General features: G+C 53.8%; 6 protein-coding genes across 6 annotated transcripts; 2 read left to right on the plus strand and 4 right to left on the minus strand.

The window, feature by feature from the left end:
* Window positions 1-3361: 3361 nt before the first annotated feature.
* Window positions 3362-13521, minus strand: SLC6A7 (solute carrier family 6 member 7; the record flags this gene model as incomplete). The annotated part of the gene is made up of 14 exons (XM_082771849.1): window positions 3362-3580; window positions 4199-4366; window positions 4556-4656; window positions 4761-4860; window positions 5204-5335; window positions 5419-5531; window positions 5890-6014; window positions 6504-6607; window positions 6794-6928; window positions 7217-7355; window positions 7868-8102; window positions 8672-8803; window positions 9629-9809; window positions 13489-13521. The coding sequence occupies 14 exons, from the start codon at window positions 13519-13521 to the stop codon at window positions 3362-3364; spliced, it is 1917 nt and encodes a 638-aa protein (XP_082627975.1).
* Window positions 13522-18962: 5441 nt separating this feature from the next.
* Window positions 18963-27713, minus strand: CDX1 (caudal type homeobox 1; the record flags this gene model as incomplete). Its single annotated transcript, XM_082771854.1, has 3 exons — window positions 18963-19247; window positions 19409-19554; window positions 27287-27713. The coding sequence occupies 3 exons, from the start codon at window positions 27711-27713 to the stop codon at window positions 19041-19043; spliced, it is 780 nt and encodes a 259-aa protein (XP_082627980.1). The 3' UTR covers window positions 18963-19040.
* A 5658-nt stretch (window positions 27714-33371) lies between these two features.
* Window positions 33372-60782, plus strand: PDGFRB (platelet derived growth factor receptor beta). The gene is made up of 23 exons (XM_082771382.1): window positions 33372-33766; window positions 43728-43805; window positions 44670-44966; window positions 45230-45499; window positions 45706-45833; window positions 46134-46308; window positions 46800-46992; window positions 47133-47248; window positions 47783-47909; window positions 48036-48247; window positions 48793-48887; window positions 49171-49303; window positions 49682-49786; window positions 49894-50004; window positions 50302-50455; window positions 51332-51498; window positions 51754-51872; window positions 52734-52856; window positions 54314-54425; window positions 54711-54810; window positions 54925-55030; window positions 55534-55772; window positions 56005-60782. Exons 2-23 carry the CDS (start codon window positions 43757-43759, stop codon window positions 56153-56155), a joined length of 3282 nt encoding a protein of 1093 aa, XP_082627508.1. The 5' UTR covers window positions 33372-33766; window positions 43728-43756; the 3' UTR covers window positions 56156-60782.
* A 3536-nt stretch (window positions 60783-64318) lies between these two features.
* On the plus strand, window positions 64319-84040 carry CSF1R (colony stimulating factor 1 receptor). The gene is made up of 21 exons (XM_082771423.1): window positions 64319-64489; window positions 69274-69519; window positions 70331-70615; window positions 71125-71261; window positions 71903-72062; window positions 72586-72775; window positions 73866-73981; window positions 74225-74345; window positions 74648-74832; window positions 75443-75555; window positions 77594-77720; window positions 78200-78304; window positions 78594-78704; window positions 78972-79134; window positions 79706-79803; window positions 79950-80068; window positions 80799-80921; window positions 81040-81151; window positions 81436-81535; window positions 82172-82277; window positions 82448-84040. The coding sequence occupies exons 1-21, from the start codon at window positions 64426-64428 to the stop codon at window positions 82577-82579; spliced, it is 2913 nt and encodes a 970-aa protein (XP_082627549.1). The 5' UTR covers window positions 64319-64425; the 3' UTR covers window positions 82580-84040.
* A 915-nt stretch (window positions 84041-84955) lies between these two features.
* HMGXB3 (HMG-box containing 3) lies at window positions 84956-104344 on the minus strand. Its single transcript, XM_082771900.1, has 20 exons — window positions 104161-104344; window positions 103625-103772; window positions 103039-103213; window positions 101999-102562; window positions 101291-101389; window positions 99629-99760; window positions 97491-97903; window positions 96971-97146; window positions 96559-96656; window positions 95883-95981; window positions 95237-95386; window positions 93272-93573; window positions 91689-91816; window positions 90933-91064; window positions 90464-90648; window positions 89620-89839; window positions 88482-88615; window positions 87972-88088; window positions 87409-87618; window positions 84956-86955 (listed from the first exon to the last, which is right to left on the minus strand). Exons 2-20 carry the CDS (start codon window positions 103768-103770, stop codon window positions 86479-86481), a joined length of 3957 nt encoding a protein of 1318 aa, XP_082628026.1. The 5' UTR covers window positions 103771-103772; window positions 104161-104344; the 3' UTR covers window positions 84956-86478.
* Window positions 104345-121704: 17360 nt separating this feature from the next.
* Window positions 121705-122868, minus strand: LOC309883614 (neuropeptide Y receptor type 2-like; the record flags this gene model as incomplete). The annotated part of the gene is made up of 1 exon (XM_082771855.1): window positions 121705-122868. One exon carries the CDS (start codon window positions 122866-122868, stop codon window positions 121705-121707), a length of 1164 nt encoding a protein of 387 aa, XP_082627981.1.
* Window positions 122869-138843: the final 15975 nt, after the last annotated feature.

Genomic DNA, 138843 nt, shown 5'->3' on the forward strand with positions numbered 1-138843 from the left:
CCCCATGAATTCCTGACCCCACAGAGACCCACAGGTTGGAGCTGGCTGCGCTCACCTCCCCAGGAGAACCGTCCAACAGCAGGACCATGTCTGAGAGCCCCATGGACCAAGCAGAAAACCCCATGACCATCTCCTCTGATCACCCCAGGAGCCGGGCTAACCCTTTATGGCCACCGTGGGACATCTCATGGCCTGCAGAGCTCTTTTGGAGCAAGCATCATGCTCCCACACCTTGCCACCGTCCGTTCCCAAAGGTGCAGGTCCCAGCCCCTCCACACCACACGGGGAAACCCAGACTTGGGCACATCAGAGGAGGGGACAGTGGCCCCGGTGCCACTTGTCCCCAGAGGCCACCCAGCAGCTCCCAGCCCCTTCCCTCCTGCAGGATGACAGGGAGCTGGAGAGGGGGCGTAGAGGGGGCTCTATGGAGCGGCTCCTTCCTGCTTTGGGTTGTTGTCCCTTTTTTTCTAACCGTTGCACAACTTTAGGGCTTTTGTAACATTTTTTTGGACGAGCAGGGAAAATGTTAACAGTGGTTTAAGAAAAAAAAAAAAAAAAAGAAAAAGGAGATCTGTCTCTCTTATATAATATATATATATAATATAAATATACATACAGGAATTCTCTATGGAAATATTTATTTAAGATGATTGCAAAAAAAAAAAAGTTAATAATAATAATATATGATCATTCAGAGTATACCAGGCTTTGTCAAGTAACCCAACCCAGGCCCTGGGGAGGGACAGCCGCCCGTCCCCTCGTGCCTGGGGGGCCGTGGGGCTGCAGCCGAAGCCGTCGTCTTTTTGCCAGCGCCCTCGATCCGTCGAGCGGCGTGTGTCGGGTTCAGCAGGCCGGTGTCGGGGTGGGAATGGTTTTTTTTTTGGTGTCCTTTTCCTTTCTTTTCGGCACCCGCGGCTGTGAACAGGAGGCTCACTGCTCCGCTCGGATGCTGGAGGCGGGGAGGGCGGCGGGAGGGGAAGGGAAGGGGAGCAGCCGGGTGCGGGAGGGCAGGGCGAGTGTCGGTTTAATTCTTGGTGTTGAAGTGCAATAAATAGCTACCAACTTCTGAGCATGGAAACGGGTGGCTCTCCCTCACTGCGGGGCCCCGCAGCCTCCCCACCACAAAATCTCGAGGCCCGGAGCAAGCCTGGGGTGGAGGCTGGAGGAAGCCGGAGCATCCCTGGTGCCGGGACACAGTTTGGCACAACTTGGCATATCTTGGCACATCTTGGCACAGCTTGGCACGGCTTGGCACAGCTTGGCACAGCTTGGCACGGCTTGGCACAGCTTGGCACAGCTCGGCACGGCTCGGCACGGCTCTGCAGCCTGCAGTGGAGCCGTGGCCCCGCGAGGTGTCAGCACAAGGCCGCTGCGGAGGACGTGGCCTCCGCTGTCTGCATAGGGAGGGCAGGGGGCAAGGGGCAGGGGGCTCCCTGCCACCCCATACCCAGGCACTGGAGGGTCCTGTGTGGGACAAGGGATGTGTCCCTGCCCCAATCCTTCCTGCTGTGCCTCCATCCGGGGGTGGCCACCAAGGGGGAGGCCGGCTGAGGGGCTCGCAGGGGCAATTTGGGGAGTGGGGACACCACAGCGGGAACGAAACCAAACTGGAGCCATGCAGAGGCGAGCAGGGTGCTCAGCTCGAGGAGCCTCCAGATCCATATTATGCCTCTCTCAGCCTCACCTGGTGCCTGCAGCACGCTGTGACCCCACAAAACACCCATCCCCTGCTCCATCACACCCCGCAGACCCCCGCCCGTGCCCCCCAGCCCGGACTCCGCATGCAGCACCCGCGGCGATGGCTGGGCAGCGCCGTGACCTGCCGAGGCCTCCCGCTCTGTAAATAGTGTCAAGGTTAGAGCGAGGGATTCATTGGGGCCATAAATGTTTATGGCAGGCCCTCCCCGCTCCCCAGCCGCCACAGCCTGAACTTTCCTTCAGCGATGCTTTTATGGCCGGCCTCTAATCATTAACCCGGGGACTAGCGGGGGTGCTTTGCGGCACGGTCGCGCTGCTAGAGCTCCCCAGGCCCAGAGAAGGGATCCGAGGGGGAAAAATAGGGCCAAAATCTGTCAGGAGGGGCTCTGGGGTGTGCTCAGCATCCCCAGCATGGGGACGTGGGTAGCTCTGCGTGGGTGCCGTGGTGACACGGCCGTGCTGGAGAAGCCTTGTGCCAGGGTTCGCCCTGGAGTTAGTAACCCAGAGAGAATCAGGGCATAATCCCAGCATAATCCCAAATTTTTTTTTCTGTTTATCCTGGGTTTTGGCACTTACCTGACCAGGATGGCGATGTGCAGGACAAAGCCCTGGGGGTCTGTGCCCCCCATGCCCGGCAGCCCCCCTGGTTGTGCCCTTCCTGCTGCCACATGAGCTTCTCTCCCTGGCAGGAGGCACGCTGGGGGAGGCAGCATCCCACTGCCCCTCTCTTGCCCCCAAAATAACTCACAGGCTGTGTCACACACTGCTTTTTAATGCAGAACTGATGGCACACGGGGAAGGCGCACACAGCAGCAGGGCGATGGGGACTGGCAGCATCAGGGCTGAGCACCCACAAGCTCCCCAACACCCTCCAGACCAGCAGCTACCCCAAAATCCCACCTGGGCATCAAAACCCAGCCCTTCACCTTCCCCCGGGCAGCAGAGGAGCTACAGCAGCTCCCCCCCAGCCCCGAGCAGCACCCAGGGCTGGGGACATCCCTTGGATACCCCCAGGGATGGACATGGGTCCTCCTTTGGCACTGGGGCCAGCTGAGACCTGTCCATGATCTCCTGCGTCTGTGGGGGTCACTCAGCCTCTTCCCACCCTTCAGCTTTTCCAGCCCTACCACCATGGGGACCTACAAGCTCAGAATACTCCCAGCCAGCTTGTTTAGGAAGCATTTTTTCAGTTCCTACTCTTTTTTGACTGCTCATTTATTAGGTCAGGTTTCATCAGCAGGACACCGACGCGCCCCGGTTTTGCTGGAGTACCTCTGAGAGCACTGACACACGCCTTCCTCAGGGCATGGAGGATACTAAAATCCTTCCTTACACCTCTTTGTGGGGTACTGGAGTTAAATACACGTTAGCAGAGAATGGACAAACTCAGCGGGCTGCTGCCCCTGCACCCAGCATCCCTGCACCCAGAAACTGGGCTGGGGCTGGGGGGATCGGGGCAGCCCGGTCACCTACACAGACACCATCACACGAACGCACGGACTCGCGACACTGACACTAACACCTTGGGGGGGCCGGGATGGTGGCAGGGGGGCCAACAGGGGCAGCAGCTCCCCAAAACCCCCCCCGCTGCCCCGAGCCGGCCTGAAGTGCCGAAGTGCAACCAGTGCAAAGCCGGGGGGCAAGCCCCGCATCGGGGGTCCCCTCACATCATGGACTCCTCCTCCTCCTCCTCCTCCTCGATCTCCCGGTCCACCTCGACGGCCGTGTTCTCGTAGCTGGTGATGCCCCCGTATTTGCGCATGTGGACCATCAGCGGCTTGGGGGACTGGCTGCCGGCCAGGCTGGCCACGTAGGCACCCGTGCGGTTCTCCTCCAGCGACGGCCCCCAGTCCATGGTGGGGCGGCTGGCTTGCTGGAAACGCTGCGAGGGGACGGGCAGAGGGAGCAGGGTGCACGGCATCACACCCCCTGCTGTCACCCCCGTGGGACGGGCAGAGTGCCCGGTGTGGGTGGGATGGGGATTTGGGGAAAGGCAGCTCTGTATCGGCGCCCTGCCGTGGTTTGGGGAGGTGTTCTGGTCTGCAGGGGGTGGTGGGGAGGGCTTGTAGGGGCTGGGGGTTGTTGATCCCCCTAGGTGAGGGGACAGCGTGCAGCTAGGTGGCTCCTGGCCGTGTCGCCGTGCCCCGGCTCCTGCCTGCGAGGGCTGCAGCCTGGGGAGGGCAGCAAGCTCTGCGGCACTGCGGGGAGCAGCCCGGGGAGAGCAGCAAAGCCAAGTGAGCTGGGGAGGCTGCAAGCAGCCAGCGCATCCCAGGACCAAGCCTTTCAGCAGAGGAACCCCCCCATGGTGCCTGGGGTGCCCCCATACTGCTGCCTCCTTGCTCTGCCTTTGCTCCTCCAAAACAAAGCCCCTCACACCCGTGCCCACCCCACACGAGGGACCCCATCTTTGCACCCCACAGGCAGCAAGCTGCTGGAGAGCCCCGGCTAGGCTTGGGATGACCCCCCCCCAACATTTCTGGGGTGCTTTGGGGCCTCCTACCTCCCACAGCGTCCCCTCTTCTCGGAGCACGGCCACCAGCATGCCCGCGGGAATCATCAGGCAGGAGAAGAGCCCCATGAGGATGCCCAAGGCCTCGGCCCAGGCGGGGAAGCGGTAGGCGCCGTACTCGGAGGGCTGGTACTTGATGATGTTGTACACCAGCAGCGCCTGCGGGGGGGAGGCAAAGTCAGCACAGAGCCCTCGGGAGGTCTCAAACCCACGGAGACCTCCCAGCAGGAGCAGGATGGTCCCCGGGCCAGGTGGAGGCCAGCAGGAGAGGCCGGCGGAGCGATGTGGCACTAGGGGAGGTCACCCAGGGGTGCTGGCAGCACGCAGCACCGCGAGCCCAGCGGTTACCATCATCGTGGCTGGGGACAGGACCATCCAGCACGCCCTGAAGTAGGGCCCCGGTTTGAAGCCCAGCATCATGTGGATGTCTCGGCAGAACCTCTTTATGCCTGGGGGAAGGAGAGGGACAAGGGCTCGGCTCTGCCCCACAGCCGGGTGCCCGCAGCAGGCTGGCAGACAGCCCGCCGTGCCCTCCTGGGGACAGACCCCGTACCATAGACACGTGTCACCACCAGGCAGGTGGCGATCACCACCACCATGAGCCCAAAGCCGGCGCTGTAGTCATCCAGAAGGACCAGCCAGTACATCCCGCCCTGTGGAACAAGGCACCGGTGGCTGGCATCGCCGGGACCAGCGTCCCCATAAACCCACGTCCTCCTGCCCCACAAGCACGTGGCTGCTCTGCCCCACGTGGGCGGTGGAGAAGACAGCAATCAGGTACCCTCGGGGGACACCGCTCCTCTTCTGGGTTGGTGCAGGGGCAAGAATTGTGCCCTGCTACCCACTGGGGGACCTCACATCCCCAGGGAGCCCAGGCTCACCAGTCATCCCTCTCCCACCTTGTTAGCTGGTGTCTCTGCAAACTTGGCTGCTGCCCTAAGCGTTCCCTAAAACGAGCCCCTCCTTATCCCTGATGTACCCATCCCCACGCCTCACCTCTGTGGTGAGGATCAGCCCCATCAGGAAGAGGGCAATGCAGATGACAGCCGAGAAAGAAGCTTTCTTTGGCCGCAGGTAGTAGGGAAATTCGTCTGTCACTGCCGTCACGATGGTCTCCATGAAGGCAAACTGCACGGAAAGGACAAGAGGGACCCCTGAGCCCCCCCAGGGCTGCCTGGTGCCACCGCTGGCTCGGGGGGCTCTGCTCTCACCTGGCTGTCCAGGCCCAAGGTTAGCAGCATGAAGAAGAAGAGGAAGGACCAGAACGGAGACAGGGGGAGCATCGTCATGGCCTGGGGGTACACCACAAAAGCCAGCCCAGGACCTAGGGGAGGCAAAGGGCAGCGGGGTAAAAAGGGTTTGTCGGGCACCTCCCCAAAATCCAGGTACAGGAGGGCACTGGGAGCCTGAGGCTTCTCCAGGAAGGCAGCCAGGGAGGGAAATGCAGGCAGAGGAGGAATTTCCCATCCCAGGTCCTTGCTCTGGCAGCTGGAGATGCCATGGGAGATGGAGATGGAGATGGAGATGGAGATGGAGATGGAGATGGAGATGGAGATGGAGATGGAGATGGAGATGGAGATGGAGATGGAGATGGAGATGGAGGAGCTGCCCCGCACCTCCCCTTCCCAGCCCCGGCTGCCCCAGGAAGAGGGTGAGGGAGGAAGGCTCCTCTTCAGCCTCACCTGCTTTGGCCACTTGGTTGACAGGGACCCCGAGCTCCTGGGACATGTATCCCAGAACGGAGAAGATGGCAAACCCTGCCAGGATGCTGGTGATGGCGTTGCCCAGGGTGACTATGAAGGTGTCCCTAGGGAGGAGAAAGCAAATGCTCTCAACCTGCCTTTCCCTATCCCGCACCGGGCTGGTACTTCCCAGGGGCAGCAGGACCTGTGTCTAATGACATGGGTCACATCGTGGGGCTCCTGCCAAGCTTGTTTTCCCCAGGAGAAGGGGAAAGATGCCCAGATGTGCAGCACCCAAAGTCCCCTTTTTGCTGGTGGTGCTGGGGGCAGGCCCAGCAGGCCCAGCTGCAGCCTCACACACCCCCAGCCACCAGCACCTGCAGCCCAAAACTCCCGCACCAGCTGCTGTCTCTTGACATTTAGGAGATTTTTCTTCCACCAAACCCTCGAATCCCCCCGCAGCCTGGGTGAGCTGCAAGGTGCTCAGCAAGGAGCGCTGCAGCGTGACCCTGTGCAGCTCCTGCTCCCCTTGAACCCCCCCCTTGATAACCCATCAGCTGAGGCTTTCGAGGCTCCCCACCTACGATTTTTAGCAGAAGGTATCTGGCTCCCACCTGTAGATGTTCTGATGGAAGGTGTTGTACGAGGCAAAGGTGAGCAGGCCCCCAAAGCCTACCCCCAGGGAGTAGAAAATCTGCAGGGCTGCCTCAATCCACACCTGGGGGGGGGAAACGGAGCTGAGCAGAGCAAGGTTTGGGAAGCCCCCTGAGGACTTTGGGTCAGGGGGCAGCCAGAAAAGCCACCCAAGTAAGGTGGAGAGAGAGGGAGCTGTGGGAGCGTGCTGGAGGGGGCAGGAGGAGGTCTGGCTTTGTGTCTTGGGCAGGCTGCAGAAAACCCTGCTCACCTTGGAAGACAGCAAGTGGTCAAACTGGGGCGTGAGGTAAAAGCGGATCCCCTTCCAGGCCCCCTCCAGCGTCACGCCGCGAACGAGCAGCATCACCAGGATGAGGTAGGGGAAGGTGGCGGTGAAGTACACGACCTGCGGGAGCACGGGGGCGGCTGGGGAGCGGGGGGCAGCACCCAGCACCTCATCCCCTGTAACCCCATCCCGGGACGGGACACCCCAGCACCCAGCACCCCTCTGCAGTGCCAGGGTCCTTGGGATGCAGCAGGGACAACAGCACCAGTGTCTGGGTGTGCGAGCCGTGCCCAAATCAGGCTGTGTCCTGCTGCTGTGCGCACGGGTCTCACTTCCCCACGTGCACAGGGAGATGCAGACGCGGGTGGTCATGGCTGTAGGTCCCCAACGGGACCACCCAGCCCTTACCTTGCCGGAGGATTTGACTCCCTTTAAGATGCACAGGTACACGATGGTCCAGGAAAGGAGCAGGCACAGACACAGGTTCCAGCGGATCCTCCCGGGATCCCCGATCCCAGAGCTCCCTTGGATGTGCAGAACATAGCGGCTAGGGCCAAAGGAGAGCCGATGGTGAGCGGCCACGGCTCATCCACCGAGTGCCAGAGACCCTCTCTGATCCCAGGGATGCTTCTGCTACAAATAATGGCCATGCCAGCAACACCAGCAGTGAGAGAGCAACAAGAAGGAGATGCCAGGGAGAAAGGCAGCACTCGGTGGGACTTATCCATGCACTGAAAAGCCCAGAGGGGAAAACTGGTTGAGAGCAACTCCCAGCCGGTCTGCCCATGGGCTGCATTTCATGCCCATGGGTGTGCATTTCTAGCACACCTCCAGGCCAGCAAAGCAGCGCTAAATCACGGACACCCCCCACATGCCAGAGACACGATCCTGATGATCAATCTGGGATATCACCGAACGCAGACAGAGGGGTCCCATCGCTGCGCCCACAAGCGCGGGCGCCCACGAGCTGCTCAGCACAGCCCCTTCGCCCCCAGTTTGTCCCCGTGCCGTCCCCAGAGGGACACCCACCCCGTCCCCACGTGGGGCCAGGCTCGGTACCTCCAGTACTCCTCGCTGGGGCTGACGGTGTTGGAGGTGTTGACGGGGAAGGTGGCGTTCCCCGCCTTGAGGACGTGGTGGTCCAGGCACAGCTCGGTGTTCCACCAGTTGCCGCAGTGCTGCCAGGGCAAGTCGCTTGTGAGGGATGCAAAGAGGTAGAAGAGAACGTAAGCAATGATCATATTGTAGTAAATGGCCACCAGGGAGACGATGAGGATCGTGCCCATGCCAACGCCTGGAGGAAGGAGAGGGTAAAGAAGGAGTGAGCCATCTCTCCGCGTCGGAGCACTTCCACGACCAGGGGCACACTCTGGGTTGCAGCAGCCCGGTGGTTAACCAGCTCCGGGCCAGAGGTTCCCCTCCTGGGGGAACCCCTCCTTGCCCCCAAACACGCCCAAATTGTTGACCTGTTGCATTTTACGCAGGGTTTCACTCCAGCTCCGTGTCAGGAGTAACAGCGTTGGGGCCGACCTTTTCCTGAAGGTCTCTGCCTCTTACCTTTGCCTTCAACAGCCACTGCGCAGCTTCCATGCTGTATTTTGCACACTGGCTGGTTTAATTGCTTTCAGGTAATTTCTAGAGCTGATCATCGCATCCAGAGCCTCTGCAGACTGGAAGATCTTACACACAGCTGGCACCTACTGTAATGACCAACCCAGAAGTCCAGCCTGCTCCACCTTCCCCCAGGGCTTAACCTCTCCTGCTAATGGGAGCTTGGAGGATTTGGGATTTGGGGCCGACACTGCTGGTCCACGTCCTCCTTGGGCAGGAGCCCGGCAGAGGCTGTGGGTTCCACGCACGCACCTTTAAAGAGAGGGCTGATCTTCCAGACAGCCAGCGGCCCCAGGCTGGAGAACTGCCCCAGCGACAGCTCCATGAAGAAGATGGGGATCCCGCAGATGGCCAGCATGATGAAGTAAGGAACCAGGAAAGCTCCTGCGAGAAGTGAAAAGAAAAAAAAAAAAAAAAAAAAAAAACAAAATACAGAAAACAACAAACAAACAACTAAAATTAACACAGAGCCAACACCTAAAGCAAAGATTTGGAAGGAAATCTTTCTCGCCACAACCTCCCACTGCCTTCCTCACGAGGAATATTAACGGGGCAGCAAGGGGCAGCACGCAGCCCCCCGCACCGTCGCCCACCCCAGCCCCACATCCCCAGGGCAACCTGCCCTTAGTGCAGGGGAAGGGGCTGTGATCACGCCTTGCCTCGTTTTTCCCCCCACACACAGACACTTTTTCCTCCTTGGATCTTTCACAGCCGCCACAAAATCCTCCGGTTATTATTGCAAGTGGCAAGCAGCTGCTCTGGGAAGCGTGCACTGAGCACTTTGTGCCGTCGCTGCTGGGTTCTTGCATTGCAAAGGGCTCCTTCCCTTCCTGTGGTGCCTGGAAAGTGTTTGCCGGGCCCTTGGGGTCCTGCAGGACACCGGGGGAAGACACCAGAACCAAAGGGGATGCTCGGCTGGTGGATGCTCACGTGCAGCACGGAGCTCTGGGGACGTCTCCGTGCCACCATGCGGCGACTCGCAGGTGAGCCCCCTCCACACCGGGGTGCAGGCTGACCCTACAGCCCTGCAGCAAGCTCAGGGGCAGGAGGAGGAGGCTGGAAGCAAATCCTGGTGCCTCCATCCTTCAGCACACAGCAGCCAGCACTGCTTCCCAGCCCCAAGGTGGGGAAGGGGGGGGTCCATTTGGGGTCACATCCCACCAGCCCAGCCCAGCGAGGGGGAGATGCGGATGGCAGGATGAGCAGTACCTCCTCCGTTGGTGTAAGCCCTGTAGGGGAACCTCCAGACGTTGCCAAGCCCCACGCAGTACCCGATGCAGGAGAGGAGGAAATCCAGGCGGCCCGTCCAGTTCCCTCTGTCCTCGGGGCACTCGGAGCCCAGGTCCCCGTCCGGGCTGCTGGGGCTCACCAGGAGCTCCGGTGTCACCGGCTGGAAGAGAGAGGGAGCAGGGGATGGGAGAGGGCACCCAGGGGTGGAGGGAAGGGTAACCCCAAATCTCCCTCTGGCTGCCTCAGGTGTGGGTCCTGTGGCACGGGAGATGCACCAGGAGGGCTCCCTGGGGTTTGTGCGTGTGGGAAAAGCAAAGGGGTGGGATGAGGGTCATGTCCCTATGTCCCTGTGTCACTGCACGTGGCTCACCCCTGCCAGGAGGCCCGCTGGGTGCAGTTTCCATGAAGCAAAAGGACAGCAGGGTCCTTGGCAAAAGGACGCCGGGGACAGGGCAGAAGGATGCCTGTCTGGGAGCCTCCCCTTTCTTGTGGCATCCCAGTGGGAAAAAAGCAGCCGTCTCTGTGTCCCTGAGGTCAAAGGATCATAGGGAATGAGCCCATGGGGTGAGGCTGAGGGGCAGGGGTGTGGATTTGGAGAGATCAGCCAGGAGCTGTGCGTCCCCCTGCACGCAGACCTCCATCCCCCGGGGGATGAGTGCTGGCTGGGGAGCAGAGCCCAGCACGCTCCCTGCCACAGGACAAAGTGGCACAGTGCCTTCCTCCTCCTCTTCTTCCTCCTCCTCCTCCTCCTGCTCTCCGGCCAGCCCTGGGGATGCTGCTGCCAGTTCCCATGGAGACAGGAGCCGAGCAGTGATGGTGATGGCTGCGTGCTCCCCCCAGCACCGCTCGCAGACCCCTCGAGGGGCAGGAAACTTCCCCAAACCAGCCTGAAACGCTCAGCCCGAGCAAAGGCCTCGCACCAAAACCCTGCAGAAGCCACCCCTAAATGCCCATCCCTGCTGGATGTCACCATCACAGGGCAAAGGCCCGAGGAAAAGCATCAGAAACACAGGCTGCAAAGTGAAACCGCGACCCAAATATAACACTGGAGCTACAAAACCTCCCTGCCACCTGGCAGCCCTCCTGCAGTGCCTTAACGGGGCTCTCCAACGGAGCTACTCCCCCAAAACGTGGCCGTGCTGCTAATTAGCACAGCACCTGCAGAGACCTGTGCTTGTGATGGACAAACGGCCCTGCAGCATCGCTCCTGGATGTGCCAGCTGCCGAGCCCTGCTTTCACCGAGGGCCCTGCCAGGAGGGCAGAGGGGTGATAGGGGTGGCCGGACCCCCCGTCACTAAAACCTGGTCTATTAGACTTAAAATAAATTACACAATGTGGTATTTAAGGATTCCAGCCTGTCTCTGCCCCAAATAACAGCAAGCCTCACACCGTACTGATTCAGGTGGAAACCTCACGCAGCGTCTCAATTTCAGGCCCTTTTTTTTTTAGGCTCCCTTTCAGCCCGTGTCCTAACGGGGCTTTTCCTTCTGATGCTCTAGCGCTTTCCACGCTGCCATCTTCCAGACCGCGCTCCCGTCTCGCGGCTACCAACAGACGGGGACCAACAGCTCCCTTGGCAACAGCATCCTCCCCCTGCACGGCACCGCCACGAGATGCTCCCAGCCAAGCAAAGGTCACCGAGGAGAAGGAGCTCTCCAGCCCCGAGGAGGACGAGAGCTGGCTTCCCCGAGGAAATTTCCCCGCGCTAATTATTTCCCCGCAAGCCGCTTTGCCGAAGCCGCTACCACACTCGGCTGGCACAGGGCTGGATCTAGAAAGGCAGCCAGATTCGAGCTGGTTTTTTCATCGTGTTTTGCCTAAACTCGTACTTGGCAGCGTGGGGCTGTTTTGTCCGCGAGCGCCGAGCTGGGAGAGATGCCACCCGAAGGCAGATTTCTCCCCTGCGGCTCCGTGCGAGCACAGCGCGTCTGTGAGGCGTGAGTCACTTCGGATTAGTTGGAGGTGCGTGTTCATCTCTTTAAGAACAGAAATAAAAGCCACCAAAAAAAAAATTAATTAGGATGCAGAATCGCTTAGGAAGTGCAATAAATCTGAGTCTGAGCGGTGGGAAGAGCCCTGGGGGCTGTGCTCGCCCTGCGTGCCCCAGCTCTGGGGTCACGGAGCAAGCCAGGAGAGGGAGTGAGCCTTGCTGTCGGTGGCCACAGGTGGCTGAGGCCGAAACAAAATCATTGCAGGGATGCCTGGAGCATGGGGAGCATGCACAGCTCCAGTGACACCCACTGGGTGCCCCCCAGGACCTGGGCAGGGGGCAGAGGCTGGGATGGGGCAGCCCAAAGCCGGGCTCCTGCCCTGTCCCCCACCCTCACCAAATAACCCTCCAAGCAAACAAACACTCACTTCAAACAACAGCCACTGGGCTCTTCTGGAAATGCTCTTATGCAAAAGCAAACGCGGCATCCTTAGGGCCCCAGAAGGATCTCTGCTAAGGAGGAATCTCCGCGTGCCCTAAAGATGTCTGGGGAGGCTTGGACCTCCCGGCTCACAGGTGGGAAGGAGACACTGGGAGAAGGGAGCTGCAGGGGGCCCGGGGATGTGCAAACGGCTCCATCAGCTCAGGGAGCCCCTGCCCAGCTCGGACACGGCGTCCTGCAGTGCCCGGTGGTGGGAGGGGGATGAGAGACCCCCGCCCGCTGTCAGCAAGAGGGGGTTTGGGGAGCGAGGGGCAGCAGGGCCCCGAGCAGCAGCAGCAGCAGTGGGGGAAATGACCCGAGACATCTGCTGCTCATCCCAGCTGATCCCTGTGGGACTAAACGAAATCCTGAAAAAATGTTAAACGGGATCACCAGCGGCAGAGGAATTCTTTCAAGTGTCTCGGAAAACCTTTCAAAGGGGCAAAGGGAACTTTTAATGGACCTTGCAGTCACCAAGTGAGCTGAATAAGCAATTTGTAGGGCAGAGGAGAGGAAAGAGCTGCCTCCAAGCAGCACCAGGGACAGGTAGGCAACCTCAGGCTGCTGGCTTGCACCAGGCCAGGGCTGGTCCTAGGAATTTCCTGGCAGGGACACAGCTCTGCTGGGCTCTCATCCCTGAAGGCTGGGCACAGGTTGGAGCCCTCCTCACTTTGCCTTCAGCAGGCAGGGGCTGGCAGAGCAAAGAGGAGAAAGGCAGAGCCCGAGGGATTCGTGGCACCCAGGGTGTCCGGGATGCTCCAGGGAGCACGGAGCCGCTGGCAGCAGCAGTGTGTCCCCCCACGGGACCTGGGGACGAGGAGGGGCTCAGCCCCTGGTGCAGGGGCAGCTGGGGACCCACCGAGAGGAGCAGGAGTGGAGGCAGAGCCTGGCATGGGGGAAGCCTGAAAGCTGCCTTTAAAAAGGGTTCCCAGCAGGATTTCTAGCTCTGCCAACCCACAGGGGGCATGAGGGGAGTTCAGGGTGCAGCACCACCCCGACCCCTATAAACCCTGCGGAGGAGGGGGATCCCCCTTCCCCAGATGCGGGTGGGAGAGGCACTGCCCAGCCCCGTGTACTCACCCCATGGAGGGGGGACACCCCAAACCCTCCCGAGCACCCCCAACCTCCCCATGCCCGGGTAGCCCCAGGCTGTCGGGAGCAGCATCCCCAGGAGCAGCACCACGGGGAGCTGGTGCTGAGCACCCACCCGCAGCCCCCCGGGGCAGCCTGGCCCTGAATCACCTGCAGGCAGGGCAGGGATGGGAGAAGCATCCCTCCGAGCAGGCAACAGGTCCTGAAAAAACGATCGGGATGCCCCAAATCCTCCCCGTTTGCAATCCGTGCGTGGGGTGCCAGGGCCGAGCCGTGCACCCATGGGTGCCAGCACCCGCTGCCCGCGCTCCCCGAGCTCCGTGAGCGGCTCTCACCTTGCGGAGATGCTGCTGCCGAATCTTCTTCATCCCCCAATCCTGTTGCTATGCGCTCCCCGCTCCGACACTTGTTCTCTCCGGCTCCGCAGACCAGACGGCCTCTCCGGAGGCAGGGAGGGAGAAGAGGGAGAGGGCGAAGCGATGGCGGGCAGGGAGGGGTGCCGAGCTCCTCCCGGCGCCGCCGATGGAGGCGGGGGGCACGGGGGGACACGGCCCCGCGGGAGAGGAGCTGGCGGCAAAGGTTTTGCCTGGAGTTGGGGATGGCTGCGTGCTGAGCAGGCAGGGAGGGAGGGGACGGCTCTTGGCAGGCTGGGGAAGGGCTGTCTGTCAAATGAGCCCCTGATGGGGGGGGTCCAAGCCCTCAGCCCCCGCCAGGGCAGCGAGGAGGAGTGTGTGCTGCTTTACGCACGCCACGGATGTGTCAGGTCCCATGGGTGCCCTGCTGCTGGGTGCCCGGTGCTCCCACATGTCCCAGGGGGTGGTGGCAGCTGAGCAAGTGCCAGAAGCTCCCAGCAGCTTTCTGGCTGGCCCCACGCTGGTTTTCCTTCTGGCAGGGCGCAGCTGGAGCCTGAGCAGCTCCAAAGTGCCTCGTGGCCGTGCTGTCAGTGAGCCCAGAGCACGGGGCAGGGGATGCTCAGCAGCCCTCGGTCCCTTTGGGCAGGACCAGTGCATCCCAGTGCACCTGGGGCAGGTCCCCAGGGCTGTCCCCAGCACCGGAGTACAGCTCCAGTCCCCAGGGTCAGGTGTTGCTGGAGAGCTGTCAGTGGGACCCTACAGCCCCAAAAGCAAAGGAAAAGGGGGCTTTTCCCCCTCGTGCTCAGCCAAATCCCCAGTGAGGGGGCAAGGAGCTGATTTCTGGCTCCTTCACCCACTGCTGCGGTGAGAAATGTCCCCAGCTTTGCTCAGCTGTAAGGCTCAGCAGGTGGCTCTGGGGCTGTGGAGGGGAACAGGGCTGGAACCAAGGCCCCAGATCTCCCCAAAACCTACTGGAGGTCCTGTTTCTACAGTCCTTCAAACACTCCTGAATAATTTCCCCAAAAGGAAAGAGATCGCGGGCATAGAGACATTTCTGCAAAGCCCAGCGCTGGTGAAGCACCTCAGTGTTTGCACAGCGGGTCTTTGAGAGCTAACATTTACCTGGGATTCCCAGGGGGGAAGGAGGAAGGAACAAACTGCACAATCCAACAAACATCTCCTTTATTCACAGACTCGCAGTTTCCTCAAAAAAAAAAAAATAATAAAAAAGGCTTTTGGGAAGTCACCGAGCTGGGTTTTCCTTGTCGTGGTCTTATCCATCCCTTCTCCCTCTCCTGGGATGCGTGGGGAAAGCCGAGCCCAGCTGCCTGGGCTGGTGGCCCGGGGCCATATCTCGCTGTCCCAGCCTCGCCCTTCCTGCTCGGGGCAGCGATGCTTTGTTTGCCTTTCGTGCCCGTGCCATCTGAATCAGCCTTTTCCCTCCGGATCCACCTAGGGAGAAGTGTCCCACGGGGGCAGGCTGGTGGCAGCTTGTTACGGCTGCCCCAGCCCCGTGTCGCCCTGCACAAACAGCCCAGCCCTCCGCGGGCACCCTCCGAGCCTCCTTCTTCCCATCTCTAGGGCAGAGGGGTGGTGTTACCCCAAAATTGCACTGACATGGCTGCCTGTGGGATGCTCTGTGCCTGGAGCTCCATTTTGGGGTTCAGCTGGTGCTGCTGTGCTAGGGCCACCAGCTCTCCATCCCCTGGGCCAGCAGGGTGTAGATACACACTGTGGGCATCCAGAGTGCTCCAGCTTCTCATTTCAGAGCTGGCATCACCCCAGAGCCACCCGGAGACCCACCCCGTGCCACAGCACCTGTGAGAGGCAGCAGGAACCAAGGGGAGCTCCCAGGAGGAGCAGCCTGCCCTGGGGACCCCAGCAACCCCGGGGGAGCTCAGGCAGAGGCAGCACTGCACTGCTGTGCCCAGTACCTAGGACCTGGCACTGGGGAGCGCACGCACCTCTCCAGCCCGATGCTGTGCCTGATGGGCACCAGTGGGAAGGGAAAAAGCAGCCCCCTGGCATGGGGAAGCCCCCTGCCCACCCTGCTCGCAGCCCAGCAGTGCCTGGGGAGGTGCCTGGCAGCAGGACAGGGCCGTGCCCGGATCTGCTCCATGGGGCACGGGGAAGGCAGCAGCCACCGCGGTGCTCCCGTTCGTCAGCACCGGGAAGTGTGCCACGCCGGAGGCTGCTGCGCTGCCAGCCACCTGCTGTGCGTGGCCTTATTTTGAAGATTATTGCAAGATTTCTCCAAGGAGGGGTGCGGCCAGGCAGTGGGAGCCAGCGGGAAGTGCAGAGGAAGGAGTGGGAAGAAACCGCGGGGGCTTGCTGGGGACAGTCCCCGGGGTCCCTCGGCAGTGCCACCCGCTGTCCCCATAAAGCTGCGGTGCTGTGTGGGGCTGTGCAACCCCAAAGGCGGCTGCCGGGGTGCTAAAAATGTGCCTGTCACCTGCCAGGGGGCTGACCATCAGGGTGATGCACGGCCAGGAGCTTTGGGTGCCAAAGCCGGTGGGGACACGGGGACCAGCAGGGACACGGTGACCCCGCAGCCCTGATGAAATGGTGGCTGGAGGGAGGCAGGGGAGGACAGGGGAGCAGGGACGCGGCAGATGCCTTCCGTCAGCAGCCGAGGGGTGTGTGTGTGTGTTGGGGGAAGGGGTGCAGGGCGTGTGGGCGCATTTATGGCCCCTTCCCGCCAGCGCCTGCTCCCTGAGCACACACAGGCAGCAGCAACCCAAGGGCACAGCCCCGCGGCTCGCTGGACTTTTACCCTGCTGTGCAAACAGGCAGGCACCTGATTAGGGTATCGGTTGGAATTTCATCCTGTCAACGGTACCGGGAGCTTCTCCGGGGCGGTGGCAGAGCATCTTCCCTCTGCCCGCACCCTCCCGTGGGCACCCTGGCGCCCAGCAGGGCGCAGCCCTTTGGGCAGGCAGCCCGTCCCCTCCCTTCCACTCCCTTCCCTTCTCCCTTGTGGCACCAGCTCCGTCCCCGTTGCCTCCCCAGCCTTTTAGCTACCAAAACCCCGTGTCCCCTTGTAGCAGGGCACACAGAGGGATGTGCCGGGCACCCCGATGCCGTGCCGGTGAGCCCAGCTCAGCAGGGCGAGCAGTGGGTGCCGCCACTCCTGTAAGGTCAGGAAAAAAACCCTTTGCTCTGTCTTTCTCCCTGCAAATCCACCTCATCCTGCCTCTGCTCCTCCATCTGCTCTGCCCAGGAGGACTTTATCCCGCGCCAGATGTCCCTCCACATCCACCTTCCCTGCCCGGGAACGTCCCTGCCTCCTCCCGGCACGTTTTGGGGCTGGAGGAGCAATTTTGGGCAGGGATTTGAAGACAGCTCCTGTCTCGGTGCCCTGCAGGATGGTTGGGATGTGGCTGGGATGGAGAGGTGATGGCAGCACGAGGAAGGGAGAGGATGGCAAAGCCAGCAGTGCCCGGGCCGGGCCCACCCATGCCCGCTCCATCACGGCCGGGCACCGATGCCAGCTGTCCCAGGCGCTATCTCACATCCTCGTTCTCTGTTTGCTCTTCTCGGACAAGGAGGATATTCAGCCCGTCAACAGCCATAAAACGAGATTAGAGGCCGGGAGGCGCCAATCGGCGGCGGCCACGTCCGTGGGCAGCCGGCCTTGTTCTTTGGCCTCCAGCAGCCAGGCCCGGCCTCACCCTTTCCCCCGGACGCCCCCGGCACGGACACCCCCACTGTGGCCATGGGACGGGACGTGGCCACCCCACGCCACCCGTGCCTCCCTAGTGCCGGGCACATGTCATGGTGCCACCAGCCCATGGGGCCAGGCTACTGCACCCAGGCCTCTGTCCCTGTCCTCCCCACTTTTTTGGCACCATTTGGGGACATCGGTGCGGGTTTGTCCCCGCAGCCACGTCCCTGCCCTGCCGCAGCAGCGCCCGGGGTGCAAGGAAGCAGCAACGCATCTAGAGCACGCAGGATTCCTGCTTGTTTTTATTTTTACCGATGCCTAAAAAATAAAAAGGAAAAGCAGTTCTGCTTTATATACACGAGCCGTGAGCTGAAGTCCCCAGCCAGTGCCGGGGTTCGTCCTCACCGCCGGGCTGGCAGTGGTGGCCCCAGGGAGGTGTCCCCACAGAGGGGAGGTGTAAATCCTACGTGAGCTGGAGAGGGGCTGTGGGCACAGCGGGACTGCAGGGACCCACGGCAAGAGCCACAGCACCCCCGGACACTGATCTCTGGGCCAGAAGGGGCTGGGATGGGCAAGGGGCTTGGTGCACGGACAGTGCTGGGTGCGAGGGCTCTGCAGGCAGTGGGGACGTCTCTCATCCCTGGGGACGTCTCTCATCCCTGCTGGGGTTGGGAGGGACAGCTCATACTGTCCCCAGGAGGCAACGGGATGAAGGGCATTTTAGCTGCAGTTTTCCAGCAGGAAATAAAAGGGCATTGGTTACTGGCCTTGGGCGTACAGGGGGCAAGAGGTGGTGCAGTGCGTGCAGGGCGACAGGGAGAACAAAATCCCAAGTCCTGTGGGTTACAAGAAAACTGCCCCTCTGTCCTGGAAGCTCTCCTTCACCTCGCACCGCCGGCCCTTCCTCTCCCCACGACAGCCCCAGCAGTGGCTCTGGTGGATGTGGCTGATGCCACACCTTGGTGCAGCAGCACGGGGCTGTGCCGGGGTCTGAGGGCTCGGTCCCATCCACGTTTCTCCCCCCAACCCCATCAGATGTCCTGCTGGTGAAGATGCTCTGCTCCCGTGCCATGGGGCTGCAGAGAGCGCAGCTCGGTGCAAGGCTCTGCGATGCTGGGGGTCGGCGTTTGGCCCCTGGGGCTGGCTCCTCTGCCCTGTCCCGGTGGCAAACCTTCTTCTTCTTGTCCTTCCCACTGTGGAGGGTGGTCTCAGACCTCAGCAGGGTGGTTCAGTTACAGGATGGAGGTCCAGCACATCTCCTGGTGGCTCTTTGTGGCCACAGGGATGGAGCTGGGGACGCAGGCGTGGTGGCTGGGGGACACGGGGGGCACTTGCCCAGGTCATGCTGCAGCTTGCTGCCGTCTCCCAGGTTTGGAGGAGCCCCTGTTCCTCCTCAGACCCCACACGAGGGTCCTGCATGGCTCACACCATCCATCTCACTCCGCCGTGGGCAGATCCCGCAGCCCAGCTGAGATTTGTTCTGCCTCGAGTCCAGCCAAACCTTTCCTCTAGTTCAGTCTCGCTCCAACCACCCCCAAAAGCAGCAGGCAGCTGGATCACCCCATAAAGCCATCCTCCACCACCACCTCACGCCCGTCCTGCTGGCTCTGCGATCGTCCTGGGGGCTACAGCAGAGCCCAGAGCAGCGCGTTGCCCCCGGGGAGAGCAGCACGACCTAACCCACGGTTTGTGTGCGGGACCGAGCCCACCAGCCCCTCGGGAAGGCGATGGTGCCACCTGGCCCAGCCTCGCTGGCTGCCCCCGAGCACAGCCGGGGACAGGGGGGGGGTCTTTGGGCAGGGACCGTCCCTCCTCGGAGCACGGCGACCCGTGGTGCTTATCTCTCGGTGTCCGGAGCTGGCGGAGGGGGCTAAGGCATGAATTCCTCCTTGATGGTCAGCGGCGACGAGGAGACGAGGCTTGGGGCGCTGCTGCCGCACAGGGCACCCATGGGCCCCGGCGTGCCCACGGCCGGGGGGGTCGGCGTGGTGGTGCTGGTGGGCTGGCTCTGCTGCTGCATCTTCTTCTTGTTCACCTTCCGCTCCTTCGCCCGCCGGTTCTGGAACCAGATTTTCACCTGCGGAGAGACACCGAGAGCCGTGCAGAGGAGGGGACGCAGCTGAGGACAAGCACCCCGAGGCCAGGGGATGGAAATCCCAGGGGCTGGAAGCTGGATGGGAGCAGCGCTGCCCTCTCCCAGCCCCAATTCCACCATTTTTTCCCCATTTCAGCACTGACCTGCCGCTCGGTGAGCCCCAGGGCAGCGGCCAGCTCGGCCTTGCGGCGGATGGTGATGTAGCGGCTGTAGTGGAACTCCTTCTCCAGCTCCAGGCGCTGGTGGTCCGTGTACACCACGCGGTATTTGTCCTTCGTCCTGGTCTTCCCTGGCAGAGGAAGCAGAGCCGGGGTGAGCCGAGAGGGGCTGGGGGGGCAGGAGCATCCCTGAGAGCATGGGGGAGCTGCGCAACCCCAAGGGTGGCTCTGGAGCAACGTGGTGATGATCTGGGACCATGGGGCAAGAGAGCTGGGGGTTCCTATGGGATCTGACACCCATCCTGGGTAACAGCAGGGTGTTTCTCTGTGTTGGAAAGTGCCTTGGGGCAGGGGAAGTGGCTCGGTGGGAAGGGCAGGAGGGGTTCAGCTGCATCGCAAGAGGATGGGCTGTAAATCCCACATGCCACGATGTGCCATCCCCAAAAGGAGCAGCGCTGCAGCCCCGGGCTGAGCACCCAGAGCACAGGCAGCCTGCACACATCCAGCCTGGGAGGGCTGCGGGGAGCACAGCTCTTTGCCACAGAGCCCAAGCCCACGGTGCCACCGCTTCAAAGCCCACGGATCACGGAAAGGAAAAGAGGAAAAACCCAGAGAGCTCCGTTCTTGGGTTCCCCCAGGTTTGGGCGCAGTGGAGCGAAGCTGCACTCCCACAGAGACTCCAACTCAATGTTATTAGACATCAGAGACTCCACACAGAAACACCTTCCCTCCCAGCCTGGAGATCTGCCCATGAACCAGCTCCGTTTCATTTTTAATCATCCTGGAGGGAATGGGAAACAGGGAACTTGCAGGCAGCCCCTCGCCGCCCCCCAGCATACACACACACGGGGCTCTTGCATCCCAAATTTGCCAGCAGAGCGATTCCCAGGGGGGTTACAACGTAAATTAAATTTACACATAGTGAGCAGCTCCCTGAGAAACCACACACCCCCTCTGGCTGCGCCAGCCTCAGGGAATCCTACGAGATATCTGTTTTCTCATAGAGTTTTTTTTCTTTTTCTTCTGAAAGCAAAACCTTTTCAGGAGAGATAATAACTGAAAAGCGAGCATCTTATTTGCAATATTACTATTTGAATGCCACTGCTTGGTGGAAAAAATAAAATAAAACAGCTGAGAAGCAACGGAATTGACAGCTAAAATAAAGAATACAGAAATAAGGTGGTTTGTGGATACCACATATGCCAGAAATTTTAGCAGGAATTATTATTTCCTGCTGCAGCCACAAATAGATCCGTCACAGACCATTTTTTTTTATTCCCTCTTGGTTGCTCATCCCTGTCAGGTTCCCGGCTCTGCCCGGCTCCTTCCCCCGTGCCAAAAATTGGGGAGCAAACGCAGCCAAGCCAGAGATGGAGTCATTCACCTCGACTAATCGGCGATGTTTGCTGAACTCAGGAATGTATCGTGGGTGATTCACAAGGAAAAGAAAGGGATTTGCAAGGAATACTGTTGACAATGAATAATGCAGCCCCCTTGAATGTCAATGCGGAGTTGCGCTTAGCTCTCCCTCGGCGGCCCTTTTATGGCCCTGTGAAAGGAAAGAGGAAATTTGGGCCGAGCCAGTTCACTCTGAACGGGGTCCCCTCGTGCCCCAGTGCCGCCGTGGGGAGCTCGGGGGCAGAGGGATGGGGCAGCCCCCAGCCTTTATCCAGTGGACCCAGTGGAGGTGGATGGGGTTGTCCCGGGTCTGTGGCACAGCCCCTGGCTGCTGGAGGGAGCACGGATGGGGCAGGGGGTGCAGGGAGCCTGGATTGCTCCTTGAGGTCCCACAAAGCGTCTTCCCATCTCCTGCCACCAGCCTGCCCAGCCCCATCGTGCATTCACCCTTCTCGTCCCCAAAAGACCAGCCCAAAGAGCAGCTGGGGCAGCCAAATCAAGACATCCACGGGGCTAGTGGGAAAGGTTTCAGCACTGGGATCAAGGCAGGGCCCGTGGCTTCAAGGGGAGAGGGCATCGTTACTGCTGTTAATGTGTAACCCTAATAGCGCTCACCTGAGCCACGATTAGATAAGGGAATGGCTTTAACACGCTGCACAGGCCCCGGAGGACACACTCCTGAGCGTGCACGCACATGCACTCGCACACGCGCTGGGGGAGACCCCCAGCCCTCATCCTCTCCCAAGGGCAGCCTTGGGGACGGGGATGGGGACCTGGAGATCCCCGTGCTGCACCACGGCACTGGGGCACCTCTGGGACGCACAGGTCAGGGTCACGTAGCCCTGGTGACACGGGGTTGTTGCTTCCCTGCCTCCAGAGCAGGGCAGAGGAAGGGAAAACCAAGCCCCAGCCCTGCACTGTTCATCCCCAGCTCTGCACCCACCGGGCTATGGAAGGCACTCTCCAGCCCCAGCCTGCCCAAGCGATGGCTTTCGGCAAGAAGCTGCAGCCACACGGATAGGCAGGGGGTGTTTTAAGGCTGGCGTGGAGCAACTCTGAGCTCTGAACAACTGAGCTCAGACCAGGGAGGAGCAGAGCCCTGCACCGTTTCCCAAAGGTCTCCATTTCACAGGTCAAAGCAGCTCCAAATTGCGGCGGCTGCGAGCCCTGAGCAGCGCCGCAGCCATCAGGGCTCCGATCAGGGCAGCACGCAGCAAGCAGGGGTACGGCAGCCCCTTGCTGGAGCTGAGGAGATGAGAGCTCGCCGCCGCATCGGCAGAGGTCCCCGAGGCCTGGGGACACGGGCACGTGCCGGTCTGGGTGCCAGGAGCCTTGCAGGGCTCTTTGCACGGGAGGTGCTGGCGGGGACGGAGCCGGCGCCGCGAGGCTTTGCACGCCCTGCTGCACAGACACTCCTCGCATGACTGGCGTAAAAAAATTGGGCTGCCCTGAGGTGGCTTGGAGAAACACGGGGAAAAAACATCGTGGGCGAGAGTCCCGTCACCAGGGAAGGAGCTTTCACTTGGTGATCCAGCTGCTTTTTTTCTGGAGCAGCATCTGTTTGCAAAGGGGATAAAATCCCCCCCATCCTAGGAGAGCGGGTGCTGCATCTCTCCCCAGTGGAAGCCTTAATGAAAACTTTCCCTCTGCCCTGACGTAGCCAAGGCAGAGCTATGGATGGGGAAACTGAGGCACGGAAGCAATGCCAAACCCAAATGGAGCCCCAGGGTCAGAGCCGTGAGCCCCCTGGGGAGCCTAAACCCTCCCTCCACCCTCCTACAGCTCCAGAAGGGGAAAATGCAGAGAGAGGGCAGCCAGCACAGCATTGCCCCGTGACAGATACCCCGGGACAAGGGCTGGGATCAGCTCCTAACGCTCAGCTCCCTCCCAGCTGGAGCTCACCCGGCAGCCAGCTGTGCCCCAGCTGTGCTGCACGGAGGGGCCGATGCTCCCTCTGCCGAGCAGAGGCGACCACAGCCCTTTGTGCTGATGCTGGGGACAGACCGCCCGGCACATCTCACTGTCCCCAAACCTGCTGGAAATGGCAGCTCCGAAGCCTGCACTGCCTGCAGAAGGGGCTGAGCACCCCCTGCACACACTCAGGAGCCACCCAGAGCCCTGTGCCGGGGGGTTAAATGCCCGCAGGACCCCTGGTGCTGGGACCAGCACGGGGTTCACGAGCCTTACCATTCCCTGCCATATTCCCAGCCCTATCCCACCCGTCCCAGGAAGGACACGGCCACGTGGATCCCGATTTCCGAGCTGCTGGGCTGCAGGCAGGGCTCAGCCATACCCACAGCCCTCCCCGAGCCAACACCGAACCACGCCGGGGAGTTCTTCCTGGTGCCAAACTTCAGAGGAAGCAGCAATGCTGCCACGGCCACCCCTCCCGCAATAAAATCTCATTTGACTCGATAGGTCGAGCACTGGAAGTGTTTCGGTTACAAAACCACGCGCACGCATCCCGATGGTTTTGTAGCCTTTGCGTGCAGGGGATCAAGCTCGGCGCTTCCAAAAAAGCCCTGCGGCTTTGCTATGAATACAACCAGGGGCTGTATACCAGGGTTTGGGGGCTGGCAAAGCCAGGAGCAAGGCCCAGGGCACAGCCAAACAGGGGTGGTGAAGCTGGGAAGGAGCAGAAGCGGCCGGGGCAGAGCTGGGTGTGGGGAGCGCAGAGCAGAGCAGGGGAGCGCAGGCTGGCCCCGGCCGGGCAGGGTGCCGGCGGCAGCCACACGTCCCCATCCCAGCCCTCGGCCACAGAGCAGCAGCCCGAGGCTGGGCGTTGGGGCTGCGGTGATTCAAGCCTTTATTTTGGCAACGGGCACATTCCTGGGGCTGCTCCTCGGTTTTACGAGCGCCGCCGGGCAGGCTCCTGCGCGGGGTCAAAGACCGCGCCGCGAGGGTGCCAGCACGGAGCATCGCCCCCATGGCACGGGTCCGAGCCCTGCTCAGTTCCTCTGGAGCTTCACGGGGCAGGTGACACAGCCTTGGACCCTCTCCCCCTTCACGGCCTCAGCTCCGGGGAAGGATCCGTCCCCCTTATCCGGGCAATCGCAAAGCTAACAGCGCCCAAGCGGCTGTCCTTGAAGGGTCCCCCGCAGGAAATATCTCCATTGGCCGGGGGGTTTAAGTGTCCCTCGGCTAATCCCGGGGTATTAGGCAGCCCGGCCCAGCACGTAGGGACCTCCAGTGCTCCAGGGAAGCCCTTTTTGTTCAAGGAAAGTCGATTCTAGGAAAGTTTGAGCCGCCTGTACCTTGGCCAGCTAAGCATTCAGCAAACCCAGTGGAGGCCAGGAGCAGGTTGTGGGTTAATAATTCAAGGGGAGAAGATCGGTGGGGCCCCCAGTGGCATGCAGGCACTCTGGGTGACACGGGGGAGCAAAGGATTTCGTGGGGAGCAGCCACATCCCAAAATTGGGGGCCTGTAGGAGAACCCATGCAGGGACCTCCCTTGCCCAAGACACCCTGTGCCAACGCGAATCCTGCCTGCACAGGGCTGCTGCATCTCATTCATGGGGGTTTTAGTGTTGCCTTCAGCTTTCAGGGATCTCCCTAGAGCTGAACAAGGAAAAGGGAGCTGGAAACAGAGAATGGAGTTGGAATTGAAGACTGCACGCCCAGCAGGTTGAACCCTGCTCGTGCTCAGAGCATCCTCATCTGCTCTCTGCCTGGGCACCACCGGCACCACACCACGGGCACCCACACCGTGCCGCCTCAAGCACCTCCAGCTCCCTGGGGATGCCCTGGGCGCACTTTCACTTGCAATATTTAGCTGCAACCAGCTCCATTAGTGACCTAAAGGCCGGCCCCGCGGCAGCACCCGGGCATTTACATAACTAACGAGCAGGGGGTGAACTTCAAAGTTCAGCGCGCTGCCACTTCCAGCACCTTCCTGAGCTTTTTATAGAGCAGGGGTGCAATTCACAAGGAAGTTTGCAAATAATTGTGAATAAGGAGGAAGCGCGAGGCTTTGACACTCCGCTCGTGAAGATTTTATGAGCAGAAAAGGAGGTGATGCTCGGGAAAGAAAAGGAGAGCTGGGGAGGCCTTGTTCCCTCTAATTTCTGATTTTGAGAGCCCTGCATCACAGCCCCTGCTGCTGCTGTTCCCCAGGCTGGGTTTTGCCCTCTGCCGTGGCTAGCTCAGGTATTTAGCAAGAGGTATATCGATTCTGCACCCCGTAAGCCTGACGCTGGGAGATTTCTCTCCGATTTTTCTCAGGCTCTGCTCCGTGCGCGCTGGACCCCCGGCACACTCAGGCCGTGTGTGAAGTCGCCTCTCAGCAAGGCACAGCTCCTTCCCCAGAGCTTGCAAACTGCAGCCGATGGCTGTTTATACAAGGGAAGACGGAGAGGGAGCCGCAATTTACAGCCCTCTGAAGTATTATGATTTACGGCGTTCGCACAGAAACTCTTGATATTTATAGCAAGAAGGGACGCGTATTCGTTTCCTATTCCCACAGCGGCGAGAGGGGCAGTTAATCCATCCAGGCTGATTAATGCTCAGTTTATTGATTTCAATAAAACAATTCATTCCCGAGTCTCACCCTTATCTATGTCAAACCCATCTCTGCTCTGCTCATTTTCAAGCTTTATGGAGAAAAGCGTCCGCAGCACTTGCAGCTCGCTGCCTTACTCTAAAGGGAGAGAACCCCCCGGGGAGGGCATTTGCTGAAGGTGCCCGTCCAACCCAGGGGGGTTTTGCTCTGCTGCCCTGCTCGCTGGGACTGATCCTGCTCTACATGATGATGGCTGGTTTATTTGTTCCTTTGTATGTGTTCAATCTCAGAGATACCAACTCAGCAGCGGCTGATTTTTGCAGAATTCAATCACTCACTTGCCACATAACTCAATCAGGGGGCACTTTCAAGCCCCCGGTCTGTCTCAGTCCCTTGATCCAGAGGAGGAGAGTGCTGATCTCTTTTCTCCCCACTTTCATTTTTTCATCTCCCCTCCCACCTCTCTCTAAAAATACACATGAATTCAGACCAACAGAACCTGCAGAAGCTGTGGGGTCCCATTCACTGCCTAGAAGGAGGGGGCCATTTTTCCTAAATAAGTATATTCAGGGCTTAAAACAGGCCAGGAAATACCAGCTTGCCTCTCCCCTCCTGCTTGCAGACCAGTGCTAGCTGTTTGCGCCCCCCGGGATGCTCTGCCTGCCCATCACAGCCCCTGCTCCCTCCGGGACAGCCCCGATCCCAACCCCACCACGCACCAAGTGCAGCCACGGAGCAGTTTTCCACGCAGGGAGACCCCAAACACCTCTGGGCTGAGCCCCTTGGCACCACACAGCCTCTGAATGGATCTTGGCCATCATGGCCCCAGCACCATGCATGGGCCAGCCCCACATGGTGATGGTGGGGAACCAGAAGCAAGCCTAAAACGGGGACATTTTGCACCTCGATGTGCACTTTTAATCTGGGAGCCATGGCGAGGGACAGGGCGGTGGTTTGGCCAGGCTGGGCTGGGAACCCTGGAGGGGAACATGAAAGGGCACGGGCAGGGCAGGACAAAGGGCCCCCCACACCTCACCTCGCTGCCAAAGGAGCCGGCCAGCATCTCCATGACAAAGCGAAGCCTTGTCAATTTGGGCTGGCCCCGAGGGGTGACTGCCCACCGCCTTTGAAGTGGGCAGCGGGGCGGCCTGCGGGCAGGGGGCTGCAGGGGCCCAGACACTTCCCCCCCCTCCTGCCCCGGGTCAGGAGTTCAGTGGGGACAGGACCCCGGGGACAGGACACGGGGACAGCGGGGCCACCCGGTGCCAGGCACAGGAGCGGGGGCACCCGCACCCACGGCACGCAGCACCCTGAGCACCCCCACGCACCCTGCGCATGGCACCCAGCTCACCTTGCACGCGCACGGGGCGTGCGGCATCGCCCGTGCACACTCACTGACCCCGTGCAACAAGTGCTTTGCACGCAGAGCCTCGCACACCCTGCACTGAATGCGCTTTTGCACCTCTTAACCGGGTGCACGGCCATGTTCACTGCTCACACGCACAGCCACAGCCTTGCACACACACCCTGGCATGCACCAACAGCCCGTCCGTCACCAACTGGAGCATGGACGAGTGCCCCAGCAGAGCAGGGTGGGGCAGGGCTCCCTCAAAAAGCCCCTTTGGGCTGCCTGCAGCCAGAGCACCCCACAACCCCACACGTCTCTGGTCCCAGCAGCAGCAGGTGAGGGCAGGGATGGTTCAGAGGCTGGCTGGGACTTTCCAGCCATATGCAAGGCAGAAACCATCCACTAACCCCGGCTGCTGGCGATAAGGAAGGACAGGGCAGCCCACCTGCTGGTACCCTCCATACCCATCCTCACTCCGTGCCACCTCGGTGGCCACACAAGCTCTGTCCCTCCCTTGCAGCCACAGACCCTGCAGCAGGACCCAGCCCTGCAGGACCTCAAGATGAAGGCTCCTCTGAGCAGAGGAAGGCATGGAGTGCAGGGCCAGGGGTTTCCTTACCGCTGTTGCTGGTGCTGGGAATGCTGCGCCTCATCCACTCGTAGGGGGTGCGCCTCTGTGCGTTAGGGGACAGCTGGGGGACCGAGCTGCTGATGGGCGGAGGCAGGAGTCCAGAGCCCGGGGGCTGCATGGGGTTAAAATCCGGGGGGCTGAATCCGAACTGCCCCGGGTTGGCGGTGGACGAGGCGGCGGCGGTGCCGTACGAGTGCCAGTCCTCCTTGGCAGGGGTGTAGGGAGAGCCCCAGGCGGCCGCCGGCTGCCCGTGGTGCGGGTCGCTGTTAATCCCCGGCACATGGTGGTAGCTGGCGAAGTCCGAGTACTGGGGAGGCCCCGGCACGTAGTTCTGGGGGTTGAGGTTGAGGCTGGGGTGCCGGACGGGGCTGGGATACATGTTGGTGTCCTTATCCAGAAGATAACCTACATACATCTTCCCCGGCTGGCTCCGCGCTCATGCTGCGCCGTGCCGTGCCGTGCCGCGCCGTGCCGGGCCGGGTGTCGCGGTGTGGCGGCCGCCCCTCCTTCTCCACGCTCACCTGGGCGCCTTGGGGAGCTGTGTCCCGGGGCCAGGCACCTCCCTGCCCACAGGCTTTTATTGGGCCCAACCTCTCGCAGCATTTGCATTGAAAGGCAGGTTTGCATTTCAAAGTGCAGGAACCCCGGGCGGCGGGGCGATTCAAACCTCCCGCCTGCACCCCGCCGGCCCTCTGTCCCCTCGGCGGTCACCAGCCCGCTGTCCCCACGGTCCCTTTGTAGCAGCCGGGGCTGGGGACGCTCCAACACCTCTGGCACCGCACGGGAGGATGCCCCAAAGGAGCTCGTCCTGTCCCTAACGCCACTCGTAACCCCAGGAGTGGGGTGGCGAGGGCTGAGCCCGCAAATTAAATCCTGGCTGCGGGCAGGGGACAGGTTGGGCTGCACCTGGCGTTGGCCCCATCAACCGTGATGGGGACACCAAACCCTGGCTGTGGGGTGGCGTTTTCCCCCTTTTCCCTCCCCAAACCAGCTTCTGCCTGGCTTGGAAATGGGTCGGAGGGAAGGGGTGGCTCTGGGTCCCCCAGCTCTTACAGCATTTGGGGGCAAGCCCACCCCTCCAACCCCATAGCCCAGCCCCAGAGAGCAAGACAGACAGAGCTGGATGCATGCTGGGGGGCACGGCCACTTCCACACCTCACCCAGAGCAGCCTCCCGGCCTGCCCGCTGCTCTGCATGGGGAAGTAAAAAGGAAACCCATAAAACACAAAAACACAACCCTCCTGGGGCTCCGGCACAGCCCGGGAGGGCTGGCAGCGCTGCAGCGAGAGGAGTTTATTGTCTGTTTTCTGTCTTAAAGGAACAAAAAATCCCCATCCATTTTTTTTTTCTGATAGAGAAACCTCCAGGCACAGCCGTTCGCAGGCTCGGGCTTTCACTTTCAGCCCAAGCCCAGGCCCGCCGGGGCTGCCAGGAGGATGTGTCGGCACCTCCCTGCTCTGCAACAGCCCCATCCCTGCTGGGCAAGGGCTGCTCTGTCCTCATCCTCCCCGACTGAAACAGCCCAGACTTGGGCAATAAGAAACCGAAAGAAAGAAAAATAAAAATTAAAAAAAAAATAATAAAAATAAAAATAAAAAATAAAGGGGAAAGGATTTTGGATGCAATTGAGAGGAGGGGATAACCCAACAGACTCTCTGCGCCTTCCCCAGTTGTGGCTATGAGCCTGAGATGAGGTTTCAGGGTGGGGCTGCCTCCCAGATTTGTGAGGTTAGAAGGAAAATGGTAACAAAAACGACAAAGCCGCTGTGGTTTGAGGAGCTCAGTGCACGCATGCACAGCCACTTCTCACCTGTCCCCCTACAGCTGGCAGGGATGTCCCTCCTGAGCTGGCATCACCCAGGCTCTGCCTCCTGTGACCTTGCCACCCCAGGGTGGAGGTGGCCCCACAGAGCCCCTGTGGCCAGTGTCCTCCCAGCCCCAGCACGGGGGCTCGGTACGGCTCTCTCCATGCCACAGACCAAGGAAGGATGATTTCCCCCAGAGCCAGCCCAACCCTGGCATCTCCACACCACCTGATTTAAAGGTTTTCCCCAGGCAGCCTCCAGGAGCATCCCAGAAGACCACATTTGAAGGGTCCAGAGTCCCTTGGTGCTCAGCCCAGCATGGTTTAGCAGGACATCACTCACACCGGGGTCCCATGGGAGAGCAGTTTGGGGGCTGCCAGAGCCCCTGGGGGTCTCCAGCTGGACAAGGGGAGGTGGCAGTGCCCTCTCCAGCCTCCCCAGAGACCCCCAGCACCAACCCCAGCTCGGGGAGCACCTTCCAACCCTGCTGGAAACCCAGAGGAAGCCGGGCAGAGCGGCCAGGATTTCCCCGGCTCTCCCAGGGACTGGGTGCTGCTATCTGTGATCGAGTGATGCCATCTCCTGGAAGCCACGGGGCTGGGGAGCGGAGGGCCGGGAGGTCCCCAGGGCCAGGCTGCAGCCAGCTAGCACAGACGGAGCAGCTCTGCAGGGGAGGCCACGGCCTCACCGCCTCCTCTGTGCCCATGGGGGAGGCACTCAGGACAGGAACCCAAGCCCTGAATGTCCCCGGCTCGCTCCGAGCCCCTTGGTTCTTTCAGAGGGATGGGGAGATGCCCGCAGAGCTTCCCTTTCCCCCTGGATCCCCAGCACCCCCATGGGCGTCTAACCTCCCCGCTGCCCCCCAAAACAACCCAAGGTGCCCCATCCCAGCATCGCGTGGCCCCCCCTGCACCCCCAGCTCCTCCTGCTGCCCCCCTGCAGGCAGAGGAGAGCAGGGGGCAGAGCGTGGCTGCTGCGCATCGCTCCTGCCACCCAGCTCCAGAGCAGCATCCCGGAGAGCGTGGAGAAAGCACAGCCACCCTCGGCCCCACTGAATGCCCGGGGAGCATCCTCCCACCCCTCTCTGCCCATGTGCAACCCCTGCCCAGCTGCAGGGTCCTGCCTCAGACCCCTGCGTCCCCTCCTGGCCTCGTGCAGACCCGATGGAGGTCCCCCAGGGGCAGGGGAACCTCGCTCCCTCCTCGCCTTGTGCCGGCGTGGCGCGGCGCAGAGGGTTAACGATTCCCACGTTAAGTGGCTGCAGATGTGTGGGAAAGTCTGGGGCGACCGGACGGCACCGTTATTAACATCCACCCCCCCCGAGCCTGCCGCTGCCTCCCGGGGCCCCGTTCAGCACATTTCATACCAGGGCTGGTGGCGGGGGTGAGCAGAGCGCGTGGGATGGGGGCGGAAAGAGGCTGGGGAGGGGGAGGCAGCGGGATTTCATCCTCTGCTGCTGCCTGCTGCCTCCTCCCAGCACCAAACCCTGAGGAGGTGACAGGGCAGCGCCTGGAGGGACACTGCCCTCTCTCGTGGGCTGAGGCTCTGCCACCACATCACAGCGATGCTGAATCTCCCAGGCTGACCTGTGGCTGATACGGGCTCAGAACTGAAGCCACGGGCCCTCGTTGAACCTCCAGAGAAGTGGGAAGGGCTGAGAGCTGCTGCTCCTGCCCTACCTGCCTCCCCCCTGCTGCCACACGGGACCTGTCGCTGACTCCTGCACATCCTTTCCCACCGTCCTGCCAGCTCACCTGGCTCAGGTGGCTTAAAAGAGCTTAAAAAAAGTGGCTTGAAAAAGAAATCTTTTTCCCAGGGTCCCCAGCTCATCCTGGGGTGGGACAGCAGGTCACAGAGCTGCTGTGATGCCAGAGCAGAGCACCCCACAGCATCCCCATCCCAGTGTCTGCTGTGCCCCCCAGAAACTCAACACCATGCTGCTCCAAGCCCATGTAAGCTCTAAGGCCACTTATTTGGCCTTGCTGGAGGCCGGAGACCTCCGCAGAGAGCAGCTCTGGCAGCCTCCCCTGCAGCTGTCCCAGCCCCGGGGGAATCGCTGCGTCCCGCAAGCCTCATGGATGGAAGTGCAGGCGCCTAAAATAGAGGTGAGCAAAGCAGGGGGGAGAGGCAGGGGTCACCGAGCTGCTCCCCCCACTGCCCACGCACCCGCAGGCGCGAGTCCCTCCGGCGCTGGGGCTTCCTCCGTGCTGGCCTTTCCCAGGAGCTGCCGTGACCCCAAACCAGCGCCGGCCCCGGGTGCTGGCTGGGGACGTGCGGCGCCGCGTGCTCGCCGGGTGCCGTGGGCTCTGCAGCCCCCCCCCGGCATCCCAAAGCAGCCGTCATCAACCCCAGCGGGCTCCTCCTGGGAATTTTGGGTGCCTCCATCGCCCTTTCTCCCGGTCTGGGGATGAGCACTGGGGTCACCTCTTTATAGGGAGGAGGGGGAGGCGCCCGCCCTCGGGATCAGGCTGCGTGCCGCACCGTGCCGGGTGCCTGTCCCTGGTGCACGGGGCCCAGCAGGATTGCACCGATGGGTTTTTCCCTCTCCTGTTGTTTTGGGAAGGGGGATGGTGCCGGGAAATGGCTCTGCCTAGCTATTCCCAGCAGGGACCCAGCCGGCACGTCCTTATCCCTTGGGAAAAGCCTGGCAGAGAGCCCTGCGCTCAGCACATCCCCGCCGCCTGCCCCCGGCTCTCGGACACTCATCATTTCAGCTGGGGGGGGGGCATTCTGGCTCCTTGTGCCCTGTGCCACCAGCAGGTGAGCTCTCCAAACACAAGCTCTCCACGTTGGATTTCCATCAGTGGGCAGCACGTGCTGAGATAGCAGGAGATAAGCGGCGATGTCGCGGGCTGGGAGTCACCAGCTGTGCCCTTTGTGCGCGCCTTCGCCCGGCAATGCGGAGGGGATGGCACCGCCTCGCCAACAAGCCGGGCCCAGATCTCAGCTGTGTTGTCTTTGTGGGAAGGGCTTTTTGATCTTGGAAGGAAAAAAAAAAAGAACATCTTTGCAGGGAAACGTTCTCTTTCAGGATGGATGATGCATTTTCTTCATTTTTTTAACTTGGATCAGACTAAAGCACGTCCCCAAGGCAGACACGGGGACAAGAAGTGCTGGTTCAGAGGGCAGTCTCCATCCAACCAGCCTCTGCACCTTGTTATGAAGGTGAAACAAATTGCAAAAAATCCCTGTGCGGACAGGCTGTAACGTTGTGCCTCTCAAGAGCTCCTCAGAGAATTGATTTGCGCTCATCAGGGTGTGGGGGACTTAAAGCGGACCCATTAACCTGCTCCCCGTGGGCACTCAGCCCTAGGGTGCAGCACGTCGGATATAATGGGATGGATGAGGAGGAGATGGGGGCTTTTAGGTGAGCTCCATGCCCTCGGCAGCCAAATGTCCCCATCCAGCCCCCACCATCCCCACGTCCCCTACACCCTGTGCCAGGACAGCCCCATTGTAGGGTATCTTTTAGTCCCTTTTCCCCCCAAAAATCAAAAATCACTATCCTGGGGTGCCTCCACCATAGGATGCTCTGCCCCAGGAGCATCGTGGGGAGGGTAAAAGTGGCCAAGGGCACACGTTGGAGGTCCGAGGGTCCAGATGGGGGCTTTGGGGTTGGGGGGGGGCAATCCCGGCAGAGTTGGGGCAGGAGGTCCGGAGGGAATACGCGGAGTCAGTTCAGCACAGGCCTTCTTTAATAAAAACATGAGTCAGCTGCTGGCGTGGGCAGCGGATTTTCTAAACATCCCCTCATATCCTGAGAAAGGAAAAAAAAAAAAAAAAAAAAAAAAAAGAAAAGAAAACGGGAGGGGGGGGGGGTGGGCTAGAGAAAAATAAATAAATAAATGAAAAGAAGAAGAAGAAGAAAAAGAAAACAAGGAAAAAGGCCAGAATTGAAAGCAGACACGGGGAGAGGGAGAGCAGCTCCCTTCCCTCCGGTTTAAGGAGGCGAGAGCCGGGCTGGTCCCGGCTCCTTTTGTTTCCGCTAGCTGGGCCCTGCTGCTCCCCTGCTCGGCTGCCTGCGGCCAGCCTCCCCTCTCTGCAGCCTCTTGGCCTTCTCCTCCTTTTATTTTATTATTTTTTTTCATTTGTATTTTTATTTTATCCCCCCTCATCGCACCGCTCCGCCGGGCTTTAATCGAAAGTTTGGCTCAGCCAAGGGTCCCGCAGAGGGTGGAGGGAGGAAGTCGCAGGGACTCCGCTGGAGAGGGAGCCTCCCGCTCCTCCTCCTCCTCCTCCTCCTCCTCCTCCTCCTCGCCAGGGCTCGTTTATTTATACACGCACACACACACACGCATGCACACCCCTCTGCCTTTTCTGCACACCGGGGGCCGAAGCGGCCGAGCCCCCTCCCGGGGTGTGCTGGGGGCTGCGATGCGCTAAAGGGAGCAGCCCTGGGGGCTTGGCCGCAGCCCAGCCCTGGCACAGCTTTCCCTTCCCTTTCTATTTTCTTTCCTTTCCCTCCTCCCCCTCCTTCGTCTCTTCCCTTCCCTCTCTTTCTCCTTTAAGTGGAAGAGCCTTGCCAGCTGGGGAAGGCTGGGAGGGCAGCGGGAGCCTCGGCAGGCAGCAGATAAAGGGCGCGGAGGAGGAGGGAGAGGAATTTGGGAACCAGCGCCCGCGGACACGCAGCACCAGAGCTTCCCCGGTGGGACCCCCACGCAAGGTAAGCCCTGGCGCTGGAGGTGGTGAGGGGCTTTGCTGCCCTGCAATAGTTTGGGGGCTGGCAGCCCAAAACGTCCTGCCAGCCCTGGGGAGGTCGGGATTCGGAGAGGGCGGCTGAGCGTGGTGGCATCCCATGGGACAACCTCTCTTGGTGAGCCCCTGGGGACCCTGCAGCTATGACAGGACCCAGGGGACCTCTGCTTCTCCCTGGGGAGCCCCCGGTCCCTCCCTGCACCGTGCTGGGCTGGGGGCTGCCCTTGTGTCTCCTCCCAGCCCGGTGGCTGTCACGGGCTGCTCCCTGTCCCCAGCAAGGAGACCCTCAGGTGGTGCTTGAGGTCCGGGCTTCACCCCAGGGCTTTTGCTGACAGCTTCCAGGCAGAGCAGTGTCAGAGCATCCAAACACAGCCGGGGGCATCACCTCTTCAGTCCCTGCTCCGGGTGGCCCTCCTGTCCCCAGGGGCTTGGCACGGGGAGGGACATCTGCAAGCCCTGCTCAGCGCCCCAGCTGTCAGCTGGGTATGAACCCACGGGGCACGGATGTGGGCAACCACTCTGCTGGCCCACGGGCCCCTGGTGGGCTGGAGCTGGTCTGGAGCAAAGCTGTGCTGGAACTGGAGCTGGGGACGGGGGTGGCAGTGGTGGCTGCAAGGCGGTGACAGTCACAGCGGGACTTTTTGGGGGTGCTGTGGGAAGAGGGCACCCTGCTCCTGCGCTCACCTGCCATGTCGAAATGCTAAGTGGCTCTACACGATTCGGGAACGGATCCGGGGGCTACGCCGGACACAAAGCAGATTTCAGAAGGGGGAAACCCGCAGTGCTTCCCGTGGGACGTGCTGGAAGGAGTGGGGCTGGCTGAGCCAGCACGGAGTGGTGCCCAGGGATGCTCGCGGGGAGGAAGGTTTGGGGAAGCACAGCAGGTGCTCGGGAAACCAGAAAGGTGGTGGAGAACTGAAAGAGGAGGTGGAAGAGGAGGTGATGGGGTTGGCTGGTTGCTGGGTGTTGGGGTGGCAGCATGAGGTCTTCGTGCACGAGGAAAGCTGGTTCTTAGGGGGGTGAGGGCACGCTGCCGGTGAGCTGGGTGCCTTCAGCCCTGCCGGGTTCAGGGTTGGGGTGAGGGGGGCGTGGGCACTGCCACCTGCATGCTCCCCTTCAGAGCTGTGTGGGTCTGTGACGGGGCTCCCACAGTGCTTGGTACAACTCCATCATGAGGAGAACAGCATCACGACGTCCTGCAAGGCTCGGGTGAGAAGAAACTGTCTCAGTGAGCACGGAGCAAGGCTCTCCAGCAGCAGGCACCGTGCCGAAGCGGGGCAGTGTTTGGAGGGTCAGACCCTGGTGCCCAACATCTTCCTGGGATGCAGCAGCAAAGGGCAGGGAGCAGAGGGGCAGCGGTGGCCGAATCCCCTGGGGACCGTGGGCTGGATGCGTCCTGTGGCTGCAAGGGAGGACGGGGCTAGGCACTTCTTGGAGTTTGTTTGTTTGTGCTTTAGCCGGGGAGAAGAAATCCCCTGGAGGGGAGTGTATAGACCGGGTATTGTTCCCTGAGAGGCTGGAACGGCTCCAGGAGGCTCCTTCCGCTCTGCCAGGCAGATTGGACGTAACGAGACTTGTTTTAGGGGTTGCCTAATTAGCCAAGTGCACCTCTGCCCTGCTCTGCCCTCCCCGGGGACGCCTCTTCCTGGAAGCTCTGCCCTTCCCCGGGCCAGACCCAGTGGGACAGGGACAGGGACACATGCCAGGGATGTGCAGAGGGGCACTGGGACAGGACACGTGCGGAGCAAGGGGGTCCCACGGGTCTGTCCCCTTCCCTACCAGGGCACAGGGGATGCTGCCTGTGGTGTCCTGGCCCCCAAACCCTGGTTTCTTGCCGCCCTTGGGACAGAGGCTGTGGCACAACTTGCCCATATTTCACCCTTCCTCCGTGCTATCACCAACCTGCAGGGCCAGAGGAGCATGGTGTGGAGAGCCCACACGGGCAGGAGTTTGGGAAATCTCCCACGGAGAGGCTGCTGCCAGCAAGCAGGAGCCATGGTGCAGGTGGTGCACGTCCTCCTGCATCCTCGGTGGGATTTGCCCTCCCCAGGGCACACCTGCAGGGTGCAGGGGCACGTCCTCATCCCCCCAGGTCTCCTCTGGCACCTCCACGGGGCTTGAAAAGAGTGGGGTCCATGAGAAGAGAAGGTTTGGAGAGGGCTGGGATGTCAGCAGGGCGCTGCACTGGTGTCACCCCCCAGGCTGCTAACTGGAGGGGGCAGGAGGAGCCCTCTCCTGCTAAGGACAGGGACTTCTCAGCTCATCCCCACAGCCCAGGCAGGGGACGAGGCTCTGGATGGAGCCAGGCGATGGGCAAGGCGCAGGGCCCCATCCTGCTCTGCCCTCCGCCTTCCCCCCTCCTGGCCCGGCTGCCATGCAAAAGAGGCTGTGACTGAAATCTTAATGCTACCGAGACGCAGCAATTGGCACCAATTAAATTGCTACATTCATGTTTGAATTGCTTTAACTGGCGAGACACACTGTCTTATTTATACAAAAAAATATGTTTGCTTGTGGGTTTGTCTGAACCGGGGCCAGCAGAAAATAAACCATTTCAAGCTCCGCTCTCTGAAAGCGCATTCTCCGCTCGCACGCTGGAAGTCACCTCGGTTTCGGTGTTTGCCGAGCAAAGGGCTGCAGAACAGAAACCCCGCTCTCCTCGGGGCCGGGCGCTCCTGGCACCTCGAGAGGGTCCCCCCGTGGCTGCCAAGTTTCTTTCTCCAGCCTGGGAGCGGTTTGGGAGAATATGGTCTGATTCGGGAAGGCGAATTTTGGCAGGCGCGGGGCTCGGTGACGATTTCAGAGCCGTGCTCGGGGAGGGCACGGGGTGCTGGCAGCTTGGGGGGGGCTTGTAGAGCATCAGCGCAGAGAGAAGCTGATTTTTTCTCCGTGACGAGGGGAGAGGAACTGTTGGGGGATGTAAAGGAGCCTGCGTGCAGGGCAGGGCGGTGAGGACAGCAAGCAAGGCTCGTGCTGCCTGGCCAGAGCACGTAGGAAGAGATTTTCCAGCAGGGAGGCGTTGCTTTTGTATCCCTCAGGGGACGTGCTTGGCTCTCTGCCCCCATCAGCCACCCCAGAGAGCCCCGTTGCTGCCCCCAGATTGTTATAAGGACTTGGGGGCCTTGGGGTGCAGTTGCCCCCCGGGCTCTGACCCCAGCTTGCAGCATGGCACAGCCACACCGGGGACCTGGTGGCTTCGTCCCCGGTTTGCAGCACGGAGAGGGGACACGCGGAGCTGGGTATGGGGCAGGGGGTGCCACCACCCCGCTCCTCCTGCCCACGGGTGGATTTGGGGAGGAGGGCGCAGGATCAGCCCCCGGCACCTGCAGCAGCAAGTGCTGGTCAGGCTCCATCCCCTCGCCTGCACCGCCGCCGTTTGCTCACCGCGCCCCGCTCCCCGTCCCACTCCTCCCCGACCGCAGAGCTGGCGGGTGGCTAATCCTGGCCACGAGAGCCTAAAGCCCCAGAACCAAGCGATTAAGCGCGGGTCCCTCGCAGGCAGCCGAGAAGAGAAGGGCCGATGCATCCCTGCAGATTGCGTCCTCCTGCTCCGCGTCTCACGGACATTTTCCGGCGAGGATCAGGTTCGCCGGGACGTGGGGCTGGGGATGCAGCCACGCACCGGCTGCTCCTGGAGCTTGGCTGGGGGGCAGAGGAGAGGAAGACAGCTCCGTCTCCATTCTCTCCCCTTGATTAGTGGTTAATTAGAGCCATCCAGGACCTCTGGCCCCAGCTCTGTTCCTGCCACCCTCACGTAGTGGTCGTGAGCAGTGATGGGGACTCTGTAGTGGTGCTGGGGGCTGTTTTCCCTGAGCTAAAGACTTTTCTTTAATTGTTGCTGGAGTGAGCAAAGCCCTGGGGTGTCCTCATCCCTGCATCCCCCCAGCCCCTCTCTGCTCCCCTGCATCTAGGAGAAGCTTTAGCTGAGAGGACGGGGACGCCGAGGTCCCTGAGGGACCCCCAGCCAGGGGACAGAGGGGGCAGATTTCTCTTCGAGCCGCCGCTGCCAGCCAGCCCCAGCTGGAGCTGCCTTTTCCTGGGGTCAGCAGCAAAGCGCTGCCAGGAGCTGTGTGGGTGCTGGCCCGTGGTGTGCGTGCCCTGCACCCACGCTCATTGCTCACATTGCTCACACGCTCGCAGTGTGGCCCCCCGAAGACTCTGCGCTGCCAGGGCTGAGGAGAAGCTGGAGGATGACCACGGGCAGCCCCGCCGGGCTCTGCCGCATCCCTCAGAGCAGCCTGGTGGAAAAGGGTGCCAAGAAAGCGCAAAACGCTCCCGAGGGGCCCAATCACACCCCCAGGGGGGTCATTGTGCTGCAGGGGGTGAGATCCAGGGCTGAGCTGACCCCATAGCCCACGTCCAGCTCGAGCATCCCAAGCTGTGCGATGCCACAGCTCGGTCATGGTGACCAAGGGGCAGGATGCATCCGGGGCAAGGAGCAGGCAGCCAGGCACCTCCATCCAACACCCTGCCCTCCTTCCCAGCCCCAGGTGAGCCCCAGCCCCTTTGTCCCCCCCCTAGGGTTTTCCCACAGCCCAGGCAGAGCTCGCAGGCTCGCGGGAGCAGCCCCGTGCCCGGCCTTCCACAAGTGGAAGCGAGGGAGCATGCGTGGCGAAAGGGCCACGAATACCAACACTCGGGGCTGGGGGATTATTTATAACGCTGGCCCTGCTCCAAACAGATGTTTCGCTTTATTTTGAACTCGCACTAAATAGGTCACTCATTTCCTCTCTCTCCCATGGGCTTAAACCAGAGGGGGAATGCGAGGGGACCGGGGGTGAGAGCGCAGGGCTCGCCGTGCTCCCACGTCTCCCCGTGCCGGTTCCTCGCCGTGCGCACGGAGGGCTCGGGGCACAGTCGTATGGTGATGGAGGTTGGCTGGACCCCCTGGATGGGGAGGGAAGAACCATGACCCCATACAAAAAGGGGCTGTGTGGGGTTGGTGCCCGAGTCCAAGCCCTTTTGGAGGCTCCTGACCCCACTGGAGCTGAGTCACGCCGCCAGGTCACCCCCTGCAGCCCCCACACGGCTTGGCAGCACGGAGCTGGCTTTTGGCTGCCCGACAGCTGCTGTCAGAGCTGCCCAGGGCAGGAGAGGCTGCTGGGCTCACCCCTGCACGGCTCTCATCTGTGGTCTCGCCACCGTGTGTCTCTTCTCCAGGTGCCACCAGAGCTGGTTATCAGTGGCTGTCATTTTAATCCCTAAATTCACAGCCAGCACAGCCAGAAAAACTGCTCGGAGAGCTCAGGTGTTCACAGTGCTGTCTGCTAGTGCAGCTGAGGGACAGGGTTTACAAAATCCTCCTTGTAGATGAATACAAGAAGCCCCCAAGCCCAGGCACGGTGCAACAGGCACCCAGGTTTCTGAGCATCCCTTGGTCTCACCAGCACGTGGGTGAAGTGTCAGGACCCCTTTGGCACTGGCAGGTGGCCGTGCAAGGAGGTTTTGGCCCCAGGGATGGCCTGTGGGACCCCGGGGACTCCCCAGCCCCCCTGGTTTCAGCTTTCCAACCTCTGCGTTTTATCATCAGCTGTTTACGGGGCTGGTCGACAGGCTCCCCATGTGTGCACGCCGCCTAATTCCAGCCATGTGCTGGGAAAAAGAAAAAGGGCTCTGTGATGATAATCTGGCCTGTGAGTAAACGTGGTGTCATGGGAGCCGAGGGACCCCAGAGGAGAGATGTTGCAACTCCGGCCAGTTCCAGCCAAGGAAAAAAAAAAGAAAAAAAGCTTGGTTTTATTTAGATTAAAGGGTGGGAAAGAAGCAGTCGCGGAGGCAGGGGGGAGGGTGGCAGAGAGAAACAGGGCAAGCCGAGGAGTTTCAGTGCTGGACAAGCAAAGCTGGGCTCTCAGGGGCCAGCAGCCTTTGCTTGGGGAGCTCTTTGCCTTCCAAAACGATGACGGGGCCCCCCCAGGCCAGGAGGAGCCCCCAGAACCCAGCTGTGCATGGCATTGATCATGGGATCCACGCGGAGCTTTCCTATTGCGCATGGGCACCCGTGATCTCACTTAATGACTCAGATGCGTTCAGACAAAGAAGAAACGAAGGGTATTTGACTTGCCGCTAATTCACACCAGATGTCCTTCGCCTGCTTGGCAGGACCGTGGGGCCAGCGAGCGTGGTGGGAGCACCGGGAACTGCAGCCCGGCTGGAAATGGAAAGGCAGGGGAAGAGCGAGGGCAGCCCGATTTGCAACCCCAATTTCCAGCAGGCAGCACGTCCCCTTGCTGGTGGAGCTCCATCTGAGGAGCAGGGGGCTGCTCTGCACCTCGCAGGCACCCAGAGCCTTCCCCTTCCCCACACAGAGATTTGCAGGCTGGTTCCCAGCTCCTGCAGCTCTGGGGGTGCTCGCAGGGCCCCCATATGGATTCTTGGCATGGTTGTAGGGGAGAGGGGAGAAACATAGTCGAGGCACACTCAGGCAATGGGCAGAAAATCGTGGTGGTCCCCTTGGCATGGATGCCCACCGGTGTTGATCTCCCATGGTTTAAGGATGTTGTAGGGCTAGAAATGGACACATCCCACATGCTCACACTACTCACAGCTACAACTATGATGCTCACACCAGCAGTGACTGCTTCATGCACTGAGATGCTCTGCTGGGACACCATGCCAAACACATCCTGGGGGCAGAGGGAAGGGGGCTCGGAGGTGTGGCAGGGCATGCCGAGCAAGGTTCCTGCCTTGTTACCCCAGAATGTTCAAGACAGAGCCCACACAGCATATTTTGGGCATTAGCAAAGGCATATTTGCTTAGTAACATCCTTGAGCAAGACATAGGTCTGGGAAAATGGGAATAAATCAGTAGGTTTGGTGAGGCGTGAGGGCCTTAGCAGGGTGCCGTGATGGGGAGGAGCGGCAGAGATGGATGAAGGAATGGTCCTGCCTGGGTTTTTGGGGATCTCCCCCAGCAGAAGCTGGATGCAGCACTTGCACTTCCTCACACCCAGCGCCCCGGGCCTCACCCTGTCCGGCTGCAGAAACTCCAGGCCAAGTCCATCATCCCTTGGCCACGAGCAGGAGGGAAGGCAGAGGAGAAAGCCGAGCTCCCATCCCATTTGGGAGGCAGGGAAACTGGCGCATGCTGCTGCAGAGAAGCCACAAAATCATGAGACCGGGAATCACGAGACCTGAGCTCTGTGGCCATGGCCGTGGTGTTTGACCGCTCCGCTCCCACCCTCCAGCCTGCGTCCTGCTCCGTGGGGGCTCAGCACCATCCGGGGAGCCCCATGCTGTGAAAGTGCAAGGCCAGAGGTGTGCAAATGTGCTTTCAGTGGGCGCCCTGGCAGCCCCCATGGTGCTTGTCCCTGGGACACGTTCCTGTCCCCAGCACTGGGACTCCCAGGGCTGGCTCAGCCCCGGTCTCGCCCACAGCTCTGCCCCTCTCCAAGGGCTCGGTGCGGAGGAGGCGATTCCAGACGAGAGATAAGGGCAGACAGCAGGGCTTTATCTCCTGGCGGGGAAGGTGGCGGTGTCTGCGCCTCGTCTGGAGCCCCTTGGTGCTGGGCGCAGCGCGGGGGCGAGCAGGGCCATGGGGCCACATCTCCTGGGCAGCCTGTCCTGCCTCCAGCCACCCGACCGCCCTCCCCTCTCCAGCCAAATTCCTCTCTTAGAATAACAAACAGGCAGCTCGAGTGAAAACGGACGGCCTGCCCTCGTGTCACAGTGCTGGAGAGGGGCCGAGGGAGGGTCTGTGCCTGCGCTGGGGACCTCTTCAGGGAGGAGAGGATGGCAAGGGGATGGGGACCCCGGTGGCAGGTTGCCAGTGCCACCAGCGCTGTGCCAAGGGCCTGGGAGGTAGCGCTGGAGATGCCAAGCTAGGACCTTGCTCATGGCATGTCTCACGGCTTGAAGATGTGCAGCTGATGGTTCTTGGGAAGGGTGTAGGAATCTGGGGGTCCATGGGGCTGTTCTCACCCATAGGGTTGGAGGAGATGACCTGAGGCAGCTGAGCACCACGTTGGTGTGGGTCCTTAGGTGTGATTACATCTGTGTGCCTGGTTTGGGCACCTCCTCCTTGTCCGGCACGCATAGGGTGCACCTTGTTCCTCTTGCAGAGGACGAAAGCTGAGGCTGAGGAAGGAATCAAGTGCTCTCAAGGCTGGCAGTGATCGGGGTGAGTTTACACCCCTTGTGAAATGCCTGTTTGCACAAAGTGAGCACAGGTCTGTGTGACGAGGAGAGAAAGAAAGGTCCAGCCGGCTGCTAAGCAGGCTCTGCAGCACGGGCTGAGCCTCTCACCCGGCCAGAGCAGACAAACAAGGGAGAGGTCGCTGCTGTTTGCGAGACGTTGCCACCCTCCTGCTCTGCTCGGGAAGGATCTCCAAGAGAAAAGCTTTTCTGCAAAAAACAGCAGTTTCATTAAAACCAGCTCTGAATGCCGGGGAAGCAGCCAGAGGCAGCGGGCGGGGGCTGCGGGGCTCTCGGTGCTCGCTGTGATGCTTCAGAGTGGGGTGAAACCTCTCCACGGGGGCAGAGGGAGCCTTCAGCAGGGCCCGTGGCCACAACCGAGGTGCTGGACAAGAGCTGAGCACGAGCCTGGGGAGATCTCAGCCATGGGCAGGCAGAGATTTGGGGGGTGGACGCAGCCTGGCTCCTGCATGCAGGCAGGGAGGGCTGAAAGGAGACGGTGCCAGTTGTTCTGACAACCTTGACCACTGGATAATGGATGAATGGCATATCTCTGTCAAGGAGAATTGGGAAACAAAGCTGATTGTTCTCGTGGCAGCGCCTTGGGGCACCAGGCAGATTAGGTTGTTCGCCCTCCTGGCCTCTCCTGCATGTCGGTGGGCGCAGAGCTCTGTTCATTTACAGCCTGAATTTCCCCTCCGTCCTTTCATCCCATCCACCCCTAGCTCCTTCCCGTAAGTGCTCTCACTCCCTCCAGCACACACAGAATTCAGGACTCACAGAGGGGTTTTATGGAGAGGGAAGCTGCTGAGTAAGCTGGAGACCTGCGAGGGTTTGCTGGTAGTTCGGGCTTTTTTTTTTCTTTCTTTCTTTTTTGAGCCAAAGCAAGAGAATAATAAAAACATCTGACAAGTGCGCGTCATTTAAGAACCATTTCCTCCCAGCATCGAGCAGACAGAGACACCACTTCAGGGCCAGGAGGCAGCAGAGCCACTCGGTAAGGGACGGTGCCTGGGGCTGGGCCAGCAAGCCCCCGATTGCCACCAGCCCTGGGCAGGCAGCTCCTGGGAGCTTCACCTCGGGGTCTGCCTTGGGAGCAGGTCCAAGATGCCCATTTTGCCAGGTTCAGGAGCTCTGAACCCCAGCTTTGGCTCTGGGGTTCCCATTGCTCGCCCCAAGGGTCAGCTCGCCCACAGCTGGCCCAGTCTCAGGGCGCCCTGAGCCCAGCCCGTCACCCCGTAACATCGGGGACAGACCCCACTGCTCCCAGCATGGGCTGCTGGTTGGCACCAGGGAGGGTTTGACATGCTCTGCAGAAAGGGCTTTGAGAGAAATGTCGATAAAAGGGATGCCTGGATGAAAATATTCCCTTAAAATACATATTTGGAAAAGTGAAATACGAGAGACGTTTTTTATTTTTTATTATTTTTTATTTTTTAGTTTTTCTTTGGTCTTGTTTTGTTTTGTCGAAAGGAGCAGAAAATGTGGGAGGATGGCAGGGGGGATCTGTTTTCTAGCAAGCTTTATCTCCCCGGGACTGAGGGAAGGAAGGCAAGCGGCCGATCAGAGGGAGGCAGAGAGGCAGGGCTGAGCAAGGGCTGACACCACCCCGGCAGCCTCCAGCTCGAGCCCTGTTTGCTGGCAGGGAATGCCTTAAATCTGCTCCCTCAGCAGATCCAGGGCGAGGGGAACCATGTCACCACCAGGAGGGAAAGGCTGAAAATTGAGGAGAGAGACAGGGGGTGGAAAGGGGACCCCGGCCCCGCAGTGCTGCGCTCATCCTGTACTGATCTTGGCAGGATTTGGCCGCCGGGCCGTGGAGCCCACCATGCTGTGCCCCTCTCTGAAGGCTTCGCTGCGGCTCCTCATCCTCACCGGTGAGTGGTGCGGCTGGGGAGGTGTGTGCAGGATTGGGCCCTGCCTGGGGATGCTGCCCAGGGATGCTCACAGTTTTGGGGTGATGGGCAGGAGGTGGTTATGGCACGGGGAGGCACGGGGGTGCTCAGCATGCGCACTCTGAGGACCTGCGGCCACTGAATCCTGCTGAGTCCTACAGAGGGGTGGACACCTAACCCTAACTTGACCCTAACCCTAACCCTGACCCTGACCCTGACCCTAAGCCCACCCCTGGGGAGCACATTCCCTTTCCCAGCCCCACGGGGACATCTGGGCGAAGCGAGGAGGCCAGGAGAGCCCTGGGCAGCCATTCAGGAAGACCTCGGCTGCTCTATTGCTTCCATAGGATTTCCTGTAAGGCTTTGCTTGCAGTCCTTTTTCACTTTCCCTCAGACGGACATTGTTTCAGCCCAGACTGTGTCACCTCTGACACCGTCCCTGTGGAGGGGCAGCCAGCGGAGCAGGGAAGTGCCTCACCTCCCGCCCTCCCCGCTCAATTCACTGTCCGAGCTCCTGGAGGTGCACCTGGGACCTTCCTCTGCCCAAAAGACAGGCTCATTTTGGGGCAGTAGCACTGCTGTCCATATGGCAGCTCCCTAGGCTATCGAGACGAGCTCATAGGATGCATAAAAGCTAAGAATTTGAGCAAACATTTGGGATTTGCCTAGATCACCCCCCACTGTCCTCACCAAGGATGTCCCTTGGGGTGGTCAGCAGCAGGCTGAAGGGTGTCCCACCAAGGTCTGCGTTGGCAGGACTTTCCTGAGGACACACGTTGGGAGCCAGCGTGGCTCTCCTTGGGTTCGAGAGGAGCCCGGTGACGTTTCACCTGGCTTCTCTCCCAGGTCTGCTGGAGGTGACGACGGGTGGCAGCGGGCTGCGCATCGAACCCGAAAAAGCCGAGCACGTCCTTAGCCTCCACAGCACCTTCTCCCTCGTGTGCTACGGGGACGGCGCGCTGGTCTGGGAGTGGGACGGCCAGCCTCTCACCGCCTCGCTGGAGCACAGGGATGGGGTTTTTGTCAGCAACCTCACCCTCAGGAACGTGACGGGCCGTCACACCGGGGAGTACGCCTGCACCTACAGCCCCGACCAGGCTCCAGAGCAAGCGGAGAGGAAAGCTATCTACATCTACGTGCCGGGTAAGGGACAGCGCATCCTTCCCTCTGCATTTCCCTGGGGTTTAGCGACCAGGAGGAAGAGGGGTTTGAATTATGGCTTTGTCTCCAAGCACCTGACCTCCCCAAATCCTTACCCTGTTGCAGGAGAGCCCCTGTGGCAGGCTGTATGGCTTTGGCAGGGCTCTGATGTGCCATGCCATGGGAGAGGTGCATGTGTCCCACGCTGGGGCCAGCAGGGAGGACTCAGGCAGCTTGCTGTAACCGGTGTGCTCTCCCTCCCGCAGATCCCTCCCTAGCCTTCCTCCCCACAACCACCTCTGAAGAGCTCTTCATCTTCATCACGGGCTACAAAGAGGCCGTCATCCCTTGCCGTGTGACCGACCCGCACCTGCAGGTCACCCTCTATGAGAAGAAAGTGGAGAACCCCATTCCAGCTGCTTATGACCCGCAGCAGGGCTTCAAAGGCTTCTTTGAGGACAAGACCTACTACTGCCAGACAATCGTGGATGACCAGGAGGTGGATTCAGACACTTTCTATGTCTACAGGATCCAGGGTGAGCTGCCCTTACCTTGGCATCCCTGCGTACCTACTGTGGCTTTTCCTTCAAACCAACAGGGGTGGGACAGAAAAGCTGCCCCCATCTCTCCTTATTCCTGATCAATTTGGAGGCTGAATTACAGAATGTAGTATCTCCCCTGTCTCCATCACAGAGTGAGTTCCTTTATTAACCTTTATTCCTTTCCTCGGCCCTCCCCACAGTCTCGTCTGTGAACGTCTCCATCAGCGCGGTGCAGACCGTGGTGCGTCAGGGGGAAAACGTCACCCTGATGTGCACCGTGAGCGGCAACGAGCTGGTCAACTTCAACTGGGATTACCCCCGCAAGCAGGTACGTGCGGCGCCCCCGGCCTTTGTCTCACGGCCATCACCCATCAGTACCCCAGAAAAGCTCGGGAAGCTTCACCCCACGGCAGAAGCTGTGCGATGCTGCTGCCCTTCAGGGAGATGGGGAGAGCCTTGGATGAAGGCTGTCTCAGTGGTTTCTGGGGGTGTATGTTCTCTGTCCCCACTGCAGCCAGGCCAGAGTCTTCTCCCCTTTCTCCTGCCTCCTTGTGAGCCCAGCTCTCTAGCTCTGTTGGCACAACACGCTCTTGACTCCCCAGACTGTATCTCCTGTCCCCATTTGCAGGCGGGGAAGGCTGTGGAGCCAGTGACCGACTTCCTGCCAGGGTCCTCCCACGATATCCGCTCCATCCTCATCATCGAGAACGCGGAGCTGGAGGACAGCGGCACCTACGTCTGCAACGTCTCTGAGGGCTACCACGAGAAAACAGATCGGAAAGACATCACGGTCCAAGTGATCGGTGCGTCGCTGCTGTGCGCTCAGAGCCAGGCTGCCCCGGGACAACACCCTCTGCCCTCTGTCCTTACTAACCACGGCAAAAAGCCAGCCCTCACCCCACAGCATCCCACATCTTGGCTTCAAAACATCCCAGCTCCCCCGTCGCACCTTTTGGGATCCTTTAATCCACCTGAGGGTGTGGGTGAGAGCTCTCCTGTGTGCTGTTAGGTGCAGTTGTCACCTCCCATCTGTACCTGTGCTCCTTTCCCGTGGGTTAAGAGAACCTGCTCCATCTTTACAGGGCAACAGCCTTTTCTTTCCATGTTACCTTCCCCTGAGCTCCCACCCACACTCTCCTTCAGCATGGGATTGAGACCTTGAGGGATGGGCCTGGAGCTGCTCCATCACTTCTGGATGCTCGGGGTGTTTTGTCCCTGATCCATGCCTATCCGTAGGGGTGGAGAGGGGCCCGTGTCTCTCCCTGAAGCCTGTATTCTTCCTGCCCCTCCTCAGAGCGTGGCTTTGTGAAGTTCCACACCCAGCTGGCCAGCACAGTGTACGCTGAGGTCCACAAGAGCCACACCATCCAGGTGGACCTGGAGGCCTACCCACAGCCGAGCATCGTGTGGCTGAAGAACAACAAGACGCTGACCATGGAGAGCAGCAGCGAGTTCACCATCACCAACAGGAACCTGTCCGAAACCAGGTGAGCTCCTCACCAGGGGGCAGGGAGGGGATAATTCACGAGGCAAGTTGGGTGGTCATGGGGTGATGGGTGAACACTGGCCTTTCTGTAGGTGGATTTTGTACATTCAGTACAAAATTCTGTACACACTGTGTCTTCAGGTACCAGACGTCCCTGGTCCTGGTGCGGGTGAAGCAGGAAGAAGGAGGATTTTACACCATCCGGGCTGCCAATGAGGACGATGTGCAGGAGCTGTCCTTCCACCTGCAGATAAATGGTGAGGATGTGCGCACAGGCATGGGGCTGAGGAGTGTGGGGGCAGTCCCAGGGGATGGCTCCAACCTTTGCTGCAGGATTTTCAGGCTGAAGCCTTTACACCTGCAACTACAGCTTCAGGGTGGTTTGGGTCAAAAGAGAGCATTAGAGTAAGAAATACGCTTACCTGAAATATCTCTCACTGGGTTTCATATCAAGGGGGACAGGGAGGCAGTGCAGACACCAGCAGTTTGGCCTTCAAGCATTATCCCAAGGCAGTAGATGCAGGTGTGACAGATGCAGGAGTGTCCAGGACTCCCCTCTGTGGACCCCCTGCTCTCCAAGCAAGCTAGATGGGGACGTGTCTCCTTCATGACCACCTCAAACATTTCTCTTATTGCTGTTAGGTTTCAAATGTGAAACATAATCGCTGTGATGAGTCCAACCTCACTTTGTCAGTCCTGGGCCATGCTAGGGATCCAGAGGGAATCAACTTCTATTTCTAATCTGCATTCAGAGTGGAGGATTAATTCCCACCAGTGTCTCTTGGTTCCAGTGCCAGCCAAAGTGGTGGATCTCAAGGAGAACAGCAGTGCCACCAGTGGGGAGCAGACCGTAACGTGCTCTGCTGAAGGGATGCCCCAGCCAGAGATCAGCTGGTCCACCTGCAGTGACATCAAATGGTAAGATGAAGCCTCTGGGAACTTCAATGATCTCGCATTTATTAAAATAATCAATTATTTTGTTGCATCCCATGGTGGTGCATGGGTCCGGCTGCCTCTTAGGTGCTTTTATCCTCCCCTGACCAGGTGCAGCACCAAGGGGCAGCCCACCCGGCTGCTGGGGAACGACTCGGCAGAGATCAGCCTGCAGACCAATGCCACATACCACAGGGAGCTGCAGGTGTACCGCGTGAACAGCACCCTACAGCTGCACCGTGTGGACGAGCCCCTGCTCCTGAGGTGCACCGTGCAAAACTTCCTGGGCACCAACTCCCAGGACATCACCCTGGTCCCGCACGGTGAGCACGGTGGGAGGTGGTCGAGCTGGAGGTGGGGAGAGGGGTTCTTCTCTCCTGGAGGTGCTGGGAGCCAGCACCGTCCTCTGATAGCCCTCAGAGGCAGGAAGCCTGCCCCAAAGCTTGAAGTTTCTGCCCAAAATGAAGCCTCCTTTGAGCTGAGCAGGAAAGGCTGCCCCAGGAGGAGTTTGTAGCCCCCGTGTCCACTGGCCATAGCTATTCTCCTCCCACCACTGAGCAGAGCTATCCCTCCAGGGAGGCAAGAACACCTGAAGAGGTCCCCAGTGTCTTGTTATTAGCCCGAGGGTCACTAGATGGTGCCACGGACCCAAACATCCCCTCACTGTCCCAAATACGAGAGAGGATGGTCTGAGGCCAGGTCTGGAGCTGCCAGCTCTCCCTCGGGGCAAAAAAACAACACCCTAGGCTCCTTACATTCTCCTGTGGTCAAACTTCTCCCAAGGTTTTTGCTGCTCCCTTTCCCCAGCATGCCCAGACCACGCAGGGGTGGAGGAGTCTGACTGTTGTCCCTGTGGTTATCGTTGTAGCCTTGCCGTTCAAAGTGGTCATCATCTCCGTCATCCTGGCCTTGCTGGTCCTCACTGTCATCTCCCTGATCATCCTGATCGTCCTGTGGCAGAAGGTAAAAGAGGGGAGTGTTTGCAGGCTGCTCTGGTGGTACCCCCATGCCAGGGTGGATGGGAAGAGCAAAACCGTGAGCTCCTGCTGGCATGGGCCTGATCATGTCCCACTCATACCAGAGATCATGGTCCTCCACAACCCCCTGCAGTCTGTAGGCTAGACGGGGCAGGCAGCAATTGCTGCAGGGAACGAAATCTCCCTGACAAAGCCCATCCACATCCCCTATTCCCTCCCTGACCCCCCAGCCTCTCAGATCTCTCTTGCCTCTCTGCTCCCCTCTCCAGAAACCTCGTTACGAAATCCGCTGGAAGGTGATCGAGTCGGTCAGCTCCGATGGGCACGAGTACATCTACGTGGATCCCATGCAGCTCCCCTATGACTCCAGCTGGGAGGTGCCCAGGGACAAACTGGTGTTAGGTAAAGGTTCCCCGGGTCCCGCTGGGCTCCCGGCAGTCTGGGGGCAATGGGTGTGGGTTTGGGATCTCCAGAAGAGCAACCCAGGCTGGGTACTGTGATCCTTGGAGTTATGGTGTGGTCCTGGGGCAGAGGGGCCATCTGGGAAGCCAGCTGCTCCCTTTGGCAGGAGGCATCGGGTGATTCCTGGCTGTCCTTCCCTGCGGCTGGCAGCTCCTTCCTTTCCCAGCCTCACCACCAAACACCATCACCCTCCATGCCCACCATGCCCACCATGGCTGGTGCCATTTCAGACCATGGACCTGCCTTTTCCACAGCCCTCTCCTATCCTCAGCTCTCAGCGACCACCACCAACCTTGTCTCCTCGTTGTCCCCCTGCAGGACGCACCCTCGGCTCCGGCGCTTTTGGCCGCGTGGTGGAGGCGACAGCCCATGGCCTGAGCCACTCGCAGTCCACCATGAAGGTGGCGGTGAAAATGCTCAAGTGTGAGTCCCCCCCTGCCACCCTGTCCCCCCGTCCCAATGCTGCGGGGCCGAGCGGTGCCCACCGGCTCCCCCCCAGTCCCATTGCTCACCCCGGCTCTGCCCCACAGCCACGGCTCGCAGCAGTGAGAAGCAGGCCCTCATGTCCGAGCTGAAGATCATGAGCCACCTGGGGCCCCACCTCAACATCGTCAACCTGCTGGGGGCCTGCACCAAAGGGGGTGAGTGAGCATGGGGGGAGAATTGTGCAAAGAGAGAGTGAGTCCTGATTTCTGGTTCAAAACGGCTCGTCCTTCCCCTAGGAAAGCCTTGTGGGGCTCTGAAGCCTCCCTTTCCAATGTGCTTGGGAAAGCAGGCATGTTTTTGTTAATCCCACCTACCTTCCCAGATACTAATTCCACGTCCCAAAAACGCTCAGTATCAGAGAAACAGCTTTTCCCCGTGGCCCTGGCCAGACATCCCGCAACCCCGTAATGTCCCCGAGGGACAAAATTCATCAGGGTGCTGTCTCCCCCCAGGGCCCATCTACATCATCACGGAGTACTGCCGCTACGGGGACCTGGTGGACTACCTGCACCGCAACAAGCACACCTTCCTGCAGGCCTACGGCGACAAGGCGCGCCGGGAGGCCGAGGCGTATGGGAACACGGCCAAGGAGGACCATGTGCACAGGTGCCTGGAGAGCTGTGCTCACCTCCTCCCTGCTGACCACCCCATCATAGCCCCAGGGGACGAGTATCCAAGAAGGATACCTGTGTACTGATCCTACAGATCAGTAAATAAATGCTGGCCCAGAATGGGAGCACAGTTGCCCACCTTGTTACCTTGAGCCCAACCAGCCACCTCCAAACGGCTCCTGGCAGGCAGGGATTTAGCAGAGGCAATCTGTGTGTCCTGGAGGCTGCTTGCTAGCACACATGCCTGCTGCTCCATGCCAGTTGGGAATATTCCCTGGCACCGTTAACTTTACTCGCATAACCGTAGCAGTGAGTACAGAGAAGGCTTTCCCAGCCGTGTCTTAGCCCTTGGAGATCCCAGCTGTGCATTTTCAGGGCAGGTTGTATTGCTACCATGCCCTAAGGGAGAAGTGCTAGAAGGAGTGCAGTTGCACAAGAGGTGCTCAGAGGAAAGGGAAACAGTCCTCTGTCCGGTCACCAGCTGTAAGAGGTGCGGGCACGTCAGTGCAGAGAAATGTTCCCATGGGAAGTTAGAAAGCAGCATTTCCTTCCAGCAGGCCAAAATACTAGCAGAGTAGAATAGTGGTAGGACGCCAGCACAGCTGCCCCCTGCTCTTTCTGCTTGAAGGCAGCTGATATCTCCCTAAGCACACAGTGCTGTGCCCCAAGCCCCAGGGTCTTCCTCCTGGGAGGAGGTCCCCAGTGCCATTTGCACATCTCTGATGCATGACACAGAGCTCCCTTCCCTGCTGCGGGATGTTTCAGAGCTGCAGATGAGGGTTCAGGAATTGCAGTCCTTCAGGTCATTTCCCCCATCCCCTGCGTCTCCTCCTCCCCCTGGGCCTGAACAGCCTCTTTTCTCCCCCTCCAGTCACCTCTCCTTGTCTGTTGAGAGCGATGGGGGCTACATGGACATGAGCAAGGATGACTCCCTGGATTACGTGCCCATGTCCGACATGAAGGGCGAAGTCAAGTATGCTGACATAGAGTCCTCTAACTACGGCACCCCGTACGAGCTGGACAGCTATTCCCCTTCAGGTAACAGCTCAGACAGCGAGAGGGAGAGGAGCGTGGGGCTGCTGGATGCCTGTGCTTGCAGAGCTGGGTGGGCCACATTGCAAAGTCACCTCTGGGACAAGTCCTGCAGTGGTGGCAGATGCCTCATGGTGGGAGCCCCCAGCTCTGTCCCTTTGTCACTGGAGGCAGAACAGCCCCCATAGGGCTGAGCCTTTACTAGTGTCAGTCCGTGAGTGTGCCAATTAACGCTGAAAAACGTCTCTGCTTCTCCTCCAGCCCCTGAAAGAACAGACCGGGTGACACTGATAAACGAGTCTCCGCTCCTCAGCTACATGGACTTGGTGGGCTTCAGCTTCCAGGTGGCCAACGGGATGGAGTTCCTGGCTTCCAAAAATGTACGTATGTGGGCTGGTGCCTTTGGCGGTGGAGGTGAGGAATGCTCTGCTGTGCCTGTGGTCAGCTCCAGCTTACTGTCCCCTGCCCATGCTGACCTCCACAAGGGAGAAGCAGCCATGCAGTTGAAGAGCCTCTGACCACTTCTCTTTGGAAGTACAGCCCTGGGGATCAGTGACAGCTAACCCTGACATAGACTGAGCTCCAGGCCTCCAATTTCCTGCCTCTGATCTCCTCCAAGCCCCATACAGCACAGCAGTGATGTTATATCATCCCCCTCTGCTGGGATGGCCAGCCCCAAACAGCGGTGGCCTCCCCGTCCTAAGGCACAAGCCACTCCAGAACAGAGCTGCAGCTCCCCATGGACACCCCTATTGCACCACATGCTCTAAGCCTTCCCAGGCCCCATCAGAAGTGCTTGTTCAGTGGAAATTAAGCCACCAAAGGCTCTGGGGGCTTCCTAAGATCTGGCTTAGCCCAGGGCAGGCAGTAATACAGGCTCTCCATGTGAAACAGCACAGAGGGTAGGAATAAGAGACAGGGTGGGGATGGCATGAATGACATGCTGAGGGAAATTCTTGGCTCTTTGCCTACAGCCAGATGTTATGATCCCAAAAATTGCTTGGTCAGTGCTCACCCATGGAGTACAGGAGCTCCCAGCTTTCCACATTCACGCTTTGCAGTGGTGTAACATCTAGTGGCCAAAGCTTTGCACCATCGCTGTTCCTAGAGGTGGAAGAGATTCCTCCAGTGATGTGAGGAGACTCCTGTCCCTGCAGCTACAGAAATGGGCTAGTGCTGGAGCTGGGCTCCTCCCCTGGGCTGTCTGGGTGCCCCTCTCAGTGCCCTGCCTCTCCCTGCAGTGTGTGCATCGCGACCTGGCTGCCAGGAATGTCCTCATCTGCGAGGGGAAGCTGGTGAAGATCTGCGACTTTGGCCTGGCAAGGGACATCATGAGGGATTCCAACTACATCTCCAAAGGCAGTGTGAGTACTGAGAGCTGTGCAGCCCAGGGTTTTGGGCCTGGCACCACGTACACCCCCCCTCTGTGAGCCTGTCCAGGAGCTGTGCCAGGGCAGCACTCCCAGCTGATGGTGTTAACCAACAGCCACCCCTCCTGCAGCTGATGTGCTCTGCACGCTGTGGAATAGCAGAACTGCATGCCTTTATCACCAGGCTCTTACAGAAAAACCTGGGCAGCAGCAGCAAAACTAAGGACTGTGTCCTGTAAAGGGTTGAATCCCTTCCCTGTGTGGTGCTGAGCCCAGTCCTGAGCTGCAGGCAGGAGGGGGGCAAGGTTAGGCGGCTCGACAGTGGTGCAGTGAGTCACTGGCCACTCTGGAAGAGGTTCACAGACTTCTGCTTTAACCACTAGACCACAGGGTAAGAGGAAGTGTTTTCCTGTGAGCAGCTACTTTCCAGAAAGACATCTCCAATCTTTCGAGGCAGAAGAGGATGAGGCTGATTTTGAGCTTCCCCAGAATCTTCCCCGTGCTTTTAACAACAGCGTGTCCTCTCCAGAGCTGGGCACCCAGGAGCATGTAACCCTAAGCAAAGTAGGCCGTGTAATTAGCCCTGTTTTAGCAGACAGGGAAACTGAGACTAGGGGAGCTGAGAGTGTTGCCAGGCCCCTCAAACCCCATTCTTTATCTACTCAATGAAGCACTCAGCTTCTCGCCTGCTTTGTCCCATTTGCATGGGACGGCAGCCAAGTGCTGAGCGTTTTGGCCAGGAGGCCTTCCTGAAGAGGGGCTTGGGTTTTGCAGTCCAGCCTTGGCATAGCTGCTTTTCCTTCCAAAATGGGAAATGAAACTGGGCCCCTTTGCAATCCTTCCTGGAGATTATTTTGGTATTCATTGTGCAAGCAAATCCCTGGAACAGCAGAGCCAGTACTGCACACAAGCTGATCATAGAATCATAGAATCATAGAATATCCTGAGTTGGAAGGGACCCTTAAGGATCATCAAGTCCAAGCGAGGCTCCTTCTAGTGCATCACTGAGAGTACGAACAGGAAAAGCTGGAGCTTCATCTCCTTTCTAGTCATCCCACAGCCCTCTCCAGCCTAGTCTCAGGTTTCCAAAGTCTAAATAGTCCTGGACCCCCTCTGGGAGCACTGTGGTCATGTTGTGCAAGTCAGTGAACTTATCCCAAGGACTAGGGAGCAGAGATGCACACCATGACAGCTCATTATGTCAGACAGGCTGTTGGCCGTGGTGGCAATGGATGTAGCACACCTATTTTTCCCTCCTGCCTGCTGGGTTCATCCTGTGCTAAGAAAGAGAGAGCTGGTCCCTCCAAGAAGTGGCTGACAGCAAATGTCTTGGGCTGACAGGCAGCTCCCAGGGGTCTCCTCTGCTTGTAAACTGAGTGTCAGACTCTCCCCTGTTGAAGCAAGTGCTGTAGATGTGGCTGACTCTCTTCTTAATCCATTTTTCCTCTCAGACCTTCTTGCCCCTTAAGTGGATGGCCCCAGAGAGCATCTTCAACAACCTCTACACCACCCTGAGTGATGTGTGGTCCTTTGGGATTCTCCTCTGGGAGATATTCACTCTAGGTAAGTGTCCTGGAGACCTTGGTAGTGTTCATAGGAATGGTAACACGTTAGCAGGATCCCTTCCCAAACCGAGAGGGTAGAAATCCATTCTAATCTTCTAATCCCTACCAGAATCACTTTATTCAGTATCTCCTTTTTTCCCATGCTGACATTGCTGTTTGGAAGTGAAATGAAACAGGAAAGGTAAAGAAAATAAAAAAGGAAACCTTGGTGTGAAACGCATGATGGTAGGGTGGGCGGCAGGCTTTGCACCAGTCTGATTCCCTGCTCTCCCTTTACACCCAGGAGGGACTCCATACCCCGAACTGCCCATGAACGAACAGTTCTACAATGCCATCAAACGTGGCTATCGGATGTCCAAGCCCACCCATGCCTCCGATGAAATGTAAGTGCTGCCTCTATGCCTTTCCCCTGGGCCTGCCCTGCACAAAGGACGGGAGCATCTCTGCCTCTGGTTTCCTGCTAAGCCACCAGCGTGCCTGTTCTTCCCTCCTGTTAGCTACGATATCATGCAGAAGTGCTGGGAGGAGAAGTTTGAGATCAGACCGTCCTTCTCACAGCTGGTGGTGCTCATGGGGAACCTCTTGGTGGATTGCTACAGGAAGGTATGTTTGAGGACCCTGAAATAGGGGGACAGAGCGGGTCAGTCCTCTGGGGAGGGTGCTGCCTTGGTTAGGGCACTCACTTAGGGTTTGGAGACCCTAATTAGTGATTAGTAGCGGCTGTGCCAGAGGATTTTGTTGGGATTTGGGCTGTGTCGGTTTGAGCAGCCAATGGAGGTGCTTTGGGCATCCCGGGGACGTTGCTGAGACAACTGCCATCGCCAGGCCGGCAGCTGGTATCTCAGCAACTGCGGAAATCAGGGCTGGCAGGAGACCAGAAAGCTGCCTCCGACTGATATTTTGGAGCTGCAGAGTTGTGCTACTGATCTCTCGTTTAGGAAACATTCACGAAATGTCTGTGCTGGAGTCAGGGTAGCTAAACCCCGCTAGATGTCAGCCCCTTTAGAAGAAGCCTAGCAGCCAGGGAAGGCAAACACAACGCCGGTGCCCTCTCTCCACTCACAAAAACATTCCCATCTTTTTGTCAACCCGCCCTGCGGGAGCAGAGGTACCAGCAGGTGGATGAAGAGTTCATGAAGAGCGACCACCCCGCTGTTGTCCGCACGAGACCCACGATCCCCGGGCTGAACAACACCAGGCTCACTCCCAGCTCCCCCACCGGCAGCATCCTCTACACGGCCGTGCACCAGAACGGGGGCGAGAACGACTACATCATCCCTCTCCCCGACCCCAAGCCCGAGGCGGTCTGTGACCTCCCTCAGGAGGCCTCCATCAGCCGTGCCAGGTAAAAAAGGTCACTTCTGAATGCTGTCCCTTCCCAGGATTGTCCAAAACTGAGAAAGGTGGGGCTTAAGAGCAAATGGGGATGCCCCACTGAAGGATAGACCCGGGGTGGGTTTACCGGGAGAGAAGGAGGGCTGTGTGACCCCCATCTGAGGTGCTACGACCTTGCATGAGACCCCAGGGATGGAGGTGAACCAGAGGGCCTCATTTCTCTCCTCCTCGTCTCCCTGCAGCTCAATGCTGAACGAAGCCAACACATCGTCTACGATATCCTGTGACAGCCCCCTGGGCACCCAGCAGGACGAGGAGCAGGGATCCGATCCGCAGCTGGGCTGCCAGGAGCCGACCACGGGGCACCACGAGGTGGAGGAGAGCTTCCTCTAGCCAGAGCTGGGCTGGTGGCACCCCCATGGCTGTCCCAGATGTCACAGAGAGACACTGCTTGTCCATCGGGACATCCCCGCCTGTCCCAGCCTTCCTCCTTCCCTCCCATCTCCCGGAGCGGGGCGGGGGATTAGAGACATTTCCCCCATTGCCGTCCCCTTCCCTCCTTACGAAGAGGTGGCTGAGTGCCAGCAACCTCGGGATCACTGCCACATCCTCCTCGGCGATCACACCGCGGCAGGAGGGAGACATCTCACAGCCCAATATCTTCTTTTCAAGTGGAAGGCGTGGGCCGGATCTCGGCGAGAGCCACCGCTTTCTGTATAGCTAAGAGGATGCTCCAGCCCCTTCCCCATCCCTGCCCTTCAGGTGGCAATGGGTTTCAGCTCCTCTGCACCAGCACTTCTCTGACGGTCTCAGCGCCAGCCGCACACCGTGGTTCTGTGAAAAGCCACCGGGACAGACGATTTCCTTGGAGCCCTTTGCTGGGGTGTAGAGGAGCCGCAATACCCAGCTCCAGCTGCTGGGGATCAAGAACACGTGGGGAGGGCTCTCCTCCAAGCACAGCCAAGGCCTGGACAGACCAGGCAGTCTCGGAGACACCGAGTCACTGTCTTCCTAACCTTCCAAACCTCTCCTATGGAGGATGGAGCAGGACAAGCACTGCAGGTACCCGTGGCTCTCTGGCTCACCCTGAGCCATTCTGTGCCCAGCCAGGAGCCCCAGGGGCACGCCAGGAACCCAGCACGCTCTCACAATGACTCTGTTGTAGTAGCAAAGAGGGCGGTGCGGTGGTGGTGTTGTCTGCGTGGACACTAAGCTGATTATTCTCCGCCGAAGATTTAAAGGGAACAAAATATATTAATCCACTAGCCAGGGCCAGTATAAGGAAGCGATATGGCTATTCATTAATCTTCCACTGCCACTAAGCCCAGCTCATCTGCTGGGAAATTTTATAACCCCGTTGGCTGCAAAATGTTTATGCCTTACCTTTGGGAAACAAGATCTCCCTCGTGATAGACTGTTCACCCAAACGCCGTCCGTCCCAGGACGGCAGGTCTCACCAGTCCCTCCCGAGTCATAGCAAGACTACTGGGAGCAATAAGGATGCCAGAACACCAGCCCAGGGACATCACAAAAGACAGAGAGGCTGGGAAGCCGTTTGGCCATGGCTGTAGCATGTCTCATGCCCTGCCACTTTGGGGGGCCAGGCAATCCCATTCGCAGCTTGCCAGGGCCGTGGGTGAAGTGTTGTAGGGAGCCAAGCAGAGCAAGAGGAATCAGGGAGGATTCTTCTCCCTCGGGAAGTGTTTTGAAGGGCAGAGACCTTCCTCCTGCTTCTCTCCTCCTTCCTTGCTTCTCACAGGCAGGCACAGGACCTCTTGTGCTCTCAGCTGGTACTTGAATGAGGAGACTCAAAGCAGGAGGAACACCGGGCTTTTGAAATCAGTCGTGAACCCCACCTCTGCGGAGATGAAATCTAGACCCCAAAAACTACAGCTCTGACACCACAGAAACCAGCAGGTTTTTCTAGCAGGTTTTTTTTTTTTCTTTTTCCCCAAAAGGAGAAGTTTCGCCTTGCACAGAGCTCTGTCTGCAGCATGTCTCCAATCCCATTAACCCCTTTGCTGCCCTATGCATGCATATTTCTCTGTGCACCCTACAAATCCTATACAGGCAGGTTTAAAAATTCAATCAGCATCTTTTGGATTTCATCCACCTCAGAGCCACTGAGTTGTGTTTGTTTTTTTTTTTTTTTTTTTTTAATCTGAAACTTTTGCCAAAAAAAAGGAAAAAAAGGAAAAAAACAACCAGCAAAACAGCTTCTGTCTTAAGTTGTCTATCGTTGCAATGCTGCCATTTATGCAACTAAAAGAGGAGCAGATATTTCACAGGCTGATGTCCTTGTTAAAATGTGAACATAAGAAATAGCACTTTTATTGGCAGCCCGTGGAGCATATTTTCAGCCCTCGTGGTCAGACGCCCCATCATCTGTAGGAAACACACTGTGAATGACAACTGTTTTTCCGTGCTAGTTCCTTCTGCCTGTCATGAAGGAGCCATCTTCTGTGGTTCAAGAAATGATCCTAACTGTGGAAAAGCAATAACTTGTGCGATCCTCGGGGTCAGACCACTTTGTTTTTCTGATATGTAAGGTGCTTGGTAGGATGCTGCAACTTGAGCCCATGGGGTGGCACATCAAATCATCCTGATAGTCCGTCTGCACCAGCTCCGTTTTTAATTTGTCCTTCCCTGCCAAGGATGACCAGAAGTATCCAGTACTCCAGTAAGGTCAAGTCTAGACCTCACAGAGGGCATTAATACGTTCTGGTCTGTACTGGATTTGTGTTGCCTTTTCCCAGCCACAACATACTGGTAGTTTGCAGTCATCCTCTGACCAACCTTAGCACCTAGTTCTTTCTACTCTTCCAGCATCTCTAACCAAGATACTCCCTGCTGTTCCAGACATTGGGTCATCAGCACATTTCATTAAGAAACTGTTATTTTTGGGGGCTGGACTGACTAATAAAAATACTAAATATTTTTGGCATCAAGAGCAACCCTAGAGAGCTACTTTTACTACCTCCATCCAGCCCAAAGATTTCCCCATCAATTAACTCCTTGTTGCCCTCCCTTTGGCCATTTGCTTATTCACTTCACAAACCCCATAATAACTCCATCTCATATAGCTGATTTACTAATTTCCCACTACCAAACACTACCCCACAGTCCTGAAAGAGGAGATCTATTTCTTCTCCCTGGTGGGGGAGCTCAGGTATCCTGTCCCATTAGCTGGGCATTAGCTGCACTCGGATGCCTATTGCGTTTTATCCCACTCGTACATTTATTCCAATTATTCTTCACATCAGAACTTGCTCTGGCTGCCAGTGGGGTCAGATTTCTCTTCCTTCTCAAAGCAGGTACGCCAGTCCCTTTGCATATGGTACTGTTCTGCACTCCAGAGAGGTGTGACCAAATATTTGCCCTTGGCTCTGGCCCTGCAAGGGCCAGCTCCTGCACTTTGCGGTACTTTCCCACCCTTACTCCACTCTTCCCACCACACGTTTTGCTAAACACCCCTGCAGCCCAAGCCAGGCAAACTCTCCTCAAAGACAGGGCAGAAATGGTCGGCTCTTCTGGGCCCAGCAGTTTTGCAGCCACGGGTTCTCCGGTGAGATTCTGAAGGGAAGCAGTCCCTCTGGGTTTTTAGTTTTGATAATCAGTATTTTTTGTTTGGGTGTGTTTTCGTGTTTAGAGGTGGACCCAAACTGAGTGCCCCCCAAAGGGACACGAGCCACAGCTTGGGCCCACCTCTAGTGCAATATCTTTTATCTGTAGATTATATTTTACTCTGCAGCTGTTGCATCGTTATCAGCACCAGTATATGCATAATCCTACTGCCAGTCACTATTTCATACATACCTACGTGTATCCCAGAACCTAAAGCGACACTCTGGTGTCTTTCTGTGTTCAAGATGCTTCTCGGATCGATGTGCGTGCAGGTTTTCAACCTTTTGTCCTCCTCAGTTTGAACATGTTGCTATTTTTCTAAGTGAGAGTGTCCCGTTTAGTGTTTGTTTGTGTTGCGTTAAGAAATCTAGAGCACAGCGGACTTTACTTGTAACTAAATTCTCTCTGTTCACCTGTCAAGGGGACTGCAAGGAGCCCTGTGGGGCGTGCAGGCAGAAGCGCAGTGCAGATGTGCGGCCGGGGGAAGTCAGCCAGAAGCAAGAAATGGCTCTTCCCCTTCTTCCCTGCCAGGGCTCCGGGCTGGGGCAGGCAGCACCGCTCAGCAGGGTACTGGGCAGTGGGTTTGGGCTGCGGGGAAGCCCCAGGTCTGCCTGTGTAGAGCTGGGCGGATCTGCACAAGGGGCTTTCTCAGACATCTCTGTCTGGGGGCTTTTTTCTAAAATGGCATGTCAGCTAACGTGCTAAGGAGGCAAGCCCCATGCTCCCACCTGCAGGTGCTTGGCTCCGCTCCCAGGAGCAGTGTGGCTGCTTCTCCGTGCACAGCACGGGACATCCAGGCACCCCGGGCAGGCCAGCTATCTCTCCAAGACCAGATTTCATGGGTCAGCACTCGGGGTGCTGGGCTCCCAAGCGTAACTCCCACCTTTCCATCAGTGCTGAAGTTTCTGGGACGTGCAAAGATGGATCCAGATGGCTTTCACAGAGGCAGGGACATGCTTTAGCTCCAGAGGGAACTAGCAGGGGTGGGAGGAGGCAGGGAAGCCAAGTCTTGCTGGGAGGTCTGCAGTGTCCCATTGTTCCTCCTTTCCTCCTTCATGGATGGCACTGGAACTGTAAAGACCTGCAAAGCTTGCCCAGAGCATGCCCTCTGCCCTCTCCCCTTCCTGCAGTGCTGGCATCGCGCTGTTACTCTGCAGCATCTCTGAACCGAAACAGCTCCTGCCTGCACTGCCTGTCAGAAACCACCCTGAGGGCAAGGCAAAAAACAGAGTTCGGACTAAGGTACCAAAGAGTTAACGTTTTCCTAGGTTTACAGATGTATTTGTAGGACTTGTACTATGTCACTTCTATAGCCATGAGATATTATTTTTATGCTGTAAACTTTTACAAATACATTTTTAAAGAAAGAGTTTAAAAATAAAGATGTTTTTCTTTTTGGAAAGTGCCTTTTTTTTTTTTTTCTCCTGTTTTTTTTGTTGTTGCTACCTGCTCCCGCTCAGATGGGGTTGGGAATACAGCTTAGCCACATTGTGGGTGCAAGCTAAGCACGTTAATACGTTGTGCATGACCCCAGTGCTTAGCAAACACCAAGCTGGGAGCCAGGCAGAGAGAAGCACAGCAAGACAGCAGCTGAGCCCAGAGACGTGGTGAGGAAAAGGGGCTTCAACATGTCAGGGGCTGCACACATGGCAGGATCTGCTCCAGCATTCTGGTAACTGGCCAGCCTGTGAACCCTGTTGCCATGGTAGGAGGTGAGTAGGGGGAAGGACACGAGGAACAGGTCCCATCTGCATTCCCAGTGCGTGAGGTTGGGCCAGCAGCCCCCAGCAAGGGCTCACCGTGCTCCATTGCTGGGTCAGATCAGGGGATGGACATGGGAGGTGCCAGGCTGAACAGTGCTGCGTGGGGGACACCACACTGCCCGTGAAACTTCCACATAATTTAATAACTTGGGGCAGTGAGAGTCAGTGGCTAGCAGTGGGGCAGGGCACCAGCAGGCTCTCCTCCGAGCTGGGTTCTCCTCCCAACCTTCTGTGATGAGGATTTAATCAATACCCATTAAAGATGTAACCCCAAAGTCTGTCTCCCACAATAGCACTCCCTCAGGCCCCCACCTTCCCCTGCTTTCCTCCTGCTCCCTCCACCTTCCCCCAGCCACCTCCCCGGGAGTGCTGAGGTCCCCAGCCCCACGGGAGACAGGCTCCTCCTGAGTCCATCCCCAGGTTTTCTCCTCTCTGTGGCTCTGCTCAAAATGCTTCTCCCCAGCACGACCCCAGGCTGCTGAGCAGAGCCGCTTGCAGCCAGCTCTGACTTACACACGTGGAAAGGCTGGGGTTGCTGCACAGAGATGATTTTGAGGTTCTAATATAATGACTTTGACCCTGGTTTCAGGCTGCATGGCGCTGCCCTGGTGCAAGTCCCAACTGGCAGCTTCCCTCAGCTCCTGGAAGCTCCTTGTGTACCCAAAGACCCCAGGCTGGAGCAGGAGGCACATCCAAGCCCCTGCAAGGCTCCCCTTTCCAGCACTGGGCTCCTGTCTCTGCTTGGTTTGCCAGAGAGGAGGTGTGCAGGCTGCCTGACCAGCTCAGGCTGATTCTCCCCAGATATGATCTGAGTCACCTGGCACAGCTCAGCCATGACAGCCAGACAGGGCATTTTTCTCCAGAAGCTGAATCAGCAGGATAAAAAAAAAAAAAAAAAAAAAAAAAAAAAAAAAAAAAATCATTTTGTCTCCAGAGGCTGCAGCAAAGGCTTGGGAGGAAGCAGGGAGGGGGAGCTGGCAGACCTCAGCCCCGAGCCCACTGCCCAGTCCCTGCCTGCCAGGACTTCTTGCATGCAGAGATGCACCAAGACTGGGCCATAGGGCTGGGAATGAGGACATGGAACTCCCAGTAGGGCATTTTTCCCACCCCAAAACTCCCAGCACATCCCCTTGGGGCCTCCACTGACATCTCTGAGCATCCAGTGATGTCAAGTGAGGCTGCAGCTCCTCTGCGAGCATCCCTGCTGCCCCTTTTGCTCAGAGCAGCCTGGACACAAGAGCCCCAGTAGCACTGCTGTTGCTGGATTACAGGATTTGGGGTGCAGGCTCCACGAGGAGCCTCCTCCAAGAGAAGAAGGGAGGCTAAGAGATTGTTTCCCTTTTCTGAATTAAACCTGTCTGGTTTAATACTTGTTCACACTGGTGAGTCAGTTCTCTCTGAGCTGGCATTTGTTCTTGGAAAAGAAAGAAGAAAAAAAAAAAAAAAAAGAAGGAGGGAAACAAACATCCTTTAAAAAGCCCCTTTGGCTCTGAAGGAGGAAAGAGTAATCAGGCAGACGTCTCCTGTGGCTCAGCCACTCAGCAGGCCCCAGCCCTGGACAGGAGCCCCCCAGCACACCACGGTGCCTCCTCTTCATGCTCTCCTTCTCCGTGTCCTGCCAGGAAAAACTGCTGAGAGGAAATCTTCTCTGGCCAAGCACTGCTGTTTCTTCTCTCTGGTCTCCCTCGTGCTCTCCAGCCATCACTCCAGCCAAAACCTGGAGCTTTCTCCACGTTCCCATGACTCTTAGTCATGTCCAGCACAGTCAGCCATGCTCTCATCTCTTGGCCCCAAGACCTTCTCTTCCTGGTACCTCTGTGATTGTAGAGACCCCCAAACCCTTTCCCCTCTGGTCTGCAGAGGCATGAGGAGCACTCCTCAGCTTGGCACCTTCGAATTGCAAATCCAGGCTCCACAGCGGCTCTGTGCACTTCGGTAAAGCCTGGCTCTTTGTGCCTGCATTTTGCAGCCCCTGTCCCCGTCACCTCCTGGCGGACAGCAGCACGGTGAGGTGGCCACACAGGACCTTCCTCAGCTGTGCTAGCCAGCCTTGGCAGGTGGTGGCCGCAACTTCCCAGCCCAGCACTGCTGTGAACTGATATGAACTTGGAGTGTGCCACGAGGTTATTTGGGGTTTGAGCAGAGAGCGAGGGGCACCACGTGTCATCTCCCTGAGTGTCCTGCTGACTTGACTATCCCCAGGAGAGTTGTTTTGCTTCAGTCCTACCCTCTATGTTGCGTGTGCTGCCCAGGAGAGGGTTAAGAAAGTGTCTCATTACTGCTCCCAGGTGCCTGTCAGGCTGTTAATTGGAAGAAAGCTTCAAAAAGCCTCCTCACCAGCTGGGTGAGAGGGGGGTTGTGGGCAGAAAGGGTCCTTGCCTGAGCCCTGTGACCACCTCTTGGTGCTAGAGGAGCTGTGTGCTCCAGCCTGGAGCAGGGTATGGCAGCACAACAGCAGGGACCTGCCTGTGTCCCCAAACTGAGATGGGGACTGGCGAGGGGAAGGGGCTGCAGGGCCAGACCCCAACATGCTGGGGAGGGTGGTGGAGCGGGACTTGGGGGTGAGCCCGTGTGGCCCCAGGACCCCTCTCTGCACCGGGGGCTGTGCTTTTGGTTAAAGCAAAATAATTTGTTGTCCTTACAGGTTTTTTCCCACCTGGGATCTGTGCCAGGCTAAATCCTCTTTGTGGGATGGTTGTGGGGGAATCCACCAAATTCCTGCATAGGCCTGAAGGTATCACGAACCACCAGGACTGAGGTGAAACTTGTCCTTCTGAGGTAAAATGAAGCCACCCAGGGGGATCCCATCCCATCTCTTTGTGTCCCCAGGCAAGAGATGAGAGCACAGCAATGCCCAGGGGTCTGGGTGGCTACAACCACCATATCAGGATTGTCCCCAAGCCCTGTGCAATATCACAGCCCCCACCAGCCCTGGGGAGCAATTTGGTGCTGAGCCCTCTCCCTGAGGCAGGGTCTGTGGCAGGAGGGTGGCCCCGGTGGTGGTGGGGGCCCAGGGGCACGTTGTGAGCACCCAGCCTGGCAGCAGAAGGGGGTTTGTCACTGGTGACGTCGCAAAGCACCATGTCTTTTTTTTTTTTTCCCCTCCCGTTTCAAAAACAAACAAGCAACAACAAAAAAAAGGAATTTCTTAACTTGTGGTCAACTCAGAAAGGAGAAGCTCCTGCTGAGGGAGAACTGCGGACGGTGCCAGCGAGGAGAGGCGCCTGCTGCTTGAGTGGATCCCTCAGCCGTGTCCCCGCTCCCTGTGGGGACACCATGGTCCCTGGGGACATGGGCCCTGGTCTCCTGCTGCTGCTGACTGCAGCTGGCGTCTGGCACGGTAGGTCCACCAGCCTCCCAAAGCCCTCTGGGGTCACCGTGTCTCTCTGGGGCAGCTTTGGGATGTGGTGAGGGTTTCTTGTGGGTGCTCAGTGCTTCCTTGGGTGGGGTGGGGAGATGGCCCCAGCAGGGCTGGGGAGGGGGAGATGCTGGGTTTGGATGAATGGGTGCTCAGCTCCTGCCTGCGGAGGGTGAAACCAGGCTCCTGACTGCATTTACCAAAATTTCACTGTGGAATGCGAAGGTCATTGCTCCTGGAAGCTGGGGAGCCATGGGCTGGCTTGAGGAGCCTCCGTGAGGATAGACAGCAGACAAGGGAGTATGTGTGCTCCATGGTTTGGAAGAGACACCAGCTTGGCCTTTATTGAGGACGCTGGGGCAGCTTCCATCTAGAGCTGGCTGCTGCACCATTGAGGGTAGTTGTGGAAAAAAGAGTGTGCTGCTGGTCCGTGCAGCCCTGGAGCCCAGCTGTGTGACAGCTGACTTGGTATTACCTACAGCACTGCAGTGCGGTATGGAAAGGTGCAAGTAGGGGAGGGAAAGTGGTGGTGGTGGGGAGATGGGAAAGGGAAACTTCCCCCTGTTTGAGTCTGGGGGTGGGCTAGGAGGAAGATGAGGCTCAGCAGAAAGTGTCCTGAGGGAATCCCTCTCTTAAATAACCCTTTGTGCAAACTGGGCCAGAGATGGAAGTGCTTGGTTGACAGGTGAGAGTCAGGAACATTGACTAAATCGGCACCTTCCTGTCAACCCCACACCTGGATGGAAGATGTCTGGGGGTTGCTGTTCTCTGGAGGTGCTGGCACACATGTAGAGCTGGGTGTTAGACCTTATGATGGAAACAGAACTCAGGCAATCAGGAGGGGAAGGTGGATGTGACTGCGTTTTGAGGTTACAGAGATGGCCAAGAGGTGATAACCCATCAACAACCTCAAAGTCGTGAAGCCTATTTTGAGGTTTGCAACCAAACAGAAATCTGCCCCTATTCTGCAACCTGTACTAGTAGTCTGGTGTCTAAGCACTGATAACCTCCCAGATCTTGTGTGGCTCTTTGCTTAATTTTCCTCTTGAGTTTGCTCCCCTCACCATGGTGGGAGAGGAGGGGGTAGCCTGTGAGGGAAGCATTCAGGGCAGAAAAGGCAAGCAGTGTATCCCTCTTGAGCTGCTGCTGTGTTCATATTTTCAGCCCAGGAGCTGTGAATCTCTCTTGCTGTTGCACTCCAAGTCATGTCTTCTACATGCTGTGCAGGCTTTTACTGGGTCTGTTGTGCTGGAAGATGGGCTTTGAAAGCTGTGGCGTTTTGTTACAAATCTGGTTCAGGGAGTCTGGCCCAAATTGTTGATTGTTTCTTGCTTCAGACCCTTTCTCTTCCAGTCCCAGCAGTTCTAGATTGACTCTTGAGGAGTAGTTATATTTAAACATCTTTTAGTGAGGCTGCTTGTCTCACTTGCAGGAGTCTCAACAGCCTGATTTTGGAGGGAAGGACTTTAACATTTTCTTATCGTGCCCTGGTTTGAGCACAGGGCTCTGAATGTTTACATCTTGTATGATTTTAGCTGACTGGACAGAAGTGCTGGTGTGGGAGCAAACTGCTCTCCCACCAGTCACCTCACTAAAGAATTTGAAGTGTGCATCCTCAGACTGGCTTGTAGAAGCAATTTGCTATTTTTTTTAATATCATAGGAACTAGGCATATATAATGTATGTTTGTGAGATCATAATATCTGTCAGGATGTCTCCAGAGGTTCCTTGAAGCACTGGGCAATGCAGGTCACCAGCTGTGACATCCTCATCAGGCCCTGTCTGCCATGGCAGGGGGTTAGACACCCTTGTCTGAGAGTACCAGACAAGCACAAAGCGTGCCAAGGCTGTCCAAAACCATAGCCTCAAGCTGGAGCCTGACTGACTTCCTTCTCCTGCCTTGTGGATCTCAAGTGCATCTTTTGAACATATCCAGGACTGATGTGGTGCAACCTCTGTGATCTGGGTTCTTGCTCGAGATAAGTCATGGGCTCAGATCCCAGCTGCAGATTAAACAGAGAAAGGATTCAAAACCGGAGCAGCTCATATGTGTTCTTGGCCAGCTTGAGAGATCTTTCTGGGGGTTCTTTTGCTTTTTTGTTGTGGGTAAATTTCTGCCTCTGATGTAGAACCCCAAGGCAGAGATCTGTTGAGCACCCCCCCCCACCCAGATACTGTATATGACTCTGGAGGTGTCCTCAGAGACTGAGCACTTCACCTCCTGCTCCCGTCACTGAGGGGAGAGCAAGGGGAGCTAAGGCCTCACGAGTCCCTCCCCAGGTCCTCAGACCTCCAGGATCAAGTCAAGGCCCTAATGATGGGTGTCCGTGACAGGGTTCCTGAGCCACGGTCTTATCAGCCTCCACTTCTACTTCCTCACCACTTCCACACCCACGGGAGACTAATGTAATGTTTCCCCTGGGATGGGAGAAGCAGGGATGGAGCCTGCAGCTGTAACTGGAGGTCATGGTTACACAACCCGACTGTGGTAAAGCCTTCGGCCAGCAGTTACCGTCAGTGCTGCGGAAGCTGCCGAGGAGCAGCAGAGAGACATCCTCGGGCTTTGTGTGAGATTGCACGCTGGTCAGCAGGGAGCAAGCCTCCCCCCGCAGCCCTTCTTCCCCTTTCTGGAAAAGGCTCCACGGGTCTGACTCATCCCCCAGTGCACACGAAGGAGTGGATGCTGTGGTGGCCTTCACCTGGCAGTGTCCTGCAGTTAGTGTCTGCCCCATCCATCCTTACTCTGCCTGTGTGGTGGCTGTGCCATCGGCACATCACCTTCAGGCCATCACCCCAAACTCCTGTACTGTAAGTATCTTGGGAGTTACTGGAGGCTGATGACAGCAAGGACACTGCATGACACAATTCTTATCCTCCTGCTGTGGTCACACCAAGGACCAGTTACACCATGGTCTGTCCGTGAGCTGGCTGGAATGCAGCACAGAGTCAGATCTCGGCTGCCCCAGCCAACTGCTGGAGCCGTGGATGTGGGGGGACAGCTAAAGCAGGGAGGAGGTGAGGCAAAAGCATCCAGTGACAGAGTAAAAGCAGCAGAAACATGTCAAGCCTCCTAGAAAACAGATTAGCAAAGAGGGAGGAATGTTGTAGCTCAGATATGTGGAAAATGTGGCTTTGCAAAGGAATCTGGGATATGTTTTTCTCCGCTTTGGAAATAAATGAGCTTTTTCCTGTTTCCATAGAAAGAAGTGTCTCACTCGCAAAAAAAAAAAAAGGGGGGGGGGATGAATGTCAAATATTCCATGTCCATGTCCTCTGTTTCTTCCTGATGGGCCAGCATGTTTGATTTGGGCCTTGTTTGGGTTTTCCCTGGGCAACTACATCACTGTCACATAATGGCAAAGCTCCCCAGGGCCTTGGGGTTGGCCCTTCCCTGCCTGGAGGAAGGCATCAGTCCGTGACTGCTTAAATAATGCTCTTTGAGCACTGGTGGATGGGCTCTGGCATTAAAGCCCTGAGCACAGCTGGTAGGACAGGATATGTCTGCCTTGGATGTTGAGTTTGATGCATCCCAAGACCAGAATCTGCCCTTGTTTCCACTGTCCCCACCCCAGAGGAGCCCTGCCTGCACTGCTGTCCTCTACTAAAGAGAGTAGACTCACAAACTGGGCAGCTCTCTTTGTGCTTGCTATTATTTGAACCCTGGTGTGTGTTCCTTTAAGATGTGCTAGGATGGGTTAGCGACCGTGAAGGAAAGCAGAAGTGGGAGAATAGCCCTGGAAGGGGGCCAGAGGGGGGTGCAGAGCCCCCCGAGCACAGATAGCCCTTTGCAATGTGTTTCCTGTCCTCCCCGAAGGCCTGGCGTGGGGGTGGTGGTACGGCTTCTTCCCCAGCCCTGTGGCACTGATTCATTTCTCACTTCCCCCCCACCCTAAATATAGGTGGTGACTCAAAGAACTCGCTGACATGGCAAAACGGGGAAAAATATTTCCCTCTGACACTTCTGGCTGGAGTGGGAGCCTGGTTCCCCTTTGTTCAGCCAGCGGGGAAGCCATCTTCAAGGCAGAGGTGGCATCAGAAATCCAGCGGGGCTGCAATGCCAGCGTCAGCACGGGCTGGTGAGCAACGTGTGTGACTGCAGCCGTGGGCCTGCGTGAGCCGTTCTGTGCCTCAGTTTCCCACCACCAAACATGAATAATAATGCTGACGCACTCCACCATGTTTTGGTGGAAACTGGGAGGAAAACACGCTGTTTGACTCCATCAATGATAAGTTAGGTGTCTTTCAAAATCCACTGCCCAGCAGCCAAAAAGCAGACTTCTCAAAATGAGTGCACTGAGCTCCTGCTCTGCTGCTCTCCAGGCCTGTTGCAGCTCATCACAGCACTGATGTAACAGAAACAGCCCCATCCACAAGGTTTGGCCTAAACTTCAGCAAATGGTGTTCTGAGCTAACCAAATTCATGTAGCTCTTAGCTCTTCCACAAAAGGAAAATGGTTGCAAAAATAGGCAAAACCCAACTGGAACAATTTTTAAGTTAGCATTTGGCCTAATCAGCTCCAGATGGGTGTTATTCCTCTCCCAGTGCTCTGAGTGTTCAGTTGTTGAGTTTTCTCCGTTTCCTGAGGTTCGTTACTTGGAGTATCAAGCTGTATTGGAGTGGTGTAATGAGGAATGATGTGAGACAAAATGCCAAGATGCATCCCAAGCCCAGTTTCTTGCTGATGCTGAGCTACTCCATGCTCAGCACTGTGAATTCCAGCAGAGCAAGATCAGTTTTTCATCCTCACCATCTCTTTCCTTTGCAGGCTCAGCATCCCCAGTGATTGACCCTGACCTCCCTGCTCTGGTTGTCAACACCGGTGACCCAGTCACCCTGCGCTGCTCAGGAGAGTCACGAGTTGAATGGAACACCCAAAAACATACATCCAGCAACCACACCAGCAGCACGCTCAGTATCCCGAAGGCCACGTACATGGACACAGGCACCTATAAGTGTGCTTACGTCAACAGCAGCAACCAGGATGTCGCATCCGTGCATCTGTTCGTGCGAGGTAACCGTGCTGCCTTCCTCCCATGTATGCTGGCAGAATGGCCCCCTTTCAGGGTGCACAGCCATCGTGCAGGCCCCCTCTACGTCTGTGTGTGTTTGGGGGAGCAGTGCAGACTCCTAGCAGGGCAGTGGTTCACTCACAACCATATAAACCCACATCCAGTGGGGCCCATTGCTGGAGCACTGGGGTAAGGTACTGGGCATCTGTATCTCAAGCACTTCTGTTAACGGCTTGGACCTCTTCCTCCATTTACTTTGTCTTCCCTTCCTGAAAAAGCAGTGATGAAAATTTGGCAATGAAAGTCTATTTGTTGTAAATATAGAGTGAGATCTGGAAAACAGAGAACCGTATTACTAGTACCATCAGTAAGGGACAGTTGCACGAACCATGTCTTTACCATGTGAGCTGAAACCCAAGTGTTTCTCTACCCCAGAATTTATGTTCTGCTAGCTCCACAATTTGAGTTCATCTCTTCCTTTGTACAGGGATACTGTCCTGGATAGGGAAGCTGAAGGTCTAACAAAACTAATATCACGACAAAAAGTTTTATTAGGCATAAATATACATCCCAGTCTCTTGTCTATGCACATTTGTGTTTCTTGCTCTGCTCTCCTCAAATGCCTTAGCTGGAATTGGGCTCGTCATGTGAGTTTTTGGAGGCTGAGTCAGGCAGGCGTTGAGCAGAGTTGCCCCAACATTGAACTCCCACTGAGCAGCAAAGCTGGAAACTCAGCTTTGCTGGAATGCGTCTCTCAGCTTCAAAGCATACTTTTCTGATCCCGTTCTCTGGCTTGCTGTGTCTCCTCCACAGATCCCGATAATGTGTGGTACACCCCGATTTTCCGGATCTCTATGACCAGAGGTGGTAATGCTGAGTTCCCCTGCCTCATCACGGCCCCTGAGTACGGATCCAGAGTGACGCTGATAATGGATGACGCCTCTCCTCTCTCACCTGGAACCAACTATTCTTTCAGTACTGAGAAGGGAATAACGCTATACAATGTGCAACGCCATCAGAAGGGTTATTACCGATGCCAAACGGTGATAAACGGAAGAATAAAGAAGTCATCAAGAATAAGACTGATTGTGGAAGAAGGTAAAGGATTGGGATTGTTGCTGTCCTCAGGGGGACAGCAGTAGCTAAGTTGGTCACAGTAGATAGTTAAGGAAAAGCTCCTAGCCAGTGGTAGAAAAGACTTTCTGAACCTGCAATCCTTAAAAGGTATTTAATGGAGGTAAAATTTCTTCAGCTTTTGGCAAACTGTCTCCTTTAGGTGGGTCTCCATGAGGTCAGCAGTATCCAGATTATTGTATTATCACAGAACAAAGTCCATGCATCTTTCTGAAGCCCTCAGGCCTTGATACTCAGGATGTAACCACGGCACAAGGATCTCTTTCCCTTCCAACCCACAGTGCTACCTGCTGTGCTCTCCCCAGCCTGCACTGCCTCCCATAGACATGTGCACCAAAGGAAGGAGGTGGATTTTCTTAAAGAAATTGAAGAGGATGGAAAGGAGATGGTGGCCAAGCCCTGGGGAAACTCCAAAGCACATGGTGTCACTGGGCTAGCTGATGTTGAGTCTTTCCCTGCTTGTCTTTTTGTAGCACTGGAGAAGCCTGTATCGGTGACGATGGACCCAATAGACCATGTGCGAATTGTGGGTGAACCTTTTGAAGTCACCTGCAGAGTAATTTCTCCGTCCCACAAGTATGACATCAAATGGGTGACAGCAGCAAAGAATGTAAGTTAAAGTGTGCAACTTTGAGAGGTTATAGGACTTCTCTGGAAGACAGGAGGCATAGGGTGGTAAAGAGAGCCCAAACACAAGTCATCTGCAGCACAGCCTTGAACTGCCCAGCCAAAGTAGCTACTAAAACACACTGTAGGAATCTGCACATCCTTTCCCTCAGCTGATCTCCACTCAGCCCCACCAGGGCTTATAAAGCAGCAAACATTCAAAACAAATGGCTTCCAAGAGAAAAGATAGGGTGAAGAAAGGGAACACACTTCAAAGTCTCTGATTGTCTGCTGTGATGACTTTAAGTAGCTAGAGGATAAGATTTGCTAGATGTCCTTCTGTGTGATGCCTTTATTAAGGAGTTGAAATCAACCTATATGATGTGTTTGGATCACACACTGTAAGGGCAACTTGGAGTCAGAAGGCTCGCAACAGGTGTGACCCTAATTGCTGTGGAATATCTGCCCTGAATACTTGGGTTTAATACGCCTCTTGGTCTCCATGCAGATGACTTTCAGTGACAAGAGCTCTATAACAAAGCTTAGTAGCCCAGGACGGAGGGTGGTGGGTATGTTTGTTATAAATATAATTCAGTAACAACCTCTGAGCCTCCAAGTGACTGGTTTTTCCTCTCTGCCTGACAGGTCAGGAGTACAAAAATCCCTACCTTTGTAGATGAGAACTACTTCATCAATGCCATCCTGTCCATTCCAGCGGTGACTTTGGAAGACAGTGGGAAATACACTTGCATAGCTAACAACTCAGCAGGATTCAAGAATGCCTCGACAATGCTTCGCGTAGTAGGTGGGTATTTCCCCAACAAACTAGGAAGGTGTGGACTGAGCCATGCCTAGCTTTAAGCATTTGCTGCTTCTCCCTCCGGCTTGTTTCTTGTTGCCAGAAACACCATTCTCACTTGTGCATGAAGGCTAATGTGAGAACTGTGCAGATGGTAGGAAAGGTGTTTCCTCCTTGTCCTGAGGAGCAGGGGGACATTTTTTGGGGTTGATGAACAATCAGAAAGCTCTTCTCAATTCCTGTGTGTCTATAAACAAATCTAAAACAAAAAACTTGCCCTGTGCAAGTTCTCTAAGATTCTCCAGCTCTCCTCAGGTAGGGCATGATATGAGCCATCATCACAAAGGAACAACTTCCTAAAAGTACTTCTTTGAAAACATGAGACATTCATTCTGTGTTAATGCCTCCTTCCCTCCTGCAGTCTGAGGCTGCTCTTTCCAACAATAGTCTATTTATGAAGCTGCTGTAAGCTTGTCTCAAGTCTCTGTGGATATGCCTGCTGATGGTCATGATCTCATCCATCCTGCAGAGAGAGGTTATATACTCCTGACCCCAGTGCAAGCCACCAGCCAAGAAGTTGCTTTGGGAGAAGATTTGAAACTCCAGGTCCAGATTGAGGCTTATCCAAAACTTGTCAGCTGGCACTGGGAGCACAAAAGCCCCTTCAAGAACTCAGAGAGTACCAAATTTGTGGACGAAATGATCTTTGGAAACAACTGGTATGTGCTCTCTCTCTCTTCTACACTGGCCACAGCGTGTTTCCAACAACGCTTTCCATGTGAGACAGGCAGACCCCTTGCTACTGGCTAAGAGAAGACTGGTTTTAAAGAGGGGAACTGTTTTGCCTTTCTGTGTTCTCTTTCCAGCATTGTTAGCAAACCACAGTGAGAAGGTCTGATCAGGTCAAGGAGGACACCACCTCTGTCTAACTTAACAGCTTTCTCTTTAGAAAACTTTGTGGAAGTCACTATTGCATTTGCGGTCTTGTTCAAGTTCGCACTCTCCCCACAAGAAGAAATTGCAGGGGTGGGTACGCAGAACAAAAAACGGAGTTCCCTTGCTGCTCCTCAGAACTGTCCCATGTGCTGTGCTCCAGAGGGTGTATATAACAAGAAGTACTATATGCCCCATGTCAAGAGAAGCCAGATACATCAGTATGAGGATATGACCTAATGGGGGGATGTAGCTTTGCTCTTCCAAAGCCTACAGCCAGCTGAGGCCAGAAGAAGAATGAAGGAAAGAGAATTATCCCATTTAGTGAGGAGTTTTGGTAATTTCCCTTTCATTTCTTTAGAAACCTAAAATAATCCTCTAGAGGAACTTTCACTCTGCGAGCATAATGACTGTAAGGTGAACGCTTACTTGCACTGGGGTCTGAGAGATGTGCTGGGGAGAAAGGAGGAGGCACGTGGGACCATAACTTGATGGGCTAAGAAAGTGAATAACTCATCCTCTCAAAGACAGGAGGACCAGCATCTTCTGGCCTTTCCAAGGCAAAGATGTAGACGTTAAACTCTCCTTTCTCAGCATTCACCCACCATAGCCTTTAAGAATACTGCACTTTGTGACGGCAAAAGGCCTTTCCTCTGAGGAAGAGCTTTTCAGCAGTGCTGTAGGATCAGACACTGTCTGCTTCCCATGGAGAAGCAAGAAAGCAGATTCCCCTCACGGGCTGGGGAAGTGTTGGGAAGCATTCACCCACTCCATGGCACAGCAAACAGCTGCAACACACTGAGCAAAAACTGTCCGAGTGCCTGAGTTTCCTCAGCACCATTTCCTTCATGGTGTTTGTTCTCTCTGTGGGAACAGGTATAACAACACGCTCTTCCTGACCCGCCTGAAGGAAGGAGAGAGAGGTCTCTATACATTTTATGCCATCAGCAATGAGACCGAAGCATCAATTAACTTCAGTATCTCTGTGAAATGTGAGTATTTGGCATTGCCCCTTCCTAAAACCTGCTCGCCTTGAGCAGGGGTTGGGTTCCTGGCCACCTCCAGCCCAGTACCCACAGGAGACAATTTCTGCACCTGGGACCCAGCCCAAACCTGGGCAGAGCACAGGGATTCCTCATGTTTTCTGGTTCCACAGGCAGAAAGTAACTCAGAGCACAGGGAATGCATTCTTCCTCTGCTCATAGCACTTGCTGTTTCTCTGCCTTCCCCCACAGCTCCCCCGAGGGTCTCCAACGTCTGGGTGCCAGCCAATGACTCTGGCAACCTTCACTGCATCGCCATTGGCTACCCTGCCCCACGCATCGAGTGGTACCAGTGCCCCACTTACTCTGATAGGTAAGAAATACTCAAGATATCGGGCACCACGAGACACTGAGGTGTGCGCTTGCCCATGAAATGCTGGAATTTGCTGAGCAGCACCACAGGGGCTTGTCTGCAAGCAGTTTGGCCTGCTCAGTAATAGTAATGTTACTGGATGTTCAGGGAGACGTCTTCAACTGGGATGAGAGTGACATGCCTCACAGAGCTGCAGCCCTACTGCCCAGTGTCTCCTCCCTAGCCTGATACAGGCACCAGGTCACTCAGAGCCACTGCACTGCAGAGAAACTCTCCTTTTCTCCTGCTTGGTGTCTCTGCAGATACAACGAGGACTATAAGCTGCTTCTGAACGACTCCAGTCCCCAGGTGATGAGCATGCTGTCCTTCCAAGAGGTGGAGGTGGAGAGCATCCTCCCGTTCCAGGACCTGGGTGCCAATTTCACCTTCTGCTGTGTGGCCGTTAACAGAGAGGGGAACACCTCTGACATGCTTCACTCGGTCTTCAGTAAGATACCAACTTGCAGCATAGTGGAGTGGGGGACAATTTGGCTTTTGGGGACCTGTCTATATGTATTTCCTTACAGTCTTGTTAGAGAGGTGTGGAATAGATTCCCCAGGCCCTCTGTCCTCACAGGAAGTGGGAGGCTTTGGCATTTGCTACTCCTACACGACTTGTGGGAATTGCTGGCTGGGCAGAGCCTGGTGCCAAAGGCTGAGCCGTGCCATGAGAGCTTTCTAACTGCAGCAGCACAGCCTGCTGTTGCTCAGCCTGCTGGTGTCCAGGAGTCACATTTTTTGTTGGGTCTGTTCTTGCTGCAGAGGTTTTGGTCCAGATGCAGCCAGACCAGCACCTCTTCTGCTTCTGGTGCTGTTTGTGTAGAAAGAGGGGTGCAGCAGGGGGGGCTGGTGCACCCTTGGGTTTTGTATCAAGAACTCCCCTTGGTTTCCAGCAGCTCTTTTGAGTGTCTCTGAGGCTAGTGCTGCATTGCATTGCCTGTATGGGAAGCCTAAGTGAACAGCTGGGTAAAATGTTCCCAGAGATGGGGCATTAGGGACTGAAACAGGAGTGTTTATTTATCCCCCCCCCCCTTTTTTTTTTTTTTTGAATCCTCCAGGAAATGTCATGGCCCCTCCAAACAAGCTCTTCAGTCCCATTCTCTCCACCTGCATCAGCATATCGGTCCTGCTGCTCGTGCTACTCCTCTTCCTCCTCTACAAGTACAACCAGGTCAGACTCCCTTTTACACAGCAAGGGCTGCGGGGCTGGCCCAGCCTGAGCCCACGCTGCCTCGGCTGGCAGCCACAGGCTGGAAGCATTCAGCTCGGTGGTACCAGGCAAGGCAAGCCAAGCTACCTGCCTCATCCCCACTGCCTCTCACCCCACTATGAGTTTCCTGCTGCAGGGCAAGGCTCATGCCCCAAAACCAGTGCGTTAACGCCTCTCCCACCCTGGTCCCTCAGTCTCATAGCCCAGAAACCAGTGCAGACATTGCCTGGTGCCAGACAAAGGTGCTCACTCTCTGCTGTCAGCTGCAACTGGTTTTGCTGTAGTCACCAGGAATATACAGATTTACTTATCTAGGAAAAAAAAAAAAAAAAAAGTGTTTTGCAACTTGCATCTAAGTTTTTCTTCTCCCTGCTTTATAAAAAGCTGTCTTAATGGGGATACAGGCTGATGTTAGAAGGCGTTTGTCTCCAGGAAGACTTGGTCACTATTTTTATATAAGAACTTAATCTGTTTTCTCCACAAGACTCATCTTTAGCATTGGTTTCCTTCTCTGCTGTCTCCATAAATTCCACCAATCAATAGCCACTTCTGCTTTATCAGTGGGTGAAAATCTCCTCTTTTTTGGTTCTCTGGCACTCTCCCTTTGACAGCTCATTAAGGCTGCAAATTTTGCAGCAGAGTTCTGGTGCTGGTTGTCAAAAGACCCAGCAGAGCCCACAACCAAACATGCACCTGCAGTTTCACAGGCCAGTAGTCCGGGAAGAAAGAGGGATGGTTAGATGTATAAGCACAGCTCTGAAGAAACAGCTTTTAGGAAGGCCCTGCAAGCCCAAGAAAAGCAGAATATGTTTATAAATCTTGTATTTTGTATGGTCTTCTCAAGCCAGAGCTGACTGTTGCAATGCTAGGGGAATTATAGAGCAGAAAGCAATAATGCTTCCCCTCCAAGAGCAGGCAACAGTGCATATGCCTAGTGCATGTGGTGTTTTTTTATGAGGGACCCCCGTGAGAAGCTGTGCTGCTTGCAGCCTCCCATCAGAAACTCTGCTTCTTGCAGCCTCCCATGTTCAGCTCTTAGGCAAAGAAGCAAGCGTGGGAGAGAAAACAGAACCAGCTGCTTTGCATCAAAACTGCAGGAGATCTGTTTGCCTCAGATTTTGTCCCTCATGCCTGTGCAAACCCAGCTTTGAGCATCTACCCGTGGTTGCATCCTCCTCTGCAGCTATCCAGGGGAAGTGGTGAGGAGAAGCATGTCCGCACACACCTCCCAGTAGCTAGGACATTACATGATTCATCACAGCCATGGTCACTCCACCCACACTTCCCCGTGCCTGAGACCACTGTTGCCCCTCTGGGCTGCAGGCGTGCCTCCTTGTGAGAGCAAAAGCCAAGCACAGTGCTCCCGTGCCAAGCTCTACCACTGCCTTCCTCTGTATTTGTGCCTCCAGCCCGGGTCCCCGGGCCTCGCAGCGTGAATGACAACACCCAGCACAAGCTGGCAGCTGCTTCTGCCCACAGGCTCTGGCGCTGCTTCTCTCTGCCCTCGCCTGGTTACTTCTGCCGTGAGATTCATGGAAAAGAGAAGAAATTCTTACTTCTATTTCTCCATTTTTTCCCCTGCGAGGGAAGCAGGGCTGGGCCAGCTCCGCTCTTGTGCGGTGCTCAGCAGCCCGGGGTGCTGAGGAAGGAGACGCAGCGGGGACATCTCCCCCTGGGCACTGCTCAGCCACCAGTCTGTGGGCACGCTGGCTTTCCCAGCTCTGCTGTCCCAAGTGAGGGCAACAGGCTGCTTTAAATGAAAAATGCAAGGGGGTCTCCCTTAGACATGGGTGAGGGCTGGGGGGACTGTGTAGGAGCCAAGGGACCAGGCTGTCTAGACTGAACATTGCTCGCTCAGCCCAGATTCAAAGCAAGAAATATCTGATGGAGTTAAACCTAAGGCTTCCCTCTGCCTGGGGTGAGAGCTGCAGCTCCTACAGGGACTGGGGAACGCTCAGGACTCGAGTAACACTGAGTAACTGGAATCTCTTTTTTACAGAAACCTAAATACCAGGTGCGGTGGAAGATCATTGAGGCCTGTGAAGGGAATAACTACATCTTTATTGATCCCACTCAGCTGCCATACAATGAGAAATGGGAGTTTCCCAGGAATAACCTCCAGTTTGGTAAGAAACCTTTCCTGCTGGCATGAAGCACCCCAGAGAGCTTAAATACCCCAAAGGACAAAGCAAAAGCAATCAAGCAGCATCCAGAGCTGCAGCTAGACATTACAGCAACATTGTCAACCTGGCCTTGCTGCTCTCTTCCACACAGAGTGGCAAATGCTAGGGTACCACCTCTCTTCAGCCCTCTATAACTCTGAAAAATGTTGAGAGGATCACGTCCATCCTCGTACAACTGGGGTCATCCCTTAACATGCACAGTTCATGAGCCCATGTTTGCACTTGGCCTCTTTCATACCGTCCCTGCTCGCAGGAGAGTTCCCCTTAGACGTTCACCACCTTCTGACTAAGGATTACTCATCCTGTCTGGGCCCTGCAGGAACCCCCTAACCTGTCAGACCTCCTTCCCAAAACCGAGTGCAGGACAAGTGCTCAATTTCTTTTCAGAAAGCATCTTATAAGCACATTCCTTCCCTCTGCAGGGAAAACTCTTGGAGCCGGAGCCTTTGGAAAAGTGGTAGAAGCCACTGCTTTTGGGCTGGGCAAAGAAGATTCGGTTCTCAAAGTAGCTGTGAAGATGCTAAAATGTAAGTCTGGGCCAACTTGCAAAGGCTGAAATCCCCCAAGTTTTATTGGGCAGGATTTAGTGTGTGTTCATGTGTTGGTGCTCCCAGACTGCAAAACCTGGGTTTCCAGATGTTCGTGTGTAAGTACTGGGTGTTGGAGTCATGCTGCTGCCATTATTTGTAGACATGTGGCCAGAGGTTTGGGCAATGGACACAAATTTCTCTCTGCATGTCTCCTTTTGTTCCATCTCTCTGTTGATACCTTATCTCTTCCTCGCTCCCTCACCCAGCCCTTCTCCTTGTCTTGCAGCATCAGCGGACACAGATGAGCAGGAGGCACTCATGTCTGAGCTGAAGATCATGAGTCACTTGGGGCACCACGAGAACATCGTTAACCTGCTGGGAGCGTGTACCTATGGAGGTAGGATCCCACAGACCTGCACCCCAACAAAACCCTCTCGTGGCCTGCTCCTCAGACGTTGCTGGTGATCCTGGTGGTGTTTTCTGATCCTATAACTTTGCAAGGGTCTGTGGGCTGGCTGTTTCCAGACATGTTTATGTGCTGCATGGGTTCTGCTGCCCCTTTCTGCTTCTTCCAGGCCCCAGCCACCTCTAGGGATCGGTTTCCAAGGGAAAACAGTCTTCAGGACAGTCACTTTTTAACAAACCCCTTCTGCCTCTCTCCCAGGTCCAATTCTCGTCATCACCGAGTACTGTCGCTACGGAGACCTGCTGAATTTCCTGCGGAGGAAGGCTGAATCCATAATTATCCAGGACTCATCCCTGGACACCTCTTTGGACAGCACTGCTGATTACAAAAACATTGACCTGGAGAAGAAATACATCCGCAGGTAAGAGCAGAGCTCTGATGGCCTCAGGGCTGAGCAAGACGGGGCCTGGGTGTCTGCTGGGAGAGGTGTGCAGGGGGCTGTGCTGGGGAGAGGTCAAGGCCAAAGCTCTGGGAACTTGCAGAAGACCGGGATGCCAAAGCCACTGGGGATGCATGCATTTGGTTCTGGTTCCAAGTTTTTCAGTCTTTCACAGCAATTATTGAATACCCCAGAATAAATCCAGGTTTCCTTTCAGTCTGCTGTCCCGCAGTCTGCAAACAGAACTTGTTGGCTTCCTGCACTGCTGGGCACCTGAATTTTATAGGGCACGAGGCTGAGCACCCCTCAGCACTCTGTGGCAGTCCCTTTGCCAAAGGGGATCAGTACCTGGAGCCCCACACCACGGGGCACCCAGGTCCCCTTTCTGAACCAGTCTCAGCGCTGACTTTCCCTCTGCCCCAAAGCCTCTCGCTGAGCCACTTCCTGCAGGCAGGGATGTGGTTTCTGCACCCAGTGGATGCGGAGAAGGGCAGAAGGCACTGCTGGGAGGCTGCTAACAGCCTGCCTCCGTCTCTGTTGCTCTCTGACTCAGTGACAGTGGCTTTGCGAGCCAGGGTTTGGAAACCTATGTTGAAATGAGGCCCGTATCATCATCATCGTCAGCGTCATCAGATTCTGCGCAAGGCCGGGGTGAGTTAAAGGCCCGTTTCTCTATTTGCATGATTTCGTCAGTCTGGCCATTTGGTCTGGCTTAGCTCTTAGGAAACTGGGATACAGCATAGCCTGCGTTATTGACCATGTTTTTAGCGACTCTAAAGCTGCTGTTTGAATTTCAGGGAAAAGCTCAGAGGAGGAAGTTGAAACCAGAGAGGACCTCCGGCCCCTCAATCTCGCCGACCTGCTCCAGTTCTCCAGCCAAGTGGCCCAGGGCATGGCCTTCCTCGCATCCAAGAATGTGAGTACTGAAAGGGCAGCCTTGCCCCCGGGGGAAACACCACTGCAGCCAGCAGGGGCCTGTTGTCCTGTCCGCACAGGGCTCACGAGGTTTTTAGATGGGGCAGCCAAACCCAAGCAAGCTGCTGAAAACGGGCCTTTCTCCTCCACCTGCTGGGTGCAGACACGCTGGGCTGTGGTGACTGGTGTTTACTTCGGAGCCTGTGCCTCCCATGGGATTCAGGCAGGGCAGTTGTCCAGGGGGAAGCCAGGGCTGTACTAGCTGGTCCCAATATTCCCCCCCCAGCTTTTACATGAGGTCGGGAACCTTGATGCAGAGCTCTCTTGCACTGGCAGCTTTCCACTGTGACAGGGAACTGAAAGTGGCCGTTGAGCTATCTGCCAGAGCTGGCTCAGTTAGAGTATCAGAGAACAACTGTGTGATGGTTTCAGATGGGGACGCCCTGTGAACAGCCTCTGCTTCTGGGTCTGCCCCCACAGGGAAAATGAAGGCCCATGACTTACAGGGCATGAAAGGCCAAAATATTTTAGCACTGCAAGTGAAGTGGTGGAAAGGAAAGAGCCCTACTCCTTGTCCAGAACACAGGGCCTCTTCCACGTGCCTTACGATCAATACAAGTTGCCCTTGCTTTTGTAAGAGCTGTTTTGGTGGCAGCCCCACGCTGCAGGGAAATGAGCTGGTAGTGCTGAGGGCAACGGGCTGGGTCTCAGCTGTGCTCTCTTGTCCCCAGTGCATCCATCGTGACTTGGCAGCCAGGAACGTGCTCGTATCAGACGGACGAGTAGCCAAGATTTGTGACTTTGGCCTGGCCCGTGACATCATGAATGACTCAAACTACGTTGTCAAAGGCAATGTAAGTAATTGAAATGGGGACAGGAGGAGGTACAAGGGTGGCTGCAACTGGAGTGTGAAGGACAGGCTATGGCACAAGCTGCCAGCTTGCCCCGGTCTGCAGGACTCTGCTTTTCCAGGCCCGGCTGCCCGTGAAGTGGATGGCCCCAGAGAGCATCTTTGACTGCATTTACACAGTGCAGAGCGATGTGTGGTCTTACGGCATCCTTCTCTGGGAGATCTTCTCACTTGGTAAGGAACAGGGAAGCTTGTAAGCCTCCCTCATTTTCCATAGCTTACCCCTAAATTTCTCTGCAGAGAAGTTTTCCAGAAAGAAGGAAAGTTGGCAAAAATCTAGGATATATCAAAGCTATAAAACACTGCGTTCAGTTTCCAGAGGGATGATTTGCTCTAACTCAGAACTCCCTGAGATGGAGCAGCACTGGCTCAGTCAATTCTGCAGGCCACATCTTACCACCCCCATGGCTAGGGTGTTGGAGCCACTGAGCTGAGTGCCACCTCTGTTACTGTCACAGGTAAAAGTCCGTATCCTGGCATGGTGGTGAACAGCAAGTTCTACAGCATGGTGAAGCAGGGATACCAGATGGCGAGGCCTGACTTCGCTCCCTTGGAAATGTGAGTAGATGCATGCAACATCTGAAAGGGTGAAAGGGTGGCTGGAGCTGCTTTATGGGGAGCGGGTGATGAGACAGCACAGGGACCTTGGTCACAGAGCTGCTGCTCCTCCCAGACAAGCCCTGGGTTTGATGTGCCTGTCCTTGAGGTTCCTCCCTGCTCCTGTAGAAGAAGACCTGGGGCAGTCGGTCACGATGCTCAGCCCCATATCCCCCATTTCTGGACAGGAAGGTGGCTGAGCTCACATAATCTCTACCTATCTGAATTTGGCAGCTTTTTTATTTTTTCAGGCAGTTGCTTTTAACTCTAGCCTGTAAGAAGACAAGCCTGAGTAGCTTACAGGAAGGGAAGCAAGTTTACACTAAAGGAAAAATACTGAGGCATAAAGCCTCTTGCAGAGAGATGAGGAGACCGGAAAAGTTTGCTCTCTGCTCCAGTGCTCTCCATCCCCTGGAGCACTTCCCATGCACCAACCACGGGCTTTACAGACAGAAAAACAGAACAAAGATAAGGGGCTGCTCAGTATTGTGTGCCTGAAATACAAAGCAAATCACCCTGCTATGCTGCAGTGAATAGCCTGGGGGTGCAGACTCTTCAGCAGCATTGCAACAGATCTGTTCCTCTTGGGCTGTGCAGGTACACCATCATGCAAGCGTGCTGGAGCCTGGAGCCCACACAAAGACCTACCTTTGACCAAATCTGCTGCTTTATTCAGAAAGAACTGGAAATGCACAAGGAACAGGTGAGAGCCTTTGGGGAGGGACTTTCTCCCTGCAGCAACGTAGCTTCTGCACAGATTTCTGCGGTGACATCCCCTACCTTTACCTGATGGGAGTAGCTTTGTAACAGTGAAAAGAGAGGCATCCAGATTTCCCCAGGGACTGAAACACATTTTTCTTTTTTGCTTTCAAGGACCAAACAAACCTCCCATCCACTGCTGAGGAGGACAGCGGCTGCGACACCTCTGGCTGCTGCGAGGAGTCCTGTGAACAAGAGCAGAGCGGCCAGCCCCTCCTTAAGAGTAACAACTATCAGTTCTGTTAGCTGGTACCACTGCCCAGGGTGGATCCCTGCTCTCCCCGTTCTGCAGAGCGCATGATTCCGCACAGGTGCCTTCTGCTTTGGCTCTCCCCTCTGTGCTTTCTGAAGTATGAGTGTTACTGACTCCCTCGCTGAAAGAACGGTGCTGGGATGATTCAAACCTAAGACTTACCGTGGGGTCTCGAAAGTCCTGTCTGCAGCATGCCTATCCTAATAACTCTACAAGGTACAGAGGTCCCTGTCACCTGCCCCACCACCACCACCCCTGAAGGGGATTAGGGGGTGTTCTTGTTTTTTAAATACCAGTTGCAGCCTACAAAGACATTTCCAAAAGCCGCTCGCGTGACTGTACCTTGTGTCTTATGAGGACATCTTGAAGTAAATCCTGCGGTGGGAACAGCCTCACACCAGAGGCAGCCCTCTTTCAGGGTGGTCCTGCTCTCTTCCCCTTGTCTGACCCTGGATGTTGCAGAGCGTTTAGATACAGGTAAAGCCTCTACTAAGCATTAAGTATGTATTAACCTCTTGCTTTCCTCATACAATCTACCTCTCTGCAGCTCCTGCAGAGATTATTTGGGTGAAGTGCAACAAGGAGATGAGCCCAGGGCTCTGTGAACTTTACCTGCCCCAGTCACAGGAGAGAGGGGCAGTTGTTTCTCAGGCAAAATACAGGAGCAACGTGCTCTTCCACAGGAGCACTGAACACAATCCCAATCCAGGAAAGAATGGCAGCTTAAACAGATCTGGAAACAATCATCATATTCTACAAAACCTTTGAATTATTAAATATGTAGCAATTCACTGCCTTTGTCATGATTACAGATGTGCTCTTATATGTTTTCTTGAGTGTATTTTAATAGTAAAGCTGAGGTAATTTTTTTTTTTTTCATAAGCTAGGGCCTAATGCCCTTAAACTTGTTTCTCATCTCACCCTTGTTTGGGGTTACTAATGCCACAGCCACCTGGTCCTGTGTAGCTATCAGAAGTAGCTAATGAACCTTCTTAGCTTCACCTGACTCAGCTGGTGAAGGATCAGCATTACAAATACAAGCACTGACATGGCTCAGGAAAATGACAGCAAGACAAAACTACTGTACAGTACGTGGCCCTCATCAGATCATGAGGTGTGGGCTACTTCTGATTATATTAAACCTGTTTTCATGCTAACACCAAGTGATTCATTCCTCTTTACTAAATAAAATACTAATGTATTTCTACCTGTCAGCATTATAAAGAATAAAATATGTTTAACAGAACAAGTCTTCCTGGGGCTTTAAGGACTGTTCTCAGAGGTAAATGGATCAGAGCAAGTGTGACACATTGGCCCATCCTCTCATACCCTACAGCTCTGTGCCAATTCATCACACTTCTCATTACCAGGTCTCAAAACCACTTAATCTTATGTAATGCCAAAAACAAAAGCATTAAAAGCAAGGTTTTAAAGCACTTCGCTCTGAATGGCCTTTCTGTAATTCAGAAAAATGAAGTAGTCACAGAGTGGGGGAGCAATTCCAATCATGATGATGGGATAACTGACAACACTCACCGTAGTTGTGACATGGGAAAGGCAGCTCAATGCCCAGGGCAGAGGCAGAAGTCTGGCAGAGACTCGACCTTACTGCAGGAGAACCACCTGTAGCACTGGCTCAGAGGCAGCAGGAGCTCCAGCTCAGGCCATCAAACACACCCTGAAGGGAAGTTTCTGTCACCTGCCCCAGAATCTCTCCTCCAAAAGTCACCAGGAGCTGCCCTGTGCAGGAACTGCAGAATGAGAGCAGGTAGCTTTGGGGAGCTGACCAGCTCATGCCCACAGGTCTGCCAGTGCTCCCCTACCCTTATTAATTCAATCTGTACTCTGCTGAACCTGGAGATAGAAAAATGAATTCAGATCACTTTTCAAAACAACTCTGTATGCTGAGATTCATTCCAAGCTACCTAGACCATAGAAACCTTGACAATACTGAGAAGTCCCTTCAAAAGAAACATATCCACAGAAAACCCCAGGAGTTACACAAGGAACATTCAAGCTTCAAATCACAGGGGGGGGGTATGTCACCTATGCTTGTGTTTTAAGTGCTAGAAGTGATCGTTCTAACTGCAGAAACTACTTTCTTGCTGCTTAGAGTGAAGTACTGTTCTTACAAGGGGATCATCTTGTTCTGACAGGCTTGCTTTTGACACTAGTGAAAGGGCCCAAGGAATTTCTTGAGCTGCCTCTCCTCTCATAACGCATTGCTTTGAGACTACCGGGCTTTTTGCTACCACCATGGTTGTGCAGACTGGAAGCGTGATTTACACACACACACCCTGTGTTTTTGCTCTTTCCCACTGCAGTCCTCCAGGTGTTGAAGGCAAAAAAACAACTCACTTGGCCACAGTTTCACCCCCAAAATTGGAGATAATTTATTAAATTTTATCACTGACTGAAAAAGTCACTAACATCTCTTATAATAAGTTAATATTCTTAACAGAAAAACCCCAAGCCATTATTACTGCATTTGCTCAGACTTAATACATTTACTTTTACAGTACGGTACTCAATAGGTTCCCCTTCACAGAAGGGAGTTTTCAACCACACCACAAGCCTCTGAATCTTCCCCACTGCTCACTCAGACAAAATAAACTCCCTGGATGGCAATTTAGCAGTCCAACATCCCCCTCCTCTCCAGATTACAGCAAATGTGTTCTTCAGCTTTGTTGCCTGCAACAGCTTCACAGCAGGCAACACACAGCATTAAAAACAGAGCCTAAAAGTGCTCTTTAGACATGCTGTAGGAGCAGAGAAAGCAACCTGGGCAGCAAGAGGCTCCTCTAAACCACAAGGGCTGTGTAGACACAGGCAGGGCAAATATGACACTTGACAGAGTGCTGCGATTGCACGCGTGGATGCAACTCACCCAGGGCCTCCTGTAAGGGAGGACTGCAGAGCTCTGCTCACTCTGGTGACCCTGCATTCATTGCTTCTCCTTGATCCCAAACTGTCTTTGTGATTCAGTTCTAAGAGCAGAATAACAGAAATTCAAGTCCTCAAACAAAACAAAACAAAACAACTAAAAAAATAAAAGTGTCCAGGAGGACAGCATAGAAATCTGAATATCCTTCCTGTTTCTGTAACCATCACCTCATACATCTCCCAAATGAACTCGATTTCCTGGGGCTCACCCAATCAACTCTTACCTTAGCACACAGAACACCCTTCACTCGCTATGTGTTTCAGCTTCTAAATTATTAGTGGTCACGTGAGGGGACAAATAATTCCAGAAACCTGCAGCCAAATCACCATCCTGGATACAGGACAGCCTCCAGAGAGGCTCCCCTTAGAGGGCATCTTAAAGCTGCGTGGTGGCTCCTCCTCCTCAGCTAAGGACTCTTAGCAGCCAACACGAGAGCTCTGCAGGATTTCCAAGCAGGAATCAGTGTCCTAAACTCATCTGTTTTGAACGTTTTGAGGAGAATTCTTAGCTGTCCGCCTTTCGTGCCTGCTTCCACACCCCCAGCCCTGCCACCAATATGCACAAAGAAATCAGCAAGCAAGATTCAGAATTAAGAAACCTGTGTGCTTGACCACGCGTACTCCCTGCTACCAGAAACACCTCTTGCTTCTCCACTCACCAGCGGCAGGGAGGACAACATTTCACAGAGCTGAAGAGTGAGTCCACTGCACACCTTGGGAGGGAACTGCAGCCTTCAGCAAGGAGCGTGGCAGACCCACTCACAGCAGCACTTGTGACACGCTGGAAGCACACAGCTCTTTGGTCATTAACAGCAGTCAAAGCCATCAGTATCACACCTCCAACCTGTAAAAATAAATTTCTCAAGCCAGACAGCTGCCCAAACCTTGCAGAAGCTGGCCCAGCCCACCCGTCCACACAACCAGAAAGAGAAACCAACAAGCTGTTTCGTTACTCAGCAATGTCTTTATCATCCTCCTGCTTCTCTTCTTCATCCTCTTCCGTTTCTGTTTTAATCTGGGCCACTCCGAGCCGGTAGAGAGCATCCCGAATCACCACCTCCCCCGGTTGGCAGCTCTGCACGATCTCCTGGATCTGCCGATTCACGATTTCCCTGCTGGTGAGGAAGTCCATGAGGCGGTTGTAGAGGTAATAATGCGTGGCATTCTCAAAGGTGATGGGCCTTTGGCGGACGTTGCTAGTTTTGCTGTCGCTGATGGCGGCAATGATGGCGCTGTAAGGCTCCAGCTCCCGGCACAGGGAGATGCAGTGGTGCTGAGACGTCGGATCTTGGTGGCTGTTCTGCTCCGAACCGGCGTGAACAATTCGGCGTGCTGCTGACTTGGTGATTGGGTGCTGAACGGAGTGCTCAGCCACAGTCATGTCTACGCTGTAGTGCTGGTCTAACAGCTCAGGGCAGGACACGTACTGGGAGAGAGAGAGAGATGCACACCAGGTAGAACAACCACCACCTTCCCCACAGTTAAGAAGCACAACATAAAACTACTCTTCAGCTCAACTCTGACCAGATCTACAACTTGGGACAGGGGGAGGGCCAAGTCATGCTTCCCCTGAATACCACAAAGGTGGTTCTATACATTCCCTTCCCCACCCTTTTGCTCTCAGAGATAATCCCAGGGCACTAGCAACTCTCTTCCCCTCCCATTTCTCAAGAAACAGCAGCAGTTTGAGAGGAGGTGCTGGGACAAAATAAGCTACATGCTCCAAAATTCATGAGCTGAACTGCTGCAGTGCATTTCCAGCACAGCCCTCCCCATTAAAGAGTGTGAACCTAACACAGGCAACACAACGCTTTCAGCTCTGCTCAGGAGCTATGCACCAGCAAAGCTACGAGTCATGACGTAGGTGGACACAACTAACCGTTGGAGGATCCACAGGGTCAGAGAAGCAGCCCTGGTTTTTGCCCCACATCTGGGAAGCCAGGTCAGGATAGCAGATGTCTGCGCACAGCGCCACCGAGGAGGCCGTATCGACAACATACACTGGAGGCCAATGACGTGAGGAAACCAACAGGTCCACGTGATCCCGTGCGTTTTCTCCTCTCACTATGTACTTTGAGCCACACACAACCTGGAAAGAAAGGGATTAGTGCCACACAGAACAAAAGAAACTAGGAAAAATAAATTCAGCTTCCTAGCAGGTATTCCAGACAATGCAGTGAGCAGACAACCACTTTTTCTAAAGATATTATTTCCTCATCAAACACATCACTTCATCTTGTGCACAACTTCCCCTCAGCAGCAGCATCAGACCCAGGTTTCAGATCCCTAGTCAATATTGAGATATCTTGCAGGACTGCTCACACTCCAAGCCCCCAAGGCAGCATGTTTCATCCAGGGCTCAGACCCACCCCACCATTTCTGTTTCAGTTGATAGTGAATAGCAAGGCAAGAAGGACCACTGTTGACCCCTGCCCTTCTCACCTGATGTGGGCACACTTTGTAGACTTTGCCTCCTGTGTGATGAGCAGAAGCTTGTTTGATGCTTGTCCCGTTCTGGACAAAGCCATAGAGAGCCAGGAGGGAGTAACAGAGCTGTTTCTAGAAAAGACAGGCCCCAGAGAAAGTCAGTACATGACAAACTAACGGACTCTTCAAAAGAGGGAGCAGGCTGCAGGCAGGATCTTCCAAATCTTAACTTGCACATTGTCCAATAACCTCCTAATCCCACAGTCAGCACGAGGTTGACAAGCAATTACCCGATATGGACAAGGTAATTACAGGCCTCCTTTTTTTCCCAGCCTACAGAAGTTCAATTTCTTTCACAATGTGTTAGTAATCCTATGATCTGCAGGCGCTCATTTCTAACTCACTCCTGCCCCAGTACAGTCAGATGAGAAGTTTATTATCTAGCATGACAAGTGTAAACTAAGGGAAGATAGTGACAAACAGTTCCATTCCTAAATAGCGGTGTGTGGGTAAACAAGCCGTTACCTTTGTATCTGAAGCCTCCCAGGGGATGTCACACTGTGTCAAAAAGCTCTGCAGCTCTTCCTCGCTGTAGGAGTTTATCATCTCGAGCCTCAAGTTTTCTTCCTGAAGTAGCCTCACCAAGGCACTCCCATTACCTACAAAGGCAGGAAACAAGTCTAAGCATTTGTTCTCAGGAAGGGAAGTCACCAAAGTAATTTCTTTGGAAGACTGCAGAAGCCACGGCCCATACTTTGCTCTGACCTTTTGCTAGCGAGGTTGCCTCCAAGCAGACTGAGCCCAGCACAACTGGGGGCTCCACGAGCACTTGTTCAGCCTGTTGCTTGTAACCTTTAACGAACTGGTTAGACTGATGTGAGCATAAACAAGTGACAGCAGATCGCAGAGAAGCGTGACTGCTGCTTTTGGACTGAGCAGCTCCACGCTTGCCATTCACAGCTCCTCTCTGGTTCTCTCTCTGTAGCTGCACTCCCACGAAAGCCCATGTAGCCCTTCTGCAGCTCAGCTCTCTACAGACAGCTGTAACCCTGGCTGCAAAGCCAACTCAGTCTTGTTAAACATAAAAAGCCAGTTTTCTTCTCACAAATTTCAGAATGCCTAATACCTAAAATGCTAAGGGAACAAGGTGTTGACTGAATTTAGCTCTTGTTCATCTGAGCTTATTCATCTCAAGGCTTCTTGTTACATGCAGTCCATGCCCTGAATATACTGAATGCTGACCACACTGATCAGGACTAACACATCCATCTCCTGGGCTTTTTTCACATCCTGCTGGAGACTTACTCTCCTTCTGAGACTGAGATACCAAGCACTGCCTACAGCTTTTACAACAGCAAGAATCAGTCTAACATGAAACAATACTGACTGGCATTCAAGTTGTGTTTGTTTCCTTGCATTTAGACCATGTTATTTCATTCAGAGTGCAGTGTTCTCATGTCCCCCATATTTCAAATGCATCAGAGCACAGCAGTGTATTCAAGCTTCACTTTGCAGGTCAAAGCTCAAGCTACAAAGTATCCTGGGAATAGGTGGACTGCTCCCAGCAGTCTTCTCTTATCTCTGCAGACATAACTTTTACAGAGTCATACAGCTCTAAACATCACCACATCAAGTAGTTCTTAATAAACAACTCAGTAATTACCTGGCACTGGCTGCGCATTCAAGTTCTTATCCTTCTCAGTATTGACCACCACTGCTCCTCTCATCAGTGGAGGGAAGAAAGGAGCAACAATAGAGGCATCAAACTTTGTGATGGGGATGCTAGAAGGAAAAGCCACCTGCTCAATCACCTCCGTCTCCATTGTGGACCAGAAGTCTTCCACATTCACTTCACTTGATGCCAAGAATTCTGGCCAAGTAAACTAGAAAGAGCAAGAAACACACTGGTCAAACACAAATAACCATAACTCATTTGAGATATATATATATTTTTTTTTTATCAGGCTCACTCAAAACACAAGGACCGCCCAGAAGTGTCTGCAACCCAAGTACAACAGGATGACATCAGGCTCCTTTTCTGTCTTGGAGTTCCCCACAATCACTTTTCTTTGCGTGAAAGTCCAAACCAGTTATTTGACATAAAAGCCAGACGTGCTACATACTACTACTAGGGCATTTCTCACCATTAGGGAAAACAGCACCTCAAGGAAACTGCTGTTGGGAGAAAAAAAAGAAAAAAAAAAAAAGGAAGAAAGATTCCTTCATATCAAAGGAAGAATGCCAAGTCCTGCAAAATTCATCAAAGATTCCTACTATCAAAGGCTACTGGACCAAAGCTGTGGTCCAGAGACAGAAGATCTTGTTTTCCCCAAACACCTCTAAGAGGAAGTGCAGGCATCACCACTCCAGCCACATCCTCTTGTCAAGCATCAGCAGAAAACCGGTCACAAATGCTTCGTGTAATTATCATGCATTACAAAGACCAGACTCAGCAGAAGTCGTTATGATCTGCTTTGAACAGGATGCAAAGTTTGTGAAAAGCTTACCTCTATGTTTTTCAATGCCAAGACATTTTCCACATTCCTCTGGGCTATCTCCACCTTGGGGGTTATGCCACAGATTCCACAGATCATGTCATTGTAATCCCGGACAGTGAGGCACTCAAAGGCCCAGTAGCCATTGCACAGCAGTTCCTGGAGCTGCGCCTGCTCATCAGAGCTCAGGCTTTTTTCTGAAAGGAGAACATGCCACTGTTAACAGCTTTCACTTCCTAAAGGCAGTAGAGAGGTAGCAGAACCTCTCCTATGCAGAATAAAAACAAACCTGTCCTCCAGAGAATTGCTACAGAGAACTGGTCACAGAGGTACTGTTGGGTTTAGGAAGTGATTTAACAGAAACACACCACACCAGGAGAGGCGGGTTTTCCCTTTTTACAACCTAACAATCATTAGCAGGTCACAAAGTTTGGTGTGTTATGGTTAGAAAAAAAAAAAAAAAAAAAGAGGGAAAACCCACCAGTTTGCTCCTGAACGGAGTTGAGAATATTGACAACAGCCACTCTGGGATCCTCTCCAAGTTTAATGTGGTTTCGGATTGCAAACAGAAGATCCAGGCTCACTAGCAACTTGTTGCCCACATTGAAAAGGCCTGCAGTTAAAACAAGAGAGTCATTGTCTGTTAGGTTCCAGATATTCCTCACAAGAAAACATATTCCTTTCTTAATGATATGCAAAACACTTTGATGAGTACAGTTCAGAAGATCAATGAAAACAGCTCAAAACCGCTTATGTGACTATTCCCTTTGCACATTAGCACGAGTAAATTCTTTTCTAGCCTTGTCTTTAAATTAAAAAAGCTACAAGGAACAACAGCCAATCTATCTCCTTGGCTCCATGCTGCCTTGCAGGAAGCCCACAGTGACTGCTGCTCAGCTCTCACTAGTCAATGCAAACAAATAAAGCACTGCAGAGATGTCTTTGACTATGAACTCAGGGACTGCCTCACAGAACCCAACATTTAACACTTAGACAGAGGAGACCTACAATGAAGCAGTGTATGGTGCTCCTCAGAGTATTCACACGTTTTCCCCACACATATAGGTTTACTTATGGAAACTGCAGAATAATTTAAGTAAAAAATAATTCTAGTTTAATACAGTGGGGTATGCAAGAGACTTTTCTGTGCAATGACAATGTCCTGATACAGTCCCTCTGCTTCTGAAGGGTTTAGTCTGTACTCATGCTGTAAGTTGGTACGCTCACTTTTCCCCACCTGTATAAATATCCATGAAGCTATGGAGGGCCAGACACTGCAGGTTCAAGCACACTTTGACCTGAGCTGTAACCACCTGTAATCTATTCGCTGTCAGCAGCCAGCACTCCTGAGGACCAGCAAGAGAACTGTAACAGACAAGCAAAAGACAGCTCAGAGTTAAGCCAACAGATTTTTCAGTCCAGGACTGCAGTAACTTAAGTTGTTCTAGTTCAGATCAGTTGGTTAGTATGTCAGTCTAAGCCAGTTCACATCAATTCACAACACACAAAAAAAATAAAATTACATTTTTGAATGGATTCCTGGGACAGTCAGGTCACTGTTCACGTTCTTTTAACAGCACTACAGGATCTCCCCAGCTCCACGTATTGAGTGCATAGGATTTGAGAGGTGAAGAAAAGCTACAGCCTCAGCTGACCTGAGAGCAGCATCAGCCCTGCTGCTGTAGAGCAGCAAACAGTGACTAGTTACATGCTCTGCCCAAGTCTGTCCCACCACACAGATACTGAAAGGCCACCTCCCTTACAACAAGGCTGCCAAGGGGGAAGTTCAGACAGGAAAATGCCAGATGTGCCCTGGTGGCAGAAATGTTAACTGTCCACCTGAGAAAATGGGAATTAAATCCAAAGCTAGTTCCTTCCCACTGGCAGCAGCTTAATTAGAGCCTATGCGGGCACATGTGAGAGTCCTGCACTCAGAGCACTGCAGAGCAGAGCAGCAGAGAAGTGAGGATTTACAATGCACGGTTTGGAAGTGATAAAGTCAGGGACAGGGTACAACATGGCACTCACCTGCAAAAATGGCTACAAATAAAAAGCATTTCTGCTAGAAGATTCTCAGTTAGTACTAGCATGACCAAATCAAACACCCATAACTGGTACCAAGAAAATCTTTTTGGTTCCAGAAAAGAGAAACACAGTAGTAAACTACATGACATTTTGTTTTGGAAACGTTTGAGCTCGGGCTTTAGGCAACAGGAAGATGTTTGGCAGACGCAGTGAGGAAACATCCTATGGGCTTTTACACAAAATTAGGTAAAGTAATCCAGCCTGTACTCTAGTAGTCTCTGAGAATCTTTCAGGTTTCAATTTGGGTATAGGTTCCAGAAAGGATTCACTCAAGCCCACGCTAAACCATAAAAAGAATGAAAACATCATAAGCAATAAGATCCACACAGCAAACATTCAGATTGGGAAGAGGGAAAAAGGAAATCACACAACACACATCTCTAATCCCACAATTTTGCCTGTCAGCCTCAAAAACATCAGAATAGAAAACAAAGAGGGGATGACTAATGAAGACTCCATTTCAAAGAAAAAATTACATCTAGACTTAGCAGCTAGTCTTTGATCAAGCTCTCCTGCTGTACGGAAATGGTAACTATGACAAACTAAACAGTACAAGAGAAACAGAAACTGCTCACAGCTATCAAGCTACGCCTTTTCCACAGACACATAGCTTATTCACTGCCAGTTACACCAGCTTCAATATTGGAGCTAAACTAAGTATTATTTCAGGCATTCTTGTAACACAGAGTATCAGCACAAGGGTGAAAGAGTCACAAGTCTAAAACAGAATCTTACTTCTGTCCCCCTTTGAACAATGGGCTGTTACAGAGGAGGCACTGCGCAGATGGAGACTCATAGTAGTTTGACCAGGAGGTCTGCTCTATGGTGACCGTCTCCTCACTCACGTTGGACAGGATGAGCCGCGAGCTGTTCAGTTCGTGGATGAGCGTGAAGACCTCGGCCAGTTCTGATTCATTCTCGGGGATCTGCATTACTTTGCGCAGCAACTGCAGGGTGGATTGGCGCTGGATCTCTTTCTGGGATGGGGTTAAGGGCTCGCTGGTGTTCAGCACATCAGACTGGCCTGGACTGACCTCCTAGAGAGCAAACAAAACATATTCCCAATGAGGCATGTGTGGGGATGAAATATAAAGAAGTCCAGAAAAGTCACAAGAGGTAGGAGAATCACAGTAACCTTTGTACCCAGTAGGCTTGACTTCTACTTTTCTGCTCCATCAGTGATCGCAGGCAGTAGCTTCAAGCCTAAGCTACTTTACCTGAAATTATTCATTACAGCCCAGCCTTTCCAGGAACTCCAATTATGTTGCTAAACCACCCACAGACTTATCACTGTACTGGATTGTTATTGCAGGCATTGAGGATTAGGAAGGGGAGGACAACCATCAACAGGCACACAAACATTTCAAAACACTCAGCAACCTATGGAGAAAGGCAGTGACAATTATCAGGCACATTCTCCTGTACACCATGCTCAGACAGCCATGGCAGCCTGCATAACTCTCCAGGAACTAGAACAGACAAGTGTTCAACTAGAACTGGGGGTTGCAATGCATGGAATACAGAGATTGATTACAATTGATCAGCCACAGTTCTTTCATACAGGTGCACACGCATGGGAGAATTGAACTCAAAGTGACTCAGAAGAACAGAGAGAACACAAACAGGCTCAGGTGTTTGATCACATAAACCCTTCTGCTAACATTTCAACCTGTTTTTAAAAGATCAGTCCAAAAGCAGAGACAACAACAAACTGTGTGATAGGAATGTTAAGCACAACTAAAACAAGAAAATTAAAAAAAAAGAGGAAGAGACAAGCCACATGCCTCTCAGAATGCAAGCTGAGCTAAGCGTACTGCTGTTCCCTACACATCTGCTTACATGAGGATTTCACACAGGCCATTTCAGTTTATTTTTTGCTTTATGTTTTTAATATACAAAGTTATATACTTCAAAATATTTTTTTTTTTAAATCAAGCAACAGAGTAAAACTACTGCACAGACTACAATGCAGCTGTCTGTCTATATGCTGAGTGTGCATTCCAGCTAAGAACAGGACAGCTTTTTCTTTTTTTTTTTTTTTTTTTTTGTTAAATGGCAAGACAATTCTGTACAAGAAAAGCTAAACTTTGAAATTTTGGGGAAAAAAAAAAAATTACCTCAGAAGCAAACAAAACAAAGTCCACAACACACTATTTATATCCAAGTACAAGAGCAGAAGAAATCTTGAACAACATCGTTCTACAACAGAATGAAAATACTACATCCAGAAATAAATTCAGCCTGGAAGTAAGTCGCACTACAAACCCCTAAAAATAGGAAGCTCGAATACAAGATGTACTAACTGAGTTGACATTTGCCACAAACTGGTCACAAAGCAGAGCATGCTTGGGAGTTTTTTGATGAAGTCTGAAGTTCCACAAAGCTGACACAACAAATGTGACTTTAGGGGTGATTTCCCCAGCATGCAGTAACACACCGTAAGCATTTTTAAGCTACAGAGACATCCAGTGGTAGAACTGAGTGTTGTCTGTCTCACTGTGAGCCTGAAACACCACTATTGCAGAAGCTGAACAGTAAAAACATCACCACGAGTATTTTCAGCACGACATTATTGTTAGAAACAGACTTACCATAATGGAAAAAGAAAATTAACATGTTCCCATGGGAACTTGCAAACTAAGATACTTCCCCACCCACTCCGCAATGTTGGTTTGAAAGACAAACTACTCTGAAGCTTACCAGGGATTTTGTTGTTTTCTCAGCTCTGTCTTTGGCAAGATTGTAGCCACAGCTTGGACAGATTCGTGGCTTGTGCCTGTTTGTGTACACATAACTACAGGAGGGGTTCTTGCATTTCCCTCTGCCACGTGACGTTGCCAGTCCCAAATCCTGGAATGACACGAAAATGATGTTTGTTAACCGTGACTTTTACATACTAACAAGACTGTACAATAGTCTGCTTGAATATTATATGCTTTTCCCCAGTTTCTAACACTTAGAGTAAAGGTTAAATAGCAGGCCCTATCGCTTTGTACATAACATTTGAACCAGTACCCAAATGTTTTGAGGCAAATCCCAGAGACCACAGACACTCCACACAATAAACTCCTTCAGCAAGCACTGAACCTCCCCACCTAACTCAAGGGGGCGATGCAAATTATGCCAGAGTATGAAGAAAAATCCATTTCTTAACAAGGTCCCAAACATGATTGCAACATGGCACAGACAGCCCAGATTAGGTCAGGAGATGACATATACAGCACAAATGCTCACGTTAAATACAGGATAATGTTTTTGCAAGTCAGTAAAACAAAAGCCACAGAACAACCTCATCCCAGAGATGACAACCCCACAGCGCAACTCAGACCATCTGACAAATTCTCACCAAAGTTACAGTGCAGCTGTACTTGTAGGAAGGGAACACATCTGGCTTGACCTCCACTACTTTAACCTGCGATGCCCTGTTGGGCAAAGTGCTGTGGAGCTAGAGATTGAAAGCAGAAGACAAAAAGAAAAAAAAAGAACACCTATGAGACACCTACTACTGAATACACACATCCTGTAAGCAAATACCTATTAGCATTTTCTTCCCCCCAGGAAATCTGGTAATGTTCATTTAATATCGGGGGACTACAACATGCTGATTCTGCATACTAAGGCTTTAAAATTCTGGTAGAAGTATTCCAGCATCTTAGCAAGCTTTGCTTCCTACTCAATCATCTTTCACAGGGAAAACGGAGTCCCTCAGTAGCCGGTATTACATGTCAGATTCTCAAACCACAACCAGATCCTCAAATATCTTCTGGAAGTAACCAGAAGGTTTTCAAAGCAGCCGGACAAAGGACTGTCCACCAACATCTCTCATCTGAGTTCCTACTCTTGACCATCCAGTATTCAATCTGCTTCAGAGCCATCTCAAAAAAACTGTCGGTCACAACTTCCATCATCATAAGGGTGCTACATTCTCATACTCTATTCCTCAGTATTCAGCTCATACCCCTCATTTGGGGAAAATAATCCCAAGGAAAGAATTGTGCATTCGAGAAACAAGCCATAGATACCTTTTGCTCCTCAGCACTTGGTGGCTGCAGAACTGCCTGACCCAATTGTTTCAGCGTACTGGGCTTCAAGCCTGACGTTCTCACAGGAGGATGCTTGTCTTGAAGAAAGAAAAGAACGCAGCAGGTTAGGTAAGAAAAAACAGGTCCTGTTTTCTTCTTCTTTGGTAAATGAAACCAGAGTCACAGATTTTTTTCCTCTGAACTTGAAGTGACACAAGCAGGTGTTTCACATCCCATTTACCTGCCCTTCTGGTTAGAAAGAAATCATGGGTGCTTGCTGTTTTTTTTTTTTTAAACCTAGGATAGCTCACTATCTCCTTTCAGACACATCTTATTATTTGACAAAGACCACTTCAATATAGAGAGGAAAGACAACCACTCCCAAAGCATACCAGAGAACCAGTATTTTTACCAGTATTTGCAAACGCCTGTCTCTTGCTAGCCTGCTCAGTGCTGGCTTCTCTCCCCACGCTGGCTGGTGCGGGCAGAATTGCTCGCATGGGCCTTGCTGCAGCCAGCAAGGAGGGCTTCGGTCTTGGTTTACTCTTTACTTCTTGCCCTTTGTGTGCAGCAGCTGGAGCATCAATTCTAAAAGACAAGAGCTACAATTGGAAAGAAATTCCATGGTTTCCCTCTCACCCTCAATTTTCTCCTCTCTCCTGTGCTTTATTAGCGCAACAATCATAGCTATTGCAGTAGAAAGGAGAAATAATGCTAAAGATACATCTGCCCTGTGACTATCACAACAATTTCATTGTCACTTTTAAAAAAGAATAACTTTGATGGACAAAACCATTTCAAAAGAACAATCTTGAAGTGGCAGAAAGCAGACAGGACACAGAAGGTCTTGCACGAAGCACTGCCAACAGCCTTCAATTTCTTGGATTAGTTCCATCAGTACACATCAGACATCAAACACCTCTGTAACTCACCCCACTGGCTTTTTTGCAGAGGTATTTGGACTCAGCACCTCAGAAGACGGTGGCACTCCCAGCCCTACACTGTCTTTTTCTGCCTGCTCTGTAGAAGAGTCTCCTTGCGGCTGGCTCTCTTGACCAACCCTTCCTCCTGCAGCAGTCCCTCTGTCTTCAGCCAGCACACTGTTTGCAAGAATGTGAGCCTCCGAGACGATCACTTCCTCCCACTCCGTCTCCTGCATCTGCCCTCCAGCAGGCACAGCATTCAGCAGCTGGCTGACCGCTTCAGAGCTTTCCAGGGCAGACTTCGAGGTGCTCTCACAAACAGCTGCCGGTTCTGTGAGCACCGACTGTTGACCTCTTTTGGTTGCTGGAGTTTTCAGAGAAGTGCCTGAATTTGGCTCAGATTTGACTTTTGGTTGCTTTTCCTGGAAACAAGAAGACGAGCACATTTCAGAGGTTTAGGCTTTCACGGGTAAGTAGGTTCTGTTCACATAGCCTGGTTTGCCATGGCCTATTCAATGTTGGATCAAAAGACCAAAATCCTGAGTGTTTAAGCAATGGATTGCACATGAGAGCAGAAATATCTTCTACAACTGGAAAGTTCCTGATAACGTTTTATCTAACCTCCTGACAGTTTTACATTGAAAAAAATCAGTCTTCCTTAAACTCTCTTAAATACCACCATTACTGCCAGCATCATAAACTCATCCACCACCCTCTGGAACTAGGGCCCAACTCCTACACTCCCCTTCCCTACCTTCAGCTCTCTGATGCTGTCTGTTCTTCCATGCTAGTGAGGAACCAAAGGGAGCTAGATACAGAACTTGCATCTTTTGGATTAAATTGCAGTGTAGTGCAAAGGGGTGTAGGAGCACTCAGCAAAGCATTAATCTGAGGGAGCCAGGAAATACAGAATTACTCAGGAAGGTTTTTCAGCTTTAAGCGAAGTTTTACCTTCAAGACTAAGGCTACAGGAGCTTTGTACTGAGTTCAGTAAAGGTAAGGTGGAACACTGAGTTGGTAATACACAAATGCTATCAGAGAAGCAGTCAAGAGCTTCTGGCGTGATAAACACACGGATTCTAAGCTTTCTCAAGAGTTTATGCTCATCAGAATATTCTAGGTTTCTAAAAACAGACATCTTCTAACGTAATCCCATTTTAAGGAACAGGAAGGTATGTATGTACTTAGTTTCAGTCCTACTGATGTTACTACCAGTAAAAAAAACACTGCTGCATGTTTTTCTCCAAGGCATGACACCATTAGAATAAACGAAACTGTTTATGCAAGCATGTTCCCAGAAGAGCAGCATATAACTGTAAGACAGAAGGAAAACCTTCCCCCTAGAATGTTTCAATTCAAAACAGCTTGAGATTTAACAGAGCAGACATGCCATATTCAGGCAGAAACACCTTTTTGCAGCTAGCCACCCATCTACTTCAGCAGGTTTCCAGCACAAAAGATGTTGTTGCTGTTTGTATCCCAGCACATAGTAAGCTCTGCCATCAGATCAGATTCTACAGTTTGCGTGCTGAGAAAGTTCTTTCCCCTAAATGCTTAATGAATCTAGACACATCGGTACAGGACAAATGCACACACAATCACTGAAATTTTAACAGCCAGAACAAGTTTTCACACTGAGAACATCCTTTAATTTGGGCCTGAGGGGCCGTGTTGCAGATAAATTTCATGAACACATCTGTTCAGAGCCCAGTTAATTACCTTTACATTGCCAAGGTTTAAGGAGCAACTACTTGTTGTGCATAGCTAGTGGAGATTCCAGTAACTTACGTGGAGTGGGCATCATGTGGATAAAAATTTTTCAATTCAACAACCATGTCCACAACTACACCAACCTCCTGAAATCTCCTTCCAAAGGTCAGAACATCAAGAATGATCAGACAGCCACGAACCAACAGTACCTGACATTTCAACTCCCACTAGACCTGCTATCGTATGGCTCCTAAATGATCACACACCTACCATTGCTCAGATTTATTGTTTCTTTCTGTTGATAAACCCATGTTGAAATTCCACCACAAAAATCTCAATTTGTAGAATAACTTCAAACACAGGCCTAGAAATATCACAGGCATTCATAAAAACAGCACTTTTTGTCTGAAGAGAACGAGAAGGAAAAGCGAGTTTACCTTCGGGATCCATTTCCCTCCCAGGAAGTTCCCACATGCTGGGCATTTTGGTGGCTTATGTCTGGTGACATAAGTGAAGGAGCAGCCAGGGTTGGTACAATTCCCATGTCCCCTGCGAGTATAGGTGGTTGTCTGAAACAAGAGTTATCAAGAATTTTTCCAGCTCTGTAGAGAAAACACCCAGCTGTGCTCATCGCTCCCTTGTTCCCCAGTGAGCACTTCACAAACATTATCTAGCAACTCTGCCAGCCCTTTGCTATTATTCATTTTACTGATCAGCCAGCACCCAGCTGTATCAATGACTCAGCACCGCAGTTAACGCTGAATTTAAGCGTTCGGTCTGTACGCAAACCTTCAGTATTACCAGAATTTGGATCAAATTGCAGAGCAGAGATGAACAACGCACACAACCTCCAGGAGAAGCTGACCTTATGCTTTCCATGACGTTAAGAGCTCTCTTATGAATTTAAGTCTTAATAAGACAACATAAGAATGATTCAAACAGCAGTCCACAGAGAGGCAACGTGCAATTAACACATTCATGTCAGTGACAATATTTGAAGACAAACACTCAGGATATGGAGGTATTTTTCATCAGTAAGGTAATTTGTTGTTCTATATACTGGTAAAATACTTCCTGGTGCTTTACCGTAACTACCTATAAACTGCTGCAACAGCAGCAGCACCAGCAGCCACTGCTCCTAAAGACAAATGAACCAGTCTTTGCCAGGACTGCTACACCTACACACAGCATTTTTGTCAGCACAGCACTTCTCAAAATTCTCTACCTGCTGCTCCTGAGGGAGCTGTTGTGCCATAAGTCCCTTGCTAGGACTGGTTTTCCTAGAAACACAAGTGCTACTGTTAAGGAAAAGACAACTTAAACTAGGTTCTTCTCAGGAACAAAAACCCGATGCATCTCCATCCTTCCTAAGACAACAAGACAAATATTAGGCTAGGTACCCCTATAAATACCTGCAGTGTTCCACAAGCTGGAAGCACAGAGAACACAGAAAACAGGACTTCATGAGACCTTACACACCACAAGGAGCTGCTGTGCTGACTGCACGGTGAAGTCTCACAATGATTACAGACATACAGGTGGTCAGAGCAGTGAGATTAGAGAAATAACAGCACTGCTCCTCGTGCAACAAGCCACATGAACTTTTCTCCAGGGATTCTCAAAATCTTAGGTTACTGCTCCTCTCCCATCACGTGGGGATAGTGACAGCCACCATATGACTGGGGAGTTCACATGTTCCTGTCACAAGAGCAGATTCTTGCCCTCGAAGGGATAGACACCAGCATTTTATGAAACAGATATGCCTCCGAGTAGAGGCCATACAAGGCTACCCAGACCTTGAAAAAGGCAACAAAGGAAGTGCTGTTAGCCAGAGGGGTTGTGACAGCGTTATGCACTCCCACCTGCTTCTAAGAACTCGTTTAGGGAGAAGGCAGCAGGAATATAACTCAAACAGCATCCTTAGCATACACAAGGCATAAAGGCAGGGACAAGAAATGTATCGACTGATGTGATCATTTCATATTGGGCTACCTTCAAGAACTGGACCATGATCAAACCCTTCCCTACTCCACTATCTTTAGGACAGCCCTACGGTAACACAAGCATGTCTTGAGATACCACAAGACTGAATTTCTTACCAATTTAATTGATGTTGGGTTCTCCACAACGGAATGAGCTGGTAAAGGTACCATAATGAACTGCGTAGCAGGTGTGGAGGAGGTGCTCTCTTCAGTATCCTAAAATGAAGGGAAATTACATGTAAAATAACAAGACACAAAGCAGCCTGTGTCCCACCCTTTCACGAACGCTGCTGTTGAGCATGTATCTTGAGGACTGGTGAGACCAGAAAGCAGGAAAGTAGAGCGGTTGTTTCAAAAGCCTTACCAGGCCTGCTCTGGAAATCATCAAACTCTTCTCAACTTGAAACTGAAAAGAGCAGACCCAAAACTTCATAGCATAATGTTTAGGTAACAAATCCCTAACACCTCAACTTAAAACTCCCTTCTGTCCGCAGCCAAGAAAACAGCTCTGAGAAGCACAGAGGGAATGTAATTCTTCACCCCAAAATCTCGTTGTCCAACTGTGGAAGCCACCCCAGTTATTGTTAAAAGAAGTAGTTTTTAAAGATTCTAGGAGTCATCTTAAGACATAAGCGATGGCAGCATATAGCAGAGAATCTGGAGGCAGAGATGCAGCAATCACCAAGATAAAAAAGCTGCTGTTTGTCACACTACTGCACAGCACCTCCTGCAGCCACCAAGAATCTCAATAAAAACAATTAAACAGCAGTTGGACATCTCTCAGGAGAAGCTGACGGGATTCTAAGGGTCCCTAGGGTAACTCACCCTCCCGGTCACCACGGTCACCACAGACACACCATCTGAGACCTGGGGACGGGCCACAGCGATGCTCCCGTTGGAGATGTCCGTGGAGCTGCTAACTAGAGTCTCTTCGATAACGACCCGAGTCGTCTGATAGGGCTGCCCTTCTACTTCCAAAGAAGCCTCATCCAGGAGAACGTCTCCGGCCACTTTATCTGTCACGGGCCCAACGTAGTGAGAGAGAACTTCCGACGCCACCACTTCTTCCACAGCCTCTGCCTGAGCAAAGGAAGCCGTCTCTTCTGACAGTCCTTCGATGGCGATGCACTGCTCGGAAATGCCAAGGTGGCTCGAGTCCACAGAAAGGATGTTCTGCACAGCATCACGGGGGACGTTTGTGATATTGGGGGAAGCTGTCAAGCCTTTGGGCGCTGCCTGACCCTGCGTCACACACAGTTCCAGTGGCTGCCGGCTCCGGTCCTCCTGAAGAGTGGTTTTGGGAATAATTACAACATTTGAGCGAGGACGAATCTTACGGAAACCTGGAATGTCTGGAACTACCGCAGTCTGAGTGGACACCTTGGAGTTCTGTTGGCAAGAACAGAGTATGGAATACATGAAAGAGGGAAAAGGGAGTCAGTTCTCAGTCCTGCCGTTCAGTATTTTAGATCTTAAAGCTCAAATGGCTTCCTGAAGTAGACTGCCACAAGTTCTCCACATGACAGCCCGCAGTCCCTCTCAGCACTGCTTTTATCATCCACTTTACCGCCCGTCACCCTGATGACATGACACAAAAACCTGTTCTCATCAGCAGATACCAGAAATCTCCGTCCCGAATTTCAAAACACGATCCCTTGATTGAACAGAAGGCAAAAGAAAGAAATCCACTGCCTCACACACTGCTTCTGCTCAGGCGGTCATAAAACAGAAACACAAACTGGAATCTGCAGCTAAACGACTCTCCCACGGCCAGTGCTGTGTGAGCAGTTACGTGCCACGGCAGCTCCAGCTGCCGGCCTCTCCCTCTCTTCACACGAGAAAGAACCGCAGGAAAGGACACTTACCGGGTCCAGACCCTCTTTCTCTAGCTTGGCTTTCTCCAAATAATAGCTTTTATCAGCCACGCTGAGCAACCTCCAGCTCTCGCTGATCTTTTTGTTGATTTCGGATTGAGGGAGGTGGGGCAGCTCTTGCTGTACTTTCAAGTAAATGTCATAGTAGTACAGGAGGTAAGCGGATCTGAAACGCAACCAGTGACAAGCATTAATGGCATTCTACAGCAGCCCTTTTGGAAAAAGAACTTCCTAAGATTTACACTGGTCTCAAAGACAAATTATAAGCATGTTATGTTCACTTCTATTTGCAAAGGCATTTTTTAAACCAAGTAAAAACTAAGATTTTGAAGAGAACCTCTGCAGTGAGGAGAAAGAGCCTAAGGGAAATTGTTCTAGAGGACACAGAGCTTAGATCAAGCACTGTTAGCACTCAAAGGCATGCCAGAGCGAGCCCACAGTGTCACGCTATGTTTTTTTGTGTTTTCTATGTATCAAGAGTTCCATGTGCACTGCAACATTTATTCTTATAAACTGAAGCAAGAAAAATTGCCCCCACACTCAAGACAGAAAACAAACGAAGGCAGAAAGAACTCACCTAGGCTTTTTGGCTTTTTCTCCATGATCACCGGGGTTTTTGTATTTCTTCTTCTTCTTCGAAGGCACGGGCGACGCGTAGGTGTAGGCGCCCTCTATTTCTTCCATCACCACGGTTACCTCGGTGCCATCGTAGGGAGCCTCCATTGCTAGGAGCACACAGCAAGCACACACCTCGCGTTACGGACGTGCAGCTTTATGGAAACTTCTCCCCCTCCCTACAGTCTGCTCCTCTCCACCCCTTGTAAACTAACAGCAGTTCTCGCAGGCCCAGCTTTAACCAGCCAAGAGAACTGCGAGCTGCCTCCTTATTTATTTTGAGGAGAAAAAAACCATTTTAGCGTGACTTTTACACCGTGCTGTGAGCGCACCGAAGGGCTGCAGCGCCTCAGGAAGCCCTGAAGGCACCTTTGGCCATCCAGGGGCGCCTCACCTCGCCCCGCTGCCCCCCGGCAGGCCCCGGGGAGCGCTGAGGGAAGCGGCGGGGCCCCCACAGCGGCCCCTCGGATCCCCCCCCGGGGCCAGGCCGGCGCTCACCGGGCGGCGGCGGTCACATCGCAGCCGGGGGAGCGGGAGGAGGCGGCGGGGCTGCGGGCAGGCGGCGGGGAGGGCCGGGAGGGCCCCGCATGGTGGGGCCGGGAGAGGGGCCTGGGCCCGGGCCGGGAGCGGGGGCGAGGCGAGACCGCACCGGGCCCTCAGCGGCCTCCCGCCGCCACCGGAAGTGCTGCCGCGAACCGCTTCCGGCTGGCGGAGCGGCGGCGGGGCTCAGCCGCCTGCCCGGCGAAGGGCGGAAGTGGTTGGAGAGGGAGGTACGGTGGCCGGGAGGGGACAAGGTTGTTAAGGAAAAGACTGTGGAGTAAAACGCGTTGTGGAAAATGAGGGCTGGGTGTCTGCCACGTGCGGCTGGAAGGGATGCGTGTGCACAAGCAGCACCCCATGGGCTTGTTTGGTGACACTAATCAGGCTGGTGAGGCTGTCCGCAGCCGTTCTCCAAGCACCACACATCACGAGCAGCGCCATGTTGCCTTCCCCAATGGCACCGAGCAGGTCACCCGCAGCCCCTCACGAGCACCATGTGCCCCTCTCCCTCCTGGTTCTCCTCAAGCAGTGCCCAGAGCTGCCCCCTTCTCCTCCTGTAACGGGGAGGCACCAGGGCACAGCGCTGCTCCTTGTTTCCTCGGCCTCCCAACACCCTCGGTCCCGCTCCCATTCCCAGCCATGGGGCAAGTAAGGTGGCAACCCAAAATTCAGACCCACCCAAACGGCCCCAAAAGCACAATGCCATGGTGGTGGTTGGTCCAGAGCCAGCCGGTGGTGAAGACTTTCCTGGCACAAAGCGTGGTGTCGCCCCGAGTGCAGCCAACCCAAACGCCCAGGGGATCTCCGATTCCCAGCGTTTCTCCAACATTTATCCCTCAGTTCTGAAGAACAAAAGTTGCCATACAAAACACAGTACATGTTTTCCTGCTGTTCACAAGCACTGAAAATTAGCATTTTGCTCTCCGGGGAACAAACAGCCTTATAGGGCTATATACACGTAGCCAATTCTTTGAACCCTCTGGAAAGCGGGGTATCGTGCAGTTATTACTTTAACACGTTTTTTAAATTACACATTTTGGCTTTTTTTCTATTCATGTCTATTTCTGTGTTTTACATCATGAGTTCTAACTTTAGAGAAATGTAAACCACATCTATCTTCTGCCTTCTCAGATCTCAGAGAAGCAGAATAAGGGCTCCTCTTGTCTAGTAAGTCATTAGTAAAACCCACAAAGTAGTGATATGACAGCCAGTATTAAATCTGCAACCAGTTATTTATTCTCCTGAAGTTCTGCAGCCGTTTATGTGGTCTGCTTGTGTTTATGCACAGATAATTGGTGCAAACTGTCTGTTCTGCCTCAAACCCTATGCAGCTTAATCCAGACCATGTACGTTTCCAAAGCTTCGTATTTTATCCAGATCAATATGTTACTCCTAGAATTTTGTTGGAATTATTACCTAGCCAAATGTTTGGAAGAAAAGGCTGGTTGGCTTCACAGGACTAATGAACTGGGAAAAAAAATAATTTGAGAGAAAAAAAATGGTGGGGGGGGGGGGGGGGGAAGGAAAGCAGCCCTGCTTCCCTCGTTTTTCACAGGAGCTTCTCACTGCATGAACATTGTCCATTGTGTCAGAAACTCAAGCTTTTTCCTTACTTGGGCATTTTGACTCTTCCATGGACACACTGCTTTATCTCAGAAAAGCGATATTAGCAGCATGTAAATTAATTTAACTATTCTGTAATAGTATTTGGAGGAACAAAGGAAACTGCTGAACAGCAATATCTGCTGTAAGCCCAAGGAGTGTTACAAAGGAGTGCCTGCTGCTTCAGGAGGGAAGCATTGCTTTGCTCTCAGGATGCTCTGAGCACCGTTGCCTTGCAAAAGAAAACACTGGAGATTAAACAGGGCTCTCCCCCTTCGTTTTGCTGATAAAGTACAAGGGCCACTTTGAAGGAGTTCAAAAGACAACTGCTGACCTACAGCAGGTACCAGCATTTGTTTCTGAATTGACTTCAGAGAGACTTGACTTCAGAGTCTGCTTAAATAAATGATATATCGTAGCAGATTATTATTACTGTCAACCATCCAGACCTCCCTCTTCTGTGAAGCCTTGCAAGGCTCAATCCTGTCTCCTGTTCAATCAACATCATGTTGTTCAGGTACAGTGGGGCCGAGGCGCCTTTTCCCAGTGAGTGGCATGCAAATGGACATCATCTCTGTGTTAGCCCTCAAGCAGAAATGCTTTCCAAGATAGTGACCATGGGGTTATGCAGCCATTTGAGCACAAACACACACCGAACTAGTTCGACCATGGCTCTGCACACATCTGCTGTAGCTCCCATCTCACTGCCACTCATGGTTTTTGTGCTGACCATAACTGCAACGACATGACAGAGCAGCAGGGAGTAATGGAGACAAAGAGTGAGCATCAGTCTGCCTGCAGAAGGTTAAAGGAGCCCATTTTCCCTCATAAATGTTGCAATTAAAATGTTACTATTTTTAAAAAGGCACCAGTGTAAAAGCACAAAGGGATTTGTTATATTTCTGATGAATTCTGGTATGTTTGGGAACTGTTTGCAAGAACAAACACCAGGGATCTCAAAAATGTTAACATTTTCAAAGTTTCTAATTATATACACAAGTTTCTGGCTCTTAAATGTGGCTGCCTTTGTTGTATTGAACAGGTAACTCACAGCACAAAATTATCAAACAAGAAAAGAGACCAAAAGTGGTACATTTGGTTTAAATTAGGTAGCAAAAAGTATTTTCTTGTTTTATCTATAATGAAATAACTGTTAAATCGAAAGAGTTATTGTACCAACCTCTCATTTAGTCTTGCAGGATCATAAAAATTTCAATTTCTCAGCTAGGTTGCTATAGCCTCACATAGTGCTCAGGGTTCCTGTATTTTTTAAAGCAGGATCCGCCTCTCTTCTTTGAAATGGCTTTAGTTTCCAAGTCGCCATTTAACCAAATCTATTCAACCATAGTCAAACTAGCACATATTTTACAATAAGTGAAATGCGTTTCTTTCAAAGGGGTTATATAAAACATTTTCAAGACTTCCATTTAAATTTTCCTAAACAATAAAATAGGAACAATGCTTCACATTACTTCTCTATTCTAGTTATTTCAGTAAAATTGTTACCAAGGCTTAGAGGCGCCCTTCATATTTCAAAGTAAAATATGATCTCTGCCCATTTTTCTATCAAATGAGGTATGAAAATATTATATGTTAGGTGATGAAAATAATAAAAGCTATGAGAAGAAGCACAGTTAAAAAGACTAATACTGTCTAGAGGGTTTATGAAGAAACCTAGCTGAGGTTGTGATACATTTGTGTAAGATAATGATCAGTACAAAGAAGGCTCGTCAGACATTCCCATTCCTTCTTTATTAGGAAATAAAGAAGGAAAAGGGGGAGCTTTTGAAATTCAAATGAAAATTGAAATTTTTAATTCCATTCAGATTTGGAAAGTGAAATTGAAGGGTAACCATTCACAACCGTCACGAAGAAATACATCCAGCTTTGCTGCCATTTTGTCACAGAGGAGCATGATACCTCTGCAGGTATCCAAAAACCAGTACAGCTTCATATGGAGTAGGCAGCCATCTAGGAAACTGCGTCAGGATAAACAAATAAAATGACTTCCTGTTTAAGAATAAACTCACCACTATTTAAAAGACTAGGAAAAGTTCCCCAAAGCCGCACATCACCACAAGAGTACTTTTCAGAGAGTGGAATACAGTGCTGGTGACTCTTAGAGGCAGAGTTGTGACTATGACACTGTCTCTATAGGGCCTTGAATATTTCTTTAAATAAACTTTTTTTATTCTACTCATTTCTTTCCCCAGGAACACTGAGAATAGTGTGTCCTTGTCCCTGGTTTTGCTGGCATTCTTCCTGGAGAACAAAAAAAAAAAAAAAAAAAAAAAAAAAAAAAAAAAAAAGATGCCGCCTACCGCTTCAAGAAATGGATTCTTAGTTTTCTGCCACTGTCTTGCATTCACTGCTTGCTCCCAAAACACCCGGTGGAGCCCTGACACCCTGCACATTCACGACAGCATCCAGGCCCCAGCAGAACTGCAGAATTAGCCGTGCAAAAAGCAGAGCAGCTCCGTCCAGAGCAGGACTGCCAGCCAGGACAGGGCAGGCTGTGCAGGCACAGCAGCAATGTGCTCTGACAGCAGCCATGCCCATGCGAGAGGAGGGAGTCGTTATCTTCTGGGTCGTAAATGAGAGTAGGAGACAGAGCCGGCACAGGGCCTGACAGCTCATCCCCCAGAAGGCACATGAATTCTGTCCTTCTTGCAATTTGCAGCTGTGAAGTGTTATTATTTTCCAGTATTCACGCTGTGCTGCTCTCTCTGACAGGACGTATTGCCTTATATTTTTACAATTTAGTTAAGTAGCATGTAACACTTTGCCGAAATTAGTCAAGATAACTGCCTCCATTCTTTACTGAACATGGTAATGAGTTTGATCCATGTTGGTTTTTTGTCTTTTTTTTTTCTTTCTTTCTTTTTTTTTTTTTTTTTTTTTCTCTCAGAGCAAAGTGTTTGCCCAGATCCTTTCACAGCTTGTAAAGTACAGAAATGGGTTTCATTGAGTGGTAAATACATTCATTAGGGAGGAGCTGCCACTTACAAAGTCATCACCTTGGGAAATTAGTGTCCTTGGTGCCGAGCCTGTTAAATGTGATAAGCTTGACTTGGCCTATGTGGTCCATGAAGGAAAAGCTACTTGAAGACTTGGCATTTGCGGCTGCAGCTCTAATGTGGCACTTTAGCAGCAAAAGTAGTGAAACTTACCCTACAGCAGTAATTAAATATGTCATGCGAGGCAGGTAAACACTGCTTCTCAATCCCCATTTCAACGATGAAAAAAAAATGAAACACAAAAAGATGAAGAAGATTATCTGAAGATCAATATCCCATGGTCCTACTGAATTTGCTCACTGGTTGACACAGATAGTTGATTCTAACCCTATCTCAGTTTTTTGGGGGGATTGGGAAGGAACCAGTCCCAGATTAACCACCATATAATAATTAAATTTGTAGACTTTTTCCACCTATGTCCTACAGCTTTCAGCAACGCTGCATCTCTGAGAGTTCAGAACAATATGTGACATGTAGGATGTCCTAAAATATTCCTAGCCCACGACTGGTGAACTGGACACACATCTATTCCTGTCCCTGTGGAACTGCAGCGTTTAGCACTGCTGCCCATAGCCACAGCTGTCACCAGAACAGCAGGACTCCAGGGTGTCCCCGCATCACTTCTTTCTCAAAAACAGACAACAAGAAAAGGGAATCTTTAAATCCTAGTCAAGGTCTTGGCCCATATTTTCTGGCTGAGAATATCTAAACTCTTTTTCTACAGCGCAGACAAAAGGCCCACGTGGCAGGCACACAGCTGTAAATGAGTTGGCACGGGCAGGGATTTGGTAGCTGTGGAGCTGCAGCAGCAGGCTCCTCTGGAAGAGCTGGGTAATTATTCCTCAGGAAAACCAAGGACCAAGCTCCAGTGTGTCACAGCACTGCTGGTCCTCACCACGGCTGGATTCAAGCCGACTGGGAAAGGCTGGCAGAATTTACTGTCACTGCAGCGTGGATGTGCTGTAAAAGGCTGTGCAGTGCCAGCAGTGAAGGCAAACCCCAGCAGCTTCTCTCCTGGCACGGCACAGCTGGTGGCCTGCAATAAAGGGTAAAACTTCCCTGGGTAGGAGAGAGCAGAGCCCTGTGAGAGCTGAGCTGGGATTGCAAACTGAGCTCCCTCAAGACCTGGGAGCCGTGACAAACTCCATTGGTTTCTGGTCCCAAAGCAATGGGGCCCTGTTTGTTTGTTTTTGTTTTTAATCTTGCCTCCTGCAAGATAATGAAATACATATTTTTTAAAGATAGCCACCAGAACAAGGCACTTCTTGCACTCACATCTTGCCCTGGAGAAACAATGGAAGAATGTGAATCCCTTAGTGCTGTGTCACAGAGTACTCAGATACCAGTACAGCCAGTTCGAGATACACAGGGTACATGGGAATCCCTCCAGAGTCGTGTTCATTCTCCTCTGCAGTGTGTATGAAAATGATGAGGGATGCTGACAGCGTGCAGAGCTGCAGGACCTTGAGCAGCATGGCCAGGAAAGAAATCTGTCACCTTCCCCTTCTGTGGGAGCTGATGACTTGCCCCACGCTGGTGGTGTGACGAGTGCTGAAGTGCCACGCACCCAAGAGGAGGGCTGCAATTTTCCTGAGCACAAAAAGCAGCTCTCACTGTCAAATACAAAAGGTGCAATCCTGGACTCGGTGATGTTAATCTGTTTTCAAACAGAGCAGCTGAGAGAGGAAACAAGTACCCCAATGGTTCATGTTTTCACAGTGACATTCAGAACAACTGCTTCTCCTGGTGTTTTGGACAGGATAATGCCACTGCTGAGTGCAATATTGTTAATCTTCTGCTCGCTGTTTCCACTGAAGAGGAGAACATCAAAGCTTTAACATCTGCACCTCCTACCTGGTATCTGCCTGCTGTCTCTCTCCCCTCCCCTCCCCGGTTCCCTGCTCCATTTCGAGCTCAGACACTCGCCTTATCGCATTCAGCAGTTGTCTGTTGATTACAGGAATTAAAAAAACATCGAGCCGTGGCTCAGCTTGCACGACATTTCTAAATGTCTGCAAGTCCCTGGCAAGCAGAACTCGGTGCCAGGGCCTCTTTTCCTATAGCACCTCACGGTGACTTGGCACGTTCGTCCCTCTGGAGGGCTCCTGAGCAGACCCCTAGCAGCGCAGAGCACATGGAGAGATGCAGTCAAGCTGCCTCCAGCCGTCAAAGCTCTGGTGCCTAAAGAGGTTTTGTAGTCTGTAAAGTAGGATGATATCCAGGAATGAAGTCACACCCCCAAGCTTGTTATAACAAGTGCTGGCTTGTTTATACGGTCTCTTCTGAAAATATACCACGAGGCAGTGCCAGGCAAAGTCATTTCTTTGTCACTCTGGAGGGGCTGCACCTGTTCGTTAATGCCCAAAGGCATCTGTCTCCCATGGATTAGCACAACCATGCAGGGGCAGAAGAAATAAGCTCTGTGTAGCATTGTGCTAGCTCTAACCCTCAAGAAGTCCTGCCCTTTATAAAAGGGCTACAAATATCCAAGAGAGTTTATTAATACAGCACGTTCTGCTAGCCCAATGCCAACAGTTCAGTAGAGATAAGAAATTTTAAATCAAAACAGACCAATAAAAAGAGAGCGTATCCTTGCAATTCTGGATTGCAAACACCGGATCTGCACCGAGTTACAACTACTGAACAACAACGGTATATTAAATTTTGTTTAGGAACTACATTTTTAACTTGCTTTTGTAAATCATTTTTAAGTCGTGTGAATGCATAAATGAAGAATTTTTGCTGCAGGATTGGCATTCTGTTTTCTGAGCTGGCACAGCGAAAGGTGTGCACGTGAGGAAGCAGCTAATTGATTTATTTCTCCTAGGACAGAGCGGTACCAGAAATACGAGGGTATGACCAGACATGATAAGAAGACTGTAACAAAGAGGAAATACACGCTGAGAAACAGAAAGCAGCTTCCCACAGCAGGATCTATTCATCTGTGTAGCAGCCCAGCAAGCAACCCGGGGGAACCCATGCCTTGGGCTCTGGGAAACAGAGCTTGAAGAGACAAAGCAGGAGTGAATGCATTGGAGAGAAGGAGGAGATTCTGCCCCATGACAGGACTCCCGTGCAGTTGGTGCCATGCCCATTAGTGTTTGCTAAAGAGGAGTGAGCCAGAGCTCAGACCTGTTATGTTCAAAAAGTTTTGTGCAAGAACACAGCAAGCAGAGAGCAGCACTCGTGTGAGCTCACACGTCACTAGGCACCAGAGCGAGAATCCTTTAAGAAACGCAACTTTCCTATTTCTGAGGTTCACCAAACTGCTTGCTAATACATGTGCTATGAGCTGCAAGTCACACTTCCACAAAGAAATGCTCAAACACCTCCCAAGAGAGACTCCGACCTCTGGGGGAACATGAAACAATTTGAGACCCTTGAATAAAAGGGTCACAGGTGGGGAAAAAGTATTTTCCTCAAAAGAGAGAGAGAGAAAGAAAAATAAATGTCTCCACCAATAATTGATGCAATACAGCCTGCAGGTCAGTGAAGATGGGACCCGATCAAAAAAGCCATGACAACGAGCTGCTTCATAGCTTCCCAGTCTGGCTGTGATAGATGTTCTGTCCCAGGAGGTCACCTCCACACTGTTCCAAGATTTAATTTTTTGTTTTGATGATTGCTGGGGTATGCACGAGACATTGTAAATTTGCTCTGTGGCAGCGCTGCCCCACGCTTCTCTTCAGGCTGCCCACTGATGCACAGAGACTGTCATCTTCCACGGTGCTTTCAGCAGAGGAAGCCACTTCTTCCAACTGCACGTTTGAGCAGTCATCAGAGAGAGGAATAAAAAACAGCATAAGACAACAATACGTATTAGCTAAAAATTGCACTTTTTTTAATTAGCTTCCTCGGAACATAAAATAACAGTGTCAGGGGTTGTTTAGAATTATTCTTGTCCAGACAATTCAGAAATGCTTATGAGCAGTGGAGCAAAGCCTGTGGTCATCCTTCAGTAACTATTCATGGTCTACATTGAAAGCAGCAGATGCTGCTGAAAAATTCCAGGCACTGTGGCCATTAATAACCTTCCCACACCTGGATTCACAAATCATTCCTTTTCTGAGAATCTGGAATAAATATTTACCCCTGAGAATTCAAAATTTGTTTTTCTGTAAGTATTTAGCAGCACTTTCCAAGTAAGGTCTGTCTTCTTAGTACACGATTGATGGAAATGTAATTATAATGTGTTCAATTATAATGCTTTTTACTGCAGTAGCACTATTCAGCTAGCATATGCAACATGTTTTACAAGCCTCCGAGTGCTATAGTTGCCTTGTTTCACAGAAGAGGAAAGAAAGGCTCAGCAGTTTATGATCAGTTCATCTAGGATTTGATAAAGCTGGGAGAGAGAACCAGCTGATTTTTTTAAACTTTCTATCCACAATACAAGGAAATGCAATACAATACAGTACAAGGAAGTACAATATAAGAGCTGCTCTTTGAGGGAAAGTGGAAGAAACAGCAATTAGAGCTGCCCTGCACGGGCATACCGGGACAGTGAGAAGCCAGCACTGCCCACATTTTGCTGGTCTGCAGGGAGAGCTGTTTGCTCAAGCACCTCGGCGGAGCTGAGGCTGCAACCTCTTCCACCAGCACCTCTGGATCAAGGAACAGGGCTCCAACTACTGCCTGAAGTTTTTTTCTCTGGGCATGTTTGTACATGAAAAGGGGTAAGGAAGTGAATACTCAAAATGGGGATGGTGAGTGCTGAAAGCCACCAAGCAGCACAATGATTAGTCCTGAGGTTGACTCGGAGGGAGACACCAGCTTCTTTGGGAAAGGCAAACTTGGACACAGTGACTATTCATGGTGTCCCATCAGTTGTGTCACTGCATCCTGGAGCCACGTGTGTGCTCGTGCTATGGTCATACCCAGAGCTCCACACGAGGCAAGGCTCAGAAGGGGCAGAGCTCTGCAGGACCAGTGCCACTCGCAGGGTAAAGTTCACTTCACGGTGTATTTCACCAGGCAGGGTTAGACTGGTGCTGCAAAGTGCTGCTGCTTTCACCCATATAGAAACAGCCGTCGATGAGTCAGAACATGGAAATAGCTCTGCTGTCAGTGAAACAAAGACCCTGGGCTCCTGCCACAGTGTAGAGGCAGCCACTGTGTTTGGAAAAGAGCAGTTCCCAATTATGCATTCCAGTATACATGATTGCTCCAGGAGCCAAACATTTCTGCAGAACCCTTCTGCCTCCTTCAATCCTTTTGTTTGCCTGCAAAACTGCTGGCTATTGAGCACAGAAAGCCCAGAGAAGAGCAGCAAGAGCAAGCAGAGGTACAGCATATGAGCCCTATGAGAAAGAAAAGGAAAAACGGCTTGCTTTAGTCTAGAGATGTTGGAAAAGGTGCATAATACTCTTTAAAAAGATAAAGGTGTGGTAGAGAAGGTAATAAATTCCTAACCTTGTGTACCAGGAGACAAGAGGTAATGGAGTTCAGTAAGGTCTGTTGGTTAGATATTGTGAAGGGCTCAGAGCAGACTGAGCAGGGAGTGCGTGAAATCCCCATTCACAGGAGCCTCAGAAGAGAGGAGGCATCCTGCAATCAGAAATGGTTTAGGCAGAGGAGTTCCAGGTCTCTTCAATTTATTTCCTATGATCTTTTCTTATACTATTCTTACAGCATGCACCTGACTAAATACCCCTGAACGTTTCCCCGCTGTCTGAGAAATCTACAAGAAAAACTTAAATGGCTGCATTTCAGGGAGAGAAGTTCCTACCAGTCTGCTCGGGTTGTGCAGATTAGCTCATGTCCTTTTAATGACATAATTGCAAAGACCAGGACTTCCAAACAAACCACTGGGTATTAAAGACCCAGCTCCCACTGATTTTGCTTAAAGCCAATTGGAATTTCACACAACGAAGGCCTGCAGTGCCAGGCAGATTTTACATAGACTGACAAGCCCTGTGCTCTAGTAAGACGTCTTTGTTGCTGCAGCATTCTTGTGTTCCTACTCTTCTTCAAGCAGCAGACAGATTCAGTCAGTTCTTGCCATGCTAGTTTTGCTACGTTTGCTTTGCTTAATTGGGTACTGCAGGGTTGTCTTGGAGAGTTGAGATCTGCACTTTGAAACCACTCTTTTCTTTTATCTAACCTAGGAAACAGAAATGGGATTTCACATAGCAAAGTTGTCAGTAACAAAACTGGACCAAAAACACTGAACCACTGCGTAAATGCATTAGCTGGGGTCCACTTACTCAGCCATCTGCTGAGTTCATCCCTGGAGATTAGCTCCCAGCAACTGAAGCCCTAAATTATTGTTTCAATAATCACGTCTGAATTCCTGTCTGAAGTCAGCCACTACGGCAGAAAGCAAGTCAAATTTTGCCCTGGCCTCGCTGCCTGGCTTTGCTCTGAAGGTCAGTGCCTGTACCTCCACCAAGCCCCCTGGTTTTCACAGGCAGATCTCTTGTCAATTCCTCTTTTGAAGGTTTTTGTTTCTGGTGCTCCAATCTTGGCTGACAGGAATGCAACCATGCTGTGTGCCGATTGCAGCTGGCAGGTGGATTAGAGCACATTCAGATGGCTGTGAAATGCCTCTGTGAGACAGAAATGGCAGAACAATGGATTATTTCACCATGAAGAGCCCAGAAAGTGATGCAGACAGTCACGTTGAGGAGACAAGCTGAGGAGCATGCAGACATAAAGCACTTTTTCCTTCCAACAGCCCCAAGAGCTCTTCCCAGCTCAAAGTTTTGGGGACTTGCTGCCAGTTCTCTTCCTCCTCAGCCAAGCTATTGATTTCTCCGAGGTGCAGGATGTTCTCAAATTCTTCCAAAATAAGTGGGAGCGACAGTTGCCGAGTAACAAAAACTTGTCACTCCTTTCCTGAAACGCACAATTCCTCACAATTCTGCTTTGTAGAATGGACAGATGAAGCTGCAATTTAGACACTAGTTGGGGGTCAGGATTGCTTGGATCTCAGCCTTGCCCCTGGATAAATCCATCAGATCCAGAGTTCAAGGAGAGGTAGGGATCTGCTGCCCTTGTGGCTCTGGCCTTCAAAAACAGACCTGGGGATGCACTTCATGCCTCACTGAGCTGACTCGTTCATGGGACTTAGGAGCAAAATTCAGCCCTTTCTGATATTTGTGGGCCTGGACAAGGTCCACAGAAGAGTAAATAAGATGATCAGGAATTAAGAAGCTGCCTTAGGGGGAAATGGGACTTGAGCTGGAAGAGGAGAGGTCTGGAGAAGGAAGATAGCATCAAGCTGTATAAAATGAAGAAAGCAGTGGAGAAGCTGAATGTCCAGCTGCTGTTCAGCACCGTGCTAGAACGAGAGGGCATTTGCTGAAACTAGCAGGGACAGGCTTTGACAGATAAAAGCAGTGCTCCTTTACAAAGTGGGCAGTGAGCTTCTGGAACAGGCTGCCACGGGAGGCTGAGGAAACAGCCGGAATGGTCAGGGAGGGATCAGACAAATTTGTGAATGGAACGCCTATAAATGGACAACAAATGGTCTGGGCAGGGCTGTTCCCCCTAAGATCTCTACTACAACAGTTGTGGCTGCTGCTAGGAGTATGAGGGAATGGACCACCAAAGTGGCAAAGTTGGCACCCATTCCTAAACATCTGTTATTGCCATGGTCTAAGACAGAATACAGGGTACGATGGATCCAGATTTCCTCTTCTTTCTTTCTTGTCTCTTTTTTAGTAGAGGCCCTGTTCTTCCTGCACCGTGGCAGAGTTCAGTCCCCTTTTGATGTTACTCATCCTGGTCCCAGCCGAGCCAATAATCTACCCCGTGTTTCATAGAGAAAGACATATTAACCTCAACATTTCATCCAGGGGCACATCCTCTCCTTAATAGCTTGAAATCTCATTCTTTGACCCATCATCCTTCTGCCTTCCACACCGCAGCGAGATGCACCTTGCAGCTGAGCTGCCCTCCCGTCCCGGGGACAAGCAGTGTCTGAGGGCTGGTGGCACATTAGCAGAGTGGCTGACACATTAGCAGAGTGACACGGTGACAACTCCATGCTCACGCACTTCAATAAGCTAGTTAGAAACAAAAGGGTTTCTCCTCTAATGTTCACAGTCCTTGCTGCCACACTGGAGAGGACTGAACTAATGAAGGTCTCCTCCTGTGAGCTCCATGAGGCGTCCGCACTATTCCTCCTATACTCATTACACTGAACAGAACATAGACCAGAAAAAGCATTCTTTGCTGGCTATAAATCATGAGTGACACTAAGGTATTGCCATTAGCAGCAGAAAAATGCTTTCCTCCCACAGCCTCATTCAGCCCCATATTCATGTAACACTTTGGCAAAAGGTGCTGGGGTGTCTGGATAGAAAATTAAATCGAGGTTGTGTTGTCTGAAGATAAATTGGTACCTCCCTTGGTGTGTGTGAGTGACTTTGTCTTTTTCTGATTTGTCTTTTAACTTGCAAAACACTGAGACTAGAGATAACGATGAGCATTAAAAACCTATCCTACTTCCCCTCCCAGGCCCTCCTGAACAAATCCCTCCACTGAAATGAGCTCAACGAGAAGATAAATGTTCTGGCAGTAATATGCAATATTATTTTTGGCACTTGAAGAATCTCAAGCTAGATAAGGGAAAACTGAAAGGAAGACAAAGCTTTGCTTTTTCCAATGCAAGGGACCAAATTCTGCTCACCCATTCGAACCCAGAATCCTTTCCTTTTCTGGATTATTGCAGTCATTTCTGACTTTCACCACATTGGCTGATCCTGAGGCCTTGTTTAAAATCCAGCACATTCAGAGACCTGGTGAAATCACACAATAGCAGAGCTGAAAGACAAAGGCGTACAAAGAAAGCGCCAACTCTACAGCTCCTGCCCAAACAAAAGGCTAATTTGGTTTCAGACCAGGTTAGCCGCAACAACGGTAAGATTAACACCTGATACCAAGGGAAACACAGAGCTGTCTGTGACCTCCTTCAGCAGAAGGGCTCTCCAGACCCTCTCGTATCAGCATATGTCAGAGGAGCTGCTTCTTCCCCCTGTCTGCCCGTATTTCCCCACAGACCCCCTGTGAGAGGCTCAGAGCAATGTTTCTGCCGATACACTGGTGGGCACGTTCAATAAAACATGTGCCATTTGACATCGTTCGCTTGGGCTTCCGTGGGTAAGGGGAGAGGACACACGTTACTGCAGGACAGAAAGGCACCAGGGGACGGATCTGGCCTTTATCCAGTGGGATGGAGCACGGGGTTGTGCAGGAGTGTGCCACGTCTGTGACACCAACACAGCCCCAACAGAACGACCCCGCTCACCCCGCATTGATCTAAACGCCTGCTGTATGTATCGCCTTAAGACAAGGAGAAATAAAAACCCCAAACCTGTGCTCTCTGTACGAGCTTTAGCTTGTTACTGACATATCTGCTTGGGAAATCAGCTGGGAAAGGATTCTCAGAGCAAACTTAAGTGTTTCAGAGGTGAAATTTCCAGCGCTCCGAGCCTCAAGCACAGCCTCTGCTCTGCAAATGTCAACGTGCTTTGTCAAGCCTGGAAGCCTGATAAGAGACCTGGGGACTCCCGAGAGCTCTCGGAGCAGTCAGTAATAAGGAACAGGTTACCAGTGGTGCCGTTTTTAAATGGCAATGTTGCAGTGTCTCAGCTGCTCTCACGTTCCTCTGGCATGTGAGTGACCATTGCGTGGGATGGTTGGAGGCACCCCGACCTGTGGTGTGGATTCCAAGTTAATCATCTGCTAGCAGCCAGTGACAATTAAGAAATATCCAGAAAGAAATATTTCTATAATTCAAGAACTGTATGATGTCAGGAGAGAGGGTGGTCTAGCACGAGAAGCAGGGTGTTTCACGGGGAACTCAGCACCTCTCCTAAAGGCTGTGAAGTGTCCCCAGGCCAGCTCAGCCCAGCAGCATTTCCAGAAGGGTGACAGTGACAGTCAGGAGGCTGAATGAATCTCCTCCTAGAGGAGATTCTTTGGGTCACCCACACTGGCTTCAGACAAGCTTTGATGAGGCACTCAGCCCTGCGGTGAGGAGCCTGGCTCAGCGGGGACTCACTGATGCGCTTTTGGCTAGGAGCCGGCAGTGGGAAGATCCCTTTGACTCCAAGAATATCTGTAACTGCTAGAGGATCTGCCCTTGACACCAACAGAGCAGGGTCATAGCCTGTCCTCAGCTCTAAATAGTTCGAAAACTTACAGTGCTGCCAGCCTTTGGTTTCATGGAAGTGTCCTTTTGGCAGCAAGGACATCTTTAGCGGGGAGAAAATATTTGGGGAAGCTTCGGCTCCAACAGATTTTTGTTTCATGGAACAGATTCAGTCCTCTCTTCTATCACAAGTCTATAACATACTGTTTATTTGCCCACACCAGCCTTTGGAAAGAAGCTTTGCTCCCTTTCTCTTTCTTTCTCTCCACCTCCCCTTGTTCCCAGTCGGACAGTGGGCAGTCGGGCTGCCTCCCTTCACTAGGGCACTACGGCTCTCCGTAGGGACACCCATACACAGCTCCGAGCTGACTTCCCTGCCTGCAGTGGGTGTGGAAGGATATATATTCTTCAAATCACAGGGAAAAAACAGCAAGCTCACAGGCAGAAATCCATTAGTAAAACTGCACGAGTGTATAAAATAAAGCAAACAGAACTTTGCCGTTACACTCCAATAAATAGTTTCTCCTTCTCAGTTTTCTCCAGCATAAAAATCCCTCTGTTCTATAAACGCCACTGCCAGTATTTATTTGAGAAGAGCTGGGATCTGTTTATTTATTTATCCATATTTAGTTGAAAGGCCTGGGCTCAAAATTAAACAGCCATTCATAATGTCATTATCTGCCCTGCTCCAGTCAGATACCGTGTGTGGTGTCACAGGACAAAACCTTTGGCAAGGCCCTCCAAGAGCAATTTAGCTCCTCATCCATCTCTGCCTGGCAGCGTGATTGGCTCCCAAGCTTGCATTGCTGAATGTGTTGTTTAACTCTGACATACATCATTGAGTGTTAAATCACTTTCTGGAGCGTTTATTGGTAATAGTTGAATTCTTTCCACTCATTTAAGCTGCTTTTGAAAAAATAAACATTTCCTTGTACCTTGGAGTTCGATGGAAACACAGGGAGAGTTGCTTGGGAGGTTGGGTTGTAGACTGACCAGTTCCTGAGGTGGGGACAGAATTTGCCAGTGTTGTGGAGGAGAATATTTCCTCCAAACATCAGGGTGGAACAGCAACTCCCAGCACCACCCCATGGCACTGCACGTGGGGAAAGTTTATTTGTGTCCCGGTTCTTCCATCATGTCTGTATCTGGCCTGTCAGGAATCAGGCAACTCTCTTAGTGAAACACTGACTTTCTGGCAGGATCTTCAGAGATTCTGCACAGAAAAAATGTGCTGTGATGTGCAGAACCAGGTGCCGGGTCATTTGCCATCTGCATGCCCAAGCAGGGCAGGCTGCAGACCCCGCCTGGCAGCAGTCCCCCTGGAAGGAAGCAGAGAGCACTTTCTTGTGCTTATTTAGGAAAATGGAATGGGGAATGAGACAAAAAAATAAGCAGAGAGATTAAATTCATCTAGCGTGGCAGCAGGAAGCTAAGCTGGAGAACAAGAGCCAGAGGCAGGCCAGGCTGTGAAGGAGACAGGAGAACAGGGTTTGCACACAAGCTCATTGACAGCTCATCTCTCGAGGGCTCCAGATGTGACAGCCCAGCAGCCTGGTGCACTTGGTACTGCAAGTCCTCCTACCTCTTGTCCTTGCTCCACTGAAGACCTAAAATCCAAGTTTTCCTTTGCTTTTTATCTGTAGTGAGGAGGTCTGCTGAGTCCCTATCCTGCATCTGGGAGTTACTTTCCGATCTGATGAGCCCTGACTTTAGAGGCAACACCAGTGACGAGCTGCTGAGATCACAGTAGCAATCAAGCCTCCTTTGATGGCAGAGCTAAAAATACGCTCCCCAGCTGACAGAGCCTCGGGGAGGAGAACACAGAGTTTGGTTTGAAAGAACACATCTTAGTCTCCAAACCGTCTTCTGCAAGAGGACACCACCTCTGCAACAACCATGCAAGTGGATTACTTCTCTCTTCTGAGCAGAAGCACCCATATAAGACCCAGAGCACCTCCAACCCCAGAAAGAGAAAAGCCTTAAAACCCTCTAAGCACTTTGGAAGATGCTGTCACCGATGTGTTTTTTTTTTCCTTTCCTATCTGCCCCTCTGCCTGCTCTGCACGTGGGCACTCGCTAATGAATATCAGCTTGTGTGTCGTGAGCTGTCACCCAGGGGTGTCCCCAAAGCCTTGCTTCAGCACTTGCAAAAGAAGCTGTGGTAAGTAGCATCACTGCCACCTCCAGGGCTCGCTGGGGACAAGAGCTCCTCCCCTGGGCCGCAGAGAGGATTTGTGCAGGTGCTGTGCATGGATCCTCGATGGCCCAGCTCCATCCTGCACCCTCCGGCTCCCCTGCCACGGCCCTGGCAGCGATGGCCCCAAGCAGCCTGTGTGTCCCGAGGAGAGCAGGTCTCCCTCCCCTCAGAGGCATTAGCTAAAGATGGATCAATACGGCTTGAGGCTGGGAGACGTACAGACAAACAAGCATGCACGATAATGGTTCTCCATCATAATGTGTCGTGTCAGGGGGTAAAAGGTTGAACAGCCCACTTTGGCAAATGGAAGTGGCTAAAAGGGTGTATTTTGCTGGCTAAATGGAAGCTCCCTCTGTGATTTTTCATGCTTCTGCATGCATCGCTTAAACACAGAGAAAGGAAAAAGTCATTTGTTTGGTCAGACAGAAATACACCAGATTTATTGTACTGAGAGATACAGGGGGGATATTTCCACGTGGCTGCAGTAGCTCTAAAGTTTTGGCAGCACAAAAAAAAAAAAAAGAGGCATTCACCAAGAACGTCTCTGGGCTCTGCCAGCCTCAGTCCCAGGGGTGCACATCCCATCCCTAAACCTCTGTGGGCAGCGGCCCGTTGCCAGCAGACTGCTTGATGCTCCCGTTTAGGGTGTTGGCCCTGAAGATGTACGACCTGCCCCTCACCGAGCCCTCGGTGTGGAGGCTCTCTGGCTTGTCCTGGCAGCGGAAAAAGGTGAGGAAGCCGTTCCTGTAGTTCTTGTTCATCCATCCGTACAGCAGGGGGTTGACAAACGTAGAGCACATGGCCCCCACGTGGAAGACAGTGTACAGGAGTTTGTATTCGTGGAAGATAAGAACCAGATCAAGATCAATGGCAAGCTGGAACATGTGGAAGGGGAGCCAGCAGACTGCGAATACCACGACTACCATCACTAGCATTTTGGTGGTTTTCCTCCTCCGGCACTGGTTTTCATTCCTAGAAGTGGGGCTGACGTGGTTTTTCAGCTTGAACCAGATCCTGGTGTAGGCATAGCAAATAACTGCCAGAGGGAAAACGTACTGCAGGAGGAGCATGGACAGGCTGTAGATGGTGGCGTCTCTGTTGTTGCCAGAAGGCCATTTTTCTGAGCAGACTGCCATTTTGAGGTTGATGGACGGGATTTCCTCATAGCGGTACTCCCTGAAGATGGCCAGAGGACCCGCTAGGACCGCTGCTGCCAGCCACATGATGGCTATGATGGTGAAGCTGAGCCTCTTGGAGATCCTGCTGTCCAGGTGGAAAACGATACACCGATACCTGTCCAGGGCTATCACGGTGAGAGTGAGAGTGGACACGTGGACGCTCAGGGCTTGAGCGTAAGGGACCAGGTGGCAAAGAACAGCTCCGAACTTCCACTCGTCCAGCAGCGTGTACACCAGGGTGAACGGCAGGCAGAGGGTGTCCACCATCAGGTCTGCCAGGGCCAGGTTCGCTATGAAGAAGTTGGTGACAGTCCTCATGGTCTTGTACTTCACGATGATGTAGATGACCAAGGAGTTGCCGATGAAGCCCAGCAGGATGATGAGGGAGTAGGCAGCAATCAGAACCACCTGGACCCCCAGGATCTTGGTGCTGTCCATCATAACGCTGCGGGACCCAGAGAGATCCTGGCTAGGGGTGACAAAGTCCTTGGTGTGCCAGCCCTGCGGCAGCTTCTCCTCTAATGCTGTCTTCTCCATGGCGAGGGTGCTGTTGGCTCCCTCCAGCAGTCCCATGCCTGGCCTGGGCCCTTCAGTCGGGAGAAGGGGGGCTGGAACATAAGCACAGCAGAGGTGAGAGCAGGGGAGGCAGCAGAGCATCACAATAAGAGCTGAGACTCCAAGGGCATCTCCCACACAGCATTTTGCCATGTCACAGCACCAGTGACATCCTTCTGCCTGATGCTTACCCCATATTCTTCCTCACACCGAATGGCCTTTCACCTCTCTGACAACTTCTGTTAGAGCCTACCATCAGATGGACGCCAATTCCTTAAGGAAAATTCAGGGCTCACGTTACTTGTCACGGGTTTCTGGGATTCTGTGTATCTAGATTGAACAGGGGAAAAAAAGCCCAAACGAGACAGGGCCAGACTGGTGGGCCCTGGAAAGATCTCCTGCTCGTGGAGCCCCTCCACATGTCTTCTGCTCCCTCAGGCTGGGCTCTGCAAAACAGAGAGCTGATTCAAACACATCAAAAATTTGGGACCTCCTGGGGCTGACAGAAGAAATCAATGATGGTGTCAGTCATCTTTGATGAGATTTACTTCCCTATAAAAACGCCCTGAGTCCTAATTCCTTAAGAAGCAGGAAAGAAAACCAGACACTCTCAAATTCAGGGTGCTCTCCTCCTCCTCTCCAAAATGCACTCTCTGCGGATTTTGCTCCCTGTTTGGTTCAGTTTCTTATTTCTCACCTCTCCAGCTGACAATACCTGTTGCCCCATCCCCACACGAGCATCCCACACTGCTCCAGCCACCCAAGCCAACGCAGGCAGTGGGTGGTGAGATTTTACAGGGAAGCACAGGAGCCGCAGAGCTGCACAGGGGCAAGCAGCTGGAGCTGTGAACGAGCCTCCTGCAGAGCTGCTGCTGAGTGTCCAGGCACAAACATGCCCCAGAGCCAAAGCCAGCCAGCCTCTCACCACACCATGCACAAATGCCTGCACCAACACAGCTTTGGGAGCCAGGAGTGGCTCAGCCTCGAGCCCATGGCTGGTGTTTGGTGCCGTAGTGGCACAGTGTTGTGGCAGGGCTTTTGCTCAGTCCAAACACAGCAGGAGAGAAGCCAGCTCTGCCACCAGCTCCTTCCAACCTCCACGTCTCAGAATTGCTGCTGGTGTGCATGGTGGGCATGGCCCCCTGCACCTTCCCCTCATGCACACCACGTCGAGGTCAGAAGTTGCACCATGCCCAAACAGGGCTGCCCACAGAGCATCGTGCTTTCTGTGATGGAAAGGGGCAATTCCCTGCTGCCCCTGAGGAAGGGAAGAAGACACAGGGCTTAAACAAAGCTGGAAACTGGGGGCCTGGTCACCTTCTCAGCCTCCCAGAGGAGTTAACTGTTCTGGGTTTTTCCCAGGGGTGACAGGATTTCATCTGACTGGGTGCTGGTGGGCTTCCCACAGGTCTGTGCCCCGCAAGCCGAATGTTTGAGGACAGCCTGTCCGTGGGAAGGGAGGATGCTTTACCACACTCTGTGCTGAGCACATCACATTTAAGCTAGTTCTTTAAGCAAATAGCACAAAATAATGGTGGCAAGATGGCAAAGGAGGCGGCAATTACATCGCAAAGAACAATAAATGGCTGCGTGTTCTCTCCTCGTTCCTCCGCACGGGGCTGCGATCCCCTGGGAGCTGCTCCTGGAAGCTGCCTGCAGTAGCCTGGCCCTGCCCATGCCGCCCTTCTCCTGCCCTCGCCGTGCCCCCCAGCTTGCCAGACTTGCCAAACTCCAGCACCAGCTGGCCACTTCATGCCAGCAGCTCCTGGGAGTGAAGCTGTCGGCTCAGACACCGTGGAAACAGAGACCAGAAAGCTGCCAGCAGGGTAGGAAGGAGGCTTTGAGCTGCAGGAGCAAGAGGGCCAAAGGGCTGGTGAAGGAAGCAGAACAAGTGCAGGGTACGCTTTCAGTGGCTGCACTTCCCCTTTTTGCTCTCAGGCTGGATTTCTACACCTCCCGGATTGCCCAGCCTCACTTCATCGGTCACTTCTTATCCTCTTTTCTGTGTCTTGCCCGTCCCGTTTATCTCTGGTACCCGTGTCTTGGGTGCTCCCTTCCCTCCATCCCCACCAGTCTGCCAGTTCCCACATCCACATCTCGGGCTATTTCCTTCCTCTGGAGACTGGCAGCTACCCACCATCTGTGAGGAGCCAGGAACACCATGATTAATGGAGCCGTTTCGCTTCCTAACAAAATGGCCTTAATGGAGTTATTATTTGATTTGGTTTGCTTTGTTGTTTCTTTTTCCCCCCCCTTTTTTTTTTATTTTTCCAAAGGGGAACTATTAAAAATCAATTAAGGCATTTTAATTAAGAAGCAAAATGGTAATAATAAGTGTTCCTCCTCCGGGGGCTGCCTGGCGGTCACAGGGATGCTGCCGGAGCGGACCGAGGTCTGTTCCAGCTGGTAATGGACGTGCAGGCTGCTGCCAGGCACACGCTGCCATGCTCGGCGGGCCTGCCAGCCTGGGTGGAAAATCTTTGGAGCTGAGAGCCGACTGCTTGTGGGAGAGCAGAGCAGCAGAGCAAGACCAGGAGGAGGCAGAAATACCACCGAACCCAGAGCTCACTGGTTTAAATTCGTCTGTCTCTTCCAAGCCGTGGGTCATGAAGGCAGCAGGCACGTGGCGTGGGGGCACAGCGTGGAGGTAAGGACAGAGGTGGCTCAGAGCACGGCCAGGAATCGTGATCCTGCCATGGTTATCACTGATTGGAAAGGAGGGAGCAGAAGGAGTCAGGCAGCCTCTGCTCCCTGCTCCAAACCTGGCTGGTGACAGCCGCAATCTCCTTCTCCAACTGCTAGAACACGAGGCCTGGGGCTGATGGATGTTTCCACGGCCTGGCTCTGCTCCACGCTGAGCCCTTTCTCGAAAGCATTTCGGCTCCACGAAGCCCCTCCATCTCCAGCAGCCCGCTCTGGAGCATGGGCTCATCTCATCCAGCACCCAGCAGCAGTCAGTGCCCATGGCGAGGAGGCCTGAGACCATCCCTCCTTACCACAACCTCGTCACCCCCCTGCAGCTGTGTCCAGCCCCGTGCCCACAGCACACACACGAGGGAGGAAACCACAATAAATGGAGATGTGGAGAGGCCAACCAGCCTGCCAGAGGCCTCACAGTGAGCCCGCAGCAGGGCTGGGCACGGAGCCCAGGTTTGGTAACTCCGTCCTGTGCTCACCGCCAGAGAGGGCTCGGAGTCCCTGGGGATAACTGGCGTGGCTGAACAATGATTGCAGGAGCTGTGTGAAAAGTGTGAGTGATGGAGGGGAGGGGGTTTCACCTCCTCTGTGTGGTGTGCTGGTTTCAGGGCAAGTGGCGGCTCTGGAAGGATATCCCGAAGCCAAAGAGGGGATAGACATCATCCCCGGCCCTTCCACCTCCAGAGAAGGGGAAGTTGCCCCACTGTGAGGTTCTGGCAGAAAGAAGACCCTCTCACCTGCCTGCCCCTCGTCTGCTGCAGTGTCATCAGTTGTCTCTCCAGAGTGGGCCCGCTGGTGCAGAAACCTTATGGCATCAGACAGGCACTGCCACCCCTGCTGCCAGCAGACCCTGGGGTAGGACTGGCCCTGGGGACAAGGAGATGCACGGGGGCTTCTGTGAAATTCCCTGCCAAATGTCTGTGTGCCCCACAAAAGAGTCACAAAAGACTCTGAAGGGGACGAGGCAAGGAGGATGCTTTAGACACTCAGCTCAGGATGGACAGAAAAAGAGGTGACAAGAGGAGAGGCGTTTGGCAGGGATGCACAATTTCTCCTGGAAGTGCCCCCCACGGAAAGCAGGGGGGGACAGCACGGGGGTCTCTGTGCTGTGGGATGTGCCATGGGAGCAGAGCGGTGTTGGGTGACACTGCAAGGGAGCCCCGCGGCTTGTCAGGGCTGCAGAAGGACAGAGACAGCCTGGCAGGGGGAACCTGGTTAATTTGGGGAGTCTGGTGACTCTGGAAGTCTGGGGAGCATGGGGTCGATGAGACAAGGGATGGGAGGGAGACAACAACCCCACTAATAGAGCAACCAGGGAGCAGACCCCATATCCTGCTTTGGGACGGGCCAGAAACTCAGTTTGCGGGTGAAACGCAGGCTCCAGCAGGACGGTGAGGAGCTCTGATCAACACTCAGCATGCAAGGAGTGCCGAAAGCAAGCCAGCACCAATTCCCCCTGCAGCCCCCTGCCCCTGGGGGCTGGGACCCCTGGCAGCGAGCCGAGGGCTGGCAGCATGTGCGGCCCCAGCAGCAGCACCCAGGAGCTGCCAGAGGTTTGCAGGGAGCCACGAGGAGGCAGAGTGCAGGGGGGAGGAGGGTTTAAGAGCCAAGCACCTCAGCCCCACACCTGCAGTGCTCTGTAGCTCTACCTGCCTGGTTTTGGCACCCCCCCGGAGCAGCCTGCTGCTCAGCATCCCCCTTCCCACGCTCCCTGCTTCTGCTCCAAAACTGTGTGGGTGTTTCTGGTTCACTTTCTCTCTATCCCAGCCCTCAGGGTTGTCAGTCCCTGGATCCAGTCTCCCAGGGATGCTGTCGCTCGAACCACGCCGCGTGGCCAAGAGCTGGCCCCATCTCAGCCCTCCCCGACCCACCTGCAAAGGCCGGAGCGTCCTCCTCGTTCCTCCCTCGCCTTAGGGTCTCATTGCTGGGACGCCCCTCTTCGTCCTCTCTGGGAGTCAACCTGTGGCAAGGGGGGCGAAAAGCACTTTTCTGCGACTGTCCTCGGAAAGGCAAGGAAGTCAGGAGAGGATCCGGGCTGCTGGAGGGTGCTCCATCGCCGGGGAAATTGTTGGCACCCTGCTCCGAGCAGCCTCCTGCGGGGTGAGTGACAGCCCCCGTCTCCCCGAGCTGGATGCTCTGTGAGCTCCTGAATGAGAGAAAGGCAGGGAGCGTGTGTTTAACAAACAGAAATGGAAAGGGGGAGGGAGCCTGCTGCTGCTGTTTATACAGTGCTCAGCCACTGAGGGGCTTCTTGCATCGAGGAGAGAGGAGCTTTTCCACCACATCCAGCTCCCTCTCCGGGGAGACGTGGTGGGAGCTGGAGGTCTGCAGGCTCCTGGTGGTGCCGCTGACCGGGGTGAGCATCCATCCACCCCATGCTGCAGCTCCCCTGGGCTCTGACCCTGCTTGGGATTGAAATGGTCCTGTCTGGGCTGGGTGCCCCCCATGCAGCAGGGGGGCTGAAGGTCCCACAGCTCAGCAGAGCCACCACCAGCCTCCCCACAGCCACCCCTGCTCCGTGCTCATACAGCACCCACAGGAGCGGGCTGCTTCTTGGGGCAAGGCTTTAGTTACTTTTTTGATGCAAATAAAACTCATTTCGAGAAGTTTTAGCCACTTTGGCAACGGCTGGGGCTGTTCCAGAGCCAGATTCAGCGTGGAGCTAGGAAGTGGAGTGAGCTTCTATTTGAGGGTGCTCAGCACTGCCCACACACCTGGAGCAAAGGGAGGCAAAAGCAGCAGCAGTGTGTCCAAATCTGTGGAAGCCAAGCTCGCAGGAGCCCAGGCAAGCATCCTGCAGCCAGCACGGGGAAGCAGGAGAAACAAAACTCCCCACCTGGCCAGGCTAGGAGCTGCTCCCAGAGGTTAGGGAGGAGGAGGACGCCTCTCCTCGCCTCCAGCAACCACAGCTGGAAGTTCGTCGGAGTTTTGTTGTTCACCCCCGCAGTGAGCTTTGTTTTCATTTTCTTTATGAGAACGCAAACCAGGAGGGATTCTAGCCGACTTCCTCCACCACAAGAGTCATGATACAGCAAGGAAAAGCTCTGATGGCTCAGCAGAAAAAGGAGGCTGATCCATTCCTGAAACAAGCCCCTCTGACAGTGGCACTTGGACCCAAAATTCAGACAAGGCTCCCTGTGAGTCCTTGCCTGGGAGCTCTGTGCCTTCTCCCCCTTCCTTTTCCTTGCAGCTTTTGATTGAGCTGCTCTGGATGGCTGAGGGTGGAGGGGAGAGGGCAGCCAAACCGCTTGGATGCCTGAGCTGCTCTGAGGCTGTGGCTGTGGCCCCGCAGTCCGCAGGGAGAGGCACAGCACAGCTAGCATGGTGCACGCAATCCCCCCGCTCCTGGTGGATGGATTTCCTCCTCTCCAGGGTCCTCAGCAGTGTGAAGCTGATTTCTACGTGTGAGTGGGAGACTTTTTTCCTCCTTCCTCTTGTGGCACAAGATTTTTCTTGTCCGTTCCCCAGAGCCCTTTGCTACAGCTCCCTGCTCTTCCCCTTCCCCAGGCTGCTCTGAGGTGCCCAGGGAAAAGCAACGATTGACGGGAGAGAAACTGCACAGCTCCGAGCTGTGAACCTCCATCAGGACCAGGGGGTGAATTCCAGTCATTTTTGGCACTTGGCGTTTGCTGGATGACAGCAAAGACAAAGTCTTAAATCATGGATTAGTGCAAGTCCCCGGCCCTGTCCTCTCCCACGGTCTCAGAGGTCCAGCGGAGGATTTAGCACCAAAACTGCTGCTCCCCAGCATCACCTCTTTAACCAGGATGCAGATAACTTTGTCGGCATGAGAACCCCTGTGTGCTTGGCAGAACAGACAGAACGTGGGCAGGGGGAGCTGCCAGTGCCCCCGGCAATGCACACAACCACGAAATGTCCTGCTGCGAGCCATTTTCCTGCAGCACAGAGCCGCGCAGGAAGGGAAGGTCAAGCACTCAGCAAACCTGGGGATTCACCCAACCTGCAGCTACCGAGCCGAGGCTCAGACCCCTCCGAGCTCCCCAGGAGCCAGGCTCTTCCCACAGCACCGCAGACGTGGGCTGCTTGCCAGCCTGCCTAATCTCACCCAGCTACAACATAATTACTGCCAGCGGCAAGCGCTCGCAGCACAGCCCCGGGGCTTCCCAGCCTCAAACAGCAACCGTGCCCCGAAGCAAGAGGATGGGGAAATAGGAGGATGCTCCCTTGTACTGCCCGGGGCTGCAAAAGGCTCTGTCACCCCAAGCAGAGGTGCCAGGACCACTGTGTGCATCGCTCAGCCTCATACCCTGGGGATATGCAGACAATCTGGGGATACACAGACACTGGCACAAGTGCCCCAGGAGCCTTGTGTCTGTTCGAGTGAGAATTGTTCAAACAATCTCTGCAGCCCCAAAGCCTTTCCCAGGGGTCGGGTTTTCATTAGGCAAAAGTGAGTCTGCTCGGCCGCTCTTTTGAGAGCTCAACAATGAATTTTGTGCTCCAGGGAGCAAAAAATGATGTCAAAAAGCTGAGAAATGGGGCGGAGGAGAGGGCTGGCTTTTCATCGGCCCATGCTCTGCCGTGCCTCTGAGAGCAGGCAGGCCCTGGGTCTGCACACCTTGCAGCAGCGAGCTGTACTCTGTAGCTCCACTTCTGTCATGAAAGGCACATTATCTGATCACTCCCAGGGAGAAATCGCTAAGAAATCTGTTACCAAGGCTTCCAGATGCTCCAGTTCATCCTGCTTCATCTGGAGCAGCAACACTGACATACTTAAAGCAGCAGCTTTTCATTTTTCGAACACCTGTTTAATTCCACCTGCATGTAACCAAAATATTTCCCCTGCTCCTTCCTGTGGTGTCAAGCCTGTGTTTTGCAGAAGAGCCTCAGAAGTATCAGCACGTTGTGCTAACACGAAATCCACTTTTCCATTCGAGCCCCGGAGTTCACGGATGCAGTGGATTTGGGAGCCCGTGATGCTTTGGGGAGCTAAATCAGCCACAAAGCAGCTCAGAGGTGGGAGGGAGGATAGAAAGCTGTCTGCACCCTCTCTGAATTTAAAAGCAGGTTCTCATTTCGTAACCGCTTTTTGTCCCCATGTGAACATTTCTGGAATTAGTGGAGGAGCAGAGGCAGCACCAGGAACAGGGCTGTGCTGAAATACCTGAATGATCTGACACCAGGATGACAGGCAGCAGAGAGGCAGCGGGAGGCACTGGGCTGGCCAGGGACTGTCACAGCCCTGCCTGCTCCAGGGCAGGAGGGGACAGGGACATTGAGGTGTCTCCACGATGAGGGCAGGGAGCTGGGCAAGAACAGCCCAAAAATAAAGCAATTAGCAGGGCTCATGTCCCACTGAAGAGAACACACTTCAGCTTCTGGCAGCAGATCAGGACAGGGCTCATTTAATGGGGCTGCCTAGTGCCGGGGAGGGTCTGCCCCATCCAGCCCTTCCCACCCCAAATGTCCCCATGTCCACGCAGACCCCAGTGCCTCCACACACCATGGGCACCTTCCCTCAGCTGCCGTTTCTGCAAGTCACTGCGCTCAAAGCTTGGCTAATTTATTAGAGGGATGTTGCTTGTTGTTTGTGTACTGAGCCAGCTAGAAAACAGCTTCTGCAGAAGAGGATAATTGCAGTCAGATAAGCTCTTCGGAGCCGGGATTGCAAAAATATGATACATGGTACACCAGCGGTTGTCCAGATAAACCAGAAGTCTAGCTGAGTTTTGGGGTGGGAGTGTGTTTGCTGGCCTGTCACAGGCTCCCTGCCTAACTTTGGGCAAATCGGGCTGTCTCTCAGCTCCCTGCAAGTACAAGAGGTGATAATAGGGGATTACATGCTCCAGGGGGCTGGGTGCTCGGAGGTGCAGCAGGACAGCTGCGAGATGCTCCTGCTGCCCTTTCCGAGTCGCCCACATCACTTCAGCAGTGATGAGAGCCGTGTGTGCTGCAGCCAGCGTCTTGCCCTCCTGGGATGGATGCTCGTAGTGCCAATAAGTTACAGATCTGCAGCAGCCTGGCACTCCGGAGATGGCAAACCACGATGCACGTGCCAGGCTGACAGCAGGAGGGGGCAGAGCAGGGTGCGCTGATGGCAGCCCCAGCGTGAGCTCTCCCTCGATGTCAAGGCTGAAGATGATGCAGGTGTGAAGGCAAAAAATCAGTGTACAGCATGTTTTCTGTGGGCTTGGTGCTGTCGAACAGCACCAGCGTGGCAGGAGCAGGATCTCTGCCTGGTGCTGCTTCTCTACCTGGTGCGCATCCCCCCCGCTCCTTTGGGGACCACATCGCTGTGACCAGGAGCTGTTCACTCAGCATGCTGCTGCACAAGGGACAGGTCCATGCCTGGTACAGCACCAAGGTGTTGCCCACGAGGCCTCTTGGCTCCGTGTCCCCCAGAAACATGACTCGTGAGCCACCTTCTGACACCAAACCCCTCCCCGGAGCAACAGCGGTGTCCCCAGGGCACAAGCGGAGCACGCACACGCTGCGCGGGGACGGTGCAGGAGAGCACAAAGCCTTATAAAGGCAGAGCTCCGGGTTCGTCCTCCTTTCAGCTCTTCCAAGCGATGAAAAGGACAGCTCACAACCCTAATTAGCTGGGACACGCTAATACCGCTGAGCTTCCTTGGCCAGCACATTTGGCACAAGGAGCGCGGGACGCTTTCCAAGCAGCCGCTCAGGGGAGCGCGTGCCTGCAATTCATTATTCGACGAGCAGTGTTTCCTCTCTGCCTCCGCTGAAGAGCTCAGACCAGACACGAGAGGGAGATGAGTCTGGAGCTTGCAAATCCACTCGGAAAGCCACTTCATGCTGGAGAGAGAGGAGGCGTACTTCTCCCCAGGCATTAGAGGTATTTAAGGTGCCAGGGGAAACGGAGCTTTGCACAGCACTTCCCATCGCTGCAGCACGTGGCACGCAGCTTCCCGGGGGGAAAGCCCTGCTCCTGCAGGGTGACATTACTGTGGGCAGAGGACACGCAGCCTCCAGGGACGTGCTGTTCTGAGGGCCCAAGTGGTGTGTGGTCATGTGCAGAGCCAGCCCTGGGAGCAGGAGAGAAGGGAAGGGTGGTGGGGCCCTGGCACCGTGTTTGGGGTGGGTTATTCCCTATCCTGACAGATGTCCCATGCAAGGCTGTGCCCCGGATTGTTCCCCTGGAGAAGATGCAGATCGCGAAGGGCTTCAGCCCACAGGGCTGCTAGGGACAGAGACAGACAGCGGGGATGGCTGCCTCGCTCTGAATTTCTTGGGTTTGTGAAGTGCTGGTTCGGCTTTCACTGGGCAGAGGTAAGAAAATGGAAGTGGAAAGGTGGAGCAAAGTGCCATGGGATGGTTTTAAATCCTGTCTGGGCTCACAGGTGCCTCAGGGCTGAGGCTGCTGAGCTGCAGGTGCTGATGAGCCCACGTTTCTCCAAAATAAGAGTTTTGGAGCACAGCTGCATCTTTCTGGGATAGCAAAGCCCAAGGAAAATGCCACGAGGGATCGTTTATACCCAGAAACTCACACTTTGCCTGAAATGCTGCACTGAGAGATCTTCTTCTTCTTGCAGAGTCTTCTACAGAAAAAATCCTATGGATTTTGAAGACGACGTGATGGTAAATGAGTTCTCTCCATCTCCACTGAATGATGTGAAAATTTTCATATGTGACATCTGGGGGTGCTGTAGCAAACTGGGCTCTGTGGCCACCTTTAATGCAGGCAGTGAATAGAGCAAACAGCCTGGAACCAGCCGGAGAAAAGCAATCCGGGGATGTGATGTGACCGCAGGGCTGGATTTCTCAGCTGCTGTGTGCTGACCGTGGAATATGGATGATAACCCACAAAAAACTCGAGCACCTTGAGCAGCCAAGCCTGTCCAGCCAATTTTGCAGGCTGAGCTCATGACGACCTTTCCCACATCCCTGAGGTCTGAAACCCCAAAACCAAATGCCCACGTGCTTCGGGCCCTGCAGAGGCAGCTCGAGGTGTCTGTGAATGCTCAAAAACCTCACCGTGGTTTGGTGAGCAGGGGAGCACCGCTGAGCATCCTTCACCCAGGGGCTGGGTACAGGGCTCAGGCATGGCCCATCCGGGGAAAGCTGAGCAGACAAAGCTGTTTTGGCCAAACCTGTGCTGTGTGTGGAACATCAGAGGGGTTCGTGCACAGCCCAGAACAAACAGGCAAACAAGCGGCAGCCAGAAATGTTAATATTTGCAGAAAGCTCCTGGTTTTGGCGCCTGGGCGCAGGGAGCTGGAGGATGCGGGTGGAATGCAGGAGAGGATTCCTGGCTGCCGGAGAGGCGGCGTGGGGAATCTCAGCCTGTCGGGGTGCCTGGCAGGCCAGCTCGGGATGGTTTACACGAGGAGTCCTGGGGAGAGAGGCCGGGCTATGAAGTTCAGCAGCCCCTAGGAACTGAGCTATTTGAGCATTCCTGGATAAAAACATCATTAAGCAGCGTTCATCCCCCTGTGACTGTGTTCAGCCCTTCCCAGAGCTCAAAGGCTCAGAGGAACCCCGATCCCGTGGTGCAAAGTCCCTCCATGTAGTATGGGATGGACCGCTCCATGCTGACCCCAGCCCTCCTCCACGAGCTGCTGGTCACAGGAGGGAGAAAATAACACCGACGGTGCTTTCATGGCATGGTAGGGATGGTTTGAGCCTGTTCAACACCTCTCACCATCTCCATCTGGATCTCACCTGGACCGTGGTGAGCAGTTCATCTGGGTTCTTGGGGCCAGACATCTCCAGAGCACGAGGCTCTGGGCTTGGCAAAAGTGTGGTGTCATTTGGGCCTGGGAAGAGAAAATATTGGCAAATAATGGCCTCCCCCTTGGTCTCCTCCAGCTATTTATCCAAAGATATCTTATCACGGAGCATTGCTTCATTTCCTGCTTGCTTCTCTAACCAAGCCCTTTAAATCGTGTCCCCACAGCGAGGTCATGGAGGGATGCATAAGATCTGTTAATGGTGACGTGGTCATTACCTCGGTTCACCTCATTTCTTCTTCACTTTTTCCTTTCTGCTTGCTCCCATGTCTTCCTCCATCCTGGCCCTTGACAGGGCTGGCAGCAGCCAGCTGGGGATGTCACAGGTTGGTGATTTCGCCCAGGCCAGCAGCTCCACCAGTTGGGAAGAGCTGGCTCCAGGCTGGGCAAAGCGTCCCCATCATCACCCCAAAGAGCTCATCCCCAGGGGAGCACACAGAGAAGACCAGATTTAATGCAGCTCAGTGTCTGAAATGTGGAAATAAGGACTGCAGAGGAGTGCAAGCACTCGGGGTTTGTCTGCACTCTGCTTTGGGACAAGGGGGAAAGCCAAACGCCGAGCATCTCAGCCCTTCACCTCCCTCCATCCCTGAGGCCAAGCAGCGCTGCTGACGCCGGTCCCTGCGGGGCTGAGCATCACACAAGCAGGTTCGTTGCGCAGAAAGGAGACTGCAAAGGGTTTTGGACCCAGACCAGGAGCTTTCTGCCAGCCCCGTCCCAGTTCATGACATCCTTCATCTCCCCAGTGCATTACCGGGCTCTCCAAACAGCGCTCTCAGGTGCCAGCCCCGAGCACGGAGCCTCCTGAGAGGAGCGCGCTAAAAAAAGAAATGAAAACGTCTCGCTGCCAGCTGAAGGGAGTGCTGACAGGAGGGAGATGCCAGGAGCACTTAAACAAGAATTCGAGACCGGGGGACGCTCGGGCGTGTGTTTTCAATTGGCAGATGGGAGCCGTGCTCACTGGGAAACGCCTGCTGCTCGCTGTTAGCTTCAGATCTCGGAGCTGATGGCCCAGGAAGCTAAACGGCCGTGACGAGGACATCCCCACCTGTATCACAGCTTTCTTCTGGGCCTGATGGATTAGGGAATAAGGCGCCGCTCCTCCTTTGGCTCCGAAGCCTGTGTTTGCAGCTCAGACCTACTCCTGCTGCACATCAGCTGAGCAATCCCAAATTCTGCTGGATTAGGGTAAAGCTTAAGTTATCTGGGTACAGGGGGACCTGCAGCTGTCCCAGAGTGTGGAGACGTGAGCTGGGGACTGTCCCCTCCCTGGGCTCTGGAAGCAGCCCCATGGCAGGACAGCACGCTGCCAGCACCGCAGGCACAGAGACATCTCCTGGCACTGCTGGGGGCACCTAGCAGAGCACGTTCCAGATCCCAAAGAGCAATTATTGATGCTTCCAGAGCCCAAAGGCAATTATTGATGCTTTTACCACTGTGCGGAGACGTATAAATAATGGAGCGTGTCGCTGCGAGCTGTAGCAGGTCAGGGAGCAGCATCCCGGCTCACCCTGGGCTGCGTGTGTGCGCCTGGACATAATCTCCAAAGCTCCCCGAGAAACGGTGACAAAGGCAGGAGTTCAGAGGCTGGACACGGATGACGAAGCCATTTCCCTCTCAAAAGGATGCAGCCAAGCAGATGATTCAGCTTCCATCCAAAATCCACTGGTTCAAAGCCGGCTGTTTCTCAGGGACCGCATGGCAGGAGGAGGACACGCACTGCCACAGCTAAGCAGAGGCTGCTCGGTCATCCCTGGATCCCCGTGTCATCCCCAGTGTCACCGCCCCAGTGACATTCCCACGGGGACCAGGCCAAGCTGTACAGTGGTGACAGGGATGGATTCAGCCTGTGGGAAACTATCCCTGCCCAGAAGTGCTTCCTAACCCTAAGCTCCCGGGGAGCACGTGGTGCTGAGCATCCCTGTCCCACTGCCACTGCAGGGACAGGAGCAGGAGGGGACAGCCAGGCAGCCTGGCTCAGCCAGCCACAGCAGGTCCTGAGCCCTGAGAACAACCGGGTTGGGGCCAGCAGCGTATTTGGGCACAGTGGTTTGGGGTTTATTTGATTTCAGGCTCAGTATCACCAGCTCTTGTGATTTTTCGCACGTGTCCACCAGTGTTTGCTGCGTGCCACAGCACTCCGGGGCCTGGCAGCAGCTACAAAGCTACAAAGCCCTGTGTAGTGGCAAGGGTTTGATACTGGAGGGGGGCAGAGGGGTGGGGAAGCCCTGCAGGATCAGTTTGGGAAGGACAGCATCCCATGGGAGGGATCCCACATGGAGCAGGGGCAGAGAGGGACCGAGAAGGAGCAGCGCAGGCCAGGGGTCAGGGGCTGACCACAGCCCCCATGCCCCGTCCCCCTGCACTGCTCAGGGGGGAGGAGGTGGAAGAGGGTGGCTGGGGGGAAGGCGTTTTTGGTTTCTTCCCTCTGTTTCTCACTTCTCTAGCTTGTTAGTAAGAGGTAATAAACGTTATTAATCTCCCTACTCTGAGTCTGTTTTGCTCGTGATGACAACTGCTGAGCCATCTCCCCGTCCTTATCCCAACCCCGCAGCCCTTTGTGCCATATTTTTTCCCCCTTCCCCTTTGAGGAGGGGGAGTGAGGTGGGGCTTGGCTGCCCACCCGAGTGAAACCACAGCCCCCTGGCAAAGGGAGAGCAGGGAAGGGGAAGGAGCTGGGGCAGGACAGCCTGCCCGGTGCCTGTTTCCAGTGCAAGCCCACTTTCACCCTGCAGGCTGCTTCTTTGGGAGCGTGGTTAGTTCCTGACAGCTGTAAAAACCTCTCCTGTGTCTGAAGGGCAGGCAGCAAGGCAGAGGGAGCGGGGAGAAAGCAGTGGCCTTGCCACAAGGACTGTATTTGGATTCATCACGGAGCTCGGAGGGGATGTGATGAGCCCAAGTGTTTCTCCCCGGGCTCGTAGTATCAGGCTGCCTACTTATCACTGATCTCTGAAGCGAGAACAGCCACAAACTGAGCTGCCTTCCTGAGTGACACAGAGGTATTGAAAGCCAAGAAAGGGAGGGCTTAAGGAAAGCACAAGTGGTTTGTAGGTGAGATAAAACTGAGGGTCGATGGTTGTCTGATCGGGTGCGTCAGCACCAGCATCTGCTAGAGCATAAAGAGGCTGGGGTGCCACGGCTGGCAAAGCTGGAGGTGTGTGCTGGGTGAGATTGTTTTCCTGACGGTAGAAAGGGAGGTGCATTTCAGCAAGCACTCCTCAGGGAAGTAATGAGGGCTAAGATTGCTCGTAGAGACTGAAAAAAAAAAAAAAAAAAAAAAAAAAACCTCTGGAAAAGTAAGAGCTCCAGTACTGCATGCAAGCAAATTACTGGCATGAGGCAGTAGACCCTAGCATGAGGCAAAGTGTTTTAGGACCTAAATCTGGGATGAGGAGTGTCCTCAAGGAGCACCAGTCTGTACCTGGAAGCTGCTCTTGCTGCCATCCCTCTGGATTATCTGCCTGACCCCTTTGAGTCCGGAGGCTTTAGCCACAAGGGGTGCGGTGACGTAGGTGTAATGAGTCTTGAGAGCTTTCCTCCTTCTGTCACCTCCAAGAAATCACCTCGTCCTCAGTGCTCAGCCAATTTTCCCCACGGTGGCTGGGTCCTGGGGGCTTGGTTCCACTCTGTGACAGCAGGAGGCAGGACAAGGGGTTTATTTGTGCAGCTGCATGAATTGCAGACGGTGACTGCTAATTCTCTCTGCTCCTGCCTGCAGGTGGAGAGCCTGGATATCAGGTACATGCCTGGCATGAAAGAAGCTGATTCCCTTTTCAGGAGCTTATCTCTGTCCCTGGCTGGGACCAGGTGGGAGAGGGATCTTATCTTGAGTTTTAAAAGCATCACAAACTGCTCGGCAAAGAGCTGGTGCCGTGCCAGGAGGGGGCTGCTCCCCAGCACGTGCTCCCTGGGGAACATGCATGTTGAGACCGTGCCAGCCTTTGACCTGCAGCACTACGGGGACAGCCACGGTGCCTCCGTGCACTACATCTTCTGGGGTGCAAGGGATGGATGCTCTGGTACAGTGGGATGCAGCTGAGGGGCTGGAGATGCTCTGCAGAGGGAATTCACAACCTGCAAACACGGTGCTTGACTTCACAGCTCCGGCCACACTCACCTTAGACCCTGAGCCAGCCCCCCCCAGCTGCTTTTCTCCGGAGACCTGATGGCAGTGATAGAGTAGGGATGAGCCCAGCCTGTCCCCAGGAGCCCCCAGCGCTTCCAGCAGTGTGTCAGCATCCTGGGCTGTGCTCTTCTGACTGTGGTTGGCCCTACTGGGAGGTGTGGGTGGGAGGCAGGACCAAGTGGGACCTGGGGGTGGCTGCCGAAACTGCGGACTGGGTGGTGAAGGTGAAGCTGTGCCAGAATGGCTCCTGGACGTGGAGCCTGAGGAACAGGACAGAGTCCAGGGCTACTGCCACCCCCTGGGTGCACCAGGCTTCCCCAAAAGTGGGGGTCTTCCTGGGCTGCCAGGAGGGCACCGTGGCCTTCTCTGAAGCCAGGGACGTGTCCCAGCTCTTCACCTTCGGAGAGGTACTGCCCCTTCCTCAGCCCCTGCTGCGGCAACGGGACGGGCAGCGTGAGC

This window comes from Aythya marila (genome assembly GCF_965140915.1).
Source record: "Aythya marila genome assembly, chromosome: 14".
In the NCBI taxonomy this organism is placed as follows: Eukaryota; Metazoa; Chordata; class Aves; order Anseriformes; family Anatidae; genus Aythya; species Aythya marila.

What these genes read in the sequence shown, in the direction of transcription:
- PDGFRB (XM_082771382.1), top strand. Translation starts at nt 43,757, where the DNA reads ATGCTGTGCCCCTCTCTGAAGGCTTCGCTGCGGCTCCTCATCCTCACC. An exon ending in TGATCGTCCTGTGGCAGAAG is followed by an intron (nt 48,888 to 49,170) that starts GTAAAAGAGGGG and finishes TCCCCTCTCCAG; the next exon opens with AAACCTCGTTACGAAATCCG. An exon ending in GCCTCCATCAGCCGTGCCAG is followed by an intron (nt 55,773 to 56,004) that starts GTAAAAAAGGTC and finishes GTCTCCCTGCAG; the next exon opens with CTCAATGCTGAACGAAGCCA.
- CSF1R (XM_082771423.1), top strand. Translation starts at nt 64,426, where the DNA reads ATGGTCCCTGGGGACATGGGCCCTGGTCTCCTGCTGCTGCTGACTGCA. An exon ending in AGCTGTGAAGATGCTAAAAT is followed by an intron (nt 78,305 to 78,593) that starts GTAAGTCTGGGC and finishes CTTGTCTTGCAG; the next exon opens with CATCAGCGGACACAGATGAG. An exon ending in AGATTCTGCGCAAGGCCGGG is followed by an intron (nt 79,804 to 79,949) that starts GTGAGTTAAAGG and finishes TTTGAATTTCAG; the next exon opens with GGAAAAGCTCAGAGGAGGAA.
- HMGXB3 (XM_082771900.1), bottom strand. Translation starts at nt 103,770, where the DNA reads ATGGAGGCTCCCTACGATGGCACCGAGGTAACCGTGGTGATGGAAGAA. An exon ending in ACCCAACATCAATTAAATTG is followed by an intron (nt 99,761 to 101,290) that starts GTAAGAAATTCA and finishes CTCTTGTTTCAG; the next exon opens with ACAACCACCTATACTCGCAG. An exon ending in TGGCATTGAAAAACATAGAG is followed by an intron (nt 89,840 to 90,463) that starts GTAAGCTTTTCA and finishes TGCTCTTTCTAG; the next exon opens with TTTACTTGGCCAGAATTCTT.